The sequence below is a fragment of the Pipistrellus kuhlii genome, unplaced genomic scaffold, assembly GCF_014108245.1.
Source record: "Pipistrellus kuhlii isolate mPipKuh1 unplaced genomic scaffold, mPipKuh1.p scaffold_m20_p_1, whole genome shotgun sequence".
In the NCBI taxonomy this organism is placed as follows: domain Eukaryota; kingdom Metazoa; phylum Chordata; class Mammalia; order Chiroptera; family Vespertilionidae; genus Pipistrellus; species Pipistrellus kuhlii.
The window spans coordinates 47,230,085-47,374,263 of NW_023425404.1; the positions used below are offsets into that span (position 1 = coordinate 47,230,085).

At 40.3% G+C, this 144,179-nt stretch overlaps 3 protein-coding genes, 1 long non-coding RNA gene and 1 other non-coding gene across 11 annotated transcripts; 1 reads left to right on the top strand and 4 right to left on the bottom strand.

The window, feature by feature from the left end:
• Positions 1-925: 925 nt before the first annotated feature.
• Positions 926-1,031, bottom strand: LOC118710173. Its single transcript, XR_004985323.1, has one exon. It is a non-coding gene; the product is annotated as a U6 spliceosomal RNA (small nuclear RNA).
• A 1,534-nt stretch (positions 1,032-2,565) lies between these two features.
• Positions 2,566-4,808, bottom strand: LOC123651580. The gene is made up of 2 exons (XR_006740389.1): positions 4,641-4,808; positions 2,566-2,781 (listed from the first exon to the last, which is right to left on the bottom strand). It is a non-coding gene; the product is annotated as an uncharacterized LOC123651580 (long non-coding RNA).
• A 111-nt stretch (positions 4,809-4,919) lies between these two features.
• Positions 4,920-47,708, top strand: MYEF2 (myelin expression factor 2). 7 transcript variants are annotated; one of them, XM_036442960.2, is made up of 17 exons: positions 4,924-5,236; positions 10,791-10,999; positions 12,221-12,273; positions 13,498-13,505; positions 13,618-13,711; positions 21,129-21,320; positions 22,022-22,175; positions 22,701-22,750; positions 22,862-22,925; positions 26,671-26,772; positions 28,543-28,593; positions 28,874-28,942; positions 29,234-29,332; positions 29,626-29,697; positions 31,437-31,645; positions 31,725-31,776; positions 39,762-47,708. In XM_036442960.2, the coding sequence occupies exons 1-17, from the start codon at positions 5,070-5,072 to the stop codon at positions 39,923-39,925; spliced, it is 1,809 nt and encodes a 602-aa protein (XP_036298853.1). In that variant the 5' UTR covers positions 4,924-5,069; the 3' UTR covers positions 39,926-47,708. The 7 variants fall into 7 exon arrangements, with proteins under 7 accessions (XP_036298910.1, XP_036298892.1, XP_036298870.1 ...); XM_036442977.2 differs by lacking the exon at positions 29,626-29,697 and having other exon boundaries at positions 4,923-5,236; XM_036442968.2 differs by lacking the exon at positions 28,543-28,593.
• On the bottom strand, positions 40,273-61,700 carry SLC24A5 (solute carrier family 24 member 5). The gene is made up of 9 exons (XM_036443030.2): positions 61,530-61,700; positions 60,626-60,805; positions 47,993-48,076; positions 47,795-47,898; positions 47,370-47,470; positions 45,554-45,837; positions 43,696-43,902; positions 41,287-41,388; positions 40,273-40,804 (listed from the first exon to the last, which is right to left on the bottom strand). Exons 1-9 carry the CDS (start codon positions 61,648-61,650, stop codon positions 40,485-40,487), a joined length of 1,503 nt encoding a protein of 500 aa, XP_036298923.1. The 5' UTR covers positions 61,651-61,700; the 3' UTR covers positions 40,273-40,484.
• A 77,335-nt stretch (positions 61,701-139,035) lies between these two features.
• Positions 139,036-139,395, bottom strand: LOC118714892 (60S acidic ribosomal protein P1-like). Its single transcript, XM_036430768.1, has one exon. The coding sequence runs from the start codon at positions 139,393-139,395 to the stop codon at positions 139,036-139,038; it is 360 nt and encodes a 119-aa protein (XP_036286661.1).
• Between the last annotated feature and the right edge of the window lie 4,784 nt (positions 139,396-144,179).

A 144,179-nucleotide genomic window follows, 5' to 3' on the forward strand; every position in this document is an offset into this window, starting at 1 on the left:
ACTCGAATAAATATACGGAAATTAAAGAAATCTTTAGTCTTCAAAAAAAGTCCCAATATTTCTTACAAAAAATCAAAAGTAAATATTATTGGATAATAATCCCAGCATTGTAAAGTTGAAAAAAGTACAGTTATCTAGGAAATTCAAGCAAAACCCTTGGTATTTTCTGAATTATTTGAATAATTGAAGTGAAAGTAGAATTTCAGCCTGGATTATTCAGATAATTGCCCTAATTCTAAACTTCACTTTACTGGTAGAGAGCTTTCTGCAAAATGTATTTTCATAATGCTAAATGCTAAAAAATAGATTCCTAAGTTAAGAAGAGCAATGAAAGTGGAGGGAGAGAAATAGTAAGTAGTTGATTGTCAGAATAAGACAATACTTTTCTTTCTAGTGACAATAACTGCTATCCATTTCTTTTTAAATCATAGAATGAACTTCTATGATGCAAAATACATATGGATTTCAAATACAACCTGTAGTATTTTTAAAAAATATATTTTTATTGATTTCAGAGAGGAAGGGAGAGGGAGCGAAAGATAAAAACATCAATGATGAGAGAGGATCATTGATTGGCTGCCTCCTACATGCCCTATTGGGGATTGAGCCTGAAACCCAGGCATGTGCCCTTGACCGAAATCAAAACCTGGACCCTTCAATTCCCAGGCTGATGCTCTATTCACTGAACCAAACCGACTAGGGCACCTGTAGTATTATTTTAAGTTATAAATTCCATTTTAATTCTCTAAAGTTTGGAAACTCAATAGTTCCAAATGCAGCCATTTAATTTTATAAAGTCAAGCAAATTGACTTCAAAATCATACTACACTTTCTGTTTGACTTTCATAAGTTTGGTCTTTTTGCCTTTGAATTCTTTAAAAAATTATTATTTTTAATTACAGATGGCATATATTATTATGTTTTGTCAAATATGGAATGCTTCACAAATTTGTGTGTCATTCTTGCTCAGAGGCCAGGATGATCTTTTCTTATTATTCCAGTTTTAGTACATGTGCTGTCAAAGTGAGCATGGCATGTGTTATTATATTAATGTCCAGTGTACAAGACTGTGATTAGATATTTATATAGCTTAGGAAGTGACCTCTCTGATAAGTCTAGGACCTGTCTGACACCATACATATCTCTATATATAAAGTCAGTGACAAGAATGCTGTAATGACCAGAATGACCTTGGCCAGCCTGCCAACATCCCACAGCTCTTCCCCCTTCCCAGTTCCACCCCTGATAACTCTCCCCACCCCAATAGGGGGCCAGGCTGGGTGGCCAACTTCCTGCAGCCCCTCCCCAGCTAGCCCACCTTTGATGGGCCCCACCACCCCTATCAGCCCGTGGCCCCTCCCCTCAGTCAGCTCTGCCCACAATCGGCCCCCTACTCTGATCAGAGGCATGGTCAGCTGGCCAACTATCCCTGTTCTCCCAGCAAATCCTTTGGCCTGCAATGGGCCCCCTCCCCCACCTCATTTCAGGGTGGGCCAGTACAATTCCTCCCCACAGCCAGTCCCATCTCTGATCAGCCCTTCCCAATCCATCTGCCTGTAGCCCCTCCCCCAGCCAGCTCCCCACACCAATTGGGGCAAGGGCTGGCTGGCCAACTTCCCACCGCCCCTCCCCACAGCCAGCCCCACTCCTAATAGCCCCCCCCCAATGGGGGTGGGGCCCACCAGCCAATCACCTTCAGCCCCTCCCATCAGCCAGCCCACCTCCTGCCATCTCCTACTCCCAACAGGCCTGGCCCTGTTCCACCCCGATTGGGGCTAGACCAGCCGGACCCCATCCATGCAATAATTCCTGCACTGGGCCTCTAGTACTCTAGTAGTTATTATTATACTAGAGGCCTGATGCATGAAGTTTTGCCCACAAGATGCCTAGATCTATAGCAGTCACCTTGGGTTAGAGGGTGATCTTCAGAAGGGAGACCTCATACTAGGGTGGTCTAAGATTAAGAAAGAAAGAATCTGAGACCATGATGATGGTGGAGCTACTTTATCTGCTCAGAGACACCTCCCTCTGCATTTATTTTTCTCAAGAGAGTAATAATTTATATCTTGTTTCAGACACTATTATTTAATTTCCAGTCTCTGTTACTAGCAGCTGAACACAAATCCTAAATGATGCATGTTAAACATTAATTGAAACTATTTTGAGATTTTAGGGTTAAATTCCCAGATATATATAATGGTCGGTCTCTCTCTCTCTCTCTCTCTCTCTCTCTCTCTCTCTCTCTCTCTCTCTCTTCCTCCCTTCTTCCCTCCCTCTCTCCCTCTCTCTTTCTCCCTGTTACACACTTACACACACACACACACACACACACACACACACACACTCTACATGCACACATTGCAATTTGTAAGAAAAAAGCTAAGTGGTTATGTGAAGTTGTATTAATACATTTTATGCAACTGCAAAGGGTCACATTTGTAAGAGGAACTGTAAGAAGACAAAAACTAAAACATTACTAACTTATTTCACAGCATGTATAATTAGACTTTAAAAAGTAGAGGGAGCAAGAAGAAAGAAAATACAGAAACAGAATGTAGCAATAGAATGTTAATAACTATTTATTTAATTTTTTTGTAGATTTAGCTAAGTACAATATTGATAGCAAAAGAGGGAGAAAAGATCAATCTATAGAGCAGTCAGATAGAGTGAAAAGGATTAATCATTTTCTCTTCAGAAGCTGTCCCCAATTCTCTTCATCTTTTCAGATCCGGCTCTTCTATGCAGCTCCCAGGGATCCCCAGGTAGGAATTAACCTCTGCTCTGTGTGCATTTATAGAAACAGGACTAAGGTACAGTGAGTAAGGCATTTGTTTTAGGCATAAAATTTAAAAGGGGGTCAAAAGCTCAAAATCATGATACATATTTTAATGGAATATTTAATTATAACACTGTAGCATGCAGGATGGTCTTCTGTTTTTGTAAATAATTTTTTTTAAAAATAAACCTTTAATTTTAGAAGTATTAGAAAGGTTCCCCCCCACAACCTCTTCTAGCCTGCAATACATTTTTAATTATACTTTGCTTTTTATCTTTATAATAGAAGTCAAATAGCACTTTTTATAAACATCCTTTCTCAACAGGCCCACACTTCTTTTTATATTCCTCATACTACTCTGTTTCAAGCATAAAGGTCTCTTAAAAATATTAAATTAGATCTATCGAATGATTTTGCAAAAATATACTCAGGACTGCAGGATTAAGTTTTCATCATTAAATTCAACTATAGCAAAATAATAACTAGAGTAATTAATGTTTTTAAATGCTTACAATTCAGTTATTGGAAATATCACCTGACTTCTCTATGACTAAAACCCTACCCAGCCTGGAGAAATAGGGAATTGTACACTACTTTACATTCATATGGCGCTTTGTGCTTTCTTTTAATACTCAACCGTACAAGGTTAAGTATTATCATTCCTATTTATTGTGGAAAAATTTAAAAGTGAAGTGTCCTGCCCAAGGAGTTTCAGGGAGAAAGTGGCAGAGCTCACATCCTAACCCAGGTTTTCTGTGTCAAAATCCAATTCACATCCTGGCTGGTGTTGCTCAGTGGTTGAGCATGGTCCCTTGCACTGAAAGGTTGCCAGTTGGATTCCCAGTCAGGGTACATGCCCAGGTTTTGGGTTCATCCCTGTTTAGCATACATTATTTCTCTCTCTCTCTCTCTCTCCTGCTTCCTTCCCCTCTCCCATTCCCTTCTTCAAACAGTCATAAGATTGACTGAAGAGAAACAATTTAACAGAGCAACTCTAACAGAATGGATTGTGTTTAAGAATCTCAATAACACCTTAAGCAGCAAAATTTTAGCAAGTGTACTTGATGATTAAAATTGTTCTCATTTTTGTGTGTTTGATGACATAGATGAACTCTTCTAGCATATCAAATGTTATGATTAAGCGCAGAAACATGTATCCTGAAATGTCAAAGAACAGGGGGAAATTATGTAACACTGGAGTATGTTTCTAACTACAACTTTACTACTAACGAGTGCAATATTTGGCAAACTATGTAAATCATACATGTTTGCTTCTTCATGAAAAGAAACGTTTAAGAAATTCTTTGAACTGTTCAGCTGAAAAAAGTTATTTCAGTGTGAAATTAAAGTACTTAATAGTTAGGAGTTAATCTTAATGGATTATTTTTATACTTAGGGGAAAAAAAAAATCCATGACTGTATTTTAAAACTCCATAGGGTAATTCAATTTGGTTAAGAGTCTATAACTGTTTCAAATATAACTTTCATCAGCATATAATAAAGACATAACCAAAAAACAAAATATCTATCATTAGCCAATCTAGTAGATTTCCTATAAAAATTACTGGCTCTCCTCATTGATTATTTCCTAGAGACATGAAAAACTTGTCTTCTTTTGAGTTCCAAGGAAAGCCTTTGTCAAGAACAACCAGAACTCACCAGAAATTCAAAAGCCATTCATTTTCTTGAATTGCAACCAGTCATCAATTACTACGTATGGAGCCACAGGGTGCCTTAGGCATTCAAGTGCCAAGTGATTTATTTGCATTATTCAAAGGATGTCTAAGGGAAGCCTGAAGGTTTGCAGACGCCTTTTAAGGATGCAAAGCGGTGTGTGTGCTTCTCTCCTTTAAACTGCTCCTACCTGAAATGAATAGTCTGCATGGAGCAGAGCCCCGGAGGTTTCTAACACCCTGAGCCTCCCAGGGAGCAAAGACCCCCACCATGGGGTGCCCAGCGAGCGAGCGACAGGCTGGTGAGGGGGGCAGAGCCTGACCCCACAGGGGAGGGGGAGGGCCCTGGTCAGCCCCGCCCTCCCTCCCGCCATGAGCAGGGCGGCCTCCGCATCCCCGCCCTTCCCCCCACCGGCCGCTGCAACCCTGCCCTTCCCCCACCGCACTCCCACCCCCCACCCCCGCTCAGCCTCCCCACCGCCGGGGCCCGGCTGGTTCTCGCGAGATCCGGGCCACTGGGCGCTCGGGGCCTTTTCAAATCGCGATCCGTTACCGCGCCCCCGGCCGCCGCCATTGTCGCGCTCGGAGCCTCGCAGCGGCGGTGGAGCAGCGGCGGCGGGATGGCGGACGCGGACAAGGCCGAGGGGCCGGGCGCCGCCGGCCACGACAGCCCGCAGCAGCAGCCGCCCGCGGAGCCGCCCGCGGAGCCGCGGCGAGAGCCGCCGCCGGAGACGGAGAAGCAGCCTCAGCTCGGCAGCGGCGGCAGCGGCGCCAACGGCGTGAAAATGTATTGTCTTTTCCTCCGGGGGCGGGACGGGACGGGGGCGCAGGTCGAGGCCGGGGCCGTTTTCCGGGGCCGGGGCCGGGCTGGGTCTCCGGGGAGCGGCCCGGAGGAGCAGGTGCAGCCGGGCCGCTCCCAGGCCTCGCCGGCCGTCGGCCTCCCGCCCTCCTCGCCGGCCCGGCCCGGCGCGGGGTGCGGGGTGCGGGGCCCGGCCCGCCGGCAGCCGGAGGTCCCGGCTGCCCCCTGTGCCCTCCTCTGGCCGGGGGCCCGGGAGTGGAGCCCTGCGGCCGCCGCGGGTCCCGGGAAGTGTCCGGCTCCGAGAGGCCGGCGGCGGGTGCCCATCACTAGGCAGTAACTAGGGATGACATCATCGACATTTCCTCCCGGGGATCGCCCGGCCTGCGGCCTCGTGCTGCCGAGCTTTGTGCATTCAGCGGTCCCGCTGTGTTTTCAAAGGAAAGGCTCATTTCTGCACGGATAGCTAGGTACCCAGAGGAAGTTGAATCATGCGCTGTTAGACCGGATCCATTGTGTTCCCCTCGAATTGGAAGAGGTGCTTTACAAAGGGGGAGAAACATGTGCCTTTGCTCGCCCTTCCCGCTCCTCAAAAGTGTGTCCACCCCTGCAGGCTTTTTTTTTTTTTTTTTTTTTTTTTTAACAGTGTGTGATGGCAGGCTCATCCTTTGGTAAAATGGTACAGCGATATTTCCTTAATTGGGAGAAATCCACTACTTTGAAGGTCGCACCTGTCACCAGAGCCTATAAAGAAGGGAGCTGATGGGAACACATCATCATTTGTGGTGACTCTTAAGGAAGTGTGATTACCACCCCCCTTTGTTCTTGTTTCCAGAGGGTCTGTGAAGTCAGGCATTGGTTTGTGTATGCCCAACTCCTTAAACGTGAAGTTGAAAGTATGTGTTATTTTTCCCTTTTCTCAGTGATTCTTCGGAGTAGAAGGCAGTGAGCCTATGCTCACACTACAATAGGCCAGGGGCATGCTCTTCCTTCCGTTTTGTATAAGAATGTTGGAACCAGTGTAGTTAATCAGGATCAGTCTGTTTGAGGGTGGGTTGCACATAAGGTTGGTTCGGGCACTCTTGCTCTCAGTTTGGCTTGAGTAGGATAAGGCAGTACCTCTAGCCAGAAGAGGTGAAGGTATAAGCGAAGGACTGTGGTGCACCTCAGTAACTGAGGAACCAAAAGTGACTGAAGCTCCTCCTTGCATGCTTACCAATATGTGGGGCTTTCAGGGATTTGGCATCATAAGTATGAATGAAAACCAGTGACATGATACACTTAAAATGCTTTTCTATTGATAAAAATATCTAAACATGGGTCTTGCCACCCTTTTCTCTTGAACAAAAAGGGTAGCCTTGGATTACAGAGAGTAGTCCTACTTTACTTGGATATGAAAAGTTTTATATATCATGGAACAAGATTCCAATGTGTGTGGAGCCCTTCATTGTATATGTTTCCACAACAGGGACAGCTGGTATCACTTCCATCAGATCCAACAGTCTCTAATCCCTTTTAAAGTCTCACTGTGGTTTAGTTAGACAGGAGGGGATAGAGGTGGAAAAAGAATCTCTTTAACTTCTAATTGGAAAAAGAAAATGCAAGGTGAAGGAATGTTACTATCTAGTAAGCCCAAGTGCAGATCCTTTTCATATTGCTTATTATTCATTCCTCTGCTATCTTTTCCAAGAAGTTGAGTGAAGAGGTCAGTTTACTTTCTGGGGTTTCTTGAACTGTCTACTCTATTCCATAGAAATATATAATGGTCCAGCATGGGTGACCTACTCACACTGAAAAACTAGCAATCTGACAACCATTTTTTGGGCCCTACGAACCAACAGGAGTAGTAACACTCAATGTATAAACTTCAATTGATTTCCATATATTTTTAATGGTAAGAATTAATAGAGATGATAAAAATTACCAAATATTATCTTAAAATATATATTGCTTAGAATTAAACACAGTGCCTCTTGTTATCAAGATTGAAATGACTTTTGCTGAGGTTAATCCATAGTCACAGGATGGAGACCACTCTGTCTTACTCATCTTTTATCCCCAAGGTATTATGATTAAAAAGACCCAATAAATACTTATTTAAGAAATGAAGAAGTGAACTTTTATGATCATGAAACTTATATACAGAGGACTTAGTTGGCATGTTCACAACTTTTGTCACGAAATTAAAGATGTTTTCCTAGGTGTAGTCGTCTTTTTGTGTGTGTGTGTGTGTGTGTGTGTGTGTGGGCGCACCAAATAGTATCCTACCTCTCTTAAGTGAATATCAGGAGGAAAAATAGTATTGTTGTATCTCCTCATTATTCAAGGTTTATTAAGTATGTGGAAATTGAGAATTATATTAGGGTACTAGTGTAAAATATTAAGTGTTGGGGAAGGGTGAAATAGTTGAAGTAGAATAGTATTTTTTAAAATCATATTATGAGTAAAGAAAGGAACTGGGCTTAATTTTGGATCTCATGCTATAGCTTTATGTTTTAAAAATATTAAAACATATTTTCTTGTTTGATGTTCATTATTGATTTCTTAAAAAATTATGCTATCATTTGGGTAGGAATAATTCAATCGTAAGAGTAGATAACATTTTTGTAACTTAAAATAGTCATAGTCTGTACAACAGTATGGTGATGACCAGAGAGAGAAGGGTTGGGAGGAGGTAGAAGAGTTAGGTAAAGGGGGGATAAATAGTGTTGGTAGAGACCCACGGACTGAGAACCACTGCTGTAGACCATTGGAAAACACAGATATTTACAGTACGATTCATAACAGTAGCAAAATTACAGTTATGAAGTAGCAATGAAAATAATTTTATGGCTGGGGGTCACCACAACATGAGGAACAGTATTAAAGGGTAGTGGCATTTGAAAGGGTGAGGACCACTGGTCTAAAGGAATAGTTTGGGAATTATTATATGAATTTCTGGATATAGTGCCAGTATTTTGATATTATATAGCATTGTTTTCCTAAGAGATTTTACATATATTTTTACTATGTCTTCCATAATGTATTTAGGACATAGAGTTCAGAAAAGGAGTAATTGTAGCTTCATTTCTTCATCAGATCATACCTTTGGCTCAAAACTAATCTGCCTTCCATAGGCAGTCTTAATTGTGCATAGAGAGGAACAGTTGCCATTTTTGGTAGTTTGCTAGAGTTGGACAGGTGAGATGTTCCTTTCCAAACTGCCATTTCTGATGAGGGAAGATGTTTGATAGTGAAGGTGTCCCTTTCAAGGTCTGAAAAAGTGGCAAAGCAAATGTGGTCCTAATGTTTCTTAATTTTAGCAGTTTTTCTACTAAAATTAAGAGCTAACTACCATTTGACTGTTCACTCATTTAAGAATTAACATTTATTGAGCAGTCACCAATGCTAGATGCTGCTGATAACAACACAGATAGTTTTTGTTTTTGTAGAGTTTTATAAATCATATGTATGGCTATGTTTTTTCTTGCTCAGAAAAGTGTGTGAAAAGTTCTATATATCATGGAATAAGATTGTAGTGTGTGTGAAGCACTGCAATGTATGTTTCCACAATTGCTAGGCTTAGAAGATAATTTAGACCCTGGATTATGAAACCTGATTGGTTATCAGATTATCCAGAAAGTTTAAAAAAATGTAGATTCTTGGATGCCATTCCCAGAGATTTTTATTAATATACTAGAGGCCCAGGGCAAAAACTCATGCATGGTTGGGGTCCAGTCACCCAACCATACATAAATTCATGCACAGGTGGGTCCAGTCGCCCAGCCCCAATTGGGGAGGATCAGGGCTGGGCCAGCTGGGAGGAGGGGCTACAGACAATTGGCTGGTGGGTCCTGCCCAAGATTGGGGGGAGGGGGGTGGGCTGATTGGGGGCAGGGCTGCCTGTGGGGAGGGGGTATGGGTGGGAGAGGCTGATCAGGGATCAGCTGCCTGGGGAAGGGCTATGGGAGGTTGGTTGGCTGGCCCCACCCCCAATTGGGCCAGTTTGCTGCCTGCAATGGGTATCAGAGACCAGTCATTCAGGTGTTCCATTTGCTGGCTTTTTATAGATGTTTATGAAAAATAGCTTTAAAATCAAAGTTTTAGTTAATTTTAAATTCACTAGTGTAATTAGTGATTTAAAATAAAGCTGTTATTTCTGTAAAAAAATAAATTGCATTTCAAAAATATATATATTTAAATTTTTATCTATAGGATTTATTTTAAGTGTATACTTACATCCAAAAATGGTTAATGGATAGCATCACATATAAAACTGATTACAGTTTTATAAATTAAATAACTTTTCAGTTAGGGCCTCATTAAAAGGTAGTTTTGCCCTGGCTGGTTTGGCTCAGTGGATGGAGTGTCGGCATGTGGACTGAAAGGTCCCAGGTTCGATTTCAGTCAAGGGCATGTACCTTGGTTGCTGGCACATCCCCAGTGGGGAGTGTGCAAAAGGCAGCTGAATCGATGTTTCTCTCTCATCAATGTTTCTAACTCTCTATCCCTCTCCCTTCCTCTCTGTAAAAAAAAAAAAAAAAAAAAAAAAAAAATCAATAAAAAAATGTATATTTTTTTAATATATATTTTATTGATTTTTTTACAGAGAGGAAGGGAGAGGGATAGAAAGCTAGCCTCCTGCACACCCCCACCAGGGATGTGCCCGCAACCAATGTACATGCTCTTGACCGGAATCGAACCCGGGACCCTTCAGTCCACAGGCTGACGCTCTATCCACTGAACCAAACCGGTTTTGGCAATATATATATATATATATATATATATATATATATATATATTTTTTTTTTTTTTTTAAAGGTAGTTTTATAGAATTCTGGTTGGTGGTGTATTTAAGTACTGCTCCCTTCCTCTACTTCATCTTCTATTACAGATAATACTAATAAAAATGGCATGATTCTATAATGTGCCCAATTCTAGTTTATAGGTTAAAACACAGAAAATTTTGAGCATGAAAATATTAGGATAACATCAGTTTTCTATGTTGATTAATACAAAAATACAAAAAAAATTTGAGTTATGGGAGTATATACATGTATAGATATGTAGTTATACCTATGTTTTTTTTTAACTATATTTTTCATCAATGGAGGAGAAAAGGTCTGGGAAGAAACTGTTAACCTTTAAGAGATGAAAATTTTAAGGTATCATTTTGTAAAATAATTTTTTAGATTTCTGAATAAGGCCCAGAAAGTTAATTCTCCATTAAAGGTGACAGTTTTATATACTGTAGGAATAAAATCAGGCATTTCCCCCTCTTAAGTCCTAATGACATTTTATTATGCATTATGATGAGAAAAGCTGGGTGATTTTTTTTTGATTCTGCAGCTATATAATATAGGGGGGAAAAAGATTGTGAAATGAGAATTTTGGTAATATGCCCAAATCCTTGCTTTGAGAGATGGCATTGGGTAATTTCAAAGCCAGCAATCTGATTTTCCAGCTGCTTTGCTGAGATCTAACTTTTGGATAGTATTGTGAAGTGAAGTGATAAATATCTAATGTTTAATATAGACTTCCATTTTGTTTTGTTTTTAATTCATAGGGAGAATGATGAATCAGTGAAAGAAGAGAAATCTGAATTAAAGGAAAAGTCTACAGGAAATAAGAAGGCCCATAGATTTCATCCTTATTCAAAAGATAAGAATTCAGGCACTGGAGAGAAGAAGGGTCCAAATCGTAACAGAGTTTTCATTAGCAACATCCCATATGACATGAAATGGCAAGCTATTAAAGATCTCATGAGAGAGAAAGGTAAACATCTATGATAAACTCACTGTTGAATAAGCACATTGAAGGGGGAGGGAACTAAGCAAACTTTTTTTTTATACCTCTGAGCCACAGAGACTCAAATAATTGATTTTTGTTTATTTCTTGACACATGAATTAATCATTTCCTCTTCTTTCACTTGACACAGTTTCATTACAAGGTAGTATGGATAAATAAAGTTTTTTCCTTTTTGTTATTTTAGCAGGATAGTAGCTAGCCAGCATATGCATGCCACCAAGAACTTTGTTAAAGTGATTGCTTTGTTTAGTTGAAGTTTTTATAGATTTTTAAAGGACTATTGCATTAGTTAAGTAATACATTTAGCTGTTAAAGTATGAATAATAAGGTCTGATAATTTTTTCCCAAAAGCTGCTTTGTTATTATCTTGGTGGAGTCTGGAATCTGGCTGTGGAATTCATTTTGTTTGCATTGTCATGAATGCGATGATGCTGTCTCTGCAGTTCAATTTAAAAATTGTGTTATTGCTGTTACAGTTTTGTTTTCAGAATAACCTGAAAACCTACATTTTCTATACATGGTTGGTTTTGGGGGAAAATAATTTTAATAATTGATCTTGTAAAAGTTAGTTTTGTTATCTCTTGAAAAATCGAGTTTCAACAGTCCTGCAAACTATGTACTTGGCTTTGAGGCTGATCTCCTCTAATAAACTAAAAAAAAAATTGCATTGGTGTATCTGTTGTAAGGTGACAACTATTTGATTGGTTTTATTCATTGACTTTATTTAGAAAGTGTGTGGCTTGCTGTGAAGCATGACTTGTAAATTTAGTTTGATGGCAAACATGATTGAAGACATTCAGGTAGGAAGTCACCTTAAAACAGCTGTTGTGTGTAGGCGACTAAAGTTATTTGAAAAGTGCTAATGTTGATGTTTTAATACGATAGGCGAAGGGACCATTTGTATGTATATGTGCATTTGTTCACCAACTATATCATGCTGGCCAAAATATGATCTGTAGTATGAATTAGGTTAATACAGTTGTTAGCTTTTTTAGAGAATGTGGATGATGTACATTTCTGAAAATCAGTTAAATTTACAGAGCCATTGACAGGAGGTATGCTGGTCTGGTTTTGATTGTTGGTGAATAAGAGGTGCTTTCTGTAGAGCTGTGCACAGGGTGCAGTAAAGCAGACACGGTGTTTAAATGCTTTGTCTCTTGGTATCTTCCTTTTGTGTGTCTATGTAGTTGGTGAGGTTACATACGTGGAGCTCTTTAAGGATGCGGAAGGAAAATCCAGGGTAAGTGCGTGGGCAGTAACCTGCTCAAGGTTTACAAGTGCCTCGGCAGTTTACTTTCTGTATCATACTGTACCAGTTTTTTTGGAAACTTAAGTTTCATTTTGTTTTACTTTATTAAGCAAGATTTGAGGCTTTATTCTAGCAAGTCTGACACTTATACAAATCAAGCTAGCAGCCTGGAAGGGATGGGTTTTATAAATGCTCATAAAGGGCATTCACTTTTTTAATGCTCTAAGGTAATGCTTCTTCTTAGACAATAGATTTTAATATAGGATTTTTTTTTGTTGTGTTTTGTTGTCTTCAAGGATATTTCAAAAGTCACTGAATTGATAATATTTCCTTAAAGTCCTATGAGAGGCCTATAACTTAAAGGTGCTGATTCAGAATGTATATTTGGAATTTATATTGAAAAAAACCTAATTTGTAGCCTACAGGACTACATAAGAGGCAGTGCTCTGACCAATTGATATTTATGACATTGATGATTTAAATTGACATAGAAGGGTTTGGGTGATAGCCAATTTTGATTTTTAGCAGCAAGAAAAGAATATGCTGAAAAATGGAAAGTTCTTAACAGTATTTAATTTTATTAGCAAAAAACAATTGGATGCGCAAAACAAAAACTTGGTCATTATATCCATTGTCACTTTGAACAGTAATAATGACTAGGAATTATTTTTAAAAATGATACTACAAATTTGTTTCTTTAACATAGGTGATTTTTTTTTTTTTTTTTGCCTTCTTGGGACTGGATGCTGTTAAGTTGTATGCAGCCAGTTTGAGAACTTTGTTAAAAGTGAGATTAATATTTCCTAATTTGATTTTTTTATAAAATTGAAAAATATACATTTAAAACTATTTGTGTGCAAAATAGCTTTAAACTATTTCTAACTATGGTAAGGACAGGTATATTGGAGTTTTCAATTATTTGTTTGAATTACTTTTGATTGAATTAGTGCAATTACATTATATTAGTTTAAACATAAAGAAGAGTCATCTAAAATGTGTTCTAAGCTTATTATGCTAGATCCTACTATCTTAAATAGATATAAAATTATAGAAACATTGTGGTCACTGCCTTTTATGTTCTGGAGGTATAAAAGAAAAAAGTGACTATTAACTGATTGCTTTTAATGACTTACATGTTAGACTCTACCATTAACTTCGTCTACTGATGAAACCTTTTTCTCTTTTGCATATATTGACAAATCTTCCTGGATATAGGGTTGTGGGTAAGAATTTTTTTTTTTAAGTATCTTAAGTCAAATTTAAACTTCTGATTGTAAAAAAAAAAAAAATAACCTTAGTACATAAAAATTTCCTCCCAATTTTTTCTCAATTAAGTGTGGTTGAATTTAAAGATGAAGAATTTGTAAAGAAAGCACTAGAAACCATGAACAAATATGATCTTAGCGGAAGACCCCTGAATATTAAAGAGGTAAGAGTTCTTATAATTGGAATAATTTAAACATTTGAATATAAGGACATATTTCCTTTGGATTTTTGTCTGAGTACATATTTTTTGTTTTAGCATAGATGTTCATTAAAGCATTATTTATTGGTGATAATTTTGCTTATACATGATTTTCTATTTGACTTCAAGCAGTTATCCTATATATATGATTTGTTCCAAATTATTATAAGCAGAGGTACATTATTTAAATAAATTTCAGGACCCAAACTATGGCCAGTGTGGCTCGGTTGGGCATTGCCCTGTGCACCAGGAGGTAGCCAGTTTTATTCTCAGTCATGGGCACATGCTCCGGTTACGGGCTTCATTCCCCTGGTAGAGGGTATGTAAGAAGCAGTTGATTGATGTTGCACTTTCATATTGATGTTTCTCTCCTTTTTCTCTCTAAGAATCAATAAACTATTCTTTAAAATAATGTTAAAGATGTCACGATTTTATTGATGTATACATTTTCAATTTTTAAATTGTGTTGCTTAACTTGAAAAATATAGTTGATACTAGAGGCCTGGTGCATAAAATTTGTGCATGGAGGGGGTTCCTCAGCATGGCCTGCACCCTCTCCAATCTGGGACATCCCTCTTGCAATCTGGAATGACTGGCTCCTAACTACTTGCCTACCTGCCTGCCTCCCTGATCACCCCTAACCCTTCTGTCTGATTGCCTGATCTCCCCTAACCCCTCTGCCTGCTGGCCTGATTGCCCCTACCTTCCCCCGTGCCTGTCTGATCACCCCTAACTGCCTCTGCCTGCTTTCCTGATCACCCCTAACTACCCTCCCCTGCCAACCTGATCGCCCCTAATGGCCTCTGCCTCGGTTCCCACTGTTATGGCTTTGTCCAGAAGGAAGTCAGATATCTGGAAGATTGCTGGTCAACCTGGTCTAATTAGCATATTACCCTTTTACTAGTATAGATAGATTATATAGGATAGGATTGCTTAAATGGAAGAGGGGAAGAGTCTTTTTCAAGAGGAGAAAATGCTCTTGGCAGACAAAAACATAAACCTATATCTGGACTAATAGCCATATGCATTATATTGCCAAACCAGTCATTAAATGGAATCATTTTCTTACACCTTACACAAAATAGCTGTTTCCCTTAAAACCCTTCCTCAGCCCCTACCTTAGGCTCTGCCTTTGCAGTTCACCCAGATTAGGTTCTGATTGGTCAGTTTCTATGCCAGTCAGCGTCAAAAACCCCACCTCCTAGGTAGCCATTGGCTTCTCATAATTCACTCAGATTTGGTTCTCATTGGTTGGTTTGTATGCCAGTCAGCATCAAAAGCTCCACCTCCTAGGCAGCCATTGGCTTCTTGCAATTCACCCAGATTTGGTTCTGATTGGTTGATTTCTATGCCAGTCAGCATCTCCAGGCCTATCATGGGGCCTGATCATAGCAGCAGGGCTGTTCAGCAGCCACCTCAGGCTACCAGCAAGCAGCTGAACTGCTGACCTCTGGGGGAGAGAGAGAGAGTCTTGGCTGCTGACGAGGGAGAGAGAAACAGGGTCTTGCATCACTTTCCTGGCCTCACCAGCAGCTACTGCCACTGCTGATCAGCCATGCCTCTCTCTCTGAAATGAAAGGCCAGCAGTTCAGCCTGCTGACGTGCTGTGTGCACAGCCTAATGAACAGTCAAGCCTCTGGTCATTGTGGATGTGATAGATCCAGGGTTTGTATATATTAGGATTCTTATAGTTGGTAATCGAGTTTGCTTAATAATGCAAACACCTTATGGATTTGAATAAAATTGATATTAACTTTTAATAAAATTAATATGAAATTATATCAGATTAAAATTTTTTTGAAGTTATGTCTATTAGTGAAATTTATAACTGGAACGTGGAACTCCCTAAAATGTAGATGTTCCCTTTGTGTGGAATTGTTGGAATATAAATAAATTGATAAAAGAATGATCAGAACGTATATTAAAAAACTATTTATTGTTAAGTATAATTGACCTTAAAAATAAGTAGCTTGAATAGCAGTCATATTCTTATCTTCCTTTAGTTCACATTGTTAATCTTATCTGAATAGTTTGATCACAATCCAGACCAGTTATATATACACTAGAGGCCTGGTGCGTGAAACTTGTACATGGGGGTGCTGTGTCCCTCAGTCCAGCCTGCACCCTCTCCATTCTGGGACCCCTCAAGAGATGTCAAACTGCCCGTTTAGGCCCGATCCCACAGGCCTAAATGGTCAGTCTGACATCCTTCTCACAATCCAGGTCTGCTGGCTCCCAACCACTCATCTGCCTGCCTGTCTGGTTGCTTCTTACTGTTTCTGCTTGCCAGACTGATCAACTCCTAACCACTCTTCTACCAGCCTGATTGACTCCCTAACTGCTGTCCTCTGCTGGCCTGGTCACCCCCAACTGCCCTCCCCTGCAGGTCTTGTTATCCCTAACTGCCCTCCCCTGCCAGCCTGGTTGCCCCCAACTGTCCTACCCTGCTGGCCTGGTCACCCCTAACTATCCTCCCCTGCAGGCCTGGTCCCCCACATCTGCCCTCCCCTACAGGCCTTACCCCTTCTTATTCTTATTGTCCTCCCCTGCCAGCCCGTTCACTCCTAACTGCTCTCCTGTGCTGGCCTGGTTGCCCCCAACTGCCCTCAGGCCTAGTCCCTCCCAACTGCCCTCTCCTGCAGGCCTGGTCCCTCCCAACTGCCTTCCCTGCTGGCCTGATCGCCCCCAATTGCCCTCCCTGCCAGCCATCTTGTGGCAGCCATCTGTGTCCATATGTTGGGGTGATGGTCAATTTGCATATTACCTCTTTATTATATAGGATATCTTTGCTAAAGTCTGTATTAAAAAAGGATAGAGTATATAACTTTGAGACCATGAAGAGTTTCCAGTATTACGGATGTTTTCATTGGTAATAGAGCCGTACTATCAGTTACAATTTTAATTTACTCTAGTAGTGATTTGAGTCCCAGCTCTATCACCTTTTAGCTATGTGAGTAGGCATGTTACTTATTCTCTAAGCCTTAGTAATTACAATAGTAGTACAGATAATACTTACGTAATAGGGGTTTTATGAGGATTAAATGAGATACATGATAAACCTATATATTTCCTATCTCTAAAATGGAAATAATACTAAAACCTATTAATAGTGTTATAAGGCATCAGGTATATATATATATATATGTACACACACACACAACATTTAATAATGTTAGTATAGTGCTCAAAATATTGTAACTATATAATAAATCTTAGCTGTAATAATCCTACCTAATAAAAGAGTAATATACAAATTACCCATCACTCCACTACACCCACAAGCCACGCCCACCAGTCATGTCCACCAGCCAATTAGAGCAAGTATGCAAATAAAACCTACCAAGATGGCTACCAGAAGGGAGGCATGGGTTTCTCTGGCAACTGAGGAAGCCAAGCTTTCCACACACCCTGGGGGGGCCCAGGCCTTCACTCAAGGATACAAAGTTTCAATTATAGAAGGTAAACAAATCCAAAGAGAAATGGCTGTGAGCAGGGGGCTTGGCTCTGTTCCAGGCTACAAAGTTTCAATTGTAGAAGGTAAATAAATTCCAGATACCAGGGCCTCTGCTTGGGTTGCCAGAGGGCGTGGCTGGCCTGCAAATTACTACAACCACAGGCCCCTTGCCCAGGCCACTCCATGCCCCAAGAGAACCCCACCCTAATCCGGGACACCCTTCAAGGCAAACCAGCTGGTCCCCACTCGTGCACCAGCCTTCTATCCTGTCTAATAAAAGAATAATATGCAGATTGACCATCATGCCAACACACAAGATCAAGATAGCTGCCCCCATGTGGTCAAAGATCCTGCCCCCATGTGGATACAAGATTGCCAGCAGGGGAGGGCAGTTGGTAGGGACCAGACCTGCAAGGGAGGGCAGTTGGAGATGATCAACCCTGCAGCAGAAGGCAGTTAGGAGTGACCAGGCCAGCAGAGGAGGGAAGTTGGGGGCAAACAGGTTGGCAGGGGAGCAGTTAGACATCAATCAGGCTGGCATTGGAGTGGTTAGGGGGAGATCAGGCTGGCAGGCAGAAGCAGTTAGGGGAAATCAGCAAGGCAGGCAGGCAAGCACTTGGGAGCTAGCTAGCAGTCTTGGATTGTGAGAGGGATGTCCAACTGACCCCTCATTTGAGGGGTCCAGATTGGAGAGGGTGCAAGCTGGGCTGAGGGATACACCCCCCCCCCTGCCCCTGTGCACAAATTTTGTGCACCGGGCCTCTAGTAATTAATGTTATTCCTGTCCAAGGTGGGGATGTTACTGGTCATTGTTCTCTTATTTCTGAGTATATGTTGATAATGCAGTAGTTCCATTCTTCCTTGTCAATAAAGAGATACATTCCAAGACCCCTGGTGGATATCTGAAACCACGATAGTACTGAACCCTATATATACTCTTTAAAAAATTTTTTTTTATCCATACATACCTTTTCACTTAAAGGAAGCTCTGCAACTTCCCTTTGGCATATTTGAATTGCCAGCGTCACTACTCTTGCATTTTAGGACCATTATTAAGTAAAACTAGAGGCCCGGTGCATGAAATTTGTGCCGGGGGGGGGGGGGTCCCCTTCAGCCCAGTCTGCACCCTCTCCAATATAGGACCCCTTGGGATGTCCGACTACCAGTTTAGGCTGGCCTGCTAGCCCCCAACTCCCTCCGCTAGCCTAGTCATCCCTAACTGCCGCCATCCCCCCCCCCCCCCAACACCAGCCTTGTCGCCCTTACTGCCCACCCCCTTGCTGGCCTGGTCACCCCAAACTACCATTCTCTGCCAGCATGGTCTCCTCACATTGCCCTCTACCAGCCAGGTCACTCCCAATGGCGCCGCCGCCTCTTCAGCCTGGTCGCCCATGCAGCCTGCTATTCAGTCATTTGGTCATCCCTCGCTAACCCCCCTGCTGGCCGGGTTGCCCCACACAGATGTGTTCGGTCATCTGTCCCATTGTTTCAGGCATGATGGCCCCTGGCTTTTTATATATTAGGATAAGGGTCACTTGAACACAAATTCTGTGATAGCATGATAGTTGATCTGATAACTGAGGTGGCATTTAAGTGACTAAAGGGTGGAGGTAGTGTGTATAGTGTGGAAGATGCTAGACAACAGTCGGATTCGTGTTCTAGGCAGGATAGTGTGAGACAGCACAAGATTTTATCTTGCTACTCAGGATAGCACACCATTTAAAACATGAATTGTTTATTTCTGAATTTTTCATTTAATATTTTCTGATTATGCTGACTGTGGGTAACTAAAGCCAAGAAAAGCAAAACTATGGATAATTAGTGCCTGCTATAGCTTAAAATGAAAAAGCATGCTACCAACATATACAAATATCCCAAATCCCTTTATTGAAGTTAGCCTCTGAATTCCTCTAATCCAGTTTGAACCTGGGTTATTTTTTTTCTCTGGCTGGGAAGTGGAGAATGGTAGAGAGAGTTTAGACTGTTATGGTCTGTGTCAACCATTTATTTAGTGTTTTTTATGTGTAAGCCAGGACCAGTGTTCCAGAAATGTGTTGATATCCTAAATAATTTCCCATAAGGGTGACATTTGTAGAATAACCTTTCTTTGGGTCATTATTATTTTGAGAATTATGATTTACTGTTTTATGGTGTTTTTTGTTCTCCAAAGACAAGTATTCTAGATTCTTAGTGTTTTTCTTTTTAATTGGAAACAAAGTTTATTGGATACTAAAGGCCAGGTCCATATAGTTTGTCTTCTTTTAAGTTTTAGCAAATTGTAGATCCTCAATAATATTTCAGAGACCCTAAAATATAATTATGTGATCTATGCCAATAAAGCATATTTTTATTTTAAACCTTTCTAAGAGGAATAAATGGTATAGTTTGGCCTAATTAAATGATGAGATGTTCTTTATTCAGTTAACTTTTTGGATTAATATCGCTAAAGGTCCTGTTTCTGGGAATAACTGATTTTCCAACGGGTGTTATGTCAGTGCTGAGAACTACTAGTGAGAGTCTAAGGAAAAGTTTATTTCTAGGATTCATTTATAGAATTTCACTTCATGTAATTCATTGGGGGTTTGTAACAGTTATAAACTTACTATTGGATTTTTATTTTTTTTTGGCAATAGCAAACAATAACTAGCATGTTGACATCCAAAGGAAAAGGAGGAATAAAAACTATGTTATATATAATTTGTGTTATATAAATTGTATTGTATATATGTTTTATATATATATATATGTTTATATATGTTATGTATATAAAGGCAAATCAAAACCTAGTAATATACTTTATTAATGTTAAGGACAAACAACCTATCTTAATAGTTCATGAAGCATTTAGTCTACTGTGTTCTCCTTCATAGGTAACCAAAATCTTAAATTTTGTGTTTGTGCAAGATTTTGAAACCTTAGACCTGAAACATTTATTATTATATTTTATAGCATTCTCTAAAAACACTTATTTCTTTACTTCTGTATTTCTTTTTATTCTTCATGATGAAACAAATATTGGAAGCCAGAATACATTTATTCTTGCATTCACTTTTTCACCTTCTATTCTCCCAGCCTCCCTAGAGAATTTATTACCTAGAGAATGTTTTAAAGTCACCAAACTTTCTTTTAGTATTCCCAGACAGGCCAGCAGAGTAGAGTTGATGCTTACATATATCATAATCATTTGGTATTGCAGATGAAATAGCCTGTTATTGTGTTTAGGTGTTTTTATTTTTATTTTTTGCTTTTCATTTAGTGAGATGAGTGAGAAGTATGTTTAACTTCTTTGATTTAAAGGTAGAATATTTCTCCTATAAAGTTAATTAAGTAAAAAAACCATTGCTCACTGTCATTCTTCATTGAGACACTTAGCCTTTCTTTATCCCCTTTTCCCCGCCTTATATCATAATCATGTTGAGGAGGGAAAGAGGTTGGAAGGTGGATAATTACAGTTTGCTTGTTCAGGAGTGAAATTTGCACATTATCATAATTCCTCTCTATCCCAATATTCCTGGGTTTTATACCACTCTGCTCTGTAAAGCTTTGAATTAGTCTCAGTTTGTCTTTGCATTGGTCATTTGGGAAAGAAAAGAATTACAGTAAGTATTTTGTTCTTCTTTGAGTTATGTGTATGTGTCCTATATTTTCACACTAGTACAAGGGCAAAATTAAACTAATTTCAAGTTCTTAAGTGACTTTAGTGATTGGAAAGAGGTATTTAATTTATATTCCTGGAGACTATAATCTTTTATCTGTCTACAGGTTTTTATGGGACTGAATTTTCTGGATAAGAAAAAAGCTTACTCTTTAAGAGAGCCAGTAATTTAACCCAGATGGGATAGCTACTGTAGAATTTGAAGTTGTTGTTTTAATTGTGTAGAGTTTCTGATGTATCTAGTGGTACTTAACATTCAATGTGTGTTATAGGATCCTGATGGAGAAAATGCTCGTAGGGCATTGCAACGAACAGGAGGATCATTTCCAGGAGGACATGTACCCGATATGGGATCGGGGTTGATGAATTTACCACCTTCCATTCTGAATAATCCAAACATTCCTCCTGAGGTTATCAGTAATTTGCAGGCTGGTAGACTTGGTTCCACAATTTTTGTTGCTAATGTAAGTTGAAGCTTTAGTCTAAAATTTTATCATTCAGATATAGTTCTAATTATGAGATTATTTATTTAGATGAATGGGTTATAGCTTTATAGAACATTTTATTTTTAACTGAAGTAAGCCAAACATAATTATTATAAGCTGAAACCTAATTAAATTATATATATAGAGAGAGAGTATATATACAAGTGTTTAGAACTTTAAAAAAGAGAACTGTGGAATTGATAAACATTTAGCAGTTCTTGGAAAATATAAACACTTAGCAATTCTTTTATTTTTATGTGACTTTTGTTTTTATTGGTAAATGGATTTCTTTAGTTGTAATATTTGATGTCTGTGAATGTGCATGTTGTAGTTGGTTTGTCATTTGTTCTAAGCTTTTGAAAGTCAGTGATCAACAATACTTTCCAAAATCCGAATTTCTTTCAGTAAAAATAGGTGTGCAAATTTCACATGTACAAAACAGGATTGAGTAGGTGAGAGACTATTTTTGGAATTTAAAAAAATTAAGGCGAAGGAACAACATAGATGTAGCTTACCTAATTTTAAACAACTGAAGATCTTTTTATTTGAATATTGTTGACATACTGTTTAAGAAGAATTATAGTTCTTTATAGTTTTGAGAGTTTAGAAAATATTTGTTTATTATTTATAAATGGGGAGGGGTTTATTAGGTACGTAACTTTATATGATTTTATATTAAGCTTGACTTCAAAGTTGGTTGGAAGAAGCTAAAGGAAGTGTTCAGCATAGCTGGAACTGTAAAGCGGGCAGATATTAAAGAAGACAAAGATGGCAAGAGCAGAGGAATGGGCACAGTCACTTTTGAACAAGCAATTGAAGCAGTTCAAGCAATTTGTATCCTAATTTACATGTTAGGATTATGTAATAAGGTTGAAGAAGCTTAATACCATTTTTTTCGGAGTCCTGGAATTTAAGGTTTCCTGGTTTAGAAATATGTATTAGACTTTAGTCTCCAGTAAGCAAAACCTTTTCTATGTCCAAGTACTAAAGTCACTCTTAAAACTTGAATTAGCCATATTGTACAGGCCTGGTATGAATCTTTTTCTACTTTTTCTTCTTGCCACAATTAACTATGTATACATGCTCTTGTCAGTTATGCAATCTTTTTTAAATTAATACAGTTGCTTTAAATGAAGACTTGTTTTCTTTTTTTCAATGGTTGAATTAAAATATTATATTTTATATATAAAATCAAACTATAAAACAAAGAATTGAAATTTTTGAGTATATGGAAGAGACTAATACAAATAAGTAAAATATTAAAGATAGTCTGATTCAATAGGATTATTAAAAATGTGTTTGTATTCAAGTATAATTTTAATAGTTGTCTTAACTGGCTTTCCTTAACTGAACCAACAGCTATGTTCAATGGGCAGTTTTTGTTTGATAGACCTATGCATGTGAAAATGGTGAGTTCCTATACATCTCTCCAAATTTTTCAAATCTTTTATCTGCTATCCTATATGTTACAGATCATTTTCGTTATATAGTAACCTTATAATTATTGTTTTTGCAAATAGGATGACAAGTCTGTCCCTCATGAAGACTATCGTTCACATGACAGTAAAACACCGCAATTACCTCGTAAGTAAAAGCCATTAGAAACAATACAGGCTATTGTTTTTTAATTTCATTATGTGCTAAGCAGAATTGTGTGTGTTTTTTCATACCTATATTCCAAGCTGCCCAAAGTTTGGAGTTAGTTTAGAACTATGGAGATAGTTTGGCATGATTGATTAGGAAGACTGAGAAGATAAATATTTGCCATTTTTTTCTCTCTTTGGTAGCTTTTCCTCATTGTAAAAATAATATATACTAAAAGATTTGATTAGTTAGTATACATGAGTGGGGATAAATCCTCTTTATAATTTTACCACCCACAAGCAACCTCCATTATTACATTGTTTGGTATTCTTTTTTAGTCTTTCCTTCTATGTGTATTTTTTACATAGTTGATAATTACCATATAATAATTTTGTATTTTTTGTTTTGTTTAACAAAGTATAAATATTATCCCATGTTGAAAATTCTTCCCAAATATTTTTTATCAGATGTATAATAGGCTATTATATGGATGCTTCATAACTATTTCACTGTTAGATATATTTAGGTGTTCTAACTTTTTTCCCTAAATAGAGTAATTCATGCACTTTTGTATACAAATCTTTGGTATATTTTTGGTTATTTCCTTAAGATAAATATCCCAAAGTAGATTTATAGGTTCTCAAAGTGTACTCATTGATCAGTATTATCAAAATGTTTTCCAAAGAATTATAAAACCACAATGTACTATACTTAACATGTGTCTCAATACAGCATCTATAAAATGAGGATAATAATAGTACCTATTTCATGGGATTGGCATCAGTATTGTATAAGTTAATCTGTAATAATAAAAACCTAAGTGACCATTGCAACCAAACGGATGACTGGAGAGGCTGCCTGGGGTGACTAGGCTGGCTGGGGGGGTTAGTGAGGGGCGACCAAACAACCAAGCCAGCAGGCTGTGTGGGATGACCATGCCGGCACCAGGGGGCAGTTGGGAGTGGCCAGGCCAGCAGGAGGGGTAGTTGGGGCAATCAAGCAGGCAGGCAGGTCGGCAGTTAGGAGCCAGTGGTCCCAGATTGTGAGAAGGACATTCGACTGCTGGTTTAGGCCCGATCCTTGGGATGTGCTGTTGCTTTCAATTGGACCATTTTAAGAGACTAAGCTGAAAAAGGATTTTCTTGACCAGGTCACATTGATCTTTCCAATTTAGCACATGCTTCTGTACTCTACCTTTTAAAAAAAAGTATGTGGTTTTCTTAGCCCCTAATTGCTACATTAGCTAGCAAGAAATTTAAAAGTAGAATAAAATAGCTCTAGCCACTTTGACTCAGTGAATAGAGTGTCGGCCTGAGGACCAAAGGGTACTGGACTTGAATATGGTCAGGGACTCATACCTAGGTTGTAGGCTTCTCATTAGCAGCAGGCAATTGATTGGTGTGATTCTCTCACATCAATATTTCTCTCTGTCTTTCCCTCTCTCTTCTACTCTCCGTAAAAAAAGTCAATGGAAAAATATCCTCGGGTGAGGATTAACAACAAAAAAGATAGAATAAAACAGTTCCTATTTAAATATTAATTGCTTCTATCTTTAATTATTTTCTTTGAAAAAAAGTAGTAAAAAGAATATTGGATTTAGGAACAGAAAACTTAAACTCTAGTCTTAGTCCCATAGCTAACTGGTATTGTGGAAGTAAACTAAGGTCTCAAAAATTTCCTCATTTATGGATAGTATTAATAGATGTGAAAACACAAGTACCATCCTACCTAATAAAAGAGCAATGTGCAAATTGACCATACCTCTGCTACACCCACAAGCCACACCCACCAGCCAATCAGAGCGAGAATGCAAATAAACCCAATCAAGATGGCTATGGCCACAGAGAGCAGGAAGGAAGATTAGCAATGGAAGAAGCCAAGCTTTCCACCTGCCCTTGCCTAAGCCTCCATTCAAGGATACAACATAGATAGAAGGTAAACAAATCCAAACAGAAATGGGGGCAGCCACAGAGCTGGAAAGAGCAGGAGGCTAGGGTTGCCCCCGGCAATGGAAGAGGCAAAACTTTCCGAACACCCTGACCAGCCCAGGCCTCCACTCCAGGCTACAGTTTCAATTATAGAAGATACATGAACCCCAACAGAAATGGCTACCGCCACCAAGTGAGCATGAGGCTTGGCTCTGCTCCAGACTACAAAGTTTCAATTGTAGAAGATAAATAAATTCCAGATACCAGGGCCTCTGCTTAGGTTGCCAGGGGGCATGACTGGCCTGCAAACCACCACAGGCCTCTTGCTCAGGCTAACCCACTTCCCAAGGGAACCCCTACCCTGATCTGGGACACCCTTCAGGGCAAACCAGCTGGCCCCAAACTGTTCAACAGGCCTCTATCCTATCTAATCAAAGAGTAGTGTGCAGATTGACCATCACTCCAATACACAATATGGCTACCCCCATGTGGTCAAAGATCCTGCCCCCATGTGGACACAAGATGGCCAGCAAGGGATGGCAGGTAGGAGGCAACAGGCCTGCAAGGGAAGGCAGTTGGGGGTGATCAACCCTGCAGGGGAGGGCATTTAGGGGTGACCAGGCCAACAGAGGAGGGAAGTTAGGGGCAAACAGGCTGGCATTGGAGTGGTTAGGGGGAGATCAGGCTGGCAGGCAGAAGCGGTTAGGGGCAATCATGAAGGCAGGCAGGCGAGCAGTTGGGAGCCAGCAGTCCTGGATTGTGTGTCGGACATCCCTTGAAGGGTCCCAGATTGGAGAGGGTGCAAGCTGGGCTGAGGGACACCCCTCCTGCCCGTCCCCGGGCCTGTAGTTTATATATAAGGCTAATATTCAAAGTATCCCCTCTGGCCTTCGACTGGGAAACTGGGAGTTAGATCGCTCATTATGATGTGCGCTGACCATCAGGGGGCGATGCAAAATAAAGGGAGGCCCTGGCTGGCAGCTGGTAGGCCCTGATCGCCAGCCAGGCTTAGGTACCCTACCCTTGTATGAATTTCATTAACCAGTTTTCTAGTGTAAATATAAATATGTATTTATGTCAAAGATTAAAGTAGGTAATAAAACATTTTCTTTATTCAATATTTTCATGATAATTTTTAGTTGGGGCATTTAAAAAGGAATTCTTAGATCTTAAGTGGTTCTACAAATTTGAGAAAGTCTCATTTTTAGATATGTATGCCACATATAAGGTGATACAATATTCAAAATCCTCTTGATATTTTATTATTCCTTTTCCATATGCCTTTAATTGGGGTATGAGTTACACTGCTTCCTAAAATACCTCTCATTAGAGGCTGGCCTGGTGAACAAAATTAGTGCACTCGGGAGGAGAGGGTCTCTCAGCCTGGCCTGCGCCCTCTCACAGTCCGGGAGCCCCACAATCCATCGCCCCCTCAGGGGGAGGCCCCAGCCACCTGCCACAGCATTGCTGGCCAGATAGCTTGGGCCTGCCTTTGTGGGGTGATGTGGGACAATGGCACCCCCGCTCCCCCCAATCATGTTGCACCACCTTGGCTGGCCTGGCTCTAGTGTGTGTCATCTGGACAGTCATTCTTTTTGGCCATTTGGTCAATTTGCATATTACCCTTTTATTATTATAGATAGTACTGTAGTGAGGATTCAGTGCTGCATTCCAGTGAAAACAAGAACCATTGGTCTTATTTACAAGTTTTAGGGATACTACATTTAAATTTACAGGCATATAGCTCTTTAAAAAAAATGTAGTACCAACCAAATAATCATAGATGGATTGATAATATTCTTATATTTGTGTTTCAGGTGGTCTTGGAGGCATTGGAATGGGACTTGGCCCAGGTGGACAGCCTATTAGTGCCAGCCAGTTGAACATAGGTGGTGTAATGGGAAATTTAGGTCCAACTGGTAAGTACTTTAGCTTTATTTCTTTTTAAATTATGCATTTGCTAGGTCATAAAACTTACATCTACTAGTTTGTAATAATGTTTAAAGCCTATAGTTGATATTTAGGATGTCACTACAGTTTGAAAAAGGGTGAAACATTTGGGGAGCAGAGAACATAAAAGAGGATGGGCAAATGTCAGGAGGTTTTCTCTGAGGCCAGCTGTACTGTAGCTGGTCTTTTAGCACTGTGGAGTTTTGAAATGGTTTTAAGGCAGAAGGTGAATGTTCAACATAGTGCCTTGCATATCATGGATATACATTATTGGTGGAATGGCTGAACGGCTACCATATAATAAGCAGTTTAAATTTGCATATCTAGTTGGGTAGGTAGTTTTTTATGTAGTATTCAGCTCTTCACCTGAACTAACTTACAGTTTATTTTTGAAGATTGGTTTTTAAACTTTTTGGTTTCAGAACCCTTTTATACTCTTAAATTTTTTGAGGACTCCAAAGTACTTTTGATTATATAGTTATATTAATATTTACTATATGAGAAATTAAAACATCAATTCATTTAAAAATAATAAATCCATATCTTAACATAAATATACTTTAAAAATATTTAAAATATATAAGGGAAAGGGAGAGGGAAAGAGGGAAAAACCCATGATGCTAGAGGGAAACATTGATCAACTGCCTCCTCCATGCCCCCTACCTGGGATTGAGCCCGCTTCCCAGGAATGTTCCCTGACTAGGAGTTGAACCAGCAACCGCTTGGTGCATGGGACAACACCCAGCCAACTGAGCCACACTGGCCAGGGCCATAAATATACATTTGAGGAAGATATATTTTCCAACACAGAAGAATTAGAAGAGGGCATTGTTTTACCTTTTTGTACATCTCTTTAATGTTGGGCTTAATGCAAGGCAGCTATGCTGTTTTCTGCATTTAGTTTGTTACACTATCATATATCATGTCGAGGTTTTTGGAAAATTTCAAATTATACTCATGAGAATGAGAGTAAAACAGTCGAATAGTATCTTAGTATGAGTGAAATAGTTTTGACCTATTGGGCCCTCCATGATCCCAGACCATACTTTGGGAACTGCTATTTTAATTGATAGACTAATAAGTGTGATCCGATTCATATATATATATATATATATATATATATATATATATATATATATATATATTTTTTTTTTAATTAATTAATTAATTAATTTATTTATTTATTGAGATGCTATAACTACACTTTAAGTTGTGGGAATAGTTATGCTAATCATTTTGATCCAAACAGATGGAGATTTTCTTCCTTACTGTTAGACCTTCCAACCTCTTAAACACATATTATTTTTATTCTTTAACTTCTTATTGCTCCCTTAGCTATCATGTGTAGCGGAGTTTGACCTGATGTCTAAATTTGCTGTAGTGATACTTCTGTGTTTGTTTTGTGGAAGGGGTGAGGGAGGGGGGATCAGTGATAGGGTTATCTTTTGTCTGTTCTGCAAAAATAAACAATAAACATCTAGTCCTAGTTATTTTCTAAGAGTGTGACCAGAGAATTTTGTTTTATTGTCTAATAAATATTCAAAGAAGCCTTTTTGAAGACTCATGACTAGACATGTGCTGTGGCATAGCACTTTATACCATCCCACCTATGTCCTGCTGCTTCTCTTAGTGTTCCATTGTGTCTAAACCAGTGGTATCTATTTTATTGTATTACATTATATCATTCTTCAGTCATAAAAATAAGATTACTGAAGTACATACTGTGTATTTTATTTGAGGTATGGGAATGGATGGTCCAGGTTTTGGAGGAATGAATAGAATTGGAGGAGGTATGTATAAGCACTTGTTTTTTGTATGTACCCATCACCACTTTTAGTAAACAAGGAACTGTGTTGAGAATTCCAAGGGAAAAAAGTCTTGATTTATTGTTGGCTCACTTTCTAAAGGCTAATAGCAGAAAATTGAGCCTGGTACATACGTGAGGGATATAGAAGGTGATGTGCACAAGGTAGGGTAGATGAAGAGCTTACTGGTGAGACTTAACTTTACAGATGTATCTTTCAGCTATACAACTGATAGCCACATCTCAAAATTATCTTTATTCCATAGGAATTGGGTTTGGTGGTCTGGAAGCAATGAATAGCATGGGAGGATTTGGAGGAGTTGGCCGGATGGGAGGTAGGTAAATGTATGTAATGGGTTTTATATGCTACATTTTGTTTAACTTAATATTTAAAAATGTTCCCCCATACTTAGGGTTGGGTACTATAGATTTCTTCAGAGGGCATTTGTGAGCACTTGGTAATAGGGACAGGCATAGTGAAACGAGATATATGTGGCATGTGAGGTAAGTTGGGTAAATCACAGACCTTTTTTATATTTGTCACTTTTGCTGTCACTATAATTTCAGTGGATTACTGTTTATTGATATACTTGAAAAAGGGCTAATTTGTTGCATGATTTTTTCAGAGCTATACCGTGGTGCAATGACTAGTAGCATGGAGAGAGATTTTGGACGTGGTGATATTGGAATAAATCGAGGCTTTGGAGATTCCTTTGGTAGACTTGGTAGGCTGGCTGCATACGTCTTTTCTTTACCCAGGTTATAGTTTTCAAAGTATGTTTCTCCTTTTCGTGTGAAAAATTGGAAATTTATAATATTTCACACAATTTATTGCTAGAAGAAAAATACTTTATGGATTTTAATGTACTAGCTTTCTTTTTCACTGTCTTAGACATTTGAACCCTATTTATAGAAGACTATACTTTTACTGTACATCTTCTGAGAGCATAGTACCTTGGGACTTTTGAAGTATGATTATTTAAATTAATTAGTGTGTTATCTTTCCGTCCTTGTTTAGGCAGTGCAATGATTGGAGGGTTTGCAGGAAGAATAGGAGCTTCTAACATGGGTCCAGTAGGATCTGGAATAAGTAGGTTTAAATTTTACTAGAATTTATTCAGTAATATTTGTGTGCTTGCAAATGACTGCAAGAGTAGTTATTGTAGTATAGTAATACTTTGTTTTTATATGTTGATGTCTTATTATAATTTAGAGAAACTTTGATACTTACTGACCTTTTCTATTTGATCACTGAAATTTCTAAAGTAACTTTGAATTTTACTTATTTGATATTTCTAAACTAACACCACAGTATGTGTTAACCATAAGCCAACTCAAGAATCTCCTTTCCAACTGGGGATTTCTCTGACCATGTGTCAAAAACAACTTTTACCTTTGCACCAACTTAGTTTCCTTGCTGATTCTCTACAACTGCTATTGGTTTCTAGTTTATTTCACCTGCGAACACCTTTTTTTGTCTTTTGGAAGACACAGGTGAATTTCCCCACATAAAACTCTTCTAGAGAGAGACCTCCGGAAGTTGAGGGATAAGGTTGAAAGAGATGCATATTTCCTTTCCTCTTAAATCTTTCCTGTGGTAGAATCAAGAGTAGTTGAAACACTGGGGAGTGCTGAATCTCTTCATCTGTTTCCACTACAACATTTTACACCTTATCTTAAGGCTAAACACAAGGCTTAGTTTTTTACCTCTGTTGCTTATTGAATTGTGTCTCTGAGCTCTCCATAGTTTATTGACTTCCTTTAATTGATTAAAATCTCACAAATGGGAAACACAGTATATTTGAACTGTGAGTGAATTCATAAATCCTGTCCACAGACGATACTTATTTCCATTGTTCTTTGCTTCTCATTTTATTCCTTCTTTTCATCATCTTTCAGCCTTGGCTATTTTCCTATTAATGGTATTATAACTTCCCTACCTTCTGGTTTTCACCTCAGTGTTTATGCTTTTTAGCTACTTTTATATTTATTATCTACTGAAAGACAACTTGAGGGTGATGTTAATTTTTAGAATTTCTATGTATGTGGATTTTACGTATGAGAAAAAGATAAGTTTTAAGAATGAGTAGGACTAGGATATTTAAAGAGGATGCAACACATAGAATGAAGTACATATGTGCTCTGAGCTAAATTCTCAAGTTCTGGCTAAAGGGATATGATTTCATTTTTTTGTTGCTACCTCCTCAAGTTTTGTATAACACTGAGATTAAAAGTTATGTGTTTCCATGGTTATTGAAAACTGGATTGATACAGAAAGAGAAATTGTATGTGAAACTGAGGTGAAAGGGAAGCTAGGGAAAGAATATTATGTAGGAGAGTAACAGTTGGTGTGTTGGAGGTGAATGATTTGAATTTGCCCCATTTATTTTTGCCTAGCAATTTTTAAGCTTGATGCATTATTAAATAAAAATGAGGATAAACACTATAACATAATGGATAAAGTAAACAGTAGAAAACCTATATAACGTATTTGATAAATTTTATGATCAGTATACAGTAACTTTATAGAAGTATATGTATATAATGTATTATATACTGGCTAAAATTAAGAAATTCAATTAGCCATTAACATTCAACTAACCAAATGTATGCCAAATTAAATTCTGTTCCTTGGAAGATTCTTATATTGTGTGTATGAAAATAATTTTATGCTTACATATTATCTAATTACATAAATTAATTTTTCTCTTCTTTTCTTTCTCAAAAATGATTCTTTCCCTCCTCTTCTCTTTTTTCCTCTTCCTTCTTCTGATTTTAAAATAAAAACACCAAACTTCCAAATCCTCTCATCCCTTCCTGAAAATCCAGGTGGTGGAATGGGTGGCATGAACAGTGTGACTGGAGGAATGGGGATGGGACTGGATCGGATGAGCTCCAGCTTTGATAGAATGGGACCAGGTATAGGAGCTATACTGGAAAGAAGCATCGATATGGATCGAGGATTCTTATCGGGTCCCATGGGAAGCGGAATGAGAGACAGAATAGGCTCCAAAGGCAACCAGATATTTGTCAGAAATGTAAGCAACTAAATATAAAGTATACTTAAAATTATTTTGTGCCATGTATATCTGTTACTAATACCTTTTTTCATTCTAGCTGCCTTTTGACTTGACTTGGCAGAAACTAAAAGAAAAATTCAGTCAGTGTGGTAAGTATGCCAATAACTGCAGTATGTTGATAGTGATTATGGAGGAAAAGGTGATTTTAAACTTTTAAAAACTGTGTTTAGACTTTTACCTGTTCAGATACTTACTCTTGGATAGTCTACTTTCAATTCAAATAAATTATTTTGCTTTACTCTGACTTAGAGTAGTGAAAATAACTACTAAATACTATGATTTAGAGTAGAGCTTGTCATTGTCTTCTGTGGATAAAGAAAATGCTTGGTTTAATACCTGATTATTAAAAGGTTCCTATATCATGATTGTTCACATTAAAAAGATTTTTTATTGGGGAAATACTAATAAATGGCATATTTATTTTCTTATTTATAGTATATCACAGTACATTCTCAGCATGACCCAATGAAATGCTGTGACATTTAAATGATATGAAGTTAATAGATGACCCATTCTACATAACTTATTGCCTACTTAACTAATAGCATAGAACCCATTGTCTGGATCTCCTTAGACATAGGTATATTCTAGTGGCCCTTCTAATTCTTTTATAAACTGTTCTTGGATATAATGATACTATCTATACAACTTAATATGTTCATTAGGTCTATAGAAGATGACATGGTTTAGTACTTTTAAAAGAGGACCTTTTGTGTGTGTGTGTGTGTGTGTGTGTGTGTGTGTGTGTGTGTGAGAGAGAGAGAGAGAGAGAGAGAGAGAGAGAGAGAGAGAGAGAGAATTAGTGTGAGTGGAACAAAGTAACATTTTCTGCTAGCATTTTTCTGTTATTGGGTGGTGTCTTAGAGACTGTAATCACAATAGTAAGCTATATAGTTGGCGTATAATGATGAAAAGGGGCTAAACATGGTATATTCAGCCTTTGAGAGTTAATGAAAAGTTAAGAGTGTTTGAAATATTACAATAATTTTTGAGATCTTGAAGGGGATGAATTTAATACTCTCCCATGAAAGTAGCCTGTGTAGCCACTTATCACAAAGTGATAGATCACTTATGAACAATTTGCTCACTGTGGAATCTATTATCTATTACTAGGGGCCATGAGGCTGCGGTGGGCATAGGGCCGGGTCTTGGCCCATCCTCTGTGCCCCTGCCTGGCCCCTCCTACCTCAGCCCCTGGTCTCTCTGCTTGCAGCCCCGCTCCCATGTGCTACCAGCTCTGGCCTCACTCACACTGCTGATGGTGCAGAGTGATTGGGGCTAGTGCCAGCAGTGGGTGTGAGTGGGGCCAGCGCCATCAGCGGTGCAAGTGGCCACTGCTGCCCTGATCACTCCTCAGAAGAGGGGGAGGTGGAGAAGCCCTCTAGGGTGATTGGGGACTGCAGCTACTACTAGCACCTGCTAATGGCACCAAGCAATTGGGACTAGCGCCAGCAGCGGGTGTGAGCAGCTGCTCTGGCACTGGCGCTTGCAGTGGGTGTGAGAGGCGGTTGCTGGCCCCGATTGCAGCTCAGGAGCAGGGGTAGGTGGAAAAGCCCTGAGGGGCAATCGGGGCCAGCAGCCACCACTTGCACCTAAGGACGGGGTCCGTAATCAGGGCCAGTGCCAGCAGCAGGTGCAAGTGATGGCTCCAATGCTGGCAGCAGGTGTGAGCACCTGGCAGGACCATGGCACTCGGGAGCAAAGAATTTTCAGTAACCACCAGAGGCTCGCCCCATGACAGCAACTGGTGCCCCACCTTGGTCTGGCACCCCTGCTCACCTGCTCCATCATCCCACTGCAGCCCACCCATGTTTCGTGCTCTGCCACTTGCTCTTGACACCATGTTTCTTGCCTGTCCCCTGGTGGTCAGTGCATGTCATAGCCACCAATTGTTTGGTTGTTCCACATTCAGTCTATTAGCATATTAGCCTTTTATTATATAGGGTGTTCTCGGAGTACTTTATACCTAACTTCTGTAATAATCTGTTCACATGTTTTCTTCCTCCTAGGTAGAGGCTCTTGAATATAATGATACTATCTATACAACTTAATATGTTCATTATGTCTATAGAAGATGACATGGTTTAGTAAAAAAATATATATATTTAAGTGAGTTAAATATTTTGAGCAAATCTTCATCTATTTAGTTAGTTACTCATTTATTAAATCTAATACTATATTTTGGCAGTTTGTTATAATTAGTATTTGAAAAGGCAAACAAAATAATGAATTATTTTCACCTTCAAAAAATATTCAGTTTGAGTCCATTTAGGATGTACTTTCGGCCTCATTTTTTATCATCTTTTAAAAATAGTTTATTTAAAGAAGAGAAACTAAACTTCTTTTTTAATAAAGAAAAATTGTTGAAAATGAGTCAACTAATAAATAGTCCCCACTAAGAGAAGGCAGACTTATGAAGTTGTTTTGAGGTGCTGGTAGTCTTTGCAGGAGTAAGAGACCTACCAGAATGAGTAAGCAACATCTGGCCATGAGTCTCATAGATTACAGAGGAATGAACATACTGGGTAGGGGCTTAACTGAAGTATATCAAATGAGGAGCAATGGCAGTAGGTATAGATAATCTCAGTTGTAATTTGAATGAAAAAAAAAATTCCAAGTGAGATATGGCATTATTTAAAAAAATAGAAATGAGCCTTAGGCTGGTTTGGCTCAGTGTGTCAGACTGTGGACTGAAGGATCTCTGGTTCGATTCCAGTTAAGGGCACATGCCTGGGTTGCAGGCTCGATCCTCAGTAGGGGGAGTACAGGAGACAGCCCATCAGTGATTCTCTCATCATTTATGTTTCTATCCATCTCCCTTCCTCTCTGAAATCAATAAGAATATATTTTTAAAAAGTAAAAATGAAACAAGATAAAGAACAAAGTGGAGCAGACAAATAATCAAAATCTGACCAATATTGAGTTGACTACTCTTTATCCTATTTAGGCAGATTTCCTTTGATGTCAGGTATGAGCAAGGCTTGAAGCAAATAAAGTTTTTTTGGTGGGCTTCTACCTGAAAGTGGTATTGTTTTGACCAAAGGACATCAATTAAAACACATTTTATGAAAGGAAAAAATAGTACCGTATTTTCCGGTGTATAAGAAGACCCCCTAATTTTACAGTTAAAACATAGGTTTAGGTCTATATTCGCTGTATAAGACTACCCCCCACTTCCGAGGCAACACCAGTTCTTTTTTTAATAGACCGCCTCTCCGACTCTGGCCAATCTGAGCAGGCTTTTTACTAGAACACAGTGCACTCTGGCCAATCTGAGCAGGCTTTTTACTAGAACACAGTGCACTCTGGCCAATCTGAGCAGGCTTTTTACTAGAACACAGTGCACTCTGGCCAATCTGAGCAGGCTTTTTACTAGAACACAGTGCACTGTGTTCTAGTAAAAAGATTGGCCAGAGTCAGAGAGGCCAGAGTCAGAGAGGCGGTCTATTAAAAAAAGAACTGGTGTTGCCTCGGAAGTGGGGGGTAGTCTTATACAGCGAATATAGGCCTAAACCTATGTTTTAACTAAAATTAGGGAGTTATAGTTATATCATGAGAACAGTGATTTTTATTTTTCTTCTCAATTCTAATTGTAAAACCTGACTTTTGGATTTATATTAAGATAATACCATACTTAAATAATTTCCTACCATCTTTCTGTTTTTAATCTTGAATTGCATTGATGGGAACAAAACTAAGTTATATAGTAATTCAGAATTAAGTGTCCATTTATCGACAGTTGTGGAAATGACCTGGCTTGTATGAACTGAACCATCCATTTTTCTGCTACATGACTTTGTTTTTAAATCTTAAAGAGCTTTTTTTTCTTACTATGGCAAGGTTCTTTGTAACCTGCTGTATGCCAGCAATAGATTGTTGCAGTAAAAGGCAGGTTTTTCCCCCCCCCTCTGAGCCCAAGGCACATACGTATATTCTTCTGGTTGCTTCCTAGTAAGCATGTAGTGGTATTCCATGTATCTCCCCGACATCATCTGCCAGTAAATGGCACACTACTAGTCCCTCTGCTTATTAAATTTCTGTAGTGGTTAATTGCCCTCGATGGAGCAATTAAAAGGCTAAGAAATGTACTTTGGGTCATATTGCCCTCAATACAACATTTCCTCAGCCTTTATAATTCAGGAAAAAAGGTGTTCACATATTCCCAAATATAAAAAAGTGAGTAATAACTGAGTATAGTAAAATAGGTCTCTTTTATCCTGCCTTATATAATTCATCAGTGACATTTTAAATTTATTAATTGACCCATTCAGAGTTGGACCCCATTATTAGTTCAGGTTGTGCTAATGAAGTCAAATGGGCATAGTCTTAAATTTGTCCTGTTTTTTCCTATACCCTTTAACTACTCTGGCCTTCCGGCTTAGTTTGATGCAGTGCCAAGACATTTTAGAATTGCAGTGCCCATTCTTAGTTAATACTGTTACAAACTATATAAACAAATATAGTTTTTCCCCCCACAAATTTCCATTATGTAGTTTTTTACCTGAGTATGCTTATTAATTGCATAGGAAATGGGGACGTGATAGATTTTATTTACTAAAAGCATGAATTGTGGACTTTGATTCTAGAAGAACTCAACAGTAAAAATAATATATGAGGAACATTTATTGATGTAGGCTCTTTATTTGTAAAGAAACAGTAAAAACTTTGTGGTTTTTTGGGTATCTTACGTCATGATTATTTCTTGTAGAATATCTGATTTTACTTATTTTTTTCTCCTGTGGTTATGTTACATTACAGTTTTGCTTTAGACATAGATTTCATTGAATCATGTATTTATGCTTAATTTGGTCTACTTTTAAATATGCTTCTCTTCTTTACATAAACATTGCCTAAACTATACGCCACAAGAAATTATTTGGCTAGGTTAAATGAAGTAGAAAGTTTTCTTTTACTAAAGGATAAGTCATTTTTATAACTAGTAAAAATGTAACAGCAAACATTTGATTATTCTGTGAAACCAATTTCTCATTGCATACTATTTTGTTTTATACATTTGCTAAAATAGTCCTGTTTTTGTTTTTCTTGGAATCATACAAGATATTTGTAGATATTTAAGTTACTAAAGGAAGTCCTCAGAGAATGTAAAAGCCAGAGAGGTCTAATTCTAATCAGTTATTTGAAACTAATTTTTTTCTCCTTAAATATTTATCTTAAGACAAGAAAATATCTTAGTTGATGTTTTTATGGGGAAACTTAGCAGACAGTTCTTTATAGTTCTGTGCCTACTGGGATTTATGGAACAGTCTGTCGATGAAACAAGTATCTATAGGCCACTTTCTAGATAGCCTGAATGTCAAGTACCTTTGCTAAGAGACCATGTGAGATCAGCAGTTTGGGTGTTTAATCTCTAAACCAGTGGTTTTTAACCTTCCTAATGCAGTTCCTCATGTTGTGTGACCCCAACCATAAAATTATTTTCCTTGCTACTTCATAACTGTAATTTTGCTACTGTTAATGAATCGTATTGTAAATACAGTGTTTTCCGATGGTCTTAGGCAACCCTGCTAGCAGTTGGACCGCTTCTGTATTAAAGGGTTGCGGCATTAAGAAGGTTGAGAACCACTGCTCTAAACCAAGTTTCAAGTACCTTTACTAAGAGACCAACTTTATAAGGTCAGCAGTTTGGGAATCTGAGTGATGATCACTAAACCAAGAAACAATTTAAGTAGGGGGAGATGGGTGGAACTTGTCCTGAAATATTGAGACAGATTTTGCAAGAGATAATTATATATTTTCCTTTGAAGTTTTAAATATTTCGTGCTTGAATGAACATATGGTGGGATACTTATATTAAGAAAAAAAAACCCTATATTTTTAGGTAAAATTAGAATGATGACAAACTTTTAATTGTAAAAGCCCTAAAACAGTGGTTGGCAAACTCATCAGTCAACAGAACCAAATATCAACAGTTCAACCATTGAAATTTCTTTTGAGAGCCAAATTTTTTAAACTTAAACTTCTTCTAATGCCACTTCTTCAAAATAGACTCGCCCAGGCCATGGTATTTTGTGGAAGAGCCACACTCAAGGGGTCAAAGAGCTGCATGTGGCTCGAGAGCCGCAGTTTGCCAACCACAGCCCTAGAAAATTAATCTACTGAGTATTTAACATAAAAAATAAAAATTTTTGTTTTAAGTAGTTCTCTTTAAAACCAGTGTAAAGTGCTGCCATTTACCAACGTATACTTCTTTAATTAAAGTCGCTTTCTTCCAGGTCCCAGCATTCAAGATATTAAGAGGACTCTGAAAATTGCTTTGTATCTATGTTAAAGTTTTTAAAAATAAATTTTCCAGTTTCATTTTATGATATTTATTAGAAAATGTGATTTCTCTCTCTGTATGTTTATTTTTATGTGTATATATTTTTAACCAGTTATAGGTTAAATATTGTTTGGGTATATTTTAACCATTATAATTTCTCAAAGGATTAGTCTGATTTATAACTTTTAGAACACAGTTGAAGACTTCCTGCTCTGGTTTACAAAAATCATGATTTGGGCTCAACGTGACATTTATTAACATGGATCACTTAATTAGTTTTGAGTGAATGAGTAATTGCCTATCAGTTTTAAAAAATAAAGTTATCGTATGGGGTGGGGGGTGGATGAAAAAACAGTAGGAAAGTACTCCAGGATGTTCCAGATAAGAATCAATCAGATCAATATTAAAACAACAACAACAACAAAAAACCCACAAACCTTACTGGTGCATTGAGATTAAAAGTTCCCATTGCCTGAAAAGAGCTTCTGGAATTTTTTGTTAAGCCCTTTGCTTTTACCTCCCTCCTTCTTCCCCTTTTACAGAACTAACTCTGAATTAAATATGTCTGGCTCTGATTTTGTTGCCAGACTAAAATTAGCCCATAGAGATCTGGCAACTACAGTAATCAGGGGAGGGAAATATGGTAAGTAGTCACACACATCACACTTAAGTCTTTGTGGGTCGAGTGATCATACATCCCAGGTTGCTTGGGGATAGTCTCACTTTACATATGTTATATACTCTTTCTAGTGTTCTAGTTTGGATGATAGATCTTTATGGCCACTTTGTATTTTGATAAATGATAATTTACTTCAAATTCCAGACTCTCGAGTCAGGAATAATTGTCTAGTTTTCTTTCTCTTTCTGGAAACTCCTCTGAGGTTCTTCTTTGTGCTCTTATCATTAACTGTTTTTACCTTTATTGATTTAAATCTGCAGTGTCTCTTCTATGCCTATTTCTATATATATTTGGTGCCATTCTTACACTTGGAGTTCAGAATGTGATATTGAGTAAATTACTTTGCCGCTGTGGTTGGAAAGCAGTTAGCGGGGCCCTTCGTGACCTGGTAAAAATTAAATTTCTGGGCAGTTGCTATTATTTTCAGGGATCAAAAAGTTGAAATGGAGGATAAAGTGTAAGGGAAAGGAGATTGGGCAAAAAGCAATAATTTTATCTAAATAGTTTTCTTAAACTTTGTCATTTGTCACCCAACCAGCATGGCTCAGTGATTGAGCATCGGCCTATGAACTAGGAGGTCACTGTTTGATTCCTGGTCAGGGCACATGCCCAGATTGTGGGCTCAGACCCAGTAGGGGACCTGCAGGAGGCAGCTGTTCAATGATTCTTTCTCATTGATATTTCTATTTCTCCCCCTCCCTTCCTTTCTGAAATCAATAAAAATATATTTTTAAAAAATAAATTTGTGGTTGTCATTGGGCATAGTGACTTGGTGGCAATTTGTGCTAGCTTGCTTTATTGCTATAAATTTTGCTTCCAAAACTAAGGATTTAACATAAAAATTAATTTTTTGTTTTAATAAAATATTAAATTCTAAGCAAATTTATTTTAGTCCAATTTTTCATATTCTAATCTATATATTTATTACTTTATGTGAGTTCCATTATATTCAGAATATAAAGTGATGTGAATAATGCTTACATATGTTATTTTAAAATCATTAATGTTTCTAGTCAAGTTACATACTGCATTGGTAATGAAAATTTTCAAACCTGCGTAGTTAAATATGGAACCTGTTTTAATTGACGAGTAATTCTATAATTTTTCTTTTACAGGTCATGTAATGTTTGCAGAAATAAAAATGGAGAATGGAAAGTCAAAAGGCTGTGGAACAGTCAGATTTGACTCCCCAGAATCTGCTGAGAAAGCCTGCAGAATAATGAATGGCATAAAAATCAGTGGTAGAGAAATTGATGTTCGCTTGGATCGTAATGCATAATTTCAAACCACGGTTGGAACATTTTTACATCTGTTTTGCTGAATCTCCTAGTAAAATTAATTTTAAAGTAATACTGTATGCTTTCAAATGTTGTAAAAATGAACTTTTAAAACTCCCACCAGCTTTTAACAGTATAGTGTTAAATATACTGTGATTTTTGTTATCTCAAGTTTGGGTTTTTAAAGACAGCAAATCTGGTCATTCAGTTTAAATGAATGGTTATACTGTTTTTAATGAAATAAGCCATTTTCATGTTATTTTCAGTACTACATAGTGAGGTTTGTTCAAGTTTCTCCAGCTTTTATCAGCTTATTTATTGTAAGTTAAAACATAGATTTTCCCCCCCCCAAAACTTCTGTTATCTATATGTAATTGTTCTTGATAAGAAAGTACTCAGACAAATTAGGATATGATTTTGGTTGGTTTAAATTACTTTTCTTCAGTAAAGAATTATTGTAAGTTTTAGAGTCTAAAGTTTAGGATATTTTTTATTTTACTTAAATGAAGAAATGGAGTTTCTCTGCCCCTCCCTATCATTCACATTTTTCACCTATTAATATTAATCTCCACAGCCCCTTATTTTATTTCCAATAATTCCTAGTTCATATAGAACTGATAATGTGGCAAGTCCCAAGTACAATAATAGACAGACTATTCCCAACTTTCTGTCTAGTTTCCAGCCATTGAAGTGAACTGCTAAAAAAAGAAAAATAATTGAAATGTTGAGAGAGATAGTTACATAAGTTAGTCCTCTGCTGTTCACTTCTACAGGAGCTGATGTACTTATAAATACAGTTTTAATCAACCATGGAACACCTAGGCACAGCATATCAAACACATTGGATCCCACGATGTTAGACATAGCCATATCTCCTTTGCCTGCAAAAAAAAAGCATGGTGTTAAAATGTGCATACCAGTACTGTATTTTAATAATAAGCTTCATAAGAAAAGACACTGGATACTTTTTTGTTTGTTGGTTTTGGAAAATTGTATTAGAGCAAAAGTCTTACTGAATTTGTATTTTTTAATTTGGGGAGGTTAGTATTTAAAGTATTAACATTTATTTATCTAATTATCTTTATTAAAGCATTTTTCAATAAGGTGTAGATTACTTGTTGCTTTTCATTCTAATTTAACATGTTTAATTACAGTTTAGTACACATTTCAGATGTGTTTTATTCGGGGAATTAGATTTAGTGAAGTTAATGTTATTAAGTAGTAAATCCTTCCTCTTGAGTTACTCCTTTTTTCCTTCAAGTATGTTACTGAAGAAATAAATAGATTTAAAGGCAACTTTGCCTAGTGTAGTTCAGCTAGACTTGAAGAATGAGCATTGCAGCTGGATGGACCTAATTCTTACCTTTTCTTGCAACCAGCACACTTGCAATCGTGTCTGGTATGCTTGTTCCTGCTGCTAATAAAGTAAGGCCCATTATTGTATCTGGAATTTCTAATGTTTCCCCTGTAATAAATATAGATATTGTAAGTTACAAATTTTACAGGTTCAGTAACCATCTTCTGCAGATATTTCAGATACGTATTTCCTTCCTGAATGAAAAGAAAATAGGCATATTTAGATTACAGAGGCAGTATGTATATACTTAGGTTTTAGTTAGCAAAATGACTAAGATTGGTAAATGGGGTAACATGGGTAGTACAGATTTTTTCTTTTAAATACTTACCCAAGGATATGTTTTTATTGATTTTAGAGAGAGAGAAACATAGATGTGAGAGAGAAACAGCAATTGGTTGCCTTAAGTGCAACCAAAACCCTAGTTATGTGCCCTGACCAGGAATTGAACCTGCAACCTTTTGCTGTAAGAAGTAGTGCTCCAGGGCAGGTAGGACAGATTTTTAAAGACAGATATTTAATAGACAAAATTCTACCAAGGAGCAGTTCCCCTCCTTGCTATGCTTACAGAAGTTTTGGATGTCATCACTATTATAGCATCGAGGCTGTTGCTTAATGTATGCTAATAATATTGGTCCCCTTTTTCTTATTAAAAACTTTTTTCTTAAAGTGTTCAGTGTTAAGCAAATTGTTTATAGCTATTTTTTAAATATAAATGTGTTAATATGGTATACATTTTTAACTCCTACTTTAGTGATATACCTCAATTTAGTGTTTTCTTTGAGAAATATCCTAAATCTGAAGAAAACAAAATAGGGTTCTTCTTGAGTTTTTCTAACATTATAGTCCTAATTTATTAATACTTCTGTTAAATTTGATGTCCGTTCAACATTTTTCAGTAATGTATTTATTCTAGGAAACAGGTCCAATGGGAAATTAAAAAAAGTACATTTAACTGCTCTTTTATTGTTATAATTGAACACTTGCTTTAGAATCACTCTTCCTTTCAAATATTAATTTTAAAAAACCTTTACGTAGCTGTTTATTGCATGCTTATATATATTGATATTGGACTTGATTGTTAATTTTTGTTATGGTTGGCCAGAGTTCTTATGTACATAAATAACATATAAATAACATCTTGGGGGTGTTCTATGATCTGTTACTTGATTTTGCTCTTTTCCTGCTTTCCCAATGTCAAATGTGTACTGGCTGAGAAAGTATGGAGAGATCTAATATGCAAGCTAATTGAATTATTTTATTTTCCTCTTTAAAAAAAGAAAACATTTTGTTTTTTTTGCTAGCATACATTTCTAAGTTATATATTAAATTGGAAAAAGTCGGCAAGTGTGTTTTTTTTTTTTTTTTGTAAAGAGCCAGATAGTAATTATGTTAGGCTTTGCAGGCAGTTATTTGGCTCCGCTAATGTAGTAGTGAAAACATCCATAGATGATATGTAAATGAATGACCTGATTAGCAAAAAACAGAAGACCAGTGCTTTGGACACTCAGGAGGTAGTTTGCTCACCTCTCATACTAATTCATTCAGGTTCACCTTTGGGGGAAAATTACTGAAGTTTTTGTTTTACATTTATATTTAGTTTTTCCTTTTGGACTAGGAATTCTATGGAATTAGAGCTGATTATGGCCAAGCAGTAATAGTTAAATTTTAGTTGTAAAAATAGTAGAAACCTAAAATGAAACTTTATTTTAGATCCTTTTTACTTATTTCATAATATAATTATATTGCCATGTCAAAAAGCAAAATAAAAGCCCTGCTAGGTGTGGGTCAGTGATTAGAGTGTTGGCCCTTGCACTGAAGGGCGTGTATCTGAGTTGCCCGTTATATCCCTGGCCGGGTTGGGGCACAAGAGGGAGGCATCCAGTCAATGTGTGTCTCATATCCATGTACCTCTCTTTCTCTCTCTCTCTCCCTCTCTCTCTCTCTCTCTCTCTCTCTCATCTCTGTTATCTCTCTATCTCCCTCCCTCCCCCATCCTTCCCACCCTTTCACTCTCTCTAAAAATCAATGGCAAAAATAAATAAAATGTATTCCCGTTAAACTGTGAACATCATTGTTTTCCCCAAACATTGCCATCTTGCTATGTTTTCTGTTAGGTGATTGAACTTAATATAGTTATGTTAGTCTAACAGACATCCTGTGAATTTATTTCATTTATGAGATGATTCCCTTAACTCATACTGTATAATTTTGAGAATATGGTTGATATGGAATATGAACTCACAAAATCTGGGTGATTGGTATATTAATATTGAATTTTTTGGTAAATAGCATATTTACTCTTTGCTAGAAAAGAAATTTGCTCCTTAGCTAGACTACCTTAATGAATGTATGGAGTTCTTATGTGAAACTGATTGTTTTCTTTTTAAATTGTGCTTTTGTGTTCAAGATACATACCAGTTATGGTGACCATCCAAACAAGGATATATGTAAATGCAGATATCCAAAGTGCCGACATAAAAAAGGTTATCACAAAATAATTTTTCCAAAATTTTCTTCTACAGTCTGGTGTGGTTAGAAAAAGTAATGTAATAATAGGAAGGGATAATACCCATAAAATTCTTTTCAAATCTGCTTCAGGCACGTTGAAAACACTTGGTGGATCTGTTGAGAAAAAAATGATTCTGAATTTCTTAAATAGCCAATTATGTTAGAAATGTCCATTTAGAAAGCTATATTGAAATAAATTAGCTGTATCAGTTTTAAGAGGCTATTTAAAACATTTGAGTACCTCATTACTGATATTGCTGGAAAAAGAAGCTAATTGAGACTTTAGGGCAAACAGTGTAAAATGTGATTCTCAGCATTTCTTGAATTTGGGCCTTCATCAAAATGTCTTGGGTCATTCATTAAATATGTTAGAGATGATGTTTGTGGAATGTCAGTTGGACATCTTTTTGTTTTCTACAATGTGGGTGACCTTGAGTAATTTGTTTTTTCTTATGGGATGGTTGTCTCCACGGCCCAATATTGATGAAGCCACAGCCTGCCCTATGTATCTTATAATGTATACTTAGGGATTATAAAATAATTTTTATTAAGTTGAATATTCCATTCTAATTCTAATTGTAAGTTATTTTGAGGGGCTTTTTTCATTAATTTACAATTCATCACCAGTCTTAGAAACAACCTTAAGAAAATATGAACTAGTATAGAATCTACGTGTAATGTATAAACTTGAGTATGTTTCTTTATTCAATTTGTCTCATGAAGTTAATGGAAGATAATAGCATATTGGATAAAATGGGAATTCACTTTAAAATAGTTTAAAAATTTGTATGGCATTTAGAGAATAATATACCCATTTATTTGATCAAATTACAACTAATGCTAGTAAAATAACTAGTAAAATTTGCCAAGCCTCAGCAAATGAGCCATTAAGTAAAATTAGGTATCATTTTAGTGTAAATAGTAAAATTTGGACTGATTCTTTTCAGCTTCTTGTTATAAAATTTAACTTAGAGATGAATAACTCTTATACCTGAAAGACTAGAAACTAATTTTTATATGAAGGGGAAGAGTCGTGTTTTTATATTTTGTAGGTAGTAAATTAGGATAAATCCCCTTCCTAATGTACTAAACTAAATTTAGAATCTGTTTTATACAACCATTTTATATAAAAGTAACCTCTAAATTGATATTTCTAGTCATAGATGAATTTGACTTTCTACCAAACATATTTACCTAAATGGTTTCCTATTGCTTCAAATTACATGTTTCAAACTCAACTCCTTTCTTCTTCTCACCAATCCTTTCTCCTAAATTCCTAGTTTTTATAAGCAGTGTTCCCTTTTCTTAGTCATTTCTGATCAAAGTTTAAGAATTATCTCTGCGCCCTTTTATGCCCGTGTAGTCTTTTAATTGCCCGGTCTTTGTGATGCTTTCTCTGAATTGGCTTATGTCTATTCATTCCCACTGCCTTCTCTCTGACAAGGCACCTCTTAAACACATCAGCTGTTTATTAGCCTCTTATAGACAGCTGTGTCTTTTATCCCATGTTCTAATCTTCCTGCTCACAATCTATCCCTTTTAGGAAACACAGTTATACTTTGTTTCTTTCTCTAAATATATAAATCCTCATATTTTAGTCAACCCCCCCTCCCACCCTTTGGTATTGGAAGCTTCATAAGGATATGGACTGTCTCTGCATCTCTGAGTCTCCAATGTCTTTTATATAATACGAATATATATATTTGCTCAATTAAATGAAATTACTAGTGAATAGACTTAGTAGTGGACAGGATGTGGTTTTTACCTTCAGAAACCTGATTAAGACCATGTAAACTTATAGAAAGCTGGGAGTAACCGGAATCCTCATAAAATATTCCACTATCATTTCTGGATGGTCGACGGATGAATGGCCGACCCTCATCTTCCCATCCCATTAGTAGTTGATGTTCGCTTCTATCCTCCATAGCTTTGGCAAGACAGGTACAGCAGGGACTGCATTTCTTTATAATATATTGGCTAATTTTAATGTCAAAACACAGCACCAGAACATATAATCCATATATCAAAAGTAGTAGAGTTCCTTCATACCTATAAATTAGAGAAATTTGTGTTTTTAAATAAAAAAATAAAATTATTTGAGAATAGCTTTTAAGCAGCATAATTTTTAATGCAGCATTAGAATAATCAAATATTTTTAGGTATGTTTTGGTGTAGATGTGTTACAGCATTATTATAAATTGATAGGAGCTTGACTCTTCCATATTTAAAAAAACAAGGTTTTGAAACTCATCTTCATTTATAGATTCCTTTAAGATGGCGGGCATAAAAATACTTTGAAAATAATGATTAAGATTTTCAAAATTAAAGTGAAACTAATGGATAGTAATGGGTAGTCTTCATCTCAGTTCATTGGCAGAATCCATTCCCCAAAATACATAATTATAAGAGAATATAGCATGTGTTAATTTTAACTGTCTCTTCAAATTTTATAGTGTAGCAATTTTGTGTAAAAATTTGGAATATGTTAGGCTTGCTTTGGGGTTTTCAGTTTCCTATACAGTTTTTTTAATATATATATAATATTAACTAAATAAGAAAACAAGATATTCTCAAACATAAAATTATACCATAAGCACTGAAAACTTTTTTTTTCCTCCACTGGTTTCCTATTTAAAGAATTGTGATTAGCTAATACCATCACATTTGAATCTTGCCCTTACCCTTTATAGCTAGTAAATTGCTACAGCTAGAAGCACAGAGCTCTTGATTGCCGTAGTGGAGGGGTACTCTCACAGTCATTGTCCCCTTACAGATAGCAGAGAAATACCCCGTCTGTAACCCATGGTTTTTCTTTGGGGGGAAGACGAGTTCCAGAATGATTCATTTAGAGATTTTGCTCCCTACTAGATTTTAAGGTTTTTGATAGCAGGGATTATGCAGCACTGCTAAATTAGTTGTACTGCAGAGGGGAGCCACCTGTGACATTTCTTTTTCCCCTTATGATTGTCATTGTAGTGGTAAATACCTAATAGGTACTTGGTGCATATCAGTTGAAAAAGTTATCTGTCTACTAAGTCACTCCCTTTTATTTTCTCGGAACAGCAAAGCATAGGGAGATAAGTTAAAAACAAGTAATTTTTAACATTAAAACCTAAATATTTGTTATTCTGTGAGGAAGAAGGCTCTAGTTCCTCTTTCTAAATGAACAGAGAGAAAGATGAAAGAATTCAAAAGGGCATTTGCTTTCTCCATCCCCATCTCCAATCTTGTGACCATAACCACTTCTAAGCAAGGTGAGCAATAACCCAATAGATGAAAAAGCCAACTGTTAGTACTTGAATGGACAACAACACTTGGGAGACTTCCTGGTCAGTCAGTGGGAGAAAGAGGGATGATAATATCCAGTGACTAAGGAGACAGAAAGGAGACTGACCACTAAAAAATGCAAAGAAGGGAGAAAAGTGCAGCCAGCAATTGTGATGAGGAACTTTAGCCCAAAAACCACTGGAAAGAAAGGGTGCGAAAGTGGCAGACATTTGAAGTTACTAAACCATTAGAATTTCATGAAATTTTCTCTGTAATTGTGTTTTACATAATAGTGGTAATTCTTTCAAGCTTACCAGTACACTTTGTTGTCAAATATTATGCCAAGAACTGCTGCTACACTAATCGCATATGCCGCACAGTCTCTGAATAGGGGCCAGCATGATAGCGTTGAAACCTATAAAATGATAATTTTGTTTCCATTACACTGCAACTTCAAGTACATGCTTAATGTAATAAAATTGTATATTTGTGGCTAAATATCTTTTGCATATTGCCTAGAGAAAAAGGAACTTTAAGGAAAATTGTTTCTAAACCTCTGATTTTCATAAATTTGACCTAGAGCTATTTGTGGGTTAATCTAAAATTGAATACATGTTGGTTTTTCTACTTATTAATAAACTTGATTGAACAGATTACTAGTGCCTTGTTTGTTCTAGACTATAAACTGTTCTTTAATTTGTCAAGACAATACATTTTGTTGAAGAGTTTTTGTACATACCACATTAGATAGCAAGCCACAGGCTGCACAGATGCCCAGGAGATTATAAGTTGCAGATCCAAGAATGGTGCTAATGCCAATATCTCCCTTTGTGATAAATACACCTATGAGCAAGATAGTAAGCAGGTAAGTTAATGTTGACTTGAAATAGATAAAATCACATGGGTTTAGCAAAAAAATAGGAGGTGCAATATTTACCTAGGAAAGCAGTCACTAATTCAGGAGCTGAACTTCCGGCTGCCATAAAAGTTGCACCTGCAACATCCTGAGACAATCCAAGGGCTGAAGACAAATGAGATAATGTTACGCCCAGTAAATTGACAAATGAAAGAGTATGTCTTTATAACTAAGTACAGTAGATATTCAAAACTACAGCTTACAGAAAAACACACACTGACCTCAACTGGAAAAGTAAAATAAGCAGGTTAAGAAATAGAAGGACCCACTGCCTTGCTTTCATTGTCACTTCATGACCTAAAGTTTCTGTAGAAAGGGAGAGAAGGCCAGGAGTGCAAAGCATGCTGCAATTCAGTCCTCTGAATGCATTGTGGGTCTTATGGGACCCAGAAAAGAGTCCTGGTTGTAGATGTGTAGCAACAGCACAACTTTTTAAAAACTGGATTCTTCAATAGGAGCTGAGAAAATGGGTAATTCAGGAATCCTAATCCAACTTGAAAGAGGAGAAAAAGTGAATATTGGCAGTATTTAAGATCTGTAAATGGAGCTGAATAAAGGAGCGTGCTCACAAATTGGTAATTTCAACCTTATCTAAATACGAAAGGGGAAATTAAAAAATAAGATTGACTATTGTACAACAATGCTAATTTAAATTATGAAACCATGAACACGGTTTTAGGTTACCGTATTTTCTGGCGTATAAGATGACCCCCTAATTTTACAGTTAAAACATAGGTTTAAGCCTATATTTGCTGTATAAGACTACCCCCCACTTCCGAGGCAACACCAGTTCTTTTTTTTAATAGACCGCCTCTCTGACTCTGGCCAATCTGAGCAGGCTTTTTTTTCTTTCAAATGTCTTATATGCCGGAAAATACAGTAGGAAATCTAGGAAAATACTCAAATTGTGAGTATCCCCATGTTAGCAAGCAAGCAAATCCAATGATTGATGGGATTAGAGTCTTAAATATTTTGCCCCTTCAGTTTTAGAGCTAAGGGACCTGTTATGGCAAGGAGAAAAAGCCATGTGGAGGAAGCCACCTTGCTTAGGGAAGGTTGAGACAAGGAGCACCAGAAATACCCAACCAGGCTTTGCCGGGAGAATGAAAATTAGCTGACAGATGTAGCACTGAGCCTTATTTACCTGGGTCACACAGACTAAAATTCATGTTCCCAAGGCTCTTGATAGCCATCCTTGGCTGCTGTTTATTGTTTATTTCATCTATTGATTCTTGACACTTCAGTCTTCCTGGGGGCCTCAGATTCTGCTGTGCTAGCTTGAGTCCCCTGTGGTCAGTATTTTTTTGTTTTTTGCCTGTGGGGACCATTATCTGTTGCTTATTCTCAGGTCCTCCTCATGTTCTGCTCTGCTGGGACATCTACTCTTGACTTTCCTGATTTTTTTTTCCTTGGCATGGCAGATTGTATTTTACAAAAATGGCTACAGTATTTCTGCTCACATGATTTCCCAGAACCTTTTCATTCCTTATCAAGAATAATTTTTTTTAAAAAAAGGTAGAGTTTATGTTTGTCTCCTCCTGGGCTTGGATACGCCTTTGTGACTCATGCTTGGGCTGACAGAGTGGCAGGGCCATTATATTTGCCAGGCTAAGACATAAAAGGTGGCAAACTTCCTCATGCTCTCTAAGAACATTTGCTTTAGAGCCACAAGTTGCTATATAAAAAATCTGGCTGCTTTGAAATCCCCATCCTGGAGAGACCTGAGGAAGAACCCAAATTGAAATGGAGATGCTCAAGGGATCATCTGTTTTGAACCATCCCAGGCACCCACCATGTAAGGGAGGGGACTTTCAGATGACCTGCCTTCTTTTAGGATCTTGAGCAAAACCACTTAGCTGACCCCTGTTAGGGGGCGATTTGGTAAGCAGGAATGGATAACGGGAACACCTAGCTATTGGTCATTTATTTGTTGCATTTACTGACAACCTACTATGCCAAATTCTTTTTTATGTACTAAGAATAGAACCGTAACAATCTTGTGAGTCTTTAGTTCTAGTGAGAGGAAACAGACAAGAAAGCAAGCTCTGTTAGAAATAGTGAAGAACAAAAGCATAGAGCGGGAGTATGAGTTGTCACAACAGAAAGATTGTAATTTTGGATCAGGTTACTGGGAAGGACTTCACTGGGACTGTAACTTCAAAGGGAGCGAGTGAGGCACACATACACCTGGGATAACATAACAAACTTCAAAGGGAGCGAGTGAGGCACACATGCACCTGGGGGAAGAGTATTCCAGGCAGAAGTAGGGAGGGCAAAGGATCTGAGGTGGGAGCCAGCCTATGTGTTTAAGAAACACAAGGCCAGCATGTATGGAATTAAGTGTGCGAAGGGAGGGAGGGAGTTGTTAAGGTCAGAGGTAACAGGCAGCCAGATCATGTAAGACTGTGGATCTGTGGGCTTTTATTCTGAAAGATTTGGAAGTAATTACAAAGCCATCCACATGCTTCCTGCTAATGGTACCAAAATCAATCAACTTTCTTTTCTTTTTTTAATCCCTGTGGGGTTATTTGGTCTCAGAGGCCCAACCAGCTCTAGTCTGTTAAGCTTTGTGAAAAGTGCTCTGGGGAGAGTTGGGATGATCCAAGTCAGGTCCTCTATCCTATTCCTATTTGCCTCTGGTCATGTCACTTGATGAATATGTACCTGCAATGACTAATGAAGGGATAGAAGTAATGATTTATGAAAGTCATATTTCACAGCATTTCTTTTACTGCCTAGAATGATATATATATCATATGTAATAAAAGGCTAATATGCAAATGGACCGAATGGTGGAACAACAGGAACATCCAACCAAACAACCAAACAACTGGTTGCTATGACATGCGTTGACTACCAGGGGGAGTGCGTGGAACATGGCGGGTGTTGGCCATGGTGGGATGGTAGAGCAGGTGAGTGGGGGTGTCAGACCAAGGCAGGGTGCCAGTCACTGACAGGGGTTAGCCTCTGGGAGTTACCAAAAATTCTTTGCTCTTGTGCACCAAAGTCCCAGACGCCCAGCACTTGCACCTGCTGCTGGTGACTGTGCCAGTCCTGATCACTAGGTGCTATCAGAGGTGTGATCAGCAGCTGATAGCCCTGATAATCCCTGAGAGCTTCTCCACCCCCTCTTGCTCCTGAGGGGCGATTGGGGCAGCAGGCACTGCTAGCACCCGCTGATGGCACCGGCCCCACTGGCACCACTGCTGGCTCTCACCCCAATCACTCTATGCTGTCAACAGGTGTGAGCAGAGCCGGTGTCATCAGCATGAAGGAGCAGCAGCAGGGGGAGTGGGGCTGCTGGCACAAAGGGAACCAGGGGGCTGAGACAGGAGGGGCTGGGCAGGGACATGGAGGATGGGTGAGACCCATCCCTGTGCCTAGCACAGCATCATGGCCCATGATTCCTTTGAAGGTGCACGAATTTTGTGCATGAGGGAGAGGGGTCCCTCAGCCCAGCCTGTGCCCTTTCACAGTCCAGGATCCCTCATATTTCCCAAGTGGTCTTTAGTGCTACCGAGGAAGTGCTCCCCAGCCATGAGCCTGGCTTCTGGCTGAACAGGGCTCCCCCTGTGAGAGTGCACTGACCACCAGGGGGCAGCTCCGTGTTATAGCTGTGGTCAGAGCGTGTTATAGCGATCAGTCACTCTGCCCTTTGGTCGATTTGCATATTAGGGTTTTATTATATAGGATATCATTTTATATGATATATAACAATTATATAATTATATATTTTTATGTGTGTGTATATATGTATACTTTTATTACAATTCTCTGATGTGTAGTAAGATCAATTGTCCGTAAACAAAATAGAAAAAGATAAAACCTATTGCTCTGTGATTAACTTTTTTCATTTTAGGTGCAAAATAATATCTTACATTGATGGTATCTAATTCACCCTCATACACATAATTTATTAATCTCAACTATTCTCAAATATGAGTGATGCTATTTCCATTTTACAGACAAGAAACAGGTTCAGGAGGTTAAATAATTCAGTTAGGTGGATAGTGAGGATCTGAAGTGTGAGAAGTTACTACATAAACCCCAAGTATATTGGTTCTAAGTCCAGTGCTATTTCAATTTCATGACAGAAGCCCAATATAACAATGGCAGTTAGGCAGGCCAATTATAACGTTATTTTCTTCTCTGCCTCGTGGCACTGGCACACAACTGCCCCCAATTTATTCATTCCTTGGGGGAAAAATAGTTACTGGGAGTCAGAATGTAGAAGTTTAATAATATTGGGTATTATCATGAATTCTCTAATCAAATCAGGGACAGATAATATGTGCAGGAAATTGAAAAGGAACAAAATGCTTTATCTTAAGTTACTGTCCAAATTCAGTGCAACGGAGGAGCTAATGACCCCTCTTCATTTAGCTGAGGAGTGTTTCATTGGAGAAATTCAATCCACAGTGCCATCTGTTGGGTTGTTGCAAGGGAGGGAAGTAGGTGGCCCTTTGAACACTTCAGCTCTCAAAAGGCAGTAACGACCAAGTGTGTCGCTCTTCACTGAGCTCTGATTGAGTCAGGAGAGGACTCAATCAGAGCTCAGTGAAGAGCGACACACTTGGTCATTACTTGTATCGAAGGGCGTGTAAAATTTAGAGATAGTTTAACAAGCTATATCTTAAGGTTCTCAGCATATTTTGTAAAAATGGTTTCTACATCTGAACTTTAGAATGGCCTGGGTTTGTCTTTGCTGACCTTTGGAGAGCATTTCTTTCCTCTCTATTACTCTAAATGGGTAATCACAGTCTCCTTCAGGATATAGTAGAAAAGTTTAAGGCGAGTTTGCTTTATAAGTTTAGATACCACCACATTGTTTAAATAAAGTGGAAGTCGGCAATAATGAACTGATTACTGAAACTCAGCAAAAGTTTTTCTTAAGCGTGTTTGCTTCTAGGATGCCATGTTGAGAAGCTTATAACAGTTTTTGAAAATTTATTTCTGGAAATATAGGAGGAAAAAGTTTAAACTAAAATGGAGACCTGGGTTCTGCCGTTAAGTAACTTAATATGAGATTTCAGATTAAGTCATTCAGACAAGACTTGTATTTTGCCACCTGTAAAATGGGGAGTTGGACTACACAATTTTTAACACATTAATTAAAGTACTGACTGACACTATACTTTCTATCTGGAAGACAAAACAGGCTGGGCGCTTAACATGTTACAGTATCTTCTGATTTTTCAATTTCTATTCTAAATTAGAGTATGAATTCTGTATTTCATGTTAAATAATCCCATAATAAAAAACCCTCTATATTATTTAAAATTTAGAAGATAGAAGGAAATAGAAGAGACAGAGTTACTAACGTGCTTACCATTGTGTTTAACCACTGCTATCATTTTCATGTATTTCTAGTCTCTTTTGCATTTTAATAGAGTTATAACTATAGGCAGTGTGCACTTTGGTATCCTCTGGCAGGATTTTAAAAAGTCCTCATGATAGCAAATTTTCATGCTTTGTGAATGGATTTGAGTTTCAGAAGCAATCAAAAGTCAGTCAGACTCAATTCTAGTGACTCCAATGGGTAGTCATGCTATGTAATTCTACTTAGGGCCCAAAATGAAGTGTGACACCACAGCCAGTGTGGCTCAGTGGTTGAGAATCAACCCATGAACTTATATGTCACAGTTTGATTCCACTCAGGTTGTGGGCTCGAACCCCAATAGGGGATGTGCAGGGGACAGCATATCAATGATTCTCTTTTACCGTTAACGTTTTTCTCCCTCTCTCCCTTTCCCTCTTTTGGGAAAAAAAACAACACACACACACACAAAAACACAACAAAACTTAAGAAGATAAAGAAAATAAAAAATGAAGTATGACAGCAAACCAAAGCAAAACTCATCTTGACACCAATTTTAAATATTTTTCTAGAAAATTTTTAATAAAGTTAGCATTCATTGGAATCGATGCCTGCCTCTCAATGCCCAACTGCATGTATATTCTGTGAGGTTCTTAATAAATAAAAACATTATTAGCACTTTATAGTTACCACCTTATATTTCGTCTGCACTATGATGGGATAAATTCTGAAACTGTACAATGGTTTTAAATGCCCGATTCCATTGAAAAAGCACTCTCTTCATTCCCAACCTAACAGCTACAACATTACAATGAATGTCACTGTCCTAAGCCAAGCATATCAAGCCCGTGTGAGACATTTTATCACCAAACCTCACAGTTACCTGAGTTTTGGCCCAGTGTCACATAGTAATTGTAGAGATGGGATGAGCACCTAGATCATTTTTACTTTAAAAAGCTGCCTTTCAGTCAACCATGTAGGTAAAGTGAAGACATTAATACTAATTATCATCATCATCATCATCATCATCATCATCATTGCCTAGTCCTGCAGTAGCATCTTGGTAATATCCAAAGGACTTGGCACTTTATTTAGATCCAGGCCCCTGGCATAGATTTAGCAGCAATCCAAGGGGACCACAGTTTAGATCAGAGAGAAAAGAAAAACAAGAGGATGAAATGGTCTTTGGAGGATGAGTGGCCCTGTGGCAGGGAGGCAGCACTATTCTTAGGTTCTTTGTCCTCCGGGAAGGCTTTGCTTCTGTAAATTTCACAAGGATTAAGAAAATCAAACACTGAAACTGTAGGCTGTCCAAATGCCATACTCACGGAATTACTCCACTCCCTTTCAATTTTATCCATTTAGAACCAAATCTACCTGGAATTAAAACTTGCATTTCTTTCTTATTGTCTATTTCTAAAACACAAAGTAGAACATGGGCAAATGTTAGTTCAAAACAGAGCGAATACAAATAATTTTAATAAAATAGCAAATACTTTGTTTAGTTATGTTTCTCTATATCTTACTAAGATTGTTTTCACTTAAGACATGTTATACCTCAAAGGATCAGCATGTGGAGGGATGAGAATTGTTAATTGAATAGTATATTAGTGTGACATTTAAGATGAAAAGTTTCATAGCTGGCTCATTGTGAACTTTGAGCTATATCAAGCGACCAGTCTTAAGGGGTTCTCAGTTTTTTGTGTAGTTAGCTTAGGGAAAGGTTAAAAACAGAAAACCTGCTCTGAATAGTGGTTAAATAATTCTCGGAGAGATTCATTACATATAAAAATATTAGAGGCCAGGTGCATGAATTTGTGCACAGGTGGGGGCCAGCCAGGGGAGGAGCCACTGGAGGTTGAGTAGCTGGCCCCACCACCAATTGTTTTGGTCATTCTGCTGTTCCAGTCACTCGGCTTTTATATATATAGATGTAAAAATAATTTTTTTGTTTTTGTTTTATACTGAACTTTTGTGTTTCTAAGAATAAACTGAGAGCCCAGATGATGTGGCTCTGATGGTTGAGCATCAACCTATGAACCAGGAGGTATGGTTTGATTCCAGGTCACTGCACATATTCCGGTTGTGTGCTCAATCCTTAGTAGGGAGTGTTCAGAAGGCAGCTGATCAATGATTCTTTCTCATCATTGATGTTTCTATCCTAATCTCCCTCTTCTTTCTGCTCTCTAAAATAAAATAAACAAAAAATTAAAAAATATATTTTAAAATATATGTAGTTTAAATATAAATTAAATTAAAAATATAAACTATATTAACTTATAGTCCAAAATAGGACTATTATCTCTCATTTTATTTTTAAAAGTATATTTTTATTGATTTTATTTTATTCTTGGGTCAATGCTCAACCACTGAGCCACTGCAGCTGGGCAAATATTTTTTTAAACAATAAAAGATTGCTAAAGATGGAATAAAATGGTATGGATTTTAATGTAAGAGAAATAAAAGGAACTCTAAACAGTATTCTAGAGATGTTTAAGGTATTGTTTAGAGTTGCCAAATGGGTTATTAGGTACAATAAAATAATAAATTTAATAATAAACTTACTTTCTACCTTGTGGAGTAGTACTAGCTTTTATTTGCCTTAATCTTGGTTTCCAACCTCTAGCATAAGGGTGTCGAACTCAATCAGAGAAGGGGCCAAAATCTAAAATCCAGCCTAAATTGCGGGCCGAATGGTTTACTGAACAGTCATAAACTGTCATTGTGATGGAAACGCAGCGGAGTGCAGTGATGACAGCGTGGTGCGGGCCACATTGCAAGGCCTGGCGGGACGGATTTGGCCCGTGGGCCTTGTGTTTGACACATGTGCTCTAGCAGATGCACCTAGACTTGGTATGTGCCCCAAATATATTGATATTGACTTTGATATCTTCACCTTCATCTTTCCTGAACAAAGGATTCTAATCTTGGTAGTCTGTTCTTATGTACTAATAAATAGTTAGTGAGTGTTTGCTATGTGCTAGGTCCTTTTGTAAGCAGATGTATTTCCTCAGTACTTGGCACATAGCTCTCTGAACTCAGAGCTCTAGTTACCCTGCCGCACAGTCAGATCTAGTAAATGGTGGGGCTTCAATTTGGACCTAGGCTGTGTCAGGCTCCAGAGTGGACACTTTCAACCACCTTAACTATGTGGCACTGTAGCATAGAATGGCCTTCTCTCCCTCCATCCCCTTTAAGGATCCTCAGCATTGCTATTGACCATTCAACAAGTATCTGGTAGAGGCGTAGAACAAAGAGGACAGAGCCCCAAGCAAACTGTGCCAGATATGAGTACAAAGTGATGTGACTGACTTCACAAACCAAACCGAGCAGGGAACTTTCCTATGTCAGGCTTAATGACCAGAAACCACCGAGGCTCCTCTCGCTTCCTTGTTGTCATTTTGGAATCCTCTCTGTTTCTGTCTTTGTCTGTCTGTGTCTTTCTTACACACACACATACTCCCAAGAGTATCTACACAAGTACTGTCTAGAGCAGCCCAGCAGATGGGAATGAGGGAGGTCTTCATGGTTTATTTCTTACCTCATTATCCTTAGCTCTAACTTAGATATTATTTCCCCTCTGATGACATCTTTTAACCCCTTATCCTGAATTTCCCATCCTTTCCCCATTTAATAATATGGGTTCATTTTACTTCAGCCCTCTGTGGTCAAAGATTCGTCATTAGCCTATTTTTCTGTAGAATCTAAATGGGGATGGGGTGGGAAGAGAGGGGCTTAGCAATAGCATTTTCCCATATTGGTTCTACACAGTTAAGATGACAGCACGGTGTCTCAGGTTGTCTACTGGGGCACGTGCTGCTTTTCCAGTGCTGAGTGAGAGATGAGAGATTCTGTCACTTTCATGATTCCAAGTAGAACAAAAAGAAGGGAAAAATCCTAGCTTGGAGCCTCAGGTAGTTTACAATCCCCAATAGGTTGCCAAAAGTCTGAGCTGATTTTTCAAAGTGGATTCTCACTATTTTGTAGTGTACTTTGTCCATTATTACAGTGAGTATTTGATGAGGGTTTATTTATTTATTTATTTATTTATTTTTATTTTTATTTTTATTTTTTTTGGGGGGTGTTAATATTTTCAGTGCCCTTGGAAGGGAAATATCTTAAAATGGTTCATATCAAACAGTTCTTCTGAAACAACCACGTTACAGCAGCTGATCTGAAACAAGGATGCATAAAATCATATCATCTAGCAATCAAGAACATTCTTGGGTTTGGGCGCTAGAGAGACCAGGGCTTTGCCATATACTGACTGTGTGTCTTAAGAAATTGTATATCTTCTCAGCCTCAGTTTTCTCTTCAGTAACTATCTAATAGTCCCTACTTTGTAGGGTCTTTGTGGAGACTAAATGAAACCATATATATTTAATTTAGAACCATGCTTTTGTCATTATGATAACTAATAAAATAAATGAATGACTAAATAACACTCCAGTACTTTGTGGAATGCATTAGTAAACTATTTTGAGGATAATGTTAATTTGCTGATGGGATGGATGGAACTATTGTCACTCAATGCTAATCAAAGAACTATGAGGGAATGTAACACATTTGCATACTTCTCTGTGGATGTAAACCACTTTCAGGGAGATTGCTTTTTATTGCTGATGTTTAGATGTAGATGAGACCATGCTAGGTCTTGAAAGAGAAATAACGAAGTTAATTTATAGACATTTTAAAAAGAATTGAGCTAGCACTATTTCTATCTCGTTTTGTTGTTAGTATTTTCAGTACCCAAGACCAGGGTCAGTTCTTAGCTGCTGAGGAAGATTGGGCAGTGGCATGGCCTCCTCCTCTAGTCACTCATCTGTGATACCTACTGCATTCTATTTCAGAGCCAGGAGTAGTGTGCTGAGAAGTGCATGTTGTTGATGATGTTTCAGAGTAATTCCACAAGTGGCATGGTGGAAGTGATTGTTACAGATACTCTGTGAAGTCACTCACTGAAGATTATTCTAAAGTGGCAATTTAAGCTTTAATGCAGTAGTCTCTCTCTGAAGGGCTAGAAGAGTTATTTATTTACCACTGTGAAGACAATTTTTTATGCATTTATTCTTTCAGTCAAGTCATTGTTCGATAATGTGAAAGCAAAACATTTTTAAAGTGATTATTTTACCTTCCAGAAAGAGAAAGATTCTAGGTGGGATATATTACCTTGAATTGAAAGTCTTTTAGACATATAATTAACATTATCTACTTAGGTTTTCTAGTTAAAAGTATGGTTCTTCCCACAAGGATGAACAAGTGGATTATTGCAACAGAGTTGAGAGTATAGAAACATGTATATAAGAATTTAGTACATGAAACTGATCAACTTTAGAAAAAAAATAGCATTGGGTACTAGAGCAAAACAAATTCTTAGAGGATGAAATAAATTAATTTTAAAAATATATAAAATATATAAATAAAATAAAATATGACAATTTTGCTGACCAATGGACAAAAAAAATCTAAGGATAAAACCAAAAGGAGAATCACAAACTATAAATTTACTTAAAATATGTAAAATTTCAATGTGATAAATACACAAAATACAAAAGCAAAAACAAACCATGAAAAAAACATATGATATAAATTTCGTATTAGAAAAAAGGATAGTATTCTTATATTTAAAAAGGTCTTAGAAAGCAATAAGAAAAAGATAAATTACCCCACCCATACCTGCATTAGAACATGGGCAATAAAACACAAAAGAAAAAAATAAATTTCAATACACATTATAAAATGTTAACCTCAGAAATGGATAAAAAATAAATACAAACTTTATAAAATGAAGTACCATTTTTAAAGCAACTAACAAAGGCATTGAAAATGGGATTGTTCATAGTTTTCTGGAATGGAGCTACCACATATTCCGGAGGTTTAGGTTCGCACACCTCTGTGCCACGCTTTTGGCAATGCATCAGATAAAGCTTAAAATAGGCACAGCTCTGCATTGTTGCCAGGAAGTGATCAGAGAAGTTTGCAAAGATTTTATGCAAGTAGGGGCATAACATTATTGAAAACAGAAAATAAAATTAAAAAACAAAATCAAGTGTCTCATAAATTTATAATATTAAAAATGATAAATTTCTATATGGTGATTACTATGCATAAAAATAGTTTATAGTGATCAAATCATTTACAAAATCCTAAAGTATAATGCAACCATTAAAAATTAAGTTTTTGAAGAGCATTTAATATGATGGGAGATGTACATAATTCGATATTACAGAAAGGAAAAGACCTTAAATTGAATCTATAGCAAGATCCAAAGGCTGAAAGAAAATACAACCAGTGGTAACTGTGGGGATCTCTGGGTGATGGAAATGCAGATGATTTTACTTTTTTTTTTCTTTTTTTTTTATAATATATTTTTTATTGATTTCAGAGAGGAAAGGAGAGGGAAAAGAGAGATAGAAACATCAGTGATGAGAGAGGATCATTGATTAGCTGCCTCTTGCACACCCCTTACTGGGGATCGAGCCCACAACCCAGGCATGTACCCTTGATCAGAATCAAACTTGGGACCCTTCAGTTCACAGGCTGATGCTCTATCCACTGAGCCAAAGCAGCTAGGGCTCTTCTGTTTTTCTTGTATTTCATCAATCCAGGTAAAAACACTATGTTAAAGTAACTTAATCTCTATTAAATGAAAACTATCAATATCATTTTAAAACAATGTCAGTCTAAAAATGCATGCATTTACATCTACGTAAGTTAAGTAATAATTATAACAAATGTCTACTGACTACTCTATAATTTTTTTTTCATTAAACAAATATGTGTAGAGTGTCCCCACTCTATATGTTTCCAGGTCTTGCTTTAGGTCCTAGGGGACAGCTATACTCCAGAGAACAAGACAGAACAAACTTGGCTTGCCTGTCAGCGGCAGTCGGGGAGGAGCCGTGGGTAAAGGAGAGTTTCTGTCCATGCTCTTCTCTGTGAGGAAATGCTCACTGTTTCTGTCCACTAGGTGACCTGACCTGTGACGCAGACTTTCTCTGAAGTGCGCTAAAGAATTAAACTAACCATGCTGGCATTGTTGCTTATGTGGCATAAAACATCACTGATACCTTGATTTTAGGGACCAGGGCACCAATGAAAGTTCTATGCTCAGAATTCTGGGAGATACCTGTAACCGAAGGGATATAAACAATGGGCTTAAGCTGATGGATCTTATTCTCAGATTCCAGTAATGAAGCCGAGTTACAAATAGTGAAATTCTGCAACCCGTTGAGAGGGACAGATTGCTGCTGAGCTATTTCCAGGACAGCCAGGCCCATATGTGTGGGTGGCACCACTGTTCTGGAAGGCCACCCAGGAGATTCCCAGCCACTTACATTCACTGATGAGTTCCAAGGAGGGCAGGAAGTACTCGTCGCAGACAATAGACAGGGCCAGGAACATGTAAAGGATAATCAGGAAGTAGATTACGATGCCTCCATCTGCGCGCTCCTGTTTTGTGAAAAACCCTTCGGGAAACTCCGATGATGGAGAAATGACACACTGGGTGCCATTTCCTGGTGAAGAAAAGGAGGTGAGAGTTTGAAGGATGTTGGAGTCACTCATTCCAAGCTCACAAAGGGAAATTACTTAAGAAATCTGTGAAGTGTGGGGTTTCTGGGTGGAATTTTAAGAACCCTGGTGACAATGAACATAGCCCTTCTGAATATATGTAGCTATAGATCTGGGAATAAAAAAAAAGTCTTGGAGACCGGAAAGAGACGCTTTAATGAAATAAGCTGATGATAGTGGAAGAATCAAAAAGAGGAAATCATGAAGTCACTCCTCCTCCCTGCTTCATTCCTAAAAGCGAATTCCAAACCCTCTTCCTCCTCAAGTAGAAACTCTAATCTTGGATCAGTAAGATTTCTAATATCTGAACCATTTCATTTTCCCATTGCACAACCCACGTTGTCCCCAGGCCTGAGAACAGTCACCCACTGTCCGCAGAGTGAGTTTCTGGGATGAAAGATTTTTTCACGATGAACTTGCCAACAATAAAAACGGAGGCTGTCCTGCTTCACGGTGTCTGTGAATTATTTCGGCGCTATCTTTGAGGTTTATTTGAGGGATCAAAAGCGTTTCATATTCTCCCAAATGCTAAAAATCAGAGCACGCACAGGAGGAAGCATAAGCAAAGGGGGTCCAGGAAGAAGGTCCCTCTGTCCCTTCATTTATAAGCAGAGACAGCAGCAGCAGCAGCAGCAGCAGCACCGTCAGCTGACCCCAGCACCCACCTACCTGTGGCCCGTGGGAGGCGCTGGGGCAGGGAGGCCCCCGGGGAAGGCAGGCGTACAGCGGCCCAGAGGATGCTGAGGAGCAGGACCCTTCTTGTCCAGCGTGGCCGCCCTTCTGTCTGCATGTCTACTGCGCTCTGACTGCAGTGTGCAGCTTGAGGAGGAGAGGAAAGGAGGGTTAAGCTGGATCATGTGAGGAGTCTCCTTCCTGCCGAATGCCCTGCCCAAGGCATACATTTCAGCAAAGCCTGTGCAGGAGGGAGGGTGATTGGCGCCAGCCAAGCTTCTCTGATCAGGAGCCCCAAGCCCCAGGGAGGCTGGAGGAGGTAGGGAGGAGAGCAGGCAATCCTGTCCACATCTGCCCTGGGCCCACAGCTCCTGTGGGCCGATCCTGGTAGCTGGTACTTTATGGGACCTTTATTTAATGTTTTCATACTGGGTCTGCCCTCGACTTTCTCTAGATTTGTAAGGATCCGAGCTTTTACAACTGCTTCCACTTCTCTCTAGCTCTCGCGAGTAGAGATTGTTGGGGCTGGTGTAGGCGTCTTCTGTGGCTAGCGTGGCACCTTTTATAGACAAGGATGAACTGTTTTTGCCATTCATCCTTGTCTCTAGTTAGGGCTAGATGCAGGAAGGTGACTTAGGAAGCTGCTGCGTTATCTAATGGAGGATTGAATGACGGGGGCTTGAACCAAAACAGTGGCAATGGCATGGAGAGGAATCAACAGCTTCAAGAACTGTTAAGGAGACAGAATGGATGCTACTTGATCATTGATGAGCTGTGTGCTCTGCCAGAAGTCATCTGAAATGCAAATTCAACAAGGCAGGGAGTGTTCAAATATAGACCTCTATGTTCCCCACCCTAACATTGACCAGGCTTGTCAAGGTGTTAAGAACTTGTGGCATTACAGTAACATGTAGCTAGCTAATCCCACAGGCTCTACAGCCAGACCACTTGGTTTGAGTCCTATTACTGCTATCTACTAGTATGCAATCTCTATGTTCCTCAATTTCATTACCTGTCAAATGGGAATGGTATAGTACCACCTATATTTGGGTGGTGGTGAGAATTGCATAAATGAATGCATGTAATCTAATTAGAAAAGCTTCTTCCACAAAGGCAACATTATCTATTTGTTTATGTTATTATTATTATTATTATTATTATTATTACTCTTGATCGAGAGAGAAGTTTCTTGGCTTTAAAGGAATTTTATAGCTTTCAGCTCTCATAGTTCCTTTGTTTGCAGAAAGAGCATATGCTTGCTAATGTTTAGATTTAGAAACTGGGTTTTTCTGGAAAAGAGTTGCTTCTATCGATAGATGTTTGGGATCTTGGGTTGGTAAAAATTCTCAACCACCCTTTAGTTCTGCTGGGAATTGGTACCCACCATAAACCTCTCTGAAACTGTCATTTCGAGGAACTGGCTATTCAGATGTGGTGGTGAGGCTGGGATGGTGAGTCACTAAAGCGCATCCCAGTAACAGAGCAGAGTTTCTGCTGCCCACACCGGCGGGGCAGATGGACTGGCCCACTAGACTGTGGCTCAGACCACAGTGGCTAAGGCCAGGGAGAAGGCCATTTACTTTGGTGCTGAGTGGAAGTGAGCCTTTTTTTCTCCAAAATGCATAGTTCAACCAATGAATAAAACGAAACATTATAAGCAAGCAAAATAGCACACAAATGCAAACCCATCGTGAATACTCCCAGTGCATGGTGTTAATCCAGGAAACAGGAAGTATCTGAAGATATAAGCCTGTTACAATGGGAGAGCAATATCTTATATGCAGTAAGTCCTTAATAAATATTTGCTGATTGATTAGATTGTAGTGAGTCTTAAAAATACACTCCATGAGCAAACATGTACTTGCTCTGAAAAGATATATAATAAAGATTTACCAGGAGAAAATAATTTAGGATGCTACTTATATTTGCTTTATGTATTTATTCTCCATACTCTTAAAAAGCTTTTTATTGTAAAATAAAACACAAAGAAAGCCATACAAAATAACTATAGTTTATTATTATATTGTTGTTGTTATTGTCATTTTTTATATGATAAATGCTCCAGGTTAAGAAACAGAATTTAGCCACCCTAGAAATTTATTCATGTGCCTCAATCTCAATGCCCCCTTTTCTCTGAGAATAACCAGACTCCTGACTTATATAGTCATGACTTTCAATGTGTATTTTTAATAGTTTTTAATAGTTTAAATCACCCACCCCTGATTGGGTGTCTTCTTTTAAAAAAGTCCGTTGAGTCTCTTTTAGTATAAAGATTTCTCATCCTTCCTTTTCTTTTCCTTATAACTTATCTGTTGAAAAATCCACGGCATTTGATCTGTAGAGTTTCCCAGATGTTGCTGATTGTGTCCTATAGGATAGCTCAATGTGTTCCTCTGTTTTCTATGTTTTTGTGTTGGGCAACTGGATGCATAGGCTTGATCAGATTAGTTCTGTCCCTCTGGCAAGATGGACTGTGGTGTGAGCTTTCCTCAGAAGCACACAATGTCTGCTTGTTTCTCTTGTGGTGACGTTAGCAGCCTTTCATGCTTATTACCTTAATCCATTCATTCTTTAGAGGTTGCCTAAGGGTGCCATTCTAATTCTATAATTTCTTTTTCATTTGTTACTTGGGATATTTTACAATGATATGATTTCTATCATCTACTCTTTGGGTACCATGGATACCCAGTTTATATGAAAATGACAAAAATACATGCTTGATTATTTTCCTTTATTTATCAGTTCTCAAGATTACTGGTTCTTTGTTTTCTTCCAAATATAATCAATTCGATTTTTTAAATTATTATAAATTAATGTATTGAAATATAGTTGATGGGTTCTAATTGCAATTATATATTTTTATCTTCATCTGAGGATATGTTTATTGCTTTCAGAGAAAGGGAGAGGAGAGAGAGAGAGAAAGAGAGAAAGTGACAAAGAGAGAGAGAGAGAGAGAAACAATACTTGGTTGCCTCCCATATTGCATTACAACTAGGAATCAAACTTGAAACCTATTATGTGCCCTGCCTGGGAATCGAACCCAAGACATTTTAGGTGTATGAGACTATACTCCAACCAACTGAGCCACTGGGCCAGGGCAGCAATTATCTTTTCTGAAGCTCTAATTTTCTCACCTTTAGCTGGTAGGAGCTTCTTCAGGTTGTCTTCTAAGAACATTTGACATGATATTAATAGGTTTTGATAGCTTTCTCACTCCTTGATATAAAAAGATGTTCCAGGCTCATCTTACACATAAAACCAGCCATGTATCAAAAAACCCTTTTTATTTTTTAATTGAAAAGTGTATTAAGACCATGATCAGAAATCTAGGTTCCTTGAGATGCTCACTATTATTGGGTTGCTTCCATTATCTGAAGGGATGCTATTCTGCCCCTTTGTCTCTTTTAATCTTATAAGTCTGTGTAGGATTTGATATCCATGCCTTTCATTTCCTCACTTCCATGAGAAATTATTTTTTCCTGAGTTTTTAGAAGGTGTTCAGTATAGCTTTTCTCAATGCACAGAGATCCCTCTGCCATTGTTTACCTGTAGTGAGATTTCCTGGCTCTGTCCTCCACTCTTATTTTTATTGGGAACTTCTCTTTCCCCTTTTTCTCTGATGTCTCTATCCTGCTCAGCTTTTATTCCATGTCTAGAAATTTCAAGTTTATATGCATCAGCCTTGATCTGGAAGGGAGCCCTGGTTGATCAGTTTTTACAGTTCAAATATGTCAGACCTACTATGACTCCTGGTATTCACCCACTCTGCGACTGAGCCAAACTTTTTTCAGTTTTAACTGCTCTTCTCAGATTTTTCTGTGCCTTTCCTGTGCTTTCTCTCATAGAAGCTGCTGCCATGCACATCTGGTGTCCAAGAGTGGTTTGCCCCCACTTATTTGTATTTGGGGTTTTTGAAGATAGCTTGACACAATTTTACTTAAAATGCTGTTCGTGCGTCTTTGGATTTGCTATCTAGTTGCTTTGTCTGTTTCTATGTGGAGATTCAGCAAGAGCGTAAAACCATGCCACTTCTGTCTCCATTTTGAAAAAAAACTTTTTGTTTTCAACCAAAGGAATTAATAGATTTAAGAATAGCCATGAAGGTTTTTTTTGTTTTTTAGTACATTGAACAAATGCTTTGCTTTACAAAGGTTCCAGTTACATACAACCAGTGGGAAAGCTATCTGTTATGTAAAACTGCATACAGCTAAATTGTTAGATAGGTTCGTGCTGAACAAACCAAACAAAGCTGAACCTATTGGGAGTTTGACCTTGGGAAAATGACCTAGAGCTTCCTTGTTCTCATTAAAAAAAAAAATTTTATTGATTTTTTACAGAGAGGAACAGAGAAGGATAGAGAGTTAGAAACATCGATGAGAGAGAATCATCAATCAGCTGCCTCTTGCACACCCCCCACTGGGGATATGCCCCCAATCAAGGTACATGCCCTTGACCGAAATCAAACCCGGGGCCTTTCAGTCCGCAGGCCGACGCTCTATCCATTGAGCCAAACCGGTTTCACCCCTTGTTCTCATTTGTAAAATGCAAGGGCTGGGCTAGATATTTTAAGATATGGCTTTAACTCTTCTCCTTACTAGCACCATATTAGACATTATTAAACTCTGAGTGGTGGTTTGTACTGAAATTAAACAGAGAAGTTCCAGAACAAGGGACCTCTTGAAATGGCCAAGTAAATTAACCCATCAAAATGAGCGGTACGGTGGTTATTGATCTGTGATCAAGTTATAGATTGGTAGTCATATTTGTTTTTAAAGAACCACACTATCAGAATTATCTTCAGCTGTCCCTTGCTCACCGACAAACTTCAGGTAAACAGTCTTCTCCAAGATACCTGGACCTCTGTGAGTTAGACAGCACCTGGGTGCCTGGGAAGCAAAGCTAGCAGGTAGGTGGTTACTGAACGGAGGGTCTTCATGTGCATCATTCAGTGCAAGTATCCCATCATCCTACTGGATAGATGAGTGGGTCTTCCTGGCTGTTCCATACAAGGACCTGATGGCTTTTAAACTTACTGATGGTGTGGCACTTACCCACACCAGTTTAATCAAAATCTATGGGGGAGGCTCTGGCATGGATTTTTAAAAAGTTTCCCAGAGGATCTAAGAAGGTTGAGAACTACCGGAAGAATATTGCTACCCATGCTTTAACAGATGATAGATTCAGCCAATTGCCTAAAATCTAAAGTTACATAATTTTCAACTAAGTAGCAGAGCCAGAATGTAGACAAAGGTCTATGTGATGCCAAAGCTCATGAACATCCTTATCTGCTAAGCAGTGCCACCACGTCAGGATGGAAGTTCTGTGAGGGCAAAACCATGTCCAACTTCCTATTGCACTTCCAGGGCCAGCTGGGCACACGAAGGAAATTTAATAATATTGTTGAATGAGTAAATAAGAAGTTCCACAATGACTTTTCCTTGACTACATCCACAGGACTGCCTAGGGACACACAGGGTGTTTGTTACTTGGCACTTTGCTCCCATCAAAAGCCATCTGTTCCATTGTCTAAGCATTAGTGTCTCCCGAGTGGCTCAATTAGCTCCGCAGCTCCACCTGCTGATGCTTCCAACACAGTTGGGATAATCTCCTGTTACAATGGGCATGGGAGAATCTATTCTATTAGGAGCACTATGAAATCTGTCATTTGAAAAGATCTTTGACTTTCCTTCATAGAATGAGGGCTAGGAATGCTGGCTACTCTCAGCCTTGTATTTTCTGCATTACAGCACTGAAATGGAAGCTTTCATAGGCTGTCCCTGTTACTGTGAAGACAGAGGAAGGAAAAGGAAGCATAGCTAAGGTGTTCCATGCTCTGTCTCCATATATAATATCTAAAAACTATATAATATACATCAGAGAAGTGCACATATTTTGTCACTTCCCTTTGCAAATTAAATATACAGAGTCGAGTTCAACGAGGTAACACTTAATAAACTGAGGGATTGATTGTCACAACGTTAAGAACAACCTGGGAAGGCTGGGTAGAGGGTGTGTTGCATGTGAACGCGTCGCTCTAGGGGGCTTCAATGTCTCAACTGCCGCTGTCCCACGAATGGCCCTCCCTCAGCTGCTTGCACAGGAGAGTAACTTGGGAATCTGTATGCCTCAGAGGTTTTAGCTCCACACAGCTTTTTCATATTTTGTCCAACCATCACAGGAGTTGCTAGTTTGAGCCTCATGTCAGCCAGCTGGTCAGCATTCCACTCAATGGTTCATGTATTTAGAAGGTATCTGCCAGCTTTTTTTTTTTTGCTTCATCCTTAGTGAGTTCACCACCAAAAATTGGGGTCAAGCAATGGCTTACAGTATGACTGAAAACTTTCCATTTTTAGCCAAGTTCTTTTATCATTCACTGCTGTGTGGACCCAACTCAGTGAAAATAATTTAAAATATTTTCAACTCCAAGAAGACCTTCATGGGCTTCTCATCCCCCTAAACCCCCTTCATGAGAGGGCATATTCCAATTCTCTGAATACTAAAGGGGAGTTCAAGTTTGCAGATCAAATGTTATTTACAATAAAAATATTTTAGAGTATAAATAATTTCAGAATTAGCTAAACCTGAGTTGAATCTCCACTCCTTCATTTTATTTATTTATTTATTTATTTATTTATTTATTTATCGAATCTATTGTGGTGACATTGATTAATAAAATTATGTTGGTTTTAGGTATACAATTCTTAAGTCTCCTTCCATCATTATTTATCCCCCACTTTATTTTCTTCTACCTTCCTCCATCTCCCCTTCTCTCTGGCAATCGCTATGCTGTTGTTTGGAACTCAATACATGGGGGACACAGCACATGCTATTTAGGCTGTGGGATTACAGACCTAGAACATCTGCATTTGTAACTCCATGGGATCACCGTTTATATTACTAGAACTTGGCAGAGGCTTAGCTGTCAATGAAATTGAATGCATTGGACAGGCCATCAGCTAGAGAGGGAGGGAAAATAAGGGATTTTTATTAGTTATATTTTAAAAAAATTGGAATTTTACTTTTAGAATGTTTTTTAATATTGTTGCTCCCACTTCATTTATGCTAGCTTCACTCTGACATTGTAAGAATTTAAATAAAAGCCTGTGTGAGTGTTCCAGTACTTGGTGGTTTACTGAGTGACCTGGAAAAAGGCCTGCCTCAGTCTGGCTTTGCCATTTTCTCCTCCGGCTCTATTTCATGGAGATGCTCTGAGGGACTAGTGAGCGAGACAAGAAGTGGAGGGGCCGTGACTCAAACATGCTGGAGTGTGGAGATTTATTGTCTTTACTTTAATATAATAAACCCCCTCAGGGTCTGAGTTAGCATCATCATTTTTCCTTAGTCTGCTCTGTGAAGGCTGCCAAATCTACGTGGAGAGATTGATGCCTCCTTTACTCTGAATAATAGGGACAAAGGCATTCATCAGGGATTCTTCAGAATTTGCTGGCCCTAGAATTTCTCCCCAAGGTTTGAACTCAAGTGTCCTAGAGCATTTAGGAGGGAATATGAGAGAATGTGGTTCTGAAGAGAGAAAGCCAGTAAGTGCTTTGTAATGCTTTCTGTGCTGGGACAGGCTATTCACATCACTTTATGTGTTTTGAAGTCCTTCCTTGCTAAGCAGAGAGAGGTTGTCATAACTGTTGTGTGTGTTGGGGGTGTGGGGAGGGACAGGGAGGGCTGTAGGAGCAGGGAAGTTGACCAGAAAGATCGACTCTTGCAATACGAGTAGCTCATGTTCCAGTCTATGCATTTCATAACTGTTGTTGGGACTGAGACTCAATCTGATCTGCTTTTAGCTAGATAGTTCCAAAGAACTAGAAGTGTATTACTCTTTTCTAGAACCCAAGGACACACATATCTCACCTTTTTCCCTTCTTTCCCTCTTTTTTCAGCTCCCCCTCCCCGCAATTGATAGGTCTTTATGCTAGACAAGCAGGTGTACCTCCCAGGTTCTCCTGGAGGGAGGACTTGTTGTTCCAACATGTGGGTGGGGATGGAGTGTTGTCAGCAGGTGGCCTCCGGAGACTGCCTGAGCGGTAGAGAGATGCCTCACCTGCTATCACACCATCCCCTGCTGTCTAAGCAAGAGGGGGACGGGGATGTAGAAGTCCAGCCATTTCAGCCTGACACAGACAACTCTGATGGGCAATGCTCATTTTGGAGCTCCCCGTTGACCTAGGCTTCACTGGACCTGCCTTGAAGTTCAAGTTCTTCCACTTCCCAATTCTGCTTCTTTTCTTCCCTCTCACAAGTGCTGAGCCCCAATAAACATTATATGCCCCAAATTCCATGTTAGGAACAGCTTCAAAGTGCCCCACCTGTGAGAAGCTCTAGCCTGCCCGGTCGCTGGTAGAATCTTATGCTCAGAACTCCAGCCTACTTTTGATATGTAAACAGTGAGTTTTAAATTTTAGAAAACACACTTTCCCTTTAAAACAAATCTTGGCTTTGAAACTTTTGTTGTCGTAGACAAAACACACACACACACACACACACACACACACACAAATTGAATTTATAACTCAAACTTGAGAAATGGCTCCTTTGTTCTAGGCAATGTTTATCCTTTTTTTTTTTTTTTTTAAAGCAATGAATGCCATTGAGTCCATGGGTAGATAGCCACAGAGCAAGAGGAAATTAAAAAAAAAAAAAGAGTTGGAAAGTATTTATAAAACATTGTCCACATTATAGCTACCATGCAGAGCTTTGTGAACTCTAGAGCACTGGACAACCTCTGGAGTTGCTGCTCTTTTGATGGAAGAGTGCTGTTCTTTCTGCCAGGTTGTTGTCCATTGAACAACTGGGCTGGCCGCGACTTAGTCTCTTCCTCAGCAAACTCTGCTCCAGGTGAGTTGGGAGGCTGTGCAGATAGGATGAAGCAGCAGCTGCAATGGCAGGAATGGATTTAATCTACCCTGTTTCCCCGAAAATAAGACAGTGTCTTATATTAATTTTTTCTCCCAAAGTTGCGCTAGGCCTTATTTTCAGGGGATGTCTTATCTTTCCATGCCCTAGGTCTTATTTTTGGAGGAAGTCTTATTTTCGGGGAAACACGGTAGTTAGAATATTTTAATTTCAGCCCCTGTGTTTTCTGCCTTTCTTTTCTCAGGTGCTTATTTCCTGGTGCTGAAGGGCCCTTCTAATCCAGAGATTTTCAGACTTCCTCCTGAATACATAGGGAATGACAGGTTCTCTTTCAAAGGGTAGCCTCCTTTTCTGTGCCTTCTGTACTTACCTTTTGACTGTGACGGAGCAGCCATCAATTTGTCCTATGTATGGACTTCTGTCACTGAACAGTGTGGCCATGGAGAACCCAAGGGAACAGAGGTCTTGAATTTTCTTTTAAAGGAATTTAACTGCAGCAGTTATCATTCAGTCAGCAGCCCTTTAGATTCCTTGGCTTCCTTTTAAGAAGGGTCATGATGAGGAACACATACTAAGCTGCCATGTGGATAGAGTCTCTCAGTGGACTGTACTTTGTGAAGTAATTATCTTTATGTTCCTGGGACACTGAACCAGGCTCAGATGTTATAGTCAATCCCAAAATTCATAATGACCCATGGTTTTCTTTCAAAAACAAATGAAAATTTTTGTTTTTTAAAGAAAACAAATGGGTCTTTATGAATTTTGGCCCTTTTACATGGTAAAGTAGATAAATGTTCCCTAAAAAAAAGAATGAATTTTTTAAAAAGCTTTTTTTTTGAGCATCTAGTATGAGCCATCTCATGTTTTAAGCTTTTACAAATATTATTGTATTTAATTCCTAGCAACAATTCTAAGAGAAAGTTTCTACTAATATTTGCATTTTATATATGAAACAGGCATCCATTCTGGTTCATCCTCTCACTGTTTATAAGGAGTTGCTAACTACCTTTCTGCCACAGTCTTTATGAGGCAAGGGTTCAGGAATCTGGAGAAGGAACTGTGACATAAATGGATATACTAGACAAGAAATATAAATTTGGAAGGTATTTAGGGGAGCCAGGCAAAAACTAGATCTCTAATGGAATGGGCTCCCTGAATGTCTGGACCCATGGCTTTTTATTCTCACATTTACCCATTAGTAAAGCAAACACAAATATCAAAGGTAAGGTTTGGTAAAGAGTAAAAGATTATCAGGTTAGGGGAATTGCCTACAGCTGTTCAGCCAGCAGGTAATAATATGCAGATTTTCAGCCCTGCAGAATGTCAGAAGTCCATCAGCCTTTTGAGGACATTTCACATTTATTATAACCTGCTGGTCTTAGCCTACAGCACCTTTCTTTTTGAGTTACTCAATAACTGTTTGCTGAGCACCTATTGTACACCAGGTGCAATGTCAGTACTGGGGACAGAGTGCTGAATAAAATACAATTATGGTCCCTGCATTGTTGGAAGTCAAAGATGGTTGGAGTGTGAGGTTCTTGAGGAGCAATACTTGCATATCAGATTTTTTTTTCTTTGGTTGGGGAATAAACCCCAGACCCTCTGCTTGCTGTCTAATTCTTCTTAAAGGCTTAGTTGAGAGAAACCAGTTTTCTGGAAATTTTCTAAAAAATGTATTGTATGCAGCTCATTTTCCTTCAAAGTTCCCAACCTTAGTGAATGACACCACCCTGCTTGTCATTCTCGACACCTACTTCTCTCATCTCCTGCCACATTTATCAATCACTGAGTCCAAGTAGCTCTTTCTCCTAAACATCTCTTGGGTCAACACATCCTTCTCCATATCCAGTGCTACCATCACCTGTTGCCCAGACAACCAAGTGATGGGAGCCTCCTGACAAAGAGAGCCTCTTTGCCACTCTACAGCCCACTGTCCTTTCAACACCTGTGTGTGAAGTGGCCAGTTGGATATACAAGTACACAGCTCAGATGTGCAGTCTGGTGGAAGAAGAGGTGTCAGCAAATGAATTTCACAAAGATGGTCACTGAGGTACGAGGGAAACCAGAGGACTGTGGTATTGCCAGGGTAGAAGATAGATAGTTCCCAAGGAGGAAGTAATAACAGGTTAATATAAAACACAAAATAGCCCGTTATATCTGTCAGCACAAGGATCATGGGTTACCTTAACAGAAGTGTTTCACTGGAGTCCTTAGGACAGAAGTACAATTCCTGTGAAAAGGAAAGAGAAGAGGTGGGTTTTTTTATTTTTTTATTTTTCCTGTATGTGAAAGAGAAATTGAATTAGCCGTTGAAGGAGAATATTAGATGTGGGGTATGTTTTGTTGTTTATACCATGGGAAATTCTATGGCATGTTTGTGCATTGATGGAAATGATCCAATAACAAGCAAGAGACTGAAAATGCAGCAAAGAGAGGGAACCCTTGAGGAGGTGCTGAGGATGAAGGTCAGTCCCAGAGCCCCAGAGGGCAGGTGGGCTTTTGTTGGAGGAGCTCTGTTTCCTCCACTGAAACTAGAGAAATGGAGAAGATGGAGAGAGAAAAAAGGAGGTTAATAGATTTTTGTGAGGAGGAAGATATATGTGTTACTATCTGGTTGTTTGTACATGTTTTTCTCTTGAACAGCATTTTTCTTTTTAATTTTATTTTTCAATTACAGTTTACATTCAATATTATTTTGTATTAGTTTCAGGTGTATGGCATAGTGCTTAGACAATCATTTACGTTTGTTACAAAATGTTCCCCTAGATATTTCCAGTAACCACCTGGCACCATACATAGTTATTATAATATTATTGACTATATTCCCTATGCTGTACTTTACATCCCCTTGATTGTTCTATAACTACCATTCTATACTTCTCAATCCCTTCACCTTTTTCACCCAGTCTCCCAGTCCCCCTCCCCTTTGGCAATGATGGTTTATACAATATATTTTTAAAGCAAACTATCATTTAAAATACCATGTTTAATTCACATTTGAACAAAGTTTGAGGAACAAGACTGTAAAAAATATATAAAACAATCATTGAGACTGGAAAAGCTTACTAGGGAGACATACTAGCAAGAGGAGAGTCAAGTGTTTTGTCAAGTTTGAGCTTTTGGTCACAAATTTAAAGTGAAATTGGTCAGTTATATTTTGGGTGTATGCTTTTTTCTCAGTAACTATTTTTTTAAAAATCTTTATTGTTGAAAATATTACATGTGTCCCCCTTCTCTCACTATTGACTCCTTCAACTCACTCCTGTCCCCTGCCCAGACCCTCACTACCCCACTGTCTGTGTCCATGGATTATACATATATGCATACAAGGTCTTTGGTTGATTACCTCCCACCCACCCACCTCCCCCACCTTCCCTCAGTGATTCTGCACTCTGTTCCATGCTTCCATGTCTCTGAATCCACTCTGTCGATCAGTTTATTTTGTTGATTAGATTCTATATATGACCCAGAAACTATGTTTTAAATGCAGTGTGGATGAATTGGACTCAGCTGGGCTTGGTTTGATTCCATGAAAGAATGACAGAAGAAAGAGGTGTAAAGAAGGAGAGAAAATTTTCAGAGATGATTGTAATTATAGACACATGATATAAATGAGTAAGAAGGAAAAAGAAGAGGGAACTCATTGGTGGATAATGAGAATAAGGTTGATGGTTTGGAGGTATCAATAGGTTAAAGAATTATGTCAGTGAGCTGAATATAGAGGAGGGTCAGAGAAACAGATTTTGAGTTGATGCTGATTGCAATAATGCCAAGGTAGTGTGTAATAAGACTACTGGTAGATCAGCTGTAATAAAGTGGAGAGAAAAGCAACTGGAGTGAAGAGAGTCAAGGAGCTGAAAATCCGAAGTTTAGATGTCATCTCATTTTGCTTACATCTCAATGTTTTATAGTTGTTGGTCTATTGAATAAGTGCTACATTTGTCCTGTCACAGCTTATTTTCTAATTCCCAGTATAGTACCTGATCTATAAAATACTCAATATATATTTACTGAATGAACAAATAAGTTCATTCTTTTAAAATATTTTCAAGTTTCTTTTGAATAGAGAGCTGCACCCTGGGACACCATTGTCTTGACTCCTCATGGACCACTTTTTGTGAGCTGTTTCGAGGGTAATAAAATTTACTGCTGCCATAGATGCTGTAAGAAGCACTCCTCTTTAATTCCCCACAGATTTTAACTCAGGAGTATGCTGAAGAAGTCATTCAGTCCCTCACACAGCATTCCCTTCATTAGGCCTCACAAGGGCAATTTTCCTAGGATTTCATTGCTAGGATAACCTGTGCTTCTTCTAAGTGAATGGCGCTTTGTGAGTCTCATAAGCAAGCATGTTTTCCTCTTTGCTTTGCCCATTTTAACCAGATTTATGGCTCAGGCTCCGCTTTAGCAATTATGCATAAAAATGTGGTATATATTTCTTAGGAATGATTTTACCTTTTGCTTTATCTGATTATCATTTTCTGATTTCCTCATCATGGTGATTTCTTCTCATGGTTTCCCCCCCACTTCTATTCTAGACTCTTTCTTGAGTATTTAATGCTAAAGTGTGTTTCCCAAGTTTTAGCTACATGAAATTTTCTTTTAACTACTTCAATTGGTACAAGCTTCTGGAGATCATGGGAGAAGCAAACCCATTATTTTATAAACAATGATAGTAAAGATTCATCAGATTATGACCATTCATAAATAATACATGTTTCTGAGGATTTATGGAGCTAATCTTTTTGAGTTATGCTTAGAATGTCTATAGCATATAGTTTTCAAAATGTCACTTATTTTGGATTTAATAGCAGGCACAAAATTGCTTACAAAAAGTGAATGCATTTCTGATCACTTCTCAATGAAATAAAAAGATCCTATCTGAAACTGTTAATTTAAGAAAACTTATTAATTTTTGATCATATATTTGCTTAATCAAATGATATAAGAAGTGTAAAGAGAACTGAATCTTGACCAAGGAGTCTGGGAGCCTTATAAGGGCACATGGAATACTAAGCAGCTGTTTGTTGACAAATATGGACAGAAGAACTGCTATATGGGAAAAATGAATGAAACACAGAAAGATAAGTAAAATGCTACAGGACTAAGCAATAGGTATACTGGATACAAAAATCTACAGACTGTAAAGAAAATGAAAGGGGAAAAAGAGGAAGGGTTACAATGTGAGTTTTGCAATACACCATATTGGAGAGTCATTACATCTGGTCAGTACATTACATACTGTCACTATGGGAAAGTTGAATTCATAACACTAGCTGAGACACCTATTATGTTTTACAAGTGTCCAAAGAACAATACACGGGCACCCCTCAGCCAAGTCATGTGCCCCAGTGGAGTGAGACCCAACCACTGCATGTAGGTTGGTGAGGGACAACTGGATGCTTCTTTCTCTACAGTTTGATCCCTAGTCTCAGTAAGTGTTGTATAGAGAAGAATGAAATTGTTAATGGTGTTTGCAGTGAAATATAGGAAAAAGTAAATAAACAGCATTAGAGTTTTATCAACAAGTGTAAAGATCTTCCAGAATGGTATAAGTTATATTGGCACAGCTAGTTTGTAAGCTACCTCCAGGCTTTTATTGGGAGAAGCTGGGTTACTCCTTAAAGAACATAAAACAAGACTACATAAAGTCAGATAAATCACTACTGTATATAAAAAAAATGACTCTGGAGATGCTTATTGTTAGTATTATTAGAACTACTAGCTGTCATATGTTGTGTACTTCTAATTTGTTAAGCAATATGCTAAACAATTTTATGCCTTATTTAGTCCTCATAGCAATTTGATGATAAGTACAATCACTATTCCCATGGATGCAATCTGGAAATATTTAGTGAGTTCCTAATATGTTCTGGCAACTTCTCTAAAGTGAGGGAGACAAAGATCTTGCTTTCTTGGTGCTTCCCTTCTAATGGAGGACAATGAACATAGTAATGAATTCTAGGAGGCATGTACAGGTAGACAAGGGGATTGAGAGTGACAGGAAATGCCATTTTAGGCATGGTGATCTGGAAGGACCTCTCTTGCCACCGGAGAAGAGACTGGTATACAGAGAGTGTGTCATTTTACAAAAGAGGAAACAAGAGCTCAAAAAGGCTAAGTAACATGCCAAGGTCCCACAGATGGAACATGACAGAGCTGGAATTCAAGTCCAGGCATCTCAAACTCTGGAACCTTGACTTTTCACCATTAACTTCACTGCCTCCAGGTTCCAGGCTAATTCCACTGCAGGCCCAGAGGGAAGTTTTGAAGGGAGAATCTCAATTCCTGGAAGTAAGGGCTTGCTGCTTGCTGGGGCTCAGGTGGCCATCTTGCTATGGCCACTGCAGTGTGGCTAGGCTACAGTTTCATGGCTGGGAACCCGTTTTGCTGTGTGAAAATAGTGGGAGGGGAGTATTTTGGGGAACTGAGATGCATAGTGTTAGTACTTTTAATGTGCTGCCTGACCGGGAACCTGCAGAATGTTCAAACTGCTTGAGGGTAATCCATACTGTGTTCTTAGCCTGAATCCTACATGATAAAATCAGTAGCAGTGGAAACACACTTTCCCCTCTGAGCTCCTCTCATTTATTTTCAGTCATGCTGTAGTCACTGCTGGGAAGGAATGCAACTCTGTACCATTCACACTCACCAGCCTACATTTGTCCAGGTAGGACTCCTGTAACCTTTCCATCTCGCCCTTGGTATTCCCAGTGTATATGTCAGTCTCTGGTGGTCCGATGGCACTGTGTGTATAGACTGGGTCCAATCACCTTCTCTCCCAGTCCAGGGATGAGCATTAGTAGTAGGTGCTTGTTTATAAGAAGGACGGAAAACCATTCTATTGAGAGTAGCCTGGATCTGGGATAAGTTCCAGAAGAAACCCTGGACCCTAAGACCAAAATAATAGTCTTCAAGTGGATGTAGATTTGAATACATTTGAAAATTTTTATGTCACAGATGGTCTCAGAAGAATTATAACCTGTTTATTCATTTGCTCATTTATCAAGTACTTATTAAATACCTTTAATAGGCACATCAAAATTCTTAATGCAGGAGATACAGAGAGCACATGGTCTCATGGGAGAGAGACATGAACAAGATCATTGCATTTAGTGTTATAAGTGGTTTAAAGGAGGCATGAGCAGGGTGATGTGGGAAAAACAAAGAGTGACACTGTTGGGGAATCCAAAAGGCTTTACAGAGAGGGTGCTGTTGGAGGTGGACCTTGATGGATCAGTAGGATTTGCCAAGGGAGGGAGGAATGAAGGGTAGGATAGAGGGGATGGCTTGTCCAAAGACTTCACGCTTGGCCTGGCTTACTCAGAAAATAGCAAGGGGACCTGAGATGCCCCTGCAAGGAACTGAGGGAGGGATGACTGGCAGAAGGCTGGCTTGACCAAGGGCCTCTGCTCTCAGCCAGGAGGCTAGGTCTTTATCTTTCCCTCCGTGGAATGGAGCCAAAGGTTTTTGGAACAAAAAGGGGCCTTATAGAAATCTATTGGTTAAAGAACCCAGACTCAGATAGCGACTGAATTAAACTAGAAAATTTAAAAAAGAATATGAGCTGAGACTGGTTTGGCTCAATGGATAGAGCGTTGGCTTGGGGACTGAAGGGTCCCGGGTTCGATTCCGGTCAAGGGCATGTACCTTGGTTGCGAGCATATCCTCGGTAGGGGGTGTGCAAGAGGCAGCTGATCGATCACTCTCTCTCATCGATGTTTCTGGCTCTCAGTCTCTCTCCCTTCCTCTCTGTACAAAATCAATAAAATATATTTAAAAAATAAAAAAATAAAAAATAAAAAAGAATATGATTTAAGAGTTACTGTCAAAAGAAAAAACCTCTTGAGGATTTCTGTTTTGATTGAATTCATCTATATTATTTATCAATGTAAACATTTTGTTTCTTAAATGTGCTTGTGTTTCAGTGGCGGACACTGAGTTGTAAAGATATCAGGTTTTTACAGCCAAGTTGAGTCTGTCAGCAAGTTTACCGCACAGCATTAAGATTAATGCTGTGGCTGTGCACCCACACCACACAGGTGGGAGGATAAATTGGAACAGTCCTCCTGAAGGGCAATTTGGCAATGTACATCAAACAACCAATGAAACCTGAACAGTGTTGACCTCTGGATTCATTTTTAAAGAATCTGTTCTAAAGGAACGGCCAGGAATGCATCTACAGTATATTTATTCATTGTAGTGTTGTTTATAATGTCAAAAAATAGGTAACTTACATTTTCTAATAAAATAATTATGGTACAATGGAGTGCTTTGTAGATGTTAAGATGATTAAATAGAATTACTTGTTTCTATGGATATAAAGTTCTAAATGAAAAAAAATAGGTTACAAAATAATAGCCCTAACCTTGTAATATATAAAAGACTAAGTGACTGACCATCTGTCCATCTGACCATCCGACTGCCCAACAGGCCGGTACATATGACATGCACTGGCAATTTAAAAATAAATGTTGATTCACTCATGCATGATACATATAAAGCTCTTGCTGGTGCCAATTACATGCATGTGTTTCAATCTGTCATTATCCATAGTAAATTTAGTTGACTCTCCTATTATAGATAAAGGGCAAATAATGATATTTAAATATTTCTTATAATTAATTTCCTTTCAATGTGCATGAATCCATGTACCAGGCCACTAGTCTTGTAATATTTAGATATAGAGTCTATGTATGTGTATGAAAAAGTTTAGGAAAATATATACCAAGATGTTAGCAATGGTTATGACTGAGTGGTAGAATAAGCCAATTCTTAATTTATATTATTGGTTTATCTATATAATTTTTAGATTTTTTGTTTTGATTAACAATTAACATGTATTACCTGATTACTTGTGCAATACAAAGTTATACATTATTTTCCCTAGGTGTGCAGACTGGCTGGTTGCTTGTTCACCACAACCATTTAAGACTCTTCTGTTGTTCCATTTAAGACTGGCCAACAACTGGGGGAAAAGAAAATTGAAAATTTTGGGACTATATATTATGGTTGAAAAAACTCTGCCTATGTAGGCCATGTCTATGATGGGAAAGATAAGCCAGGCTTATCTCCACTTCTTTATGGAAAACACAAATCTTTAGATTAAGCAAGACTGGCCAAGTTCCAGAATTTCCATTTCCTCAGTAACTGAGTGGTATAATATTTGGATAAAAGCATCTGCTATTTCTAAAATCATCTATGCTGAGCTTTACCTGGATTTCCTATCAGAAATCATGATTTTTATATTCAACATGTAGATATGGAAATCATGTGCAGTTAAGCCAGTCCTCTTAAGGGGAATTGCTCATTTGTTCTTTTGCCCACTTATTTTGACTCTGGTATTCAAATGTGCATCACCCAAATCTAGTGTCTATTTCAAGCACTTTCAGAAAGAACCTGTACCTTGGGTTATATGAAGATGGTGAAGGAAAAACAATTAATTGAAACACCATTCACTGTTCTTTTTTTAAAAATATATTTTGGTTTCAGAGAAGAAGGGAGAAAGAGAGAGATAGAAACATTCATGATAAGAGAGAATCATTGATTGTCTGTCTCCTGCATACCCCTTACTGGGGGTCATGCTTGCAATCCAGGTGTGTGCCCTTACTGGGAATCAAACTGTGACCTTCTGGTTCAACCACTGAGCCATGCTGGCCAGGTGGGTCCATTCGCTGTTCCTATGCATAGACTTCAAGACGTGAATGAAAGGTATGCAGCAGATTCTGCCCTTTCCTCTTGTCCTCCTCACCAAGGATCTTAGAGATAACCTTTGATTGCACTAATTCTGGTCCAAACTTATTTCTGCAGGTCTCATGTTGTTCTTATGTGAAAAGATCTGCATCCTGCTTGTGCCTTATTGTAGAATCTTTGCTTATGTCAGAATAAAGGACTGAGATATTGTGTTGATGTTCCATTTTCCTCTGTATTTCAGATGGAAAGCCAAGTTGTTTGTGTTTCTTTAACCTGGAAACTTGCAGGTAAGAGAAGAGGAATTGCTTGAGAAAAAGGCTGCTCCTGTGTGTTATACAATCTTGATGAGCTCATGAGGACAAGAGTGGTGCAGAGCCAGCACCTTCATGACAAAGTGAGAATAGGGACTCCCAGATATTAAGAGAGGTCTGGAGACCAGCCAGTCTGGAGAGCAGTTGGGACACACCCTGCTCCCCAGTGGTCTGCAAGGGACAAGGCTTTGAGGGCGAAGGACAGGAGAGTACCTGGGCAGGGTGGGCATAGGTTCTTTGCTTCAGAGCTGTCAGACTTCAAGGGACTATGTGGACATAAAATTTGAAGATGCCAGAGAAGCCATTAGAAAAATGAGGACCTGCCCCTGCACCAACATATGAACCAGAAGGTCATAGTTCAAATACTGGAGGCTGGAATAAAGTCTGAGGGGCCATATATCTCCAGCCCTGAATGGCGCGAGCTTGGGGCTTATAATAAAGAAAATGGTTTCTGGCTCCAGTGTCACCAGCTCCGAGTCCTTCAATAATACACTTCTTAGAAGACCTTGTTTCCCTTCAGTATTCCCTAACATGCAACCTGTGGTTTGTATAGAATTCTGATTGTTGTGGCCATAAAAAGAGGTTGAACTGTTGCATTCCCTTTGTAAGAATTAGTCATTTGTGATCCAGAAGCTGAAGTTTTAGGGGCTGTGATTATTTATGGAACTTGTGACTCTTTTGTGCGGGAAAAGTCACTTCCAGTTTGGTGCTAAGAATAGATAACCCATTTTTGTAGCTTTATGAGATCTCCTACATCACATTATTTAAACATCATCCCTCCCCTCTATATCAGCTGCAGCTATAATTGTTTCTCTGTGCCTTGGAGCAGGTAATCCATTTTTAGTTGCGCTATTAAAAACTATGCCGTTGATTATTCCTTGGTTTATGTCATGGTTCCTGAGGCTATGATTTAAGTCACTGTAAGTTTGGATGTCTAATGTGCATTGGATACGACTGTTAGCACAGGCTGGAGCAAGGAGGTCGACACAACATGGAAATGAACATGGGTTACTTACTCCCTGTGGATGAGAAATAAAGTCAGGAGCCCTGACCTCAGGTTTCTGAGAGTTCAGTGGAAAAATTAGAACATAGTTATCAACACCTTTACCACACAAATAACCTTAGAATAAGGCAGGAATTGTTAAGGGTGAAACTCAAGTTATAAGGCATTATGGGTATTTAAAGAAGAGAGAATTTGTTTCTGGATGTAATACTTGTAGAATAAATAGTCATGGATGAGGCATAGGATGTGGGGAGGTGAAGGAAAAGATAATTTATGTCTATTTTTGAGGAGGCATTGCAGCTAAAGTCTGTGGATTTGGTTCTTAAGATAACCCACAGGCAATCTAATCCACCATTTTTTATTTTTATTTTTTGTATCTTAAGCCTCAGTTGGAGGTAGATTGGAACAAGGTAAAGTCATGCTCCATATCCTTTTAGGGGTGTTTAAATTCTTTCCATTTTCATTTTCCCTTTTCATTCCTTTTAACAGAAGATCTAACTGAGCCAATAGTGTGATTTCAGCATTCTCCAGAGATGGACATGACTGGGCGAGGGGAGGTTTAGGACCTTCCTTACCCCTTGGCTTTCCCCATGTTCGGTATCCAGCAATTTATGGCTAAACAGCCTGGAGACATTGACTCTTTTCTCTCCCTCTCCCCTTCTTCTCTGCTCTGGTGCCACTGTTAGGCCCAAAAGAGTGAAGCGTGGAGAACGTGGTTATCACCACGAGGTGCTCTCCACACGTGGCGGAGTTCTTCAATAAGGCAATGGTGAAGAGGAGAAGCAGCTGGATAGAAAAGGTTCCGCACATAATGGCACCAGGCCTGGCTGTTGTATTGCAATATACAATAATTGTAGTACCTGATAATCATTGAGCACTTGCTTGCCACAACACTCTTGGCATGCATTATTCTATTTACTCTGAATCACTACCCTATGAAGGAGATACAACTGTCATGCTTATTTTATAGATGAGGAAATGTAGGCAGAAACGAGAAGACAATTGTCAAGGTTACCGGCTAATAAGCATTAAAGTCTGGTTGTAGAGTCCCAAAGCATAATTTTCTTTTTAAAATTTTTTAAATCCTCAACTGAAGATATGTTTTCATTGATTTTAGAGACAGAGAAGAAGAGGGAGAGAAAGAGAGAAAGAGGGAGGAAGGGAGGGAAGAGAGAGAGAGAGAGAGAGAGAGAGAGAGAGAGAGAGAGAGATTGAATGGTGCCTCTCATATGCACCCCCAACAGGGATTGAACCCACAATCTAGGTATGTGCCCTGCCTGGGAATTGAACCCATGACTTTTTGGTGTACAGGATTATATTCTAACCAACTGAGAGCCACACTGGCTGGGGCTTAAGTCGCTCTAACTGCTTTCAGAGAGCAAGGCAGGGAGTGTATAGGGAATTTCTGCTCCCAGTATTCTGGTAGGTAATGGAGATCTTGCTGAGTTTACTTACATTACCAGAGATAATTTAATGAACTGCATTAAGACAAAAACAATGGTTGTACTCACAGAATTCATGTCTCTCATTTCCTCAGATGTTTTCTCTATCTTCTGTCATCAATAGGGCAGTGGCTAAACTGACATTTTTAAAAAGCATCAATAATGAATTGAAATAGCTTTTTGATGGAAAAAGTATTGATAGCCTATAAAAGAGTAACACGTTTAATAACTTGCCTAGAGTTGACTGACAACAGCAAATGAAACACATTTGCAGCATGTTGTATTTTGCTGGTTTAGATTCTGAAAAATAAATACCAATAAACTCTCCTATTGAAGATTGCTGGCTGTGTGTCTCGAGTTACAGGACTGTAATATTGATTCTCCAATCAGGAAACATGAGTGTGCATCCCTAAATATGCCTTTGCTTCTCAGACACGTATTTGTATAATTCTTCCGCTTCCTGTAGTAAGACTGATATTGAACCTATATCCTATGTTCACTTGTCATTTACAGGTTCACAGCCAATTCTCGACGCTATTTCCAATACCGGAGAGGGGAGCATTTAGATCTAAGAGAACCTGGTTATAAGAGAGAAGGTGAGGAGTGCAATGTTGTGCTGTGCATGAGTATGATTTGATAACTTCTTTAAAAGGGAAAGTTTAATTCCTTGTTTTCCAGTCAGGTCAAAATATTCCCATATGAAGTTATCTGCACCAAGGTGTCACATGACAGAAGAAAAAGAAAGCAGTAATTGCTGGGGCTGGGGCTGGAGGAACCCATACGTTTCAGTATATGTGATTAATTATTTTTGCACTTCATAGTGTGTGCATGTTTTACCTTTTCACTAAAACACAAATGAGTTTCCTTTAAGACTGCATATGCCCTTAACAGACCTATTGCCCTGGGGTCCTAGAGGACAGTGCATGCCAACTCCAGGATAATATAAGGTTAAATTTCTGAACTTAATTTCAATTTATTTGCACCACAACCTCTCTCTCTCTCTCTCTCTCTCTCTCTCTCTCTCTCTCTCTCTCTCTCTCTCTCCTTGTATTAGGGATATAGGCAAGTATAAAATCTGCGGAGTGGGCCACCAGGTTGCAGACCAGGCAGGGAAGAGCCGACTTATAGTTCAAGACCATCTACTGTCAGAATTCTTTCTTGCTGAAAAAAGTCAGTCATTTGGGAGGAGAGGTTATTTATTTATTTATTTATTTATTTATTTATTTATTTTTGTATTTAGATCTTCAACTGATTAAATGAGGACAAACCTTACTTGGGAGGGTAATCTGTTTTATTCAAAACTAACTGATGTAAAAGTTGCTCTTACTCCAAAACACCCTAATAGAACCATTCACAATAAGTGTGTCCCAGTATCTGGGCAACATGGCCCAGCCAAAATGACACATAACATTAACTAACCATCACAGAGACCTAGACACACAGGGAGGAAGATGATACAAAGGTAGATGTGAAGATGCAGGCAGAGACCAAAGTGATATTGCCTACAAGACAAGAAATGCTACGGATTGCTGGCAACGTCCAAAGGCCAGAGAGAGGCGTGGAATGGTGTCTCGCATGGGACCTCCAGGAGGAATCCATCCTGTCAACACCTTGATTTTGGATTTTGGGCTCCCTGAACTACAAAACAGTAAATTTCTGTCTTTTTAAGCCACTTAGTTTATGAAAATTTGTTTCAGTAGCACTAGGAAGGAAACCAATACATAACTTCAGGAGTAACATGGCCTATTTTCCAGTGGAAATCAGGGTCTGATGTCCCACTGGGAAGGGGATGCAATGTTCACGATGCCAGGCACATTGCAGAACTCTGTGTGGGCGCTAGGGAGGATCAGGAAAGGGAAAGAAAGGCTTAGAGGTGGGGCTTCCAGGGTACACAAGGACCAAGAGTCAATGGCAAGCTACATACCAAAACAAGTGCAACATATATGATAAGGAAATAGGGGTTACTTTTCTTATAGATGAAAAACTGCTGCAAAAATAAAGTAATAAGAAAAACCAAAGTGCCTTTTAGAAACATGAGGAAAGTTAAGAAAGAATTTCTAAAGAAAGAATGACAAATGACTACTATATCACCACCCGGATGACCCGGCTCATGGCACATCCTGACTTATATTAAATTCGTGCTCAAGATTTACTCCTTTATGTGTGTCCCAAAGAGTCATGTTCAGAGTCCAGCGTGTGAGCAGACCTCTATGAGGCCAGATGAAGAAATGGGGGATGCTCACAGCTAAATCCATCAGCAGGAGAGCTACTGCTGCCGTTCAGAAATAGTTCCAAACCCGGAACAAAGGGTGTTGTGAAATATGAAAGCATAATCAATTGATTAATCAATAAAGAGGCATTTACTGAAGACCTCTTTTGTCTCCCACTCTGCACTGTGCACTTTGAGGAGCAGGAGAATAACTCGTCCTGCTCCAACTACCCCCACCCACCCTGCCATGGAGGAGAAAGAACAGGACCACGACCCAGGAGGATGAATTGATCAGTTCAGATCATATCAGTTCTGGCTATCCATTAGAATCCTTAGAGAGCTTTTAAAAAAATACAGAACCTACTAGAGTGTTTCATCGCAGCACTACTTACAGATGCTCCACTGGAAATTACCCAAATGTACATCAGCAGTTGTGTGGGTAAATACCTTTGGATGACTCATAATGGAGTGGTAGCATTTAGCAATGAGCATGAGAGATTGACAGCTACATGCAACAATGTTGATAAATCTCTTTAGTATACTGCTGAGGGAAAGAAACCAGATAAAAAGGCGTCATCCTTAAATGTCCCAGCATAATGTAAGACGTTAACAATAGAGGCAACTTGGTGCAGCATATGCAGGGTCTTTGTAATATTCACACTTTTTTCCCTATAAATCTAATCTGTTATATAATTTAAAAGCTTATTTAAATATAGAAAAGTCATACTGTATGATTCCATTTGTGTCAAATACAAAAACAGACAAAATTTTCCCTCTGCTACGATAGAAGTCAGGGACGTGTTCGCACTGGGAGGAATGGTGTCTGGAAGGGTACAGAAAGGGGACCCTGGGGAGTTGGTAATGTTCTGTGCCTTTATCTGTATGCTGCTTACAAAGGCATGTTCCACTGTGACAATTTATCGAGGTGAACACTTATTTGCACTTTTGTAGGTAAAATTTTATTTCAATAAAAAGTTTAAAGCTAGTCTGATGTTCATTCTACCTAACTAAATCAGATTTCTTGGAGGAGGGCTTGGGCAGTAGTGTTTTGCTTTTTGTTTAAAATGTATTTTTATTGATTTCAGAGAAGAAGGGAGAGGAAGATAGAAACATCAATGATGAGAGAGAATTGTTGATTGGCTGCCTCCAGTACGCCCCCTACTGGGGATCAAGCCCCCAACCTGAGCATGTGCCTTGACTGGGAATGGAACTGTGACTGCCTGGTTCCTAGGTGGATGCTCAACCACTGAGCCCTGTACCAGTATACAGGGCAGTAGTGTTTTGTTTTGTTTTAAAAAGTTATTTTCATTTAAATTTTTGTTAATCCTCACCCAAGGATATTTTCCCATTAATTTTTTAAGGGAGAGTGAAAGAGAGAGGGAAAGACAGAGAGAGACATTGATGTGAGAGAAACACATCGATTGGTTGCCTCCTGCAGGAGCCCTGACCGGGGCCCGGGTCGGGGAGGAGCCTGCCCTTGACTGGAATCAAACCCAGGACCATTTAATCCACAGACCGATATTCTATCCACTAAGCCAAACCAATTAGGGCCAGGCAGTAGTGTTTGTAAAAAGCTTCCTAGGTTATTCTAATGTTCACCCAAGCCTGAGAGCCCTGACATTTGTCCTGTGGGCAGTGAGAAGAACCAGAAACCAGGAGAGCCTGGAGCTATGAGTTCCAGCTTCCCAGAGAAGGCAGACCATGCCTGGATCGGATCCCCGAAGGCTGTAAGAATGAGGAGGCCAGCGGGAGTCCACCATACATGAGCATTTCCAGCCGAGGAAATATTCAATTTTAAATTCTCATTTTTTTTTGATTGTTTTGTTTTTCTGGTAGTGGCTACATTTTCACTTAGAAACTGGATCCCTCATCTTAAATGCTCTTGTTGACCCCTTAGGTTCAAGCGTCTCACCAGGCTTCATGCAAATAGAATTAAAACATTATTTTATCTAATTTTTACTCTTTTTCATTTCATTTCTACTCCAGCTTTAGCAGGCTCTCTAGAAAGCTTGCTTGAAATAATGACCAGAAAAACAAGCCTCGGCATTTAGGTTGCACCATAGAAGCAGTCCCTGTGCCATTAGTGACCAGCTGCTAAGGCAGAACACATTTAAGACTTCTCAGGGGCAAGGATGGATAGATCCCCAGATCACAGTGGATCTTACATCTGAGAGTGTGTCACTGTTTATGATTATTTTTAGTTCAAACAATCCAGTTAACACTCTGGTGAGGGTCATGAGGGGCAGAGGAGCTAAGGAATTGACACTAAGAGCATCTGTGAACTTGTTGGCATTTTTATTCTCATTGTCTTTACCTTCTTGGTAGCAATGATGATAACTGCTGGACTTCATTGAATGTTGACATCACACCAGGCACTCTGTCAAGCACTTTCCATGAATTATCTAATTTAAAAAAAAATATATATATATTTTATTGATTTTTTACAGAGAGGAAGAGAGAGGGATAGAGAGTTAGAAACATAGATGAGAGAGAATCATCAATCAGCTGCCTCTTGCACACCCCCTATTGGGGATGTGCCCACAACCAAGGTACATGCCCTTGACTGGAATTGAACCTGGGACCTTTAAATCCACAGGACCATGCTCTATCCACTGAGCCAAACCGGTTTTGGCCCATGAATTATCTAATTTAATCCTCACTTCAATCTCCTGCACTCCCACTTGACAGATGAAAAATCTGTTGTACAGGATTAATAACTCAGCCAAGACACCAGTAACCATTAGAAGCAGAGCCTGTTATGTCAGAGTAGTTGACTTCCAGACCGCACTTTTAACCATGGTGAGGTCCTGCCTGTGGTTGTTCCATCAAGTTGGGATGATGTGACACTGTAACAACTTGTCCTTAAAGTGTTTATCTCCTCTCTGTCCCTCTCCAGATTTATCCCACCTCACCCTACACCTTACTATTTGTCACCTCATCTTTTCTTCTACCTCTGGCTTCTTTTTTTTTCATCTCCCGATACTCGAACCTCTATTCTGTTTCTCCTCTCCCACTTCTTATCTCCAGATGAGTAGATGATAAATTAAATCATGCTAAGATGTTGGGATTTGTAGAGTAATTTCTCTCAAGAGAAACCTTGCAAGGAGGATAGTGCTTGTGAAGGTGAATTGAACTAGCCCAGGGCTCAGCAAACTACACCTGCAGGCCTGGCCCTGTTTTGGTTGGGGGGGAAAAATTGTATGGGATAAAAGCTGTGCCCTTTTGTGTATTTGTTATTTATGATTACTTTGGTGCCACAGGGCAGAGTAGAGTGATTACTACAGAGGTTGCATGAACCACAAAGCCTACTTGCTATCTGAGCCTTACAGAGAAACTTTGCTCACTCCCGAGTTACTCTATGGAGACGCCCTCGACAGAACTGGGTGCATAGGTGCTCAAGAAAAGCCAGTTTCCTCTTCTGTAGCTTCCAGGTGTCTCCCTGCAAGGAACTGTGGGCAGGTTCCGAAATCACCTCTGCTCACCCATGGTGGGCATAGAGGCTGCAGTCCTCACGGAATATCCATTTGCACTTTGGCAAGTAAAAGGATGACAAGGGTCCTCAGAGAAACAGAGCACTGCATTATTCATTTTGCAGAGAGCATTTCCCGGTATTGGAGCAGCAGGGGAGCCCAGCCTGGAGGGAGCAGCCAGTAGGGGTAGGCTGGGCGGCAAGAGCCACGCCCCAGTGCCACACATTGGGCAGTTAAGGAGCTGTTTCTTTCACCAGATAGAAGAAGAGACTTGATTTCTCTTTCTAATTATGTTTAAAATATCGAAAACTGAAATTAGTCATCAAGCACTTGAAATTAACTGTAGTATCTGCTTCTTTATTATACTTTTGTTAAGGACCATTGTCATCATGTAATCCTTGTTTTTTATGGGTTAGTGGCCAGGGTGGTGTGGGGATGGTGGACATAGAACAATCTGCAGAGGTCCTTGCTCCTGGCTTTATTCCAGGTACCCACTAAATGCAACCCCCATTCCTCCATGAATTCTACTTTCTCTAATTTGCATTATTGGGCCATCCACTCCCCCTCCCAAGTGCTATTTCCCTTCCAAGGGACACCCAGATACTAGGATCTAGTCTTTTCTCCAAGATAACTTACCTCTTAAATACATCAGATGGACTTTCTCTTTCACACTGTGCCTCCAGCACTCTAAATGACACCGATGACTCTGTGTGGCTGGTACAGTGCTGGAGATGGGAACTAGTAAGAAATTAATTCTGCCCTAACTAGGTGGCCCAGTTTGTAATGTTATCTTGTACACCAAAAAGGATTGTGGGTTTCATTTCCAGTCAGGGTACATACCTAGGTTGCATGTATCAGAGGCAACAATCGATGTCTCTCACATCTATTAAAAATGAATCCTGTCATCCTAACCTACAGTAGCTTCCCTGGAAGGCAGGCTTCCTGGAACAACTTCATTCTGGGAGCAAGAGTGAGGGAGGAGGGCAGTGAGGCAGAAGGGAGGCGGGTGAGAGCCATCTGTAGAGCAGGCCTCCTCTAAGTGAGAAGGATCACTTCATCTCAGGACAGCATTTTCTAAGAAGTTGTATGAACTGGGTCCGGGAGAGCTGACCCTGAGGAGAGAAGTGGGGGAGAATTTATCTACCAGCTCCCATCTTCCCTACCAGCCCCTGAAAGTTTCATTCGTGGGCTCTTATGCCCCGGGCTTCCTAACTACAGGCACTGGCCCTGAGTGCGGCTCCACGCAGTTCCAGGGCTCCTAGGCACAGGGTAGCTACTTGGTCAGCACTGGGTGGGTGCCCCTTGGCACCCTTGCTAATATTTCCTCACACAGATTGGCTTTCCATGTGAACACCACCTGCAGCTCTCTGGTGAGGCTCAGTCTAGAGGCAGGCGCATGCCTGTCCCATGTCCCAGGATTGGAGAGTTGGTGGCTAAGCACTGCAGCGTCACTCACTCCATTGTGTGAGCCAACCATGAAGCCTGTGCTGTGCGTTCTCCCAGACCAGTGGTCAGCCAACTCATTAGTCGACAGAGCCAAATACCAACAGTACAATGTCTGAAATTTCTTTTGAGCCAAATTTTTTAAACTTAAACTTCTAAACTTAAACTTCTTCAAAATAGACTCACCCAGGTCATGGTATTTTGTGGAAGAGCCACACTCAAGAGGCCAAAGAGCCACATGTGGCTCTCGAGCTGCAGTTTGCCGACCACGGTCCCAGAGGCTTCCGGTGGACTTGGAACCCTGCTCTCCACTGCAACACCCTCTCTTTAACACACATGCTGCCTGGCTTTCCTCTCCTCCCCACCTCACTCCCCCACTCCCTTATCAGTGCTTCTCAAATCATCTTTACATTCTTATCTCAACATCTGTTTCTGGGAGAACCCAACTGAAGACAACAGAGAGGCCCCGGAGGAGGCGCCACCGTGTGCTCTACCTGAGTAGGTGCTCCACCTGCAGTGACAGCTTGGGCGGAAGTCAGGGAGCCAAGAGGATGTGAGGTGGGTGGACAGATGTCTGATGGGTTCTACACCTGGCAAGAGGATTCCAGTTCACTGATTCTAAGTAGGCCCAGGAGCACATTTACGTTGTGCAGAGACTGTGCCGAGCACCGCCTGTGGATCCATGCACCGATGCCTCGCCATTGTGAACCAGGCACTGTGATCACCGCCCACATTTTACAAATGAAAAAGCTGAAGCTCAGAACAATGAAATAAGCTGCCTTCGGCAATATAATAAGAAAGGGCAGAGGTGGAACTTGAGCCCAAGCCAATCTGTATCCGGAGCCTGTGCTATATGTTAACTGTTCAGGGTGGTGCATTTTAACCATCGCTGTTTGCAGGTGTGTCGTGACCCAGTTTAATGTTAGGGTACAGGGCCTTCCAGGGAGCCTGTTCCATGGAGTTTTTATGAGACTCCGTTTCTCATTTGAGTATGCGAGAGAGTGTGTGTGGGTGTGTCTGCATTGGGTGGTGGGAGCATGGGATCTGGGGGGTTAACATGCAGAGACCCCTTTCCCTGCAGGGTGACTCAGAGCAATAACCTCCCACAGTTTGCAATCAAAGCAGGAGCTGGTCAGTCGCAGTCTCATCTCTGGCTTCAGGGCCTTTTCCAGGACCACAGGCTATTTCTAAATTAGACTCTAACTTACTGGCCATCAAATAGCAAAAACAAAACAACTTTTTGATGAGTTAAGTGTAAATGAGTCAGAGGCAGAGAGATTAAGTTTTCCCTCAAATACACATGGGTTAAAAGAAATTATAGTCTCCAGAGGCGCCGGCTCCTGAGGCCCGAGTTTCTGCCGAGTCAGCACGCTAAGAAAGTTTCTGTCTGCCAAACCCCAAGCGCCACTGGCATCCCTGCCTCAGCTTCTTGCTGAATCCAGGAGGAATCCATCTTTCTAAATCCTTGCTGTCCGTCAGACCCGGGAGCCCATTTCTGTGCAAATGACTCCTTGTTATAATTTGTTATGTCACCTCCTCACAGACTCAGGGACTTTTCCTTCTTTTTTATACCAGACCCAATGTAGTATTTCAACACGTCTCTCTTCCTCCTCTGTCTCTCTTTCCTGCCATACCACCATCTCTCTGCACCCAGAGTCAAAACATGAGTGTGTGCCCTAGCCAGTTCCTGAGTGGTTAAAGCACTGGCCCACAAACCAAAGGGTCATGGGTTTGATTCCCGGTCAAGGGAAAGCTCCTTGATTGCAGGCTCGATCCCCAGCTCCTGGTCAGAGTGAATTCGGGAGGTAACCAATTGATGAGTGTCTCTCACATTAATATCTCTCTCTCTCTCTGTGTGTGTGTGTGTGTCTCTCCCCCTCCCTTCCACTTTCTCTAAAAATCAATACAAAATATCCTCAGGTGAGGATTAACAACAAACAAAGAAACAAACAATCAAATAAAACCCACAGGACTTGTGACAGGGCTTTCCTGGAGGCCAGCCCCAGTCCCACCTTGCCTCTGGCAGTACATTCCTGACAGGTGCAGAGCAGGCAGGTGAAACGACAGCACCACGAAAAATGCAAGCAGACATAGAGACTGCATCGCATTTCTCCTGCTAGTGTCCCTGTGGGTTCCCATGAAATCATCTTTGGGGACAATTATTATTATTTTACTTAAACATCACTGTACATAGCATCCTCCAATTCCACTGTTCAGAACAAACGATTAGAATCAAAACAGCAATGCGGTATCACCTCACACCTGTCAGAATGGCTATCATCAACAAATTAACAAAGTGCTGGTGAGGATGCGGAGAAAAAGGAACCCCCGTGCACTGCTGGTGGGAATGCAGACTGGTGCAGTCACTGTGGAGAACAGTATGGAGTTTCCTCAAAAAACTAAAAATGGAACTCCCAGTTATTTGACCCATTTATCCCACTTCTAGGAATATTTCCCAAGAAAACAGAAATACCAATCAGAAAGAATATATGCACCTCTATGTTAATAGCAGCACAATGTACAATAGCTAAGATTTGAAAACAGCCTAAGTGCCCATCAGCAGATGAGTGGATTAGAAAACCGTGGTACATCTATACAACGGAATACTAAGCTGCTATAAAAAAGAAGGAATTCTTAGCATTTGCAACAGCATGGATGGAACTGGAGAGCATTATGCTAAGTGAAATAAACCAGTCAGTGAAAGAAAAGTACCACATGATCTCACTCATTTATGGATAATAAAGAACATTATAACCTGATGAACAAAAGTAGATACAGAGGCAGAGAAGCCTCAAACAGCTGCAAACGATAGTGGGAAGGCTGGGGAGGGTTGTGTGAGGGGGAGTAAGAGATCAACCGAAGGACTTGTATATATGCATATAAGCATAACCAATGGACACAAGACACTGGGAGAGAGGTGAGGGCATGTGGCAGGGGTTAGGAGAGGCTGGACGAAAGTCAATTGAGGGGGAAAAAAGGAGACATATGTACTACTATTTGTAATACTTTAAACAACAATAACACAAAGAACAAATGATTAGAAAAGGATGAGATGATTTGGAGTATACTTGTCATTTCAAGATTTGAGCTAAGAATGTGTCTCTGTTGTAGGGAGGCTATAAAAGTGCAGGAGCAGGAGGACCACCGAGGTGTCCTTGAACGCTGCGGGCAGAGGCAGCGGCACGGCATTGATAAGGAGCACACAGGCTGGCCGGGGTGAAGACTGAGCACCGACTGGACCAGCTTGCCTGGATTTGCTCATTTGCAGGCAATTCCAGTTCCAAGGTGGGTGAGACAAACAATCCAGAGCCAGGAAAATAAACTTCTTCTCTCTGCATTTCAATACCAATGGATACGGTTTCCAAAAACGGAGCCACTGGCACCGGCCAACGCCTTTGCCTTTGGCGTGAGTTTTATTGAGCAGCCAGACTATCGCTGTCTCTCACAGGCTTTCTGCACAGGATCAGGTGCTGCCTCGGAAGCCCACTGGGAGAGCCTCTGCCAACCCCACTTGCAACATTCCAGAGGGCTTGCCCATAGGGGCACTTCTCCTTCTATTGATCCTGGAAGGTGGTTGGGTCTGAGTGTGGGACAGAGTCCAGAAAACATGCACATCAACCCATCAAATGTTCTGTTGGGTTGGTGGCATACGCTGGCATAGAACTGTGCCCATTTAATGGTCTGCATGCAGCCCATGAGAGGATTCTGAAGCACGGCTCTCTCTGACACTGAGCCATCCATGTGGAAGCCTTCGTAAAGTTGAGCAGCAGATGGAAAACTCCATCGAAACTTTTATTGGCCGTATGTCACTTTTGAGTGTTGGCCAGCACACCGAATCTGCAGCTAATATATAATGATTTAAACAGCAAAGAGAGCAGCTGCACTTTGGTTTCGGATGCCCTTCCTCCAGGTTGCGGGAGTTTCTTGAGCTGCTTTCTTTAACCCTGCTCGGCCTCTGAATCGTCACCAGGTGCCACCAGCTTTGGAGCAGCATCCAGCTTGGTTGGTTGGTCTCTGCCTTTTCCTCTTTGAGGCCCGGGATTTGTACTTCTTTGTGATCATCATTATTTAATTGATAAGAAAATGCTGCAAAGCACGAGACACGAATGCTTTTATACTTCTGCCTGCGTGGCTCTTTCTCTTCTTGGATGCAACCTCTGTTGGGGTGACTGAGCAGGCCTTCTGCTCGTTCTGCAGGATGTGTCCTTGGAGGAGACTGTGGGAGGGCGGCCCATTCTGATTTATGAGGACACAACCTGGGATAGCGTTCCTCTGGAAAAATTCAGCTCTCTTACTGTCAGAATCTTCTCGAAGGAAATGATAAATATGAGGAATAGGGAGAACAGGCCACCTCTTGGCTTTTTGGTCTCTCCTGGCTCTTCAATTCCAAATAGTTGAAGTGCCAAGTCTCCATCCCAGCTGCCGTGGACAGGCTGGCTGGCTTAGCACTTGAAGCCTCGTGCAAAGAGGCTCCTTGTTATCAAGTTAGAGTTCCATGGTCGTTTCTGGGGTCAGTGTGCTGGAAACTGCCAGGAAAGAGGAGGAAAACAATCTAAATTTGCATGCCTGCCAACCACGAACCCAATAACTCACTGTAGGAATATATGGTTGTTAAAGTTGTGCAGATCATAAAAAGGTTCTATAGTTGTCACTCTAACAAACTCCAACTCAGGTTTCTGCATATTAATTCCTGCAAAACTCAGCTACCTCCCTATTATTATTCAAAAGACTTTGGACAGCATTGTGGATAAAAATTATACCAGAGTACATCAAACCCAATGATTTCTATAACATCTGGAGAGAAGCACTTTGCACGGGGACTAAAAAGCACATTTGTCATGGGCGTTTGGGTTTGTTTTCTGTTTTTACAAAGAGAGGAAGTTAGAAATACCTTGCCTACAGGGATTTTCCGTTATCTGTCCCTGTGCTAATCTGGACACCTCACAGAAGAATTACAGCCTCAGTTTCTGTATTTACAGGAGGTGATTCTCTTTGTAGGCCTGATTAACATTTTGTCCTATGGTAACTACACTTTGGGGAATTTATCCTAGATAGAACTGCTCTGTGAAATAACATGTGTACACGGCTAACCATTCCAACATTATTTTATGAAGGCAGGAGATTGGGAACAACCAAAACATTCATCAGTGAGAGCGGACTGATTTATAATATATTCATGCACTGAAGGCAGCTGTATAAAAGAACCAAAATGCTCTCAGTAAATAGACATGGAAAGAGCTCCAGGACCTTTGTTAGTAAGTCAGACACAGAAAAGTAGTGCACGATGTATTCTATTTTGATCCATGGAGTATGTGTATACATATAAAGAGACTTTGGGAGAGTGCATGAGATAGTAGGCTGATAGGATAACACAAACAGAAACTGCAGGGGAGAAGAACCGGGGCTTCTTAACCTCTTAGAATCTGGCTTTTCTGGCCATTGTTTTGTAGCCATTGTTTCCCTCCTGGCTCACATACTATGTCCTTAAATGCCAAACTCTCACCCTCCGTGGTGTCACTTCCCATGGTTGAGCATACACTCCTGTGGAACAAGGTCACTCCAGTGTGGTACAACCTGAAGTTCTGTTGCCCCCTAATCCTGAGTGCCCAGGAATGCCGCTTACAGTCATGAGCCTCTGCAGATACAGAGAGGAAAGAGAAAGGAGTGTGACTGAGTTCCTGCTCTCTTTGCAGAGGATCTCTTTTAATCATTGCAATGGCCTATGGCATGGGTGCCGTTATTACCTCCATTTTACAGATGAGAAGACGGGAGTTCAGAAAACTTAACTGATTTGCCTCCAGCCTACATAATAAGGTGGAGACTTGAACCTCAGCAGTCATTCATGCAAACTTGTGAGAGCTCTTGTGAGTGGGAAATACAGTAGTGTTTCCATTCAGCTCTTTGTCTTTTCTTCCTCCCCTTGTCCTCCAGAGTCTCTACTGGACTGTTTCTTCCACTGCTCTGGCCGCTTACTTCCTTGGCTCCCTTTGCTGCCTTTTCTTCTCCTCAAACAAGATTGTGCCCAAGGTTTTGCCCTTGCCTTCCTCCTAGCTAACTTCCCTCTCTGGAAGAGTTTTCCCTCACACTATATGGGTTTGCCTTCCAAGCCTGTGTCTGTATCTCCAGACAATTATTTCCATTAGCCTGAGGGACATTTCCACCTGGACATCTTGCTGGTATCTAAGGTCAATACTTCCCAATCTTTTTGCTCATAATTTCATTCTTCTTTTTCTTTCCCTTTTCTTATAATACACACCCCAAACACTCTATCCCTTACTCCCAAAATCTAAAGAAGGCTTTGGTTCCTTTTTCTCCCTTGCTTCCAGTTTCCAGTAAGTACAATATTCTGCTGTTTTGACTTCAACTGCCTTCATATAGCTCAAACACTCATCACTTCTTCCCCCAGTGCCCTCTTAATTGACATCCCACATTTAGCTTTGTTCTTCTCCTAACTGTCTGACCAATAATCTTCATACAGTGTGGCATGTACACTGAGACCTATGTGAGTTAGACTTTCAAATGCTAATGAAGAACACACTCAAAAAGACTTTGTAAATGGAAAGGCCAGGAGCACAAATTATTACAAAGCTGCAATTCTCCCCAAATTAATCTATAAATATAAAATAAAAATATCAACAAGGCTTTTTAATATTTTTTGGTAACTAGGCCAGCTGATTTGAGAGTTCTTATGAAAAAATAAATATGCCAGAATATTCCAGGAAAATCCTGAAAAGGAGGAATGAAGAGGGAGAACCAGTCCTAAAAGATATTAATATCATTATAAAGTGATGAGAGGTCAGGTGCACAAAAATCATGCACTTGCATGGGGAGGTCTCTCAACCCAGCCTGTGCCCTCTTGCAGTCTGGGAGCCCTCAGGGGATGTCCAACTGGTGGCTTGGCCCAATCCCCATGGGGAGTGGGCCAAGACATCAGTCGGACATCCTTAGTGCTGCCATGGAGACCCCAGCTTCCTGCTGAGCAGCCCTCCTCCTGTGGGAGTGCACTGACCACCAGGAGGCAGTTCCTGTGTTGAACATTACAGCTACCAGTGTTTCTGCCATTTGGTCGATTTGCATATTAGCCTTTTATTATATAGGATAGTAATTAATATAGGTTAACATCTGTACATGAATAAACAAGCCGAACAATAGACAAGAATAGATCCAGAAATTGGTCCCAATACTTAAATGAGAAGTTAGTATTGATAAAGGTTGCATATCTTAATCATTGGGGAAACATTTACAATTCAATAAATGGTGTTGGAACAATTAGGTAGCCATCTGGAAAATAATACAGTTGTATTTCTCCTAACTCTTTACACCAAAATTAGTGCCAGATGGACTATCAACATGAAAATTAAACTAGCACGTTTTTAGGGGAAAATGAGGGAGAAATTTTAGTGACCTTGAGGTAAAGAATGTCCTAAACATGATAAAGTTTAAGAGACATAAAAGATGGATAACTTTGGCTCTAAAAACCAAGCATTTCTGCATGGTAGGAAACATAAATAAAATCAAAAGACAAATCATAAACAGGGAAAATATTGTTAACAAATATGTCAAACAAAGGGCTAAATTTGTTAAAATAAAAACAACAACAACAACCTACTACAAATCAATAAGAAAAAGATCAACAGTCTGACAGAAAAATTTGCAAAGGACAGGAGCAAATGCAGAGAGTAATTCCCCATATCCCCAGAGGATACATTGCAAGACCCCCAGAGGTGCCTGAAACCATGGAACTTTCACCCTTTCACTTAAAGGAAGCACTTTACAGCTTTTCTTCGGCGTATTTGAGATTCCAGCATCACCACTGTTGCACTTTTAGGCCATTATTAAGTAAAATATGGGTCACCTGAACACAGACACTGCAATACCATTACAGTCAATCTGCTAAGTGATAAATGGGCAGGTGGCGTGTACAGTGTGGATCCACTGGACACAGGGATGATTCCCATCCAGAGCGGGAGGGGGAGGGACAGCTTGAGGTTTCATCACACTATTCAAAATGGAGGCATTAAAACTTATAAATTGTTTCTTTCTGGAATTTTCCTTATAATATTTTTGGATTGCAGTGATCCTGGATAACAGAAACTGTGGAAAGTGAAACTGTAGATATAGAGGATGCCTGGAACTCACCAAAGGAAACGCAAATGGTGCTAAGACAGTTGGAAAGATGCTAGGTTCCCATACAATAAGCAAATGTAAATTAAAAATGCATTTCTCCATCCAATATCTAGAGTTTCTTAAAATGTAAAATTTTAAAATATATTTTTATTGGTTTAAGAGAAGAAGGGAGAGAAAGAGAGAGATAGAAATATCAATAATGAGAGAGAATCATTGACCAGCTGCCACCTGCACGCCCCCTACTGAGGATTGAACCTGGAAACCTGGACATATGCCCTTGACCAGAATCAAACCTGGGACCCTTCAGTCCACAGGTTAATGCTCTATCCACTGAGCCAAACCGGCTAGGGTAAAATGTATTTTTGAGAACCTATGTTTGGCCAGGGTGTTTGGGAAACAGATATTTATACATTTTAAGGTATGTAAATTGATACAACCTCTAAGATGGCAATTTCAGAAAATCTTTCAACATTTTAAATGTGCCTATCCTTTCATACATCGATTTCATATTTTGGAATTTCCCCTACAATTATATCTAAGCTTGTGCCTGAAGAAATATATAAGGATATTCAGTGCTGCACTGAGTATAATAGCATCTTTGCCCATCTCAAAACCAAAACAAAACAAAACAAAACAAAACAAAAAAACAAAACCATGGAACCTGCCACACTTAGCCTCTACTTAAATTTCCCTGGTTGTTTCCCACCAGCCATTGAAATTTCTGTCATCTGGCCCCAGACTGCCCTTTCTGTCTTGTACCTTGCTTTTCTCTGTTACTTGCATATTGGGCTGCATGAGCACATTATTTGCCCTGTACCTGCTTATCCTAGGTAATCATGCTGTTCTGATACTGGACTTATGCAGTGACTTAGTTGGTATCTAGGAAGTAAAAAAACTTTTTCCCCCCCTAATTCTTCCTTGTTTTTATGGAGTCAGGATTCTGTTGGAAACCACCCTTAGTTTTATGGGTTATAAGACCCAGTGAATGATAAGAATCTATCTTAAATTCTTACGAAAAAGCTTAGTTACTGAAGAAGCATTTCTTAAGTGGTCCCTCAGCACAAACTCAGAGGACAGTGTTACTGCCAAGTGAGCAGATGGTCTGGAGGAGTTGAAAATGTGGATATCACTGGTCTGCCCTTGGTGGCCTGCAAGATGCAGATCCATCTGGGATAAAGCCTTCGGGCTAGTAGTCAATAGTCCCCAAATGGGAAGTTTTCTCTCTTCCCGGAGGTGTGGGAAGAGAGGAGTTAAGAGGCTAGTACAACGCTGGACAGAGAAACTCTTGGTCCTAAAAGGAAGCCATGTGCCCACAGGTGAGCAAACCGGTTTAGAGGGGTAGCTGCTTAGCTTCAGGTCACTTGATACCTCATTTAAAGCTAGGTTAAGCACCAGGACCCAAAATGGGATCAAGTTCAAGTTATTAGGTGACTGGAGCCTGAATTTTGGCCCAAATAATGGGGTAATTTCTTCTTTTTTCCTTCCCTCTTTCATTTCCTAATATGCTCTGTAGGCCCTTCTCAATCTTAATTTATCTATAACAAGTTTACCTTAGGTGAAGGTATTCTTGTTGGTGATGTGACCTCTAAAAAAATCACTTTCTCTCTCTTAGCCTCAGGTTCCTCATCTGAAAAAATATAAGGGAGATCATGAGAGACACTGTGGGTAGAGCAACCAGCACAGCACCAGGCAGCTAGTTGGTGCTACTATGGTTCACCTTAGAAGGAGCTAAGGCTGCTTCCTGATTACAAGATGCCTGAGTTGTCTCAGGCCTCTGGATGGGGGGTGCCTGGAGCAGCAGGAACATCAGGAGCCTCGCTATTCCCTGGTTCCTTGCACATCAAAGTTCTCGGCATTTAGATTTCTTGCCTATTTTGAAAGGCTGGACGATGGCTCCCTGGTATCTCCTCAAATGCCACAGCCCATGAGTTCCAGCTTCTGCTGACCTCTCTGCGGGGCAGGACAATGGGCTGGTGACAGCTGCGGGAGCCGTGGTAAAAAGCCAGCAGTCCAGGCTGCCACGGGGTTAATGACACTGTGGCATTGGGGTGGCTGTCTTGAGGATTATAAAAAAAGGAAAGAAAGAAAGGAAAACAAGGGGAAAACTCCCAAGCCCCAAAACAAAGACAGATGTTTTGACTTAGGAAAAGAGCATAAAGAGATAGCAGTTTAGAAATTTGTTTTTCTAAGAGCAAATAGATGACACTTAATTGGTTTAATATAAAATAAATTGGAAGGCATTTTACATTTACATCAAAATTAAGACAAAAACATAAATGAAAACCTGGTCCTCTCTACTCCATTTCTGTCCTCATTTCTTCTCCCCTCCTCCAATACAATATATGCCTCCTTCCCCCTTTAGTTATCCCATGGGGCTCAGGGGCCTGGAACTGGTGCTGTGGATGTTGTAACTTGTAAATGGAAAGCTTGGGAATCCCACCCCCTAGCTTATGCTGCTAAGTGTACTTGAATCTGACTGAGGCCCGCTGAGTCTGTTCATTTAATGTGAGTTTTGCATGCTAATGACAGTCAGCGGAGACCCATTATCACTGGCATTTGTGGAATAGGACCCCAAGGACCCCAAGGCTGGGATCCAGGACACCTGGGTTTTAGTTCTGAGTTGGCCGCTAATTGTTGAATGACCTTGGGAACACTCCTCCACTTCTTGGGAACTCCACTCTCTACTGTCTCTTCCTCGTCTAATATCCAAAGTCTGTGCCTTGGGCAGAGCTGCTGTTTAGGGTTGTGAACCTTAGCAGCCCATTCTGGCACGAGTTAGGGTTGAAGTCTGGCCTCTGCTCCCTTTCCACAGCTCTGCCTGCCCGGAGAGGGGGTACTGGCTGAGACCTGGTAATGGGCAAGCATTTTTAAGAGACTGGGTCCTTAAAAGCCCAAATAGATGGCTGTGCTTGCAGGATGGTCAAGAGTGACCAGAAGACAAGGGAATCTGCAGGAGAGATGATCTGTAGTTTAGGAGAATGAAGAGGAGGCTGAGAGGCCGGGAGCTGGTGGGGGGAAGGGAGGCGAAGGGTGGCGGGGGGGGTGGGGGGATTGGGGCTGAGTAGGAGTGATCAGGGAGAAGTCTGTGGAAGGCAGGGGGAGGATCCCTTCTCCAAAAGTCAGGGTGACTTGGAGTTCAGCCCAGCCTCCCTGCAAAGATAAGACACAGAGAAACCAGTCAGGGAGGCCAGTGCACGCCCCACAGCCTACACAGCTAGGACAGAGGCTGTGTTTTGGCGGGTGGACAAATAGCGGCGGGCTGGGCTGTGGGGGTGGGGATAAGATGAGAATGACACAGACTAAAGCCTGTGCTTTCAGGGAATGCAGAGCTGGGATTTGAATAGAGCCTTCCACCCCATAGTAAAGTGGCCTTGCCTAACTGACCAGCCCCCGGCTGTGTTTTGAGGTCCTAAGATGCTGAAGAGAAATGGAGGCCCAAGTGGGGTTAAAAATAAGACCCTCTGCTAGGGCTACCCTGGACTGGTTTGTCTTAGAGGGTAAGATGGGTGATGACCTGGAAAACCAGGGCAGAAAACGTAAATATATATATATATATATATATATATATATATATATATATATATATATATATATATATATTTTTTTTTTTTTTTTTAAATTTTAAATTTTTATTTATTTATTTATTTTTTAATGTCCACCAAGAGATCGGTAAATCCTAGGATGTCCCCAAAGAAGGCTAGGGACAAAGTGAAAAAAATGAAAAAAGAAACCTCTTTTCAAAACACATTCAGACCCGTGGGACATAGGAAAGTGGGGGAGCGTGCTGGGGAACCCAGGGGACTGAATGAGCAGCTTCGACGGAAGCGCTGTGGAGAGAGTGGATGGGACCTGGGGTTGGGCTGGGAGCGAGACCGCTGGGGGCACTTGGAGCTCAGGAGGAAAGGCTGGTTTATTCCAGGGGACAGAGGCAGCAGCCAGCGGAAGTCGGGACCCCCTGCAAACTGCTTTCCAGGCCAGGCTGGTCCAGCATGATGAGGGAGCGGATGAAAACCCGTTTTGTGACGGTCAGTACAGAGCTTGCATCTGGACTCTCCCAAACTGTGCTAGAGGTTTTCTTACTCAGACAAGCTGAGAGCCCCCTTGAGCAGTAGGGATGGGGGAGTGAGGAGGAGAGGCGTAAAATGTCAAAGAAGAGTGCAGAACTGGGCAGCCATCCCCAGTCACCACCTGCTTGGAGGCCGAGGAAGAGGAAAGGCGCACGTGGGGAGTTTGTCACGGAGCGAGCTCGTCCCTGGGTTAGATGAGTGAGATGGTGGGTGCTCTCCAGCCCCTCCCCGGGGCTGACTTTGCTTACCAAATGGGACCCTGGCTCTTAAAGGCTCTTTTTTGTTCTCTGAGGTTGAGACGAACCTTGTGCCCCTTTAGTGAGTGCCCGAGGCACAGGTCCTGGACTCAGACATGCCAGAGGCTTGTTCAGGAGTGTCATCACAGCAGAGGCGCCCATTCACCTTTCACAAAGCCGGTCACCACCGGGGCTTGCTAGGCAAAAGGCCTGCCAAAGCCACAGGCCAGCAGCCAGACCAGACTGCCTGCCCCTACTGCCCCTCATCTCCCCGGCGAAGTCCATCTCCATCCGCAGGCCTTGAATTGCCCTCATTTCCTCAAACTCGCAAATTTTTCTTCGACAAAAGGGATTTCTATTTCTTGTAGCAAAAACTTACATCTTCGTGGATATACTGGTCACCAGAACAGACACACTCACACAAACACACAAACACACCCTTGGCAAACATTGTCAAATGCAGATTTGCAGGCCAGAAAAGAAAATCAGATAAAATTATAGTCTCATGTTTCTTTAAAACTATCATAAAACCAAAAATATCTTCCGGGCCATAAAAATCATTAACTTAAAAGTAAACTTTAAAACTTGACTGCAAATCAACAAGAATAAACAGACAACTTAAACCCTTCAGACTATAGCAGTAATTATTTTATTGATCTAAGGATTAAAGCCGAGGAGGAAACTTGGCAATAGACGGTGCTGATGATTGCTGCCCTTTGGGAACTTTGAAGCACGATGGGTGGTTAAGTTTTAGGACCCCAGGAGGGTCCCCACCATGAAGAAGTTTCTTTCAACAAGGTTCTTTGGGGGACAACCCAAAGCGGTATTACTAGCATCCCCTTCTGGGGCCCGGTGATCAAATAAAAATGCTCTGTAAACTTTGAAAGGTGTTAAAAATGCAAGTGGCGCCTGAGTCCTGGAGGCTAGACTTTAGATCTCGCCTACTGTTACATGCTCAGAGGTCCTGGACTCAGTAAATATTTGTTGAACAGATGAGTCAAATATTCTACCAATAATACCCTTCTTGCTGAGAATACTCCTCAAGGATTGGGAGGAGGCAGGGGCACTCAGTTACCTTTTATTTGCAACCTAAAAACTGCTCTCAGTCAGTGACTTTACTGTATCCTACTTTGCTCAGGGAGTCTTATAGAAAAGAACTCTTGCCTGGTTTGACTCAGAGGATAGAGCATTCATTGGCCTGCTGACTGAAAGGTCCTGGGTTCGATTCCAGTCAAGGGCACATGTTTGATCCCCAGAAAGATGTGTAGGAGGCAGCAGATCAATGACTCTCTCATCATTGATGTTTATGTCTCTCTAGTCCTCTCCCTTCCTCTTTAAAATCAATAAAAAATATTTAAAAAATATAAGAAACGAACTCCTTTTATTGAGAAGCAGAATGAGGGAGATGACATTGAAGATCCTTTCAATGTCAAGATTTAAGACTCATTGTGAACTCATTGGGGTTCTCCTAGTGACACCATGTGATTCCCCTCACCTTGCTCACTGCCGCCCTCCTCTGGTGCCCCCCCTGGGCTGACTCAGGATTCATGGCCGCCCCTAGAAACCGATATCACTTGATTTCTGTGATCCAGTGCTTGGCGTTTCCTTCCTCAGACCATATGTAAGTCCATTGGAGGTACCCTGACATTGTCTTTTATGTTTCTCTTCACTCATTTAGTCAACAGACACTCCTGACCACTTATGAAATGCCAGTAAATTTATTGTTGAAGTCCCAACCCTGAACAACACAGACAAGTCACTCCTCTGCTTATGGAACTTGAAGGTTAGTGGCTGGGGGAAGGGCCTGGGCCCCAGTGGGATGGACTGTGCTGTGGGCTGCCTCCACCTTCTAAGGCTTCTTTATGTTCCGATTGGCCAGTACACTGGGATGCTAGTGCAGATGGCCAAACAGAGTTAGAGAACTGCTCCCAGCCATGATTTCCTCCCCTCCTGTCCCTTCACACCCCTTGCACTTTCACTCTCTTTCTCTGTAGAAGTTGTGCAGCACAAATGGACTGGTTCTGATATCCACCGAAACTACTGGTGTTTGGCTTGGAATGTAGGGACAACGTTCTGCCATCTTGTTCTCAAAGGGTGCCCGGGGAGGAACCTGGCTGCCTGGACATGTTCTTCTCTCTATGGAGCCCCGTACCACAGCGGCTATGTGGTACTAGATCTCAGCTGTGCACTCGGGGCTTCCAGACCTTCCTCCCGGGTCAGGATGAAGCAAGGCTTTCCTCTGCTACAGGAGCTCGGTGAGGATGCTGGGCCTCATGAAGCTGTGAGCTCTGGCCCCCTTTGTCCTGGTTTTCTGCAAAAAACTTTCAGGGAAGGTGTGGTCCCCACTAAAACTCCTTGCCATCTTGAACTGTAAGAATGTGTGTAGTGAGACACCACCCCAACCCCCAAGGAGCTCTGATGAAAGGAGCTGTCAAATCCAATGATTGGGTTTCCCTCAGGGGTTCTGTGTGATGGAGTATTTTACCCCAAATCTGAGATGGTTCCAGCCAAATTGTCAATTTCACATTGTAGGAGTCCTTGAACAGATTTGACCTGGCCATCTGAACTAGCTTGAGAGCCTGGCTCCATGCCTTACCTCACTCCCAGGAAGCTAGAGTCATTTGGACAAAGATTTGGAACCTCCACCAGGTTATTTAGACAACACCAAAATAAACAATTCCTTGAGGCCACTTAAAATCCATTCTAGAATAAGGTGAGGTTATAAATACAGAAAATGATAAAAACAAGGAATTGATATTTGCCATAACAAGAATTTGTCTTGTAGGGCTCTGCCCCACTTCGTCCTGTCCGGTTGCCTGGTTATGTATACACTGCCCTCTCTATAGCAAGAACTCTGTTTCCATCTGTCCCTCTTCCCACCCCTTCCTGAAAATGGGGAAGCAAACAGCCAAGACTCACAGGAACAATGCTAAGAACTACAAAACATTAATGGAATAGGCACTCGAAATGAGATTTTTAAAGAGGCACTTTAAATGCAGCAAAGACCTTAGCACTGACATCAATGTTCCTCTAAGCAGGAAATAAAATCTACAAATAAAGTTTTGTTGGAGGGTGCATCATTTTATTTCATTAATATTCACATTCCGGACTCACATGTGCAATGGTGGAAAACTTCATGAGACAATTTTGTTGTTAGGAAATAAACAGCAGCCCCAGAGCAGCTTAATAAACATTCAAAGCGCCATCCACACTGGGCACAGGTGTTCTCCAATTGCTGCCTGTGCTGATGTGTCATGAGTTAGCACTCCAAGCGCCATTATCATTTGTGTTCTGGCTTCGCATCCCACGTGCCACTGGAATGAAATTGACCAATTTGTCCTGCCTTTGTGTTTGTGGGGACAGGCCTGTCTCAGGATCCTCTTAATCATAAACCTGTCTTCCAGTTTACCATATTTAGGTAAAAATGACACTCCTCTCAGCTCCCCTTCAACTCCTTCCCTCTGCCCCCCCCCCGTGCCCCCCCCCCCCCCAACTGTTCAAGGGCAGATTAACCCTGAAAAAAGGTGCTTGAGAGTCTCCTGGTTCATTTCTCCTTTTGGTATGACCTCTCACAGCCGAGCACTGGGACCTTTAAAGCTCGACTTAGTGACCTTCTCTGAGCAGGTGTAAGGTGGTGAGACAATGCACATCTCCATCCACAACCTGGAGAGTTTGAATTTTGGATAAACTGGCCTGGCCTTGGAGAGAATTTATTGGGCTTTAGGAAATGACAGTGCTTTGCTATTTACAAAAACAAAACAAAAGAAAACAAAAAACAACACCACAATCATACGTACTGTGTCATTCAGCCTTCATGTTGGCATTCCCACTATCCTGGAGGCACCAAGGAGTGGCTTTACAGGCTCCCAAGACCGGGCTTTTGTGCCCAAGAGCGGTGTTACTCCTCTAATTCTACAGCTGCCCCAAAGGGGCATGAATTCCCGATGGAACTGCCTCTCTATTTAAGTTCCTTCAGGTCATCTGGGGGCTGGGCCTGCAGAGGGAACATCCAGATGAGAGACCCAGGGCAGAAACCAGAGAGAAAAAAACCAAGGGTTTCAGCACAATGCATTTGAATGGGAGGGAATCCTAGAGGCAGGCCAAGGGGGAAGCCACACAAATTGCAGCTGAGAAACCAGGGGAAGTGACTGACCTACATACGCAGGGTTTGGTTTAATCTCTCGATTCTGGTTGCTTAATTCCTGTGCCATTTGCTGTCAGGTCTGCAAAATCGATTGGCCTAAGGAGATAAGAGATCTGTTGAGATTAATGTCAGGAAGAAAACCCAGCACACTCTCCGGTGGAAGCTTCGGTTTTTCTCATCAAGTAAGCTAGGAAAGTGAAGCAAGGAGGCGGTGCTGATGGTTCCACTGAATTCCACCCGACTGGACAAAGCTCTGACCTTCCCGAACCTGGTCCTTGCCTCTCTCCCCCCGCCTGCTGGGTAGGAATGAAGAGGAAGTGAGTGCATGTGAGGAGAGCACTGTGAACCCAGAGCCGCTGCACAAGGAGGGCACAACACTGACCTTGTTGAAAGCCCAGGACTTGACTGTAACTTTAGGGAGCTGAAGGATAGAGTGGTTCAGAGCACAGGCCTCTGTGACTGTTTTTGTGGGATCATATCTAATGATGTCACTCTACATTGCACAAGGGCCTCTGCTGCTCTGAGTCTCAGTTTCTTCCTCCCTAAAATGGGAATATTAAAACAGATGTGTAGGTCAGGTGAGTAACATGCTATTTGCAACAGTTCTTGGAAATTGCTTAGTAAGTATCTTCATGATCACCACTGTTGTTATGTCTGTTGTGATGGCCTAACCAGGTTCCATTTTATCCATATTCTTCTGTTTCAGTAGCTCTGAACTGAACTGAACTCCAGATCTGAAGACTCAGGATCTCTGTAGTAGTTATCTGAATTTTAATGAATGTCCCAGGCAGGTCTGGTAAACACTGGCCCACTGAGCCAATTCCTCATCTGGGCCCTGGAACCGATTTAGGTGACTTCCACCTTTCAGGCCCACGTCACCTCTCCCCAGCTATCCTGCCCCCTGGCCACACCTTCCTTTGTGACCAGGAGGCATTCTGTTTTCTCATCCTTTGTGAGGAAGTGCTGCTTTCCTCCAGGAACAAGTGGACTTTCCTGCACCCTGGCCATGCTCAGCTCTTCCTGCTCTTCCTTCCCTCCCATGGCCAAGCCCTCCCCAATTGGCCATATACCAATGGTCGGCAGTTCTTCTTTGAGGCCTTCTTTCTCTCTTCCCCCTTGTCCAGCAGAATTTTTCAGGAAGCAGAGATAGACCATCTTCTCCGTAGACCTGTCTCCCAGCTCACCTGCAATGCCCTTTCATTTGGAAACTGGACTCTGATGGTGAGAAACTAAGGAGCTGTGACCCCTGTGTCAGCGGCTGGTGTCTCCTCACCCAGTGGTGGTGGGTGTGACTGAGGAGAGGATACTATTCTCCCAGGAGGCAGATCTTGCACTTACTCCAGGACTTGTGGTTCTGATTCCACATCACATGGCAAACCCTTGGGCCCTCCACACCCCGTTTAAGTCCTTTGCCTTGTATTTGGCCCAGTTCCCCATAATTGCTCTGTTCTCACTTTGCTCTCTCCACCATCGCTGCCCACACAGGATGTGGGTCCTGTCTCCACTGCCTGAGTTCAAGGTCTGAAACAGCTGGATGCAACCACCACCTTGGTCTGGCTGGCCTGCGAGCCTTGCTGAGCTGTCAGTGGGAGAGAATTTTGAGTCTAGATTGTGAGGTCCCATGGTGATAAGGAGGTCAGAGAGGAGTCTTGGGGCTACAGACCAACCTCAAATGGCAGACCTCCTTGGAGACATGGAACTAGCAGAGGGCATCCAAGGGGCAGACATTCCTGGTGTTTCTGCTGCTGTCTCTGCACCAACTAGGGTTCACCACATGCTTATTTAGATCTGTTGCTTGACTGGCTTTGTTATCAGATCCTGTCTCTCTCCTCCCAGCCCTCTCTTTCTTCCATCCTCTGCCATAAAGGGGGTGAGGGTACAGAGGCAGGGGTGGGGTAGGGTGTGTGATATTTCATACCATATCATGGGGCAAGAAAGCCCCCACACATGGGAGCCATGGCTGGGAAGGATCCACTCTCTTCCTGCATTATCATTTCTCCAAGGGCAGGGAAAGGGCAGTGAGAAGGCACAATGATGGTGTTTATACACTAGGACTGTTGACTAACTACTTCTTGTATAGATTCTATTTTTTCTTCAGTAATCAAAACTGACTTTTTGAAAGAACAAATACATGATTTGCTCTTATACTTATTCTTTTGTTAGCAAATATTCACTGAGAATGTGCTCTGCCTGGACCCTTGGGGGAGAGGCACTGAGAAGTCTGGGAAGTTGGATGAGACAAGCCTGTGGCTGACACAACACCTGAGGATGGGTAGGTCTCAGAGAATGGCTCTTAAATGGAATCAGGAAACTCTGATGAAGGTGCTATAAAGGAAATACGTAAAGGTCAGAAACTTTTTTTGGCTGCAGTGCTTAGGGGAGGTATCAAGGTTGAGATAGAACTTGAGGTGACTTTGAAGGACAGGTGTGCATATCACCTGCCAGGTGAGGTGGACATGAGTTGGCCTGAGTAGATATAAGGAGCTGGGAGGGTCCTGGCATATTTGGGAAGTGAATGATGTTTAGTTTGACTAAAGTCTAGCTTTTCCTAAGGGAAATCCTATATAATAAAAGCCTAATATGCAAATTGACTGAATGGCAGAATGACCAGTCACTATGATGCACACTGACCACCAGGGGGCAGACACTCAGTCTGCAGGCCCCAGTCTGCAAGCCCCCAAGCAAGCCAAGGTGGGTGCCAATGGAGGGGCCCCGATTGCCCTGCCAGTTACCTCACAGATTGATTCTGATTGCCAGCCAGGCCTAGGGACCCTAATCCATGCATGAGTTCTGTGCACTGGGTCTCTAGAAGTTAGTTAAAAGTCTGGAAAAGCTGGCGAAAGCAAGGCAGTGGAAGGCCTTAAATACAAGACAAGGATTTCAACTTGATTTAGTCAGATAGGTAATAGGTGAGTGAACATGGAAACAAATTTTGCTTTAAGAAATGGAATCTTGCCTTCTAGATTAGGAACATCATTATTAAAAACGTTTGGGAGGAAAAGGGTGGTGGCAGTGTGAGTACAAAGGAGAAGATGAGATATTGCTGGTGGCCCTGGGGAACACAGACCATGGAGGAAAGCCCAGGCTGGCCCACACTATTCTCATGGGAAAGAAAATCAGAGATGATTGAATACTTTCTTTTAAATCCTTCATGATGTTGGATGAGGGAAAAGGTATCCAGGTTCACTAATACCCTGGTTTATTCATTAATTTTGTTTAACTTTGTTTCATTCAGTAGATATTTTTTCTCTTTAAAAATTTTATTGAATTTACTGGTTTGACATTGGTAACAAAATTATATATTGTAGGTTTCAGGTATGCAGTTGTATAATATAGCATCTGCATATTGTATTGTGTGTTCACCACCCCAAGTTAAGTCTCCTTCTATCACCATATACACCTCCTTCCCTCTGGTAATCACCATACTGTTGTCAGTATCTTTTTTTTGTTTGTTTACTTGTTTTGCTTACTCCCTTTACCTTTCCCACCCAGACTCCTAACCCCATCCCCTCTCCCCTCTGACAGTTGTCAGTCTGTTCTCTGTATCTATTAGTTTGCTTCTATTTTGGTTGTTAGCTTAGTTTGTTCATTAGATTCCACATATAAGTGAAATCATATGGTACTTGTCTTTCTTTAGGTGGCTTATTTTATTTAGTACTAGAGGTCTGGTGCATAAAAATTTATGTACTCAGAAGGAGTCCCTCAGCCCAGTCTGTGTCCTCTCACAGACCAGGAGCTTTTGGGGGATGTCACCCCTTTGCCACTGATGGTTGTCGCTGCCCCCTCTCCCCCATCACCGTCTCCTCCCTCTGCCTGCTGGCACCTGCCTTGTCTGGCTTGGCACTGTCCATTCACTAACCCTGCCCCCTGCTGACTGGTCATTCTGCTGTTCAGTCAATTTGCATATTAGGCTTTTATTATATAGGATAGAATAATACTCAACATGTCCATCTATGTTGTCACAAAAGGTAAGATTCCCTTAATTTTTATGGCCAAGTGGTATTCCATTGTGCAAATGTACCAAAGCTTTTTTATCCACTCATCTACTGATGGGCACTTGGGCTGCTTCCAAATCTTGGCTATTGTAAATAGAGCTGCAAACGACATAAGGGTGCATATAGTCCTTCAAATTAGTGTTTCAGGTTTTTTCAGATTATTCCCAGAAGTGGAATGACTGGGTCATAAGGCAGTTCCATTTTTAATTATTTGAGGCAACTCTATACTGCTTTCACAGTGGCTGCATCAATCTGCATTTTCACCAATAGTGCTCAAAGGTTCCCTTTTCTACACATCCTCATTAACACTTTTTGTTGATTTGCTGATGGTAGCCATTTTGACAGGTATGATGTAATATTTCATTGTGGTTTAAATTTGCATTTCTCTGATGATTAGTGGTGTTGAGCATCTTTTCATCAGTATGTCCTGTTTGGAGAAGTGTCATTATAATTGTATCAAAGGAAAATAAAATGCCTGGAAATAAATTTAACCAAGGATGTAAAAGACCTGTACTCAGAAAATTATAAGATCCAGAAGAAAGAAATTGAAAAAGATACAATGCTCAAGGGTTTGACTGTTTTTTAATTGGATTGTTTGTTTGTTTGTTTATTTATTTATTTTTTGTTGTTGAGTTGTATAGGTTACTTATAATTTTTGGATATTAACCCCTTATCAGATGTATCTTTGGTGAATATGTTCTCCCATTCAGTGGGTTGTTTTTTCAATTTGTTTATGGTTTCATCTACTGTACAAAATCTTTTTAGTTTGATGCAGTCCCATTTGATTATTTTTTCTTTTGTTTCCCTTGCCCAAGGGGATATATATCAGAAAAAATAATGCTATTAGAAATATTGGGATTTTATTGCCTATTGTTTTTTTCTAAGATGTTTATGGTTTTGAATCTAACATTTATGTCTTTAATTCATTTTTAGATTATTCTTGTGTATGGTCTAAGAAAGTAGTCTATTTTCATTATTTAGCACACATCTGTCCAATTTATCCAACACCATTTATTAAAGAGACTCTCTTTACTGCACTGTATGTTCTTGACACCTTTTGTCAAATATTAATTGGCCATAAAAACATGCACTTATTTCTGGGCTCTCTATTATGTTCCATTGATGCATATGTCTATTTTGATTACAGGGCCTTATAGTATAGTTTGATATTAGTTAGTGTGATTCCCCCCAAATTTGTTCTTTCTCAAGATTGCTGTGGCTATTTGGGGTCTTCTGTGGTTCCATATAAATTTTTGGAATATTTTTTTCTAGTTCAGTGAAATATACCATTAGTATCTTGATAGGAAATGATGTTAATTCTTCCTATCCATGAACATGGTATATGCTTCAACTTATTTGTATATTCTTAAGTTTATTTCTCCAGTGTCTTATCATTTTCTGAGTACAGGTATTTTATATCCTAAAAATTTATTTCTAGGTATTTTATTTTCCTTTGAAACAATTGTAATGATACTGTTTTCTTAGTTTCCCTTTCTGATAGTTCATTATTAGTGTATAAAAACACAACTAATTTCTGGATCTTTATTTTGTATCCTACTTTATTGAATTCATTTATCAGTTTTAATAGTTTTTTTTCCCCATGTAATCTTTAGGATTATTTAAATACAGTATCATGTCATCTACAAATAATGACAGTTTTACTTCTTTTCAATTTGGATATCTTTTATGTCTTCTTCTTGTCTGATTGCTATGGCTAGGACTTCCAGTACTATTTTGAATAACAGTTGTTAAAGCAGACATCCCTGTCTTGTTCTTGATCTTAGGGAGACACTTCTGGTTTTTGCCCATTGAGTATGAGTTGGGTGTGGGTTTGTCATATATGGCTTTTATTATATGAAGTATGTTCCCTGTATTTTCACTTTGCTGAGAATTTTTAATAAATGGGTGTTCCAGAATCTCAGTCACCACCTGTGAGAATGGGGCCAGTCTTTTTCATGTCTCTGCTTTTCCTACCAGTGTTGATGTGGCTTCTTTACTAAGTCCTTGGTTATAAGACTTCTCTTTTGCTAGTCTTCAGTTCAATATTCAGGTTACTTGCTCTCTGTTTTAGTTGTAGTTCCAGTTTGGTCCTAAGAGAAGGTGAGTGTTACATTCATTTTCTCTGCTGCTATCTTGAATCTCAGTGGCTATTTCTTTTGACTTCATGATGAACTATATATGAAGTCACAAAAATGAGAGAGTCCCTGCATATTCTCTCTCTCCCTTTCCCTCTCTCTCTCTCTCTCTCTCTCTCTCTCTCTCTCTCTCTCTCTCCTTTCAGCTTTTGAGAATGCTTAGAGGAGTCCAAAATAACTACAGGCTGGAGTCAGGAAGAGGACAGAAGCCATGATGTGGGGCTGAAAGACAGGTCTGTGCTATAGTTGGGGAAAGGACTTGAGGAGAGTCTTTGTGGGAGATATAGCATTTTAGCCAGATGGAGTAGATCAATAGGTAGACATAGCAGAGGTAAGAATGGCATTCCTCGTGAGAGCAAAGGTCAGGAGATAGAGAGCAAGGGGCAGGTTTGGAACATGTTACACGGTCCTATTCAAAAGGTATAGAGGATGAACATAGCCTTGTTTATAGCTAGGATTTTGTTTTGTTTCCTTTTGTTAATGAAGTAGAGAATAACCAATGGAAATTCATTTAAGTGGCTTAGAAATTGTGGTTTGTTTCCAGTTATACAATGTTTTGATTTTTTTGTTGGGCCTAGAGGACATCCTTGTCAGTTAGCCAGCTGCCAAGTGTTCTTTGATTAGGTGATTTTTCTATTCTTGCCCAGAAGTATATCTGATGGGCTTTGACTTTTAGCAATAATGTGTTCTTGGGAAGGAGTCTTTCATTATTCACCACCCAAGGGGTACACATCATGCTGCTTTCTTTAGGGAGTCTCTTTAGGGATATTAAAATGTGTGGGTGACTAGACATAATGAGGAGATATATTGAAATCACCCAGTTTCGTAAACATATTCATGGAAACTCAAATGCTCATGGCCAGGACCAGGCTGAAATTAGTCTTTGTGCTCTCTTATGTCATCATTGTGGATTTTCCTTCTCTTTCAGAGTGTTGCTTCATCAAAGGACAAATAAAAATATTATGACAGCAGTATTTTCTTTATTCTAAATAAGAGGACAAGAAGGACCACCCCAGGGTAAAAGAGACACAATTAACCAACTTAATTATCAGCATTAAATTGTCAGTAAATCTTAACTCTGTGCTTTTGGTAACATTATGTGCTGGCATGATTAAAGTAAATACAAGAATAGATTTTTTTCTCTCTCTTTGGCAGGCATGGTAGGAAGATGGTGGTTGCATTTAGGATGTTGCTTATCAAAACAGAAAGGATTCTAATAAATTCAGGAGAATCAAATCCTAGACATGTTTTTTAAGAATGAGGTTTTGAACTTGGAACCTGATAATATTCTCTTCCTAGGGCTGACATAACAAACTACCATGAATTAGGTGACTTAAAATCAATAGAAATTTATTATTTTACAGTTTTAGAGACCAAAAGTTTGATAGCATGATGTCTCCTGGAACCACATTCCCTCTGAAGTGTCTCAAGGAGAATCCTTCCTTGCCTTTTCCAGCTTCTGGTGGCTCCAGGTGTTCCTTACCTTTAGGTTGTATGACTGTAATTGATGCCTTTTTCTCTGTATGTCTATGTGTCTGAAATCCCCCTCTGCCATCCTATGTAATAATAGAGAATATTCAAATTGTCCATGACACCATAACATTACCACCGATTGCAGGAGGCTGCCTGCACAGGTGCAGCGGGGTGTTGCTGGAGATGGGGTGGAAAAAGGGATGCGCCCTCAGAAGGTGGGACCAGCCCAAGGCAAATCGAGGGACTGAGGACAGAGTTTGAAGCTGCCAGAGAAGGCCAGAGGGGTCAGGGGCTGGGCCAGGCATTTTGGATCTCAGCAGAGAGAGGTTAGGGTGTCAAGGCAGGGTGGCAGGTGGGTGGGTGGGGCCACACGGTTTTGCCCCCTGGACACCCAGTTCTCTTATAAGGATATGTATCTTTGAATTTACGTACCCTAAATCCAGGATGATCTCTGAGTTCCGTACTTTAATTCCACCTGCAAACACTCCTTTTCCAAATAAGGACATCACAAGTTCCAGGAATTTATATATAAATATATATATATATATTGCTATATTGCACAATTAAAACTATGACACTGAAGATGCATTCTCTGCTAGTACAAGGATGTGGTCATGGTCCTTGTTGATGGACAGGTCATCCTCAGGACAGCAGAGCAGGGTTGGACTGGACTCAGTGAAAGGAGACAGGAGGTTGCTGTGAATCTGTCTAATTCAGCCACACTAGGAACAGAAGAAATTATATTTCTTACTGGACAGAGATTATAAATTCATTTTACTAATCACAGTATGCTCCTGAAACTTATCAATAATTTTCCAGATAGACTTCATGGCTGGGAATTAGAGATCCCCGAAGAAAGTCACTTGTCATTTATTACACACTTTGTTGTTTCTTTCCCCCCCCCTCTGTCTCAAAAATAGAAAACTTTGAATTGATCCAATTGGACATGTGAAAGCTTGAGAGCTCTGAAAGACTGAGTCTCATCAAATAAAAAAGCGCATTTTAAAGCAAGTCTCTCTACATGAATGGAAGGCAGCCCAGTAAATAATAGAAATCTAAGAATTTTTCAAAAATATTTAATGGCACCCCATAAGGGCAAAAGTTCCTTATTTTTCATAGGGGGATATTAAGACATAGGGAAACCAAAGCCATAAATGCAAAGTCAGTTCCCTAAACTATAATTTCAAGATCCCTTTTCTCCTCTGGCTGAGAAATATAGCCGCTCACATATTTCTGCCCCTTTCCTCCAGGGCTCTGCGGTGGCGGTGGTGGCAGAAAATTGCCAGGAGAGCACTGACTCACCGGAAATGCTCTCCTTCCTAAAGTAAACAGCAAGAATGGAATCATGTCAGCACCATTTGCCAATTTTATTTTAATTGCTTACTATGCCTCTAGTCACTGAAGGGGAAATAAGTGAATGAGGGCTGGCATGAGCTTAAAGACCAACATTATTACCTCATACGTTTGTTTAGATCATTTTCCACCATCCACCTGGGATGCAGTTATTTGTTAGCATAATATGGTTACGGATCTATCTGCAGGGCTTCAAGCTGGAAATTGAAACTTGGGCATGATTTAGCTGAAAGTTACTGGAGCATTCATAAAGCTGTCAGAATTACAAGAGAAAGCACATTAAGAAAACGCCAGGGCTAGTTGCTGTTAAATGGATATTCAAACATTGTCAGCATTGTTATCCAGAGAGGGCTGGTCTAATTTATAGGCTCCTGTTCAAGGGGATAATGGTAGCTGCAGGTTCAAAGGAAAGTGGATCATAGGAATGAAATTAGGAAGAACGATCACATGTTTTAAAGCATAAATCAGGTCACGGGACAAAGGACTTTCCCCTGATTTTTAAATTTATTTACATCTTTAGAAGATATTCCCTATAATAAATCACATGGATAGAAAACAATGAATGGACCAAAAAGGCACAAACTCAACTCTTATTCATTTATTATTGAGTGTCATTTGTATGCTGGGCGTAGTTTTAGGTATGAAATACTTTTAGACTAAACAGACATAGTATTGGTGACAGACGGTATTCAATTGTCTAGTCTTAACAAAAGCTTATCGAGTGGCATGGATCATGGTTGATATTCTGTGAATTCACAATCCTATACATTTGTGACCCTATCTATGTGGGAAATGTGGTGTTAAGGAACCCCTGACCCTGAGAATTTTGGGGAGTACCCAGGTGTCTCCCATGAGTTGGGTGATCACTCTGCCATCCAAGCTAGAGATCTGTAGTCTTGGGCTTCAGTGTACAGAACAGCTGTTCTGAACTGAAACTTTGTTCCCATTTCTGTGTCTGCCTCCATGTCTACAGCCTCAAGGCTGGTGGAGCTGGAAATCTGGGCGTGCCCCTGGCAGCCCTGGGACGGAGCCACGTGTCTGTGCCGGGGACTGGTGATCTTTGTTATCTATCACCTTCTCCAGCACACTGAGCTCAGGTTGCTTGGGCCCCAAATGTTACAGTGTTTGGCCAGGCAATTCTTTCAATTTTCTCTCTCAAGCAGAGACTCCATTGTAATGTTGCATCATCTGACCTATCTGTATCCATTTCCTCAGGCCCACATAAATCGGAAGACGTCAGTGTGTATAAGGAGAGTGGAGACATCTCATTCTCCTCCTTGCGGGCTCCTGAGACCTGAAGCCTGCCAGACATGTTATTACACATGCATGCATCTTTGACAATAGTGTGGCCTGAGAAAATCTGGGCAGGTGACCTTAGGAATATAACCACTAGGTCAAAATCAAATGCCACAAAATACAAGGTAGAAAAGCCAGTATTCTATGAAAATAGACAGGAAGATGAGCCAGGCATCCATTACAAAGGCAGGAAACATATCTGGGTATGGGCCCTCTATCCAGAAATGAGGTTGCTAAAGTTAGAGTGCAATAATTAGAAACATGGAAATTGACATCTAAGATTAAATTAAATTGGCAAAGAGCACAATGATCTGCACCCAGATTTTTACTAAAAGAATTATTATGTTTATTCTGCCATTTAAGATACGGCAATGAGCGCCTGCTCTGATGCAGACTCTGCCCTAGCTAATGGGAAGATGAGCATAACGAGTCCTTGTCCTGCCTAAGCAGCTTAGAGTCTAGCACTAGGTCAGAGAACAGCCTTTGGGACAAACCCAAAGCACTCCCTGTTGTTCTTGCACAGCCTGTGAGCTAACAGTGGCTAGCCCATTTTTTTAAATAGTTGGGGGAAAGAAATAAAAAATAATATTTCCCAACATGAAAAAATTACATTGACTTAAATGTCAGTGAGGATAAACAAAGAGTTACTAGGACAGAGCCGTGCCCGTTCGCTCGTGTATTCTGTGTGGCTGCTTTCCAATGACAGCGGCAGTGTTGACTACTTGTGTGAATCACAGAGCCTGAAATACCTCCTTTTCCTGATCTAAGAGACACAGGGCATGACTTAAACAGGAATACGGAGGTCAAGAAGTACCCAAGGCTATCCCTGGAGCATTGAGGAGATGCTAATGTAAAAGAGGCACAATTTTTAGTTTCCTTACGGACACTAGAACAAATGTAAAATTAACCAAAGAGAATTTTAGATTTTTTTTTTCTTTTTGCTATCACCTAAACAAAGAGCCAAAGAAACAGGGGGCGGGGAGTTGCTATATTTCCAGCTTACCTCTTCTGGTTTTGTTTTTTTTTTAACTTATTTTATTATTAATTTTAACACTATGATATTTCAGCTTTCTCTTACTTCCAGTTTATACACATAGGTATACACTTTGCATTATTACCAGTTGTCTTATATATTTATTCAGGAAATCCTGCATAGGTTGGAGTCTTTTTTTTTTTTTTTTTTTTTAAAAAAAAGAAAGCTTCAATGTGTAAGCGGTGTGAAAGCTGTGGTCTGGAGCAGCCCAGCAAGGCTGCTTCACTGCACATGGATCTAATGCACGTCTTCCAGTGAGAATGGGGTGCCCTGAGAGCAGTGCCTTTTTGTTGGATTGGCCTTCTGCAGGTGAGGAGGGTGAACTTGGGTGCCCGCATGTCAGGGGTGTACCCACCTTGGCAGGTAGCTGTGCCTGGCTGACCTGAGAGGCACTTTTAAGTGGGACCTCTTCCATATCTGACCCAAAAGAGCTGAGCAACAAACAAACCAACCAACCCACACAGATCTGGGGCTTTGCTTGCCATTTTTGCTCTCTCCCTTTTGACTTGCTCTAGTCAAAGTGTAAGCCTGTGTTCTAATGGGCAAGTAGCCAAAAACAGTCTGTGGGACTTCCTATAGGCCAGCGGGCCCAGCTCCTGTCTGACCTCACCTGGGTGGTCAACAGACACTCCTTGCTCTGAGCTCTGCCTCATCCCAGGCCCTGTGCTACCACATGGACTCACCAAGAGGCAACTGTGCATTGGTTGTGGGGCTGGCATGTCTGGATTCGAATCCTACTTCTGCCATTTAGCAGCTTGGGGCTATTGACTTAGCTTCTATGCTTCAGTGATTGTTAAGTGAGGAAAATAATAGCAGCTATCTCATAGGGTTATTGAAGAAGAAGTAAATTAATCCATAATAACCATTTAGAACAACTCCTGGCATGTGGTTGAGTCTTTAACATTTGCCATGATTATGATGATGATCATCATCATTACTTTGCTGCCTTGAAGATGTCTATTCAGAATCAATCCTAAACACTAATTTCAGGCTCTTGACATTTTTCCTGGCACTTCATCTTCATAGGTGAAAGCTTTCTCTATCACTTCCTGTCTTTATATTTTTTTCCTGAAGACTTTTCCTGAATTCTGGCCTCTTCCACTGCCCATTATCTTTTTCTCTTACTTCAGTCTTTTAAATTCTGACTATAGCAATCCAGCATATATGCCCAGGCTCTAACTTTTATTATCTGAGTGAGGGGGAGCACAGTGAAGTGGTCAAATACTCTGGAGCAATATCATTGATGATCCAGTTTCTGTCTTAAAGCATCAGTCATTTTCTTTGCAGCAGAAACAGTGACCGTTGCGTACTTGTTAGATTGAATTGGATTCTATTCTTGCTTTGACAGTGATGAAGATGCCATTCTCAAAAATCTATCACTGCTTTAAATTAGCCGAGAGCTCAAGAACTGGACAGGCATCCATTCATTTACATTGAACTACCTGATTCCTTCTGCCTGATTGTTTCTCTCTGGAAAACAGAGTTAGGAATCTCTGGCTCCTAATCTGCACGAGGTATGTGTGGTGATTCTTCAGAGAGATGATCCTTATTCACAATTTCCTGGGAGCCTTGTGTGAAGTGTATCCTTACCGGGCTCCTTATCTGTTCCCAACTGATTTGTTACTGACTCAGTGTCCTCTCTTTCCTTGCTCATCTCTGAGTTTCAGAGATTGCCAAGGGCTGATTTAGGATTGTAATAGAGGATGAGCGAGTGCTTTATTTATCTATGTCTATGTAGCAAACGTAGCAGCTTGAAACAACAAACATTTATCATCTCAGCGATTCCGTGGGCTAGGAAACTGGGAGTGGCTTAGTATTTTGGCTCAGGATCTCTCCCAATGTTGCAAATGAGTTGTCAGTCAGCGCTGCAGTCACGTGAGATTTGACTGGGTGGGAGGACCTACTTTCAAAATCATGAACATGGCTGTTTGCTAGAGGCTTTATTCAGACCCTTGCCATGCTGGCCCCTCTGCAGGCTGCACACTGGGTAGAGCAATTAGCTTCCTCCAGAGGGAGGGAGCCGTGTGAGTAAAAGTGCCCAGGATGGACAACACAGCTTTCATAGCCTGACATTAGAGGTGGCACATTGTCATTTCTGTACAGCAGCGGACACACAGATCAGCCCCGGTGCAATGTGGGTGGAGAATGCACTAGAGCAGTGGTTCTTGACCTTCCTAATGCCACGACCCTTTAATACAGTCCCTCATGTTGTGGTGACCCCAACCATAAAATTATTTTCGTTGCTACTTCATAACTGTAATTTTGCTACTGTTATGAATCGTAATGTAAATATCTGTGTTTTCCAATGGTCTTAGGGAACCCTGCTAGCGGTTCTCAACCTGTGGGTCATGACCCACAGGTTGAAAACTGCTGCTGTAGAGCCTTAAGACCATTGGAAAACACAAATATTTACATTGTTTTACGGTGTGTGTGTGTGTGGGGGGGGTCACCACAACATGAGGAACTGTATTAAAGGGTCGTGGCATTAGAAAGGTTGAGAACCACTGCACTAGAGTATTGGGGCCACCTTGGAGCTTGGAAGTTGACTATGCTATTCTGCCCTCTGGTCCCTAGTGATTCATGTTCCCACATGCAATCTGCACTCATTCTTACACAGGCCCCCAGAGTATCCCGCTGAAGCCTCCGCTTGAAATACAGAATCTTGTTGTCTAAACCAGGTCCCAGAGAAAAGCTCCTCAGGTCTAGTTCCTTAAGGGAAACTCCTCAGGTACAGCTCTTCTTCACTGACAAAATCAAAGAAACAAGTCATCTGCTCCCACACCCAACATACAATGGGGGGACATATACAGGGGACCGCTGTAGACATTCCTGTTTAAAAAAGAAGGGGGGGCTGGGACTGGTTTGGCTCAGTGGATAGAGCGTCGGCTTGCGGACTGAAAGGTCCCGGGTTTGATTCTGGTCAAGGGCATGTACCTTGGTTGCGGACACATCCCCAGTAGGGGGTGTGCAAGAGGCAGCTGGTCGATGTTTCTCTCTCATCGGCGTTTCTAACTCTCTGTCCCTCTCAATTCCTCTCTGTGTAAAATCAATAAAATATATTTAAAAAAATAAAAATAAAAAAGAAGGGGTGGGGAGAGAATCTAAAGCACAAAAAATGTCACTGGTATTTCAGAAACAGCAATTCTGGACCAGCTCGACAAATGTCAGATGTTGCATGATTATGTATTGAGGCCTAGGAATAATTCTTCGTGGCTCTCAGCCCTGTCTTCACAATCTCTCCAGGGAAGAAAAAACAAAAACAAAAAACAAATCAAATAAAAAGAAACAGTTTTTTCTTCCACCTTTAAGCTGACAGTAAGAAAAAAAATACTGTCCTGGAATAAGAGTACAGGGAAATGGTCATTGCCATATAGCTAATGAGAGTGTGGAGCAGTACAAATTTGCCAAAGAGTTGCTTGGCAATGTTTATCAAAAGGTTTGACCCAGTAATGCTTGCCTCAGCTGGCCACCCTGCTCATTGCTGCTCTTAGCTCCTGCCCCACCCTGCCCGCCTTAAGAGCTGCTGCTCGTTTGGTCATGATGGCATTACGGCAAAACAACCACGGGCCTTTTATATATATTATATATATATATATATATATATATGAACTAATATATATGTATATATTTTTCTACTATATTGAACTATCATTAATGACATTAATGTATATCTAAATTAACCTAGGAAGCTGTTTGATTTAGTTATTGAGTGAAAAAAGTATTGAAAGATGGAACGGAGGTGCCGGAGAACCAGGACCAGGACACAGGCTTTATTGAAGGAGAAGACCCTGCCGGCTGCCTTCCAGAGGGGAAGGAGCGCATGTGCTGGGGTGAACATGCCTTTTGAGGGGAGAAAAAGGAAGGGATGGAGCTTAGAGCACTCAGCACATGCTGATTGGTGGTTTCATGTAAGGCACATGATTAGGGACCTAGGGACTTAGGAATCCGGGGCTTAGGGTATTTGGCAGGTGCTTTTGATTGGTGGTTTAATGTACAGTCCATATAAGGTGCCTGGTTAGGTGCTCGGGAATATCCGTGCTGCAGGTGGAGTTTACATCATCCTCTGTTGATCAATTGGGGGAAGGGAGGATCTATCAAGTATATATAGTTGTCTGTCACATTTTGTAAGTATAGCTCTAAATATAATATAATAACATGGGTGGCTGTATCTAGAATGCTAGCAATACTTATTTTTAGATTGTACAATTATGAAAGGTTACTCTCCTTTTGCTTTATTCGATGCTTTTTATTTTATTTAAAAATTTTAAATTGATTTTTAGAGGTAGAGAAAGAGAGAGGGAGAGGAAACATCTATATAAGAGCTGAACATCCATCCTCTGCTTCCTGCACCCCCCTATTGGGGAACAAGCCCGTAACCTGGTCATGTGCCCTGACTGGGAATTGAACCAGCCACTTTTCAGTGCACAGGATAATGCCCAACCAACAGAGCCATAATGGCCAGGGCTTATCTTTAGATTCCTATTTTTCTACCAATGTGTATGTCTTGTGTAATAAAATATAAATTTTCTTCCTTGATTGAGTAGATTTGCTTAAATCTGAAGCCTTTTTGGAAATAGACAACGGCAGTCACATTTCTAGCTAGATGTTTTAAATTTCTGTGAAATGTGATTCAACTTGCTTCATTTTTTAATTCAATTTCATTCATTAAATTTCAACTTAGATCTTTTTTTTCTCTCTCTCTCTTTTTTTTTTTTTTTTTTTTGCCTGGGTCCTCTGTGATGTCTGCTCCCTGTACCTAGAAAACTTCCCTTTCATTTGATAAGTAAAGCAGTCAGAGAACAAAGCCACCAATGTAATTTGAGTAGGTGTGGATCAGAATGAATTAAGCTGCAGGAAATGGTTTGGGACTGTTTTTCAAGATCTTTATTTTTTTCAGTCTTTTGTATTCAGGGAAGATTGAAAGCCCAAGTGGGAGAGGAGGGCTTTCAGGTTCTCAGGTTTTTAAAATGCAGGTCTCGAAGGCTTAGACTGAGCTTCCTCAGCATGACAGGAATAGAATTTGGTGCAAAAAGCAAGCAAATAGCCTTGATGTATCCTGGGCTTTCTCTCCTCGCTCCCACTGTCAAACACCCTTCTGCCTTTTTTCTACTTCTTCCTCCTTCAAGCTCCCTAAACTGCCAGTGTCCTTGAGTTTGGACATCCTCCTAAAGAAAGGAGAATCTCTGGAAAAAGTAAGGAAAGAAAACAAGAGTTTATTTTCAGGGGTTGTGTGTGTGTGTGTGTGTGTGTGTGTGTGTAAACAAATTGCTCAATGGCCGTGCCAAGTTTATGTATATTGCTTTGTTTGTTTATTTCTGCACACACATGTTGCCCTATGCTGTATCTCTTTCAGGCTTCTCACCTACCCCCTCCCTAAAACTTCACACTCTTGTCACCCCCACAGAATTCCTAATGGGGTGGCAGTGGTAACAAAGAGGAGGGAAGGATGAGATACTGTTGTAGTGTAATTCCCATCTTACAAAGGACGCTTCAAAAAAGTCGAATTATGGAGTTATTTATTAAAGGCCAGTGGCATACCAGGGAGTAAAAGCTCCAAATCTTGAAGCCCCAAACAGCTTGCCACATCTGGCTTATATTGGCAGAATATCACAAAAGTATCAATTACATCTTTGGGTCTGGAATGAGGAACTGTTTCTCATTCGATTTTTCAGAAGTGAAATGGAGCAAGTTAGTTACCTAAAGTATCTACGAATCCCTGAATCAACAGAAACACATTATCTGGGACAAACCACCTGGACAATTTAGAATAATTGTGCTATCTAGATTCTGGGATCACTGAGTCTATAGGAATGCACTATCTGTAGCTGCTGAGGCAATTTAGGATAATTGAACTGTCTTGGGTCCTAGGAATGTGCTTCAATGACCAGTGAGATCACAATCAATGGGATATTCAAACCACCACCAATGGATTATTCAATCATACATATGTTCAGAAAATCAAAATAACTTTTAAATGAGTACAGAACCCAAAACAGCAAGGTTAAAATATTAAACAGCAATTTTTACCCAAGTATGGTTGCTACCATACTTCAACACACAGGGTAGTTTTGTCATTGACAAGAGGTGTAAAAGCGGTTGAGAGATGGTCTGAACAGAACAGGCTACAGGATATCAAGATATGGACACTCCTGTTCTTTTCAGGTTTATGTATTCATTCGTCCATCTTTAATTTAGTCACCATTCTTTCAACACCAATGTAGTTCCTATATGTGTCAGACACTTTGCCAGGCCAATGGGATAGATGGATAAATCTACTTCCAGCACTCAAGCAATTCATAGTCTACAGCCATGCTGGCTGAATATGGGTGTTCATCAGAATCACATGGAGGCCATAGGGTACAAATATCTGGACCCCATCTCACATCTCCTGAATCCAAATTGTCAAAGAAAGGTTTCAGAAATTGGTATTTTAATCCAATTTCCCAGATAATTTTGTGCAGTCAGCACTGGGAAACTATAAGTAAGGACTTTGTGATGCAAGAAAGAAAAAAAATTATTTAAGAACTTGAAGACAGTGTAATTGCCAGGCTAGCCAGAAAGAAAAAAAAAAATTAGTTAAGAACTTGAAGACAGTGTAATTGCCAGGCTAGCTAGTTCTTCCTCTCGATGCCATTGTAATAACCTACTTGTTATTTAACAGGAAAGGAGTGAAAGGGGAGACCAAAAAACATAGGATGCCATTTTCACAGCTTTGCCCCAAAGCTGCATTTAACTGTCTTCAAGTCTGTTCCCTGCTGATTGATGGGGGAGGGGACCAGACAAAGGCAGTTTAGACGCATGTCCAGTAAGGTCTGAGTGACCTGGGAGGCTAATTGTCCATCAATCACACATGGAAACAGGTAACTGGCCAACATGGGGGTGGCCACTGCAAGTGCTGGAAATCTAACTACCGTATTTTTGGGACCATAAGATGCACTTTTTTCCCCCAGAAGTGGGGGGAAAAAGTCCCTGCTTCTTATGGTCCAAATATAGCCTACACATATACTTTAAAAAAAAAGTTTTTTTACTTGCCCAGCTCTGTGTGGTCTCTGTGTGCTTGCCCGGCTCTAAAATGGTTCTAAATGCTGCTGTTTACTTTACAGGGTTGATTACTTGTGTTTATGACTGTGATGTTGGGTTTTAATGCACATAAAATATTTTAGGACACTATTTGTTTCAGAATCTTTTTGTCTTCATTTCCTTTCTCTAAAAACTGGTGCGTCTTATGGTCCGGTGTGTCTTATGGTCCAAAAAATACGGTATATAAACTAAAAATATAAACTTCCGAACAAAGGAAGTTCGAACCCCCTTCTTTCTCACGAGCTGGCCCTCTTGGGACTCATGAGCTGCAGAGGGGCTGCTGTCCCCTGTGTCCACATGGCACATGGTCATCTTGGACACCGCACATGGACTGATGACTGTAATCTGGCCTGAATACTAACCACACCGGCTGGAACATGGAACAGAAACTCTGGACACTGGCCCTGTTTCTGACTCTGCTGAACTCTCAGGTGCCCCTCTTCCAGGACCAGCTTAAGGGGCTTTAGAACACAAGAATTGTAACTTTACATTAATAAAGCCTTCTTTCACATTCCATTCTACCATGTTAGCCTTAGAAAATTCATCTTCTGAAGATACTGCAAGAGCCTCACTCCCACTGGTTTCTGGCCCTTTATTTCTCTGGCATCACTCTATCCTCCCCTTTCTACCATTCCTCCTTCTGTGAGCATCCAAGTCAAGGATGGTGTGTAGCAACTTGCCCCCAAACTTAGTGCCTTACAACAATAATGAGCTTGCTTTCACAAGTCTGCGGGCTGAAACTAGCTGGGTGGTTCTGTCCCAAATGTTACGGCTGATGTCACTCAATTAGCTGCATTCAGCTAGGAGTCCAAGTTGCTCTCCTATCTTCTGAGTTCCTCTCCACATGGTCTCTCATAACTCAGTAATCTAGCTCAATTCTCTTTGCCACTTTTGCAGCTAACTTGCTTATAGTTCCTTTAAGGTCTGGATTCAGATGTCCCAGAATATTACTTCTGCAGCATTTCATGCGTTCTATCCATCAAAGCAAGGCACAGTCCAAGCCAGATTCAAGGACAGGAGAAACAGAATCACCTTTTATTGAGAGGAGCAGAAAATAATTTGTGGTCATCTTTAATCCACCATAGATTTAAAGAAATCCACAGGAATTGTTATGCTGATTTATAATGCCTACACAACCATTGACTTCATAAATGACTTCAAACTAGCAGTTTCAGATATGGTTCTAGAAATCAGTCATCTTAGACCAAGAACTTGGCTAGTTGTATAAGTGGCCATAAATGAACAATAAAATTTAATAGGGACAAGATGGGCCTACTTCACTGGGACTACATAAAAAAGAGCTAAAGATAAAAAATGGACAAACAAGGCATGATAATGTAATCTAGCCTTCTTGCCAAGGAAGCAAGCATGATGTTAGATATATCTAGAAATTCTAACCATAACTAGACTATCACATCCACTTTGGGCCTTTATGATTAAGGTTCAGAGTTCAGGACAGGAATAGGAATGCTTTTTTTTTTTTTTTTTTCTTTCACCAAGGTGTCCAAAATTTGCACTGGGAAATGAAACTTTGTATGAGTAAAGAAAGACAGTGGAATGTCAGGCCGTCAGCCACCTACCTGTTGACTTGGTAGAGTCAGGATTTAGGATGTAAATTAGACATATCTCTTCTCTGTTTCTCCTCCTACCTGAGGTTTCTTAGAGTAATGTCAAAGTTCCTGTAAGAGGAAGGCTCACCAAGGCTGGCCTCCCCATCTAGCTTCATCTTCTACAAACATTCCCCTTTCCCAGGCCATTCCCACCAGAGCTGCTTTTCTGCTGTTCCTTGAAAATACCATACACACTTGTCTCTAGGCCTTTGTCCTCACTCTCCCCTCTGCCCCGAAAGCTCCTCCCCCAGATCCCTGCACAGCTCACCACACCCTCACTTCTCTCTTGACTCTGCCTATATTCAGTATATCACCCCACACAGAGCACTCCCCCCTATCCCCATTATCCTGTTTTACTTCCCTCCTAGCACTCACTGACATATGTTAATTTCTTTCTTTATACATTTGTTGCTCTCTACCCCCACTGGTATGCTAGTTTCAGAAAGACTGCAGCACTGTTTTGTTTTCTGATATATTTCCAGAGGCCTTCATGGCTGGCACCTTATAGATACTAAGTAAGGGTTTCTTAAATACACAAATGGTTCTGCTTGTGAGACTCAGGGAACTGAATGCATGGCCTGTATCCTCGTGGTCTTTCCTTGAAGCTTGTTGGATTGACTTGCTGGCCAATGTGTTGCAGAGTCCATGGGGCCAGGAGACCCAGGTTTAACCCACTGTTCTGCCTCTGACTTCTTTGTGACTTTGGCTAAGTATTTAGCCTCTCTGTGTCTCATCAGGCACTTCCCCCATAAACCTCAAAATTTCGAGGAATCTTAGATGGGAAAACGTTTTGGAAAGAAAATGAGTAATGGTCTTATATTATTCTTGGAGCGTCCTGCCTGAGGCTCTAGGCAAGAGAATTGCAAACCACTCTCTCAGTCCAATTCTTTGTGTCCCCTGGTGAGGAGGGACATTGTCAGCCCAACTCATTGTTGATGCTTTAAGTAAAGGTGATGCTGGGATTCTCAGGGAGGGGGGGGAGGAGGTGGAGAAGCACAGGGTAGGTGAAGATGGCAACATCCCAGACACTGGGAGATGTGGGTTTTATCACTGTCAGAGTAAGTTAGAATGCACATCTGGAATACTCTGCAGGGGTTTATTAGGGTTTTGAATTCCTCTTTTGGTAGAAATGGTAGTTATTCTCTAAAATGCTAATGAGTATAGTACGAGCAGGAGCTTAGATATCAAATTCCCTAGGTTTGAATTTCTTTGGCCACTTATTAACTATGAGACAACAGGCTAATTACTTAATCTTTTTATTTATTTATTTTTAAATTTTAATTGATTTTTAAAAAGAGAAAGGAAGGGAGAGGGAGAAAGAAAGAGAAACATCTATGTGAGAGCAGAAAATTGATGGGCTGCTTTCTGCTCACCCCCTACTGGGGATCAAGCCAGCAGCCCAGCCTGGGCATGTGCCCTGACCAGGAACTTAGCTGGCAACCTTTTTTATGCACAGGACAATGTCCAACCAACTGAGCTACATCAGCTAGGGCAATCTTTTTAAATATATTTTTATTGATTTTTACAGAAAGGAAGGGAGAGGGATAGAGAGTTAGAAACATCAATGAGAGAGAAACATTGATCAGCTGCCTCCTGCACACCCCCTACTGGGGATGTGCCTGCAACCAAGGTACATGCTCTTGACTGGAATTGAACCTGGGACCCTTCAGTCAGCAGGCTGATGCTTTATCCACTGAGCAAACTGGTTTTGGCTAGGGCAATCTTTTTAAATTATAGTTTCATCTTCTGATGAAGATTTTAGAAACTACTATGCCAAATCATTATGCAGATTAGATAAAATATTTCATACAAAGTTGCTGGAACCTATACATGTTCATTATTATCATAATCATTATTGCTGTTATCAGGAATCATAGTAGAGTCACAATAGTAGTTCCAGGTCTACCACTTAGTCACTGAAACCCTCTGAGTCTCATTTTCTACTCAATAAAATGCCTGCATTACAAGGAAGTTATCCCAACCTTGCTTTGGAAACCATATGTTGGTGTATGTCAAAAGAACTTCGGAAATGTGTAAGCTTTACGCAGATGTTAATTATTATCAAATGTTAAGATTCAGCCCCTTTCACAGGCTCCATCTCCCTCCCCCATAGAGGATGATGGCCCCTCAGCCCTGGCTTTGGCTCCACAGTCTCCAGCCTCTCTAATTACAGTGTCAGATCATCCTCCAGACCTAAGGGGACCAAGGACCTGAGTCCCAGATGCAGTATAAACACAGGCCTTTCTCTCATCAAGTCTTCACCAGGGACTCTAGAAACCATGATGGAGGAACCCATGTTAAGAGGTACAACTGCAAACTCATCTGAGGGTTGTCAAAACTATCAACAAAGAAGGTTGTCGAGTTTCTCTTCCTGCAGTTTTAAAAAATAAGACTTGCCTGGAGATGAGTCTGAATTATATGATTTCTCAAGACAGTATCTCATTAAGATTCCACGTCACTTCCTGGGTTTGTATAGCTTCTTTTGGGAAGTTAGGCCCTTCGGTAATTGAACATCTGAAGGAACTGGGCATTCATTATCTGAGGATTAATTCTGAAGGCAGGTCAGGAGATTCTACAATTTCAAATCATTTTGGTAAATGGTCATTTGATTATTATCCAGCTGATGCAATTAGAAAGAGATCTTTGAACCCAATCTTTGTTCATATCCGTGTTCTTAGCATTTCTCTGTATAAAGGTCTTTGATTAATTTGCTGCTGAATTTCCTTTGTAGATACATCTGTCCCCTCTGTGGTATAAGGAGTGCCTTGGGGGCTAGAACAATTTTGTCCTTGTGTGTGTCTCACTGGGTATAAATTCTACAAAGTCAACGTTTTCTTTTGTTTTTAATAAATGAATAAAATTTCACTTCTTGGGATTGTCACTAAAAACTTTCAGCATACATCTTGGATTTGCTTTGTGGTTGTCTGTTATCTAGAAATAAAATAATTGGCAAACATCTTCAAGTAAACTTTTCTAATAATTTGGAATTCATTTGATGAAATTAAGTACATTTATGGAGTTTGCAGAAATCATTTCAACATGTGAGGTTTATCCACAGAGAATAGAATGAGATTTGCTTTCCAGACTACTCAGAAAGTGGGACAGAAGAAGGTCCCTAGTTATGTTAGCAATGAAAGTAGTTCTGAAATTCTTGTGCTTTGTCATTGGGTTGAAATGAAAACATCTGGCAAAAATTGACAATTTAGATCCATTTCTTTTCTGGGCCAGGAAATTCTTGAAGCAGGGGAATAGATTGAAGTTATGAGACTTGAATCTTGATTCTGCCTTTATTTAAAACTGTGGACCTCAGTTCCTGTGTGCATATATGGGGGTGGAAAAGCTCTAATATTCTGTGGCTCAATGCTAGGTTTCTGGTAACTCACCCACCAGAGAGTGGAAATAGCAGTGAACTTTATGGTTCTGACAGAGGTCCTTGCGACCAGAGTGTTTCACAGAGCCCAATGCCTGAACGTGGTGAGGGACATTTGCTGCCTCATGGGTTCCTGACTGAGAGCTGTGGTGGTTTGAGCAGTGCCTTTGAGGACAGACTGAATGGGGCTCTCCCCAGATCTGCCACTCATTAGCTTTGTCACTTTATATATGTTAACATTTCTAAGTCATGGTAAAATCTTAATATTACATTTCATTGAGAAATGGAAATAAAAAGTAGTGCCCATATGATAGGGATATTGAAAGGACTGAAATGATGAGGCATGTAAGATGATATAAGAAGCACTCAGTACATAGCAAGAGCTCAAAGACAACAATAGTGGGGAGGTGGTGATGGATGGAGATAACAGTAACCACGATGAATAACCAGAAGAGACAAGGACATCCATTTCCTATCTGTCTCTTAGATTGCCAAGACTCTTGGCCCAAGAGGATTCAATTAATTTTGTAGAGAGTTTAGCAGAATACCTGGCACACGGAAGAAAATCGTGAATATTTCCACACCCTCCAATAGAAATCAAGCTTCTGCTCCAGGAAGCAGCAGAGAAGGAAGGTGTTTGCTGCCATTAAGACATTTTCTGGGCAGTGTTGTTCCGTTTCATGATCAAGAAGGAACAACGTATTCCCTCCTGGTTGTGCTGGTGTCTCAATAGACAACAGGTGCTCTGCCAGAGAGCACCAACCACTCCTTTCTTTTCCTCTTTCCTCCCACTTCCCTTCTTTTGTGTTTTTCCCTCCCCTTTTGGTTTGCATTCAAGTTATTTTCCCTCTGCTCTGATCATCCCCCTCACATCTGCTCCCATCCCTCTTTTCCTGCTCCACACATGAGTCATGAGGGCCGCTCTGACAGAGGTGCAACTGTTCTTTGGCAATCAAAGCTCTTCTCATGCCCTGCCCCAGTCATACGGCAATGCTGCAAATGCCAGCACAAATGCCAGCACAGAGCTGGACCCCTTTCATCTCTGCCTTTTGAAGAAATTCTTTGTTGAGGTTTCCTCATAAAACACTATCTTGAGACAGAGTGCATTTTAACCCATTTGTTTTGCTTTTCTTTCTCATTCCTTACAAAGGGAATGGAAAGTTGGACTCTGTGAGAAAACTCCTGCTGAGCAGAGAGAGCCTCCCACGAAACTCCTCCCCAAACCTGGGTTACAAATGAGGTGATTCAGGAGACCTCATCAGCCCAGCTCTTCCTTAGGCCTTACAGGTTACTCATGGAGTCACCTGAGAGATTGTGAACTTGTCTTTTGAAATCAGATGTGTTTTCATGTTTGAAATTTGAGAATCTGAATTTGTTGTATCACATCAGTTTTTGTTTTAAATGTTTTAAACTAGTTTGTGATAAGCCACTAGGAATACCTCAGGCTCAAAACTTATTTAAAGAGCATATTGGATTTTGAGAATAATTCCACCAGCTTGTCCTTCTGTTAGGGCTTTTGTAAAAGGCTTTACTCCTCACACAAGTAAACAACCGAAAATGAGATCAAGAGTCCTTCTAAGTCCCAGCATTTAATACTCATTTTTAGTTACTTGTTTACATTCAATATAAAAGGCCTAACAAGGTTGCAATAATGTGGGAGGAATTAACTGTCTGAATTCTAGAACTGAGCTGATACTTTCTCAAGAGGAGATTCTGGTAAGGTGTTCCCAGGATAATTAGGGAGAGCCTGAAGGATGGATGGTTTAGCCTGTAGTCTTATTCTAGTTCTAACAAGCTTCATTCCTCTCCAGGTCCAGGTGTGTCAGCAACCTTCCCATAAGCAATATAGATCATTTCTGCTTCCTGCATCTGACCTCCAACCTGGACTTAACAATTGGTATTGGGCATCTACTGTGTGCTCCTACATTATCTTTAACCTTTATAAGTGAAATATTATCATCCTAATTCTTCAGGTAAAGAAACTGAGGCTCAAATAATCAACTAACTTAACCAAGTATGGGAGATTATCATTTCAAAATCTGTTCTCAGCAGTGTTTCCTGTTGCATGGCTTGTCTAAAATCTTGACACTCTCCCATCCAGAGGTGAGGTTCATTCTCACTCCCCTTTAAACTTGGCGAGCCTTTGAGATGGCTTCAACAAGTAGAATGCTGTGGAAGTGATGCTGTAGGACTTCTTAGATTGGGTCAATAAAAGGTGACAATTTTCTTTCTAGCTCTTTCTCTCTCTCTTTTTAGGAATACTCACCATTGCCACCCAGCCACCATGATGTGAGGCTACATGGAGAGGCCATGTGCATATGTTTTGGCCAGTAGCCCTGGCTGAGTTCCTAGCTGACAACTAGCAGCAATTGCTAAGCTTTTCAATGATTCCAGCCCCCAGCCTCAAGCCACCCCAACTTATGCCTCGCGAAGCAGAGATCAGCTGACCTTGTTAGGTCCTGCCCACATTGCAGATCCATAAGAAAATAAATATTGTTGTACTTGGATTCTAAGTCTTAGGGTGGTGTGTGACATAGCAAAAAACCCAACACATTAAGCTTGTATGGCTAGTCTATAGATGATCCAGGACTCCAAATCTGTATGGTTTTACATCCCTGCAGCCTGGTTCCTTTGTCTGAGATCCTTATACTCCTAAATTTTACTCCTCAAGGAACTCTTCTCTCCATAGTTCTCTTTCAGCCTGGAACCCAAAGCCATCTGCCTCTGCTTGGTGTAGGTGTGCTTATTGCTAGTTAGCCCCTAATTAACATCTAATATATAAAAACCTAAACATCAGCATACACACTCTAGATAGAGTTTATAAACTCTGGCTTATAAACTCAGGAAACTTTCCACATTAAATTATGCATTTCATTATAATAAGATATAATAAGAAGTCTTCATAAATATAGTTAGCATTGTGCAGTGGTAAGTATATAGTTTCTGAAACCTGAATATCTGGGTTCAAATCTCACTTCCTCCATTTAACAATTGTTTGACTTCAGGCAGTTTAACTTCTCTATATAATAGTTTTCCCATCTATAAAATGGGGCGAACAGCAGTCCCTATCTCATAGAGTTGCTATAGTGGATTAATGAATTAAGGAATTAAATCCTTAAATCAGTGCTTGGCATATTAGCTTTCAGTGAATATAAGAACTGTATTTCTCCACATACCTTTTTCTACTCAGACTATAGGACAGGAAAATAAAAGTTATTTTTTCCTGTTGTCTGTTTTCCTCTGTTATTTTGTGGACACACTTTTGTGCATGTGTGTGTGTGTTTCTCATGAATCCATTAACCTATTTATTTCTTTATTCGAGCATTTAGTGAGCCAGAGTAGATCACACTTTTGTTCTGTGTGGATGATAGGGCAAATCCTGCTGGGCTTGTCTTGCAGTGGGAAGGACTCCCTTCTAGGCTGGCTAGAGACTTTGGCATGTGAGGTTCAGCCTTGCCATTGTCTTAGCTACATAAACTCATAGGCAAATTGAGAGGTTTTGGTTTCACTGTTCATTGCAGTGTATGTGAATAGATGTGTGAACTGAAATGCATGTTGGAAGACACTTGAGAAAATTGAGTATCTCTCCATAAGGACTCAAGGGAGCCAATGGACAGGCAGCATAGGAGATGGGGAAATCTTTCTGCCTTAACACAGATGATAGAGAAACACAGACAATAGATTAGGACATGGTGGTGGCTGACACAGCACCAGTGGCCACCCAGAATTCATAGATTCTTTAGTCCAATCTCCTCACTTGCAGGTGAAGCCCCAGGGATAAAACAACTGCCCCGAGACTTTATCACCTGCATGGACTTTAAGAATCTGGTGGTTTGATCATCTTTGACCTTGACCACCAATGACATGACTTTAGGGTCCACTAATGAACTTAGATTATGACTTGGATTTTCCATCTTCATTATTAATTTTCTTTTGCCTGAAGAAAAACGAAGGTAGACAGGAAGCTGCAATAAAGTGATGTATATTTAGAAGTGCCATTTGCTGAAACTAGCTGAGTGTCAGATTGTGGGAAACATATAATTATCCAGTCTGTCTCGTGGCTGAGGAGCCCCGTTGGTGTGATGGCTAAATTAGTTTCTTGATATTATTTCTGGCTTCCGTTTAGGTGAATCTAGGGATCCTAGGAGGCACACAACTCTCTGCCATCCCTGAGTTTTCAGGACCTGTCCTTGCTTCAGGGGGAACAAATGTGATATTAACACAAAATATAAATGGAAAAGCTTCCCTTGGTCCTGTGCAGATCACCTGGCTTTTTATACCAGTTACTTGATTTCTATCACTTGTCTGTCATGCTCTTGATGTCTTTGTTGTCTCAGTGTGCTGTTTAGATGCTCAGTGCCTGCTCTGTGGAAGCCCATTCATTTGAAGCTGGTGTTAATGAGGTCCCAAGAAGCACTACATTTTTGCAGCACAGTTTCAGTTTCCCAGAGAGATGGATGATATGAAACAGGCAAAAGGGCTCCCTCGAGGCAGCTTGGCGAACAGGACCACCAGGAGCCCTGCGTGGAATTCAATCAGGTGGTGCTGTGGGCAGGGGAGGGAGGAGAGATCCTTTTGACAGGAAAACAAATTGGAAGGGAGAGAAAATCAGAAGACAAATGCCAGTCTTCAAAATGGGGGCTGAGAATGGAGATGCACTGCGTTTGATAAAATCAAGGCTCCACCCTGCAACGGTTTTCTAATATTCTAAGGGAGATTTCTCTCTGACATTGCACTGGGTTTTGATTAAGGTGTCTCCTGGGGAAAGACACTTGCCTACGTAGCTTCTGGGTGCTTTGATTAATCTCAGTTCCGATAATGGCCCCCATTTGGGTGGTTAGAGAAAATACACAGGTAGGCGGTGATTGTACCTCCTTCCTTCTCCTGTCAGCTTGCATTGAATGGCAGTCCTTTGCAGATAAAAAATTGGGAGTAGAATTCCACCACATGCATTTGCATGCATGCGTACACACACACACACACACACACACACACACACACACACGAATCTGAGAACTGAAGGAAGTTTTAGAGGAAGGTGTCCTTGTTATTTTCTTAAAAGTAAAAATTGCATTGGCTAAAAAATGCATAGCACATCTGAGGGCTCTTTGTAGCATTTTGCTTCTCTGCCTCAATGTTCTATGCATTTCTAAGCAAGGAGACTTCAAGGAAAGGAAAATCTAGCACATACTTTTAGGTTTCAGCCAGTGAAGTTATCTGTGGGTAGTTCTAAAGCCAGTGATTTGCCATTTGATTCACGTACAGCCTAATGACTAGGAGATTTAGACAACCGGGTATAAATCCTGGCGGCTCCATCTACTTAGCAAGGGACCTTGAGCATTTTCATTAACGTTTTTGAGATTCAGTTTCCTCAACTAAAAAAAAAAAAAGGAGAAATTTAACACTGGTTCTATGGTGCAGTAAGGACTAATGAATTAATCGATATAACTGTGTAGCATGCTGCTTGCCAAGCAAGAAGTGCTCAAAAATCACCACCAATTTATTACAATAACAACAACAGCCTAAACTACTGGCTTTGGTGCCACATATGAGAGAGCAGTTCTGGAGATAAAACCTGAGATTATGCAGCATCAGCAAAAAAAAAAAAAAAAAAAAGACATTAAAGAATGAGCTTTATGGAAAGCGATCTGATTTGGACTATAAGGCTTTGTTCTTTTGGAACGATATCTCAAAAGTGGGCTTATATTAACTTACCTTTACAATACACAATGTGACCAGTTACATTAGACAACTTATCTTCTCAAAATGCCTATGAAGGAGGGGTGGGCAGTGGGTGGAGTGGGCACCGTCACTTCTCAAATTAGAAATGAGGACCTGGGAGAAGGTGCACCCTACACCTGAAGTACAATCCTGTATACTACAGTGGTGAGGACTGCCTAGTCAGCTGGAGGATGGGATTGGCTTTAAAAAGAAAGATTTTATTGATATTTTAGAGATAAAAGGAGGAAGAAGGGGAGAGAGAGAAAGAGAGATTGATGTGAAAGCCAAACATCCATCAGCTGCCTCTGAACACCCGTTACCAGGGATCAAGCAGGCAACCCCGGGCATGTGCCCTGACCAGGAACTGAACTGACAACTTTTTAGTGCACAGGAGGAAGCTTAACTAACTGAACCAACCTGGCTAGGGTGGGGCTCTTGCTTTTGACAGTGGGAGGAGGGAGAGATTATGTTATGAGACAATAGTCCCTGGGATTGAGAGATGACCAATGTGGTTGGTTGTCCTTTGATTCTGCAAATTGGGTTGTTCTTATGTGTATTTAACCATGATGTTGCTCTTTGACATTTATTCATCATTTATTCAACTAATGAGCACCTCCTTGTACCAGGGACTGGAATCTCCCTCTCTGTACAAAGTCCGCATCCTCTGCCCTTATATTCCACATCTTAGTAAACAACGCAGCACGTGGTAGCTGTCTGAGCCAGGTACCTTGGTGCATCCTTGGCTCCTCGCTTTCTCTTACTTTCATTCCCAAAGAAAACACCTTGCTCATTCTTCCTTTCTTCATTCTTCTCAACTCACTGCTCTCCTCTCTTCAGACATGGCTGCTGCCATATCCCTTGTTTGGCATTCTGATATCCCTTCCTTAGTTGCTCCCTATGTGGAATATAATCCAGAAAATTATTCAAAGGCTTCTTCAAGAATGATGGCCAAATCCTTGTGTGACCAATTTGACCCTTCTCTATTCAGACACCCCTCCCCCTGCCACACACTCTCTCTCTTGCTGCTTTGGGAACACAGGCAAGTCTCCTAGCTCCGTAAGCACCTTCCAGCTTCTGCATTCTGCTGTACCCTGACTTGACCTGACAGCCTGAGAAATACCGACGTTTCCTTCACAATTTCTTTTAAATGCCTCCCACCTTCCTCTGCAAGCCATTCTTTTCTTTATCACATCTGTGCAATCTGATTATGTTCTCCATGATCATCCCTTCCTGAGTATTCTTCCAAAGTTGAACTAAGCACATTGGATTACTATTATTTGCATATAAGTCTGTCTTCCACATTAGTCTTCCTCTCCCCAGGGTCAACAACCATGTCTTCTTCAGTGCTTTAATAAGCTTTATATAATTAATTAGGGAAATCTATCTATTTATAGTGGCCATATTTGAGGACAAGGTCATGAAGATATTCTCTTTGAAAGTTGCTGTTTTCCAGAATGCTCTCTAATGGGTTGTAGGTATATCACAAATGTTTTCTGGTTATATAGGTAGTGAGGATGCTGGCTTCAGCATCACTCCATCCTGTCAAGTCAAAGGGTGTGTGTCTGCTGTAGAGTCAAAGAAATGACTAAGGTTCCTAATTACAGCATGGTAAGAAGATTCACAGTCCAGAAACCAGACTCTAAAGGGTGGTTAGCAAGAAAACTGGAAATAGGTACAAATGGAAAAAATGAAGCAAAGAGGGGATGGGTGGGAGCAGCAAGCAAGAACAGGAAAGAAAAAAGGAGTAGTGGTGAAATGGGAACATAGAGCCAACCTAAAAATAGACAAAGGTTTATGGCAATGGACACTTCATTGCAGCTTTGAGAGAGCAGCAAATTCAGCTTTTAAATCCCATTGTAAGTCTATTACTTCCTCCCCATCTTCACTTCTCTCTCCCTTGTGTAGGAACTTCAATATTATGTCACTTCATCTTTTTCCCCCTATTAAGTAGATTTTATTTTTACCGCAGTTTTAAGTTCACAGCAAAATTGAGAAAAAGGTACAGAGATTTCCCAAATACCAACTGACTCACAAATGCAGAGTGTCCCCTACCTCAAGATCCTTCACCAGAGAGCTGCATTGTTACACTGGATGAACCTACATTCCACATCATTAGCATCCTTAGCCATTGTTATCACCATAGCTTGCCTCAGGGATCACTTTTAGTGTAGTACATTCTATGGGTTTGGACAAATGTATAATGACATCTTACCATCATTATAGTATCACTAGAGGCCCGGAGCACAAAAATTCATGGGGAGGGGGGTGTTGTTCCTCAGCCTGGCCTGCCTCCTTTCACAATGCAATACAGGAGCCCTCAGGGGATGTCTTACTGATAGCTGTCTTACCTCTATGGGATGCGACCAGCTGATCAGGGGAAGGCAACGCCCCCATCACACCACTGCTTCTGCCACTGCCGGATGCCAAGGCTGCCTGAGCCTTGGTCTCACAGTTACCGTGGCTTGCTGAGCCTCGACCCAGCCCTCACAGCAGCAGCAGCTGCTGCCATCCACTGTTTGTCTGAGTCCCTGGGAGCCATTCTTTTCTTCCTGGAGCCATTCTTCCCAGGGTGGCTAAGACAGCTGTTTGTTAGTTAGTTTGTTTTCAATTTTTTTATTTTTTTATTTTATTGGAAAGCAAGCCCTGGGCTTGCTGTTCCTGGGATCCCTGGGCCATAGCATGTGCCTCTAGGCCTCAGTGTTCCCCCTCTCCCCTCCTCCTGGGTTGAACGACTGGTGGTCATTACAGTCCTTACACCCTTAGGGCTTTTATTATATAGGATAATAGTATTTCACTGCCTTACAAACCCACTCACTCCATCTATTCATCCCTCCCTTCCTTCAATCTCTAGAAACCACTGATCTTTTCAGTTTCCGTAGCTTTGCTTTTCCCAGAATGTCATATAGTTGGAATCATATAGAATATAGACTTTACAAGTTGGCATTTCTCACTTAGTAACATTCATTTAAGTTCTCTCCATTCTTTTCATGGCTTGGTAGCTCATTTCTTTTTAGTACTGAATAATATTCCGTTGTCTGGATGTACCACAGCTTATTTGTCCATTAACTTGCCAAAGGACATCTTTGTTGTTTCCAAGTTTGGACAACTATGAGTAAAGCTGCTGTAAGCATCCTTGTGCAGGTTTTTGTGTGGGCATAGGTTCTCAGCTCATTTGGGTACAATTCAATGGGAACAATTGCTGGATTGTATGATAAAAATATGTTTACTTTTGTAAGAAAGTGCGAAATTGTGTTTCAAAGTGGCTGCAGCATTTTGCATTCCCACCAGCAATGAATGAGAGTTCCTGTTACTCTACATCCTTGTCAGCAATTGGTGTTGTCAGTGTTCTGGATTTTGGTACCTCATCAGTATTTTTATTTATTTATTCCAGAACTCAGTGTTTTATTGGAAGTGTTACAAAAGAGGCTTAGTCTAAAAGGTCAAAGCCCATGTCATCCTCAGGCTCCTCAGATTCTTCTTTCTTTGCCTCCACTTTCTTCTCCTCAGCCAGTGCAGCAGTGGTAGAAGGGGCAGGGACTCCTGCTGATGCAGCACTAGCTGGCAGGGCAGGTCCAGCAGATCCTGCATTGCACATGAGGCTCCCAATGTTGACATGGGCCAGAGCCTCTGCAAAAAAAAGCCTATGACAGGAAGGCTCACCATTTACACCAGCTGCTTTAATGAGAGCATTGATCTTATCCTCCTCATCCTCAGGCTGAAGGCTAGTAATGCAGGCAAGAGGAGACGAAGACCATGGTGTGGGTGAGTGCTGGGCAGGCACTGCCATCCATGCTAGGGGCTGATGAAGTGAGGGCCTCTTCCCACCTGGTCTTCGCTTCCCCAAGAAGCACCTCCCTGGTAGCTGGGGAGAAGCTCATTGTTATTGTAATTTTCATTTCCCTGATGCCATATGATGTGGAGCATCCTTTGTTATGCTTATTTGCCATCTGTTTATCTTTTTTGGTTAAGTGTCTGTTCAGGATATTTGCTTATTTTTTAATCAGGTTGTTTGTTTTCTTATTGTTGAGTTTTAAGAGTTCTTTATAAATTCTGGACAACAGTTCTTTATAAGATGTATTTTTTGCAAATATTTTCTTTCAGTGTGTGGCTTGTCTTCTTATTCTCTTGACAGTATCTTTTGAAGAGCAGAAGTTTTTCATTTTAATAAAGTCCAGTTTATCAATTATTTCTTTGATGGATCATGCCTTTGGTGTTATATCTAAGAAATCATCACCATACTCAACCAAGGTCATCTAACTTTTCTCCTATATTTGTTGGGAGTTTTACAGTTTTGCATTTTACTTTTAAACTTCTGATCCATTTTTTAAAACATTTATATATATATTATTGATTTTTTTTACAGAGAGGAAGAGAAAGGGATAGAGAGTTAGAAACATTGATGAGAGAGAATCATTGATCAGCTGCCTCTTGCACACCCCCTACTGGGGATATGCTCGCAACCAAGGTACATGCCCTTGACCTGAATTGAACCTGGAACCTTTCAGTCTGCAGGCCAATGCTCTATCCACTGAGCTAAACCGGTTTCGGCACTTCTGACCCATTTTTAATTCATTTTTATGAAGATGTAAGGTCAGTGTCAAAATTTATTTATTTTTTTGTATGTGGATGCCTACATCTTACTTTTGATATGAGTATTTTATCATTAAAAACAAATGTAGAGGTTTATAATGGTCTTTTATTGCTTCATTTTGCAATGTTTACACTTTCTGTTTATCAACAACAACCCATACTCGTCTCCAAGTACTGTGAAAATCTGAGTAGGTTTAGTGTTTCTCAGCTTTTTTCCACTACCTACTACTTTTGACACATTAGATTAAGTTTCAGCCCTGGACCAATCTGTCAAAGAAACAGGAAAGGTCTCTTGCTATGACACATTTGCCAGTGGCTGAGGCTTGAAACCAGGTGGGTGTTAGCTCTTACACAGAAGCAATTTTTTCCCATCGAAGAGGTGGAATCACTGGATCAGCTCAGCCTAAACCTTTGCTTTGTGTGAATCAGTCTCCCTGATATAAACAGAATCTTTCGATAAATATGCTTAACAATTGGCCGAATTCTTGAGAAACTTAGGGAAATAAAGAAGACAACAATTTCTGCTTGGGAAGGAGAATCAAATCTATATATAGCTGCGCTTTCATTGTATTGACATTGTATGTGAATGATTTTAATATGGTGCACCCTGAATAGACTGTACGTGACTGGAGACAGTGATAAGAGAGTGGTAAACACATTTCCCAGAGAGGTTCATAGCACGCTCTTGTTCTCACGGCTATCTCCATAGCAGAGAGTCCCGGGCTCAATTTCTCATCAAATGTGCAAGATAAGGAATGGCTTACAGTAGCTTTGACTCATCACTCTGAGCCCACGATGGGGGAAGGGAACCACCTCTCTCTTCTTCATGCTCTCATGCCTTTGCTATTCCAGTGAAGGAAAAATCAATACCTAACACAGAGAGCAAATCGTGCAACAGCAGAGAGGCAGCGCTTCCCGGTGCCTGCCTAAAGAAGATATCTCTGGCAGGCCCTGGCCAACAGATGTCCTGGCCGCAGCTAGCAGTGAATTTTCTATGCACAAGGGAGCATGTTTGCAGTAGGTCCATAGCAGGTATCTCTGCCTTCCACTGCCCCTCATTGCCACTCACCCCTCTCTTTCTTGAACCAGAATCCCCTCCTGCTGGATTCCCTTAGAATTTATTGCACACCAGCCAGCAATGAGCAGGCCAGGTTGAAGCCCAGCTTGAAGGAGGGTGTCCATGTTTTTAAAGCCAACATTTCTTTCTCCCTGTAGCGTTCCCTTTTAAATGAATGGTGAATCTGGGTCACAGACACCGAGATAGGCTGCTCAAGGTGCGGTGGGAAGTTGTATCATTTGCCTTGAGGTTGTAAGGCACTTATTTCAAACAGAAATGAAAAGGCTGCCCCAGCAAGAAAGCAGTCTTGCACTTAACAGAAGCTGCAGCCAGCAAGAACCACCCCAAAGCTGCCACTTCCGAGGGATGTGGTGATATATTTTGAAAATATTTTGTTTTGCCCTGGCTGGGTAGCTGTTTGTTAGAGTGTCATCCTAATATTTCAAGGTTGTGGGTTTGATCCCAGGTCAGAGTACATCCAAGAATCAACCAATAAATGCATCAATAAGTGGAATAAAACAAATCAGTGCTCTCTCTCTCCCCCTCTTCCTCTCTCTCTCAAATTAATAAATAAAAATTAAAAATATATTAAAATGCTTTATTGTAAATTACTTTGAGTTTTATATATTGATGTATATGTTATCCTATCTATGTAAATTACCTACACTAATAAAAGAGAAATATGCAAATCAATGGTATCTCTGTGACACCCACCAGCCAATCAGGAGTGAACATGCAAATTAACCCAACAAAGATGGAATGTTAATTTGTATACACAGGCATGCAGCAAAGACTGAAGGCTCCAGTCTGAGCAAAGACTGAAGATTGAAGACTGAAGTCTGAAGCCTCACTGCAGCCGGGAGCAGAGAAGCCTAGTCTCAAGGCTTGGCTTCTCCCCTGCAGCCAGAGTGAAGGCCTGGGTCCTGGGTGCCAGAGGAAAGCCAATGCCAGCAGCCAGGGGAAGGAAGGCCTATTGCACAAATCTTCATGCAATGGGCCTCTAGTATGTATATAATCTTACATATACACACATATAAATTTCAAAGTTAACTAGGAAAGGAAGCTTCTTGGCTTTGCACAGTAGTCCATGGAATGATTGCCTTAAAGGATTTGCCAATGAATATTTAAGCACCTTTCCTCTTAGGACTAGTAATATAATAGTAGCCATAATCATGCTAGTTACAGCAATAAAAACAGCAATGATCACATGTTGAATATGTTCCGTGTCTAGACACAGTGCTTAGTGCTTTATGTATTTTTTCTTATTTCTATTCTCACAACAGTTCTGACTAGAAGATGACATTCTCTGCATGTGTCAGAAAATACAAATAAAGACAGAGAACCCCAAAAGGCCTTACATTTACCATCTGCATTAGTTTTAGCCATCTGTTCTATTGGAATGTGCTGTCCAATTCCTTTGGAACATGGTGTAGAGTCTGCAATTATGAAATCAACCTGAAGATTGGTTGCCTATTTTAAAATGGCATTTGCAGGTTTTATGGTAAAGGTTAATATTAAAAACAACAACAATCTTAATAGCAAAAGGAATCTTCTATTGAGCACCTACAATTCAACAGGCACCGTTTTAATGGCATGGCATATGTTAGCTCTTTTCAGACCTTTGAAATGAGTATTATTGTGTCCATTTGTAGCCTAGGAAACCGAGGCTCAGAAGGGGTACATGACTTTCCTGAAGGTGGAAAGTCAGGTGTTAAATGGCAGAACCAGTGTCAGAACCACATTAGCCTGCCCCCAAAGTGCTGTGCTGCCTGGTGTCTACACGAGCTGTGTACAGCAGGTGTGAGCTCTCCACAGCACAACTGCTGTGTAGCTGTGTGCATGCGTGGCAGGTGGGAGGGGTAAGCTGTGAGAACTGGGGAAGGGGTGAGGGTACCTGGCAAGAGCAATACAGATTGGTCTCTGGGACTGAAGTCTTTATCTTCTGGATTATGTCTCCTGTGTCCTTCATCCTTAAGTGGAAATGACCTCCATGCCATTGTATTTATAATGTAGGGAAAGAACTCTGCCTGCAGGGAGGAGGGGTTAAAATTCACAACTTGGTCAGAGGCCAGCACTTGAAGACCTGTTTTACACTCTCACAGGAAGCTGTCTCTCCACTCTGATGACTCCCACCACAACCATGTTCTATGATGTCATTGGGACCTACTGGCCACAGCTAATTAATCCAAGGTGGGCCAGTCTGGTTCTTCCCCTGAAATATGGATTTGGGACTCAGAGATACCAACCTCTGTGGGAGCTGTGTGTGACCTGGGAAGTTGAGAATGCTGAGCAGCAGCAAGAGGAGTGATGTAGACACACTGAAATGCACACAGAGAGAGTAGCCGGCTCAAAGGCATCCCGGAGACAAGTCTGGTCTATCTCTGAGACCTCACTGTGTCCCTGACCTGGGGTTCAAAGAGACCAGATATAAAAAATTCAATGCAGTGTGGCAAACTTCCATGCTTGTTTAAATCAATGAAGTCATTGGCAGGCGAAGGTTCTTAGTTCTGGAGTGTTTAAGGCCCAGTGCCAAGTTAGAGGACAGTGCTGCAGCAAGGGGGTTGAGGAGGTGGTGAGGATGCTGTGAGAAAGAAGCCAAGGAAAGTGACTGCATCCCTGAGTTTCCATCAAATCCTGAGAAATGGGCAGTGGTAGTCATAGAATTCCAGTAATGGAATTCCCTATGGGTGGGGGGAGGAGAGCTCATCTTCTGCTCCCTTCCTAGCCCCTGCTGGAGCAGACTGGAAGGGTGGGGGGCACGCACACACTGGGTAGGGAGTCCAGAGTAGCAGTGGAACAGAAGCTTAGCTCCCAGGGAGCCCATGGAGGAGATGGTGGCACCAAGAAAGGAAAGGGAGATTGTCAATGCCACACCCTATGGGGAACCTACAGAAAGGGGTTTGGAGGGATTGGGGGCTTCTGTG

Coding starts and splice junctions, on each gene's coding strand:
- LOC118714892 (XM_036430768.1), bottom strand. CDS start 139,395: ATGGCAGTGCCTGCCCAGCACTCACCCACACCATGGTCTTCGTCTCCT.
- MYEF2 (XM_036442960.2), top strand. CDS start 5,070: ATGGCGGACGCGGACAAGGCCGAGGGGCCGGGCGCCGCCGGCCACGAC. Junction 21,321..22,021: donor CCACAATTTTTGTTGCTAAT/GTAAGTTGAAGC, acceptor TTTTATATTAAG/CTTGACTTCAAAGTTGGTTG. Junction 29,333..29,625: donor AGATTCCTTTGGTAGACTTG/GTAGGCTGGCTG, acceptor GTCCTTGTTTAG/GCAGTGCAATGATTGGAGGG.
- SLC24A5 (XM_036443030.2), bottom strand. CDS start 61,650: ATGCAGACAGAAGGGCGGCCACGCTGGACAAGAAGGGTCCTGCTCCTC. Junction 43,903..45,553: donor TCTTAATCAGGTTTCTGAAG/GTAAAAACCACA, acceptor TTTTCTCAACAG/ATCCACCAAGTGTTTTCAAC. Junction 41,389..43,695: donor TTGGATGGTCACCATAACTG/GTATGTATCTTG, acceptor TATTTATTACAG/GGGAAACATTAGAAATTCCA.